General features: G+C 41.9%; 2 protein-coding genes and 1 long non-coding RNA gene across 3 annotated transcripts; 1 reads left to right on the forward strand and 2 right to left on the reverse strand.

The window, feature by feature from the left end:
• The first annotated feature begins 21,444 nt into the window (after positions 1 to 21,444).
• On the forward strand, positions 21,445 to 32,958 carry TACR2 (tachykinin receptor 2). The gene is given in 6 exon segments (XM_030568914.1): positions 21,445 to 21,641; positions 21,643 to 21,843; positions 26,251 to 26,445; positions 27,932 to 28,094; positions 29,807 to 30,000; positions 31,073 to 32,958. Coding segments are annotated over 6 exon segments (996 nt in total). The 3' UTR covers positions 31,119 to 32,958.
• Positions 22,384 to 24,525, reverse strand: LOC115655531. The gene is made up of 3 exons (XR_004001402.1): positions 24,176 to 24,525; positions 23,340 to 23,500; positions 22,384 to 22,862 (listed from the first exon to the last, which is right to left on the reverse strand). It is a non-coding gene; the product is annotated as an uncharacterized LOC115655531 (long non-coding RNA).
• Positions 32,959 to 40,355: 7,397 nt separating the features above from the next.
• LOC115654474 (hexokinase-1) lies at positions 40,356 to 108,926 on the reverse strand. The gene is made up of 18 exons (XM_030568808.1): positions 108,496 to 108,926; positions 94,335 to 94,497; positions 86,391 to 86,539; positions 79,586 to 79,705; positions 76,152 to 76,247; positions 74,858 to 74,957; positions 74,583 to 74,766; positions 70,450 to 70,605; positions 67,448 to 67,681; positions 64,977 to 65,281; positions 62,743 to 62,891; positions 62,513 to 62,632; positions 61,039 to 61,134; positions 59,831 to 59,930; positions 51,671 to 51,854; positions 48,120 to 48,275; positions 44,929 to 45,162; positions 40,356 to 42,140 (listed from the first exon to the last, which is right to left on the reverse strand). Exons 1-18 carry the CDS (start codon positions 108,556 to 108,558, stop codon positions 41,996 to 41,998), a joined length of 2,754 nt encoding a protein of 917 aa, XP_030424668.1. The 5' UTR covers positions 108,559 to 108,926; the 3' UTR covers positions 40,356 to 41,995.
• Positions 108,927 to 144,179: the final 35,253 nt, after the last annotated feature.

Here is a 144,179-nt window from a genome sequence, read left to right on the forward strand (position 1 = left end):
CCTCAGCTTTTAATGAGGCTAATGAGAAGCTTAGGGATAATGGTAGAGTGACAAATGGGAATGAGGTTATGGAGGTAAATATTACCACATCCGAGGTAGAAGCCAAACTGAGCCTAAACTGGGATCTTCATCCAAGAAAGGTAAAGGAACTGGCACATGAAATTGCAAGCCCATTAGCAAGAATTTTTAATGAATCTGTAAACTCAGGGGTTGTACCGTATGACTGGAGAATTGCTAACATAGTTCCTATTATTTTTAAGAAAGGGGAAAAAGGTGATCCCGGTAACTACAGGCATGTTAGTTTGACATCTGTAGTATGCAAGGTCTTGGGAAAACTTTTGAAGGAGAAAGTAGTTAAGGACATTGAGGTCAATGGTAATTGGGACAAAATACAATATGGTTTTACAAAAGGTAGATCGTGCTAAACCAACCTGACCGCCTTCTTTGAGAAGGTAACAGATTTTTTAGACAAAGGAAATGCAGTGGATCTAATTTACCTCGATTTCAGTAAGGCATTTGATATGATTCCACATGGCGAATTTTAGCTAGATTGGAAAAGATGGGGATCAACATGAAAATTGAAAAGTGGATAAGAACTGGTTAAAGGGGAGACTACAATGGGTCATACTGAAAGGTAAACTGTCAGGCTGGAGGGAGGTTACTAGTAGAGTTCCTCAGGGATCAGTTTTGGGACCAATCTTATTTAATCTTTTTATTACTGACCTTGGCACAAAAAGTGGGAGTGTACTAATAAAGTTTGTGGATAACACAAAGCTGGAAGGTATTGCCAATGCAAAGAAGGACCAGGATATCATACAGGAGATCTGAATGACCTTGTAAACTAGAGTAAAAGTAATAGGATGAAATGTAATAGTGCAAAGCACAAGGTCATGCATTTAGGGATTAATAACAAGAATTTTGGTTATAAGCTAGGGACACATCAGTTGGAAGTAATGGAGGAGAAGGACCTTGGAGGTTTGGTTGATCACAGGATGACTATGAGTCACCAATGTGATATGGCCATGAAAAAAGCTAATGTGGTCTTGGGATGCATCAGGCGAGGTATTTCTAGTAGAGATAAAAGCAGCAGAGTGTCCTGTGGCACCTTATGGACTAACAGACGTTTTGGAGCATGAGCTTTCATGGGTGAATACCCACTTCGTCAGATGCATGTAGTGGAAATTTCCAGGAGCAGGTATATATATGCAGGCAAGCTAGAGATAATGAGGTAGTTCAATCAGGGAGGATGAGGCCCTGTTCTAGCAGTTGAGGTGTGAAAACCAAGGGAGGAGAAACTGGTTCTGTAATTGGCAAGCCATTCACAGTCTTTGTTTAATCCTTGGCTGATGGTGTCAAATTTGCAGATGAACTGAAGCTCAGCAGTTTCACTTTGAAGTCTGGTCCTGAAGTTTTTTTGCTGCAGGATGCCCACCTTAAGGTCTGCTATAGTGTGGCCAGGGAGGTTGAAGTGTTCTCCTACAGGTTTTTGTATATTGCCATTCCTAATATCTGATTTATGTCCGTTTATCCTTTTCCGTAGCGACTGTCCAGTTTGGCCGATGTACATAGCAGAGGGGCATTGCTGGCATATGATGGCGTATATTACATTGGTGGACGTGCAGGTGAATGAACCGGTGATGGTGTGGCTGATCTGGTTAGGTCCTGTGATGGTGTCGCTGGTGTAGGTGTGTGGGCAGAGTTGGCATCGAGTTTTGTTGCATGGATTGGTTCCTGAGCTAGAGTTACTATGGTGCGGTGTGCAGTTACTGGTGAGACTATGTTTCAGGTTGGCAGGTTGCCTGTGGGCGAGGACTGGCCTGTCACCCAAGCCTGTGAAAGTGTAGGATCATTGTCCAGGATGGGTTGTAGGTCCGTGATGATGCGTTGGAGAGGTTTTAGCTGGGGACTGTATGTGATGGCCAGTGGAGTCCTGTTGGTTTCTTTCTTGGGTTTGTCTTGCAGTAGGAGGCTTCTGGGTACACGTCTGGCTCTGTTGATCTGTTTCCTTATTTCCTCATGCGGGTATTGTAGTTTTGAGAATGCTTGGTGGAGATTTTGTAGATGTTGGTCTCTGTCTGAGGGGTTAGAGCAGATGTGGTTGTACCTCAGTGCTTGGCTGTAGACAATGGATCGTGTGATGTGCCCGGGATGGAAGCTGGAGGCATGAAGGTAGGCATAGCAGTCGGTAGGTTTTTGGTATAGGGTGGTGGTAATGTGACCATCACTTATTTGCACCGTTGTGTCTAGGAAGTGGACCTCCTGTGCAGATTGGTCTAGGCTGAGGTTGATGGTGGGGTAGAAGCTGTTGAAATCGTGGTGGAATTTTTCCAGAGACTACTTCCCATGGGTCCAGATAATGAAGATGTCATCAATGTAGCGTAGGTAGAGAAGGGGTGTGAGTGGATGCGGGCTGAGGAAGCGTTGTTCCAGGTCGGCCATAAAAATATTGGCATATTGTGGGGCCATGCGGGTGCCCATAGCTGTGTCACTGATCTGGAGATATATATTGTCATCAAATTTGAAATAGTTGTGTGTGAGGATAAAGGCAAAGAGCTCAGCAGCCAGTTGTGCTGTAGCATCTTCAGGGATATTGTTCCTGACAGCTTGTATTCCATCTGTGTGGGGGATGTTCGTGTAGAGAGCCTCTACATCCATGGTGGCTAGGATGGTGTTTTCTGGAAGGTCACCAGTGCATTGCAGTTTCCTCAGGAAATCAGTGGTGTCACAGAGATAGCTGGGAGTGCTGGTGGCATAGGGTCTGAGTAGAGAGTCCACATATAAAGACAGTCCTTCAGTGAGAGTGCCAATGCCCGAGATGATGGGGTGTCCAGGATTTCCGGGTTTGTGGATCTTGGGTAGTAGATAGAATAACCCTGGTCGGGGCTGTAAGGGTATGTTGATTTGTTCCGGTGTTAGTGTAGGGAGTGTCCTGAGTAGATGTTGCAGTTTCTTAGTGTATTCCTCAGTGGGATCTGAGGGAAGTGGCCTGTAGAATTTGGTGTTGGAGAGTTGTCTGGCAGCCTCCTTTTGGTAGTCAGACCTGTTCATGATGACAACAGCACCTTCTTTATCAGCCTCTTTGATGATAATGTCTGGGTGGTTTCTGAGGCTGTGGATGGAATTGCGTTCTGCATGACTTAGGTCATGAGGCAAGCGATGTTGTTTTTCCACTATTTCTGCCTGTGCACGTCGGCGGAAGCATTCAATGTAGAGGTCCAGACTGTCATTTTGACCCTCAGGAGGAGTCCATGTGGAGTTCTTCTTCTTGTGCTGTTGGTGGGAGGATACCTGTGTATCAGTGCACTGTTCAGTGTTGTCCTGAAAGTATTCTTTGAGTCGGAGACAGTGGAAGTAGGCTTCCAGATTGCCACATAACTGTATCATGTTGGTGGGGGTGGCAGGGCAGAAAGAGAGTCCCCAAGATAGGACAGACTTATCTTCTGGGCTGAGTGTGTAGTTGGATAGATTGACGATATTGCTGGGTGGGTTGGGGGTACCACGGTTGTGGCTCCATGAAGCAGGTAAGAGTTTAGACAGCTTACAGTCCTTTTTCCTTTGTAGAGAGGTGAAGTGAGTAATGTAGATCTCCTGTCTTATTTTAGTGAAGTCCGTTTGTATGGAAGTTTGGTTATTAATGAGAGTCTCCAGGTTGGAGAGCTCTTTTCTGATGTTTTCCTGTTTGCTGTATAGGATGCTGATCAGGTGGTTCCTCAGTTTCTTTGATAGAGTATGGCATAATCTCTCACTGTGGTCTGTGTAGTATGTAGATAGCAGTGGATTTTTTACCTTTAGTCCATTTGGTATGATGTCCATCCGTTTGCATTTGGAAAGGAAGATGATATCTGTCTGTATTTGTGCAAGTTTCTTCATGAGGTTGATAAGGAGATAAGAGATAAGGAGATGTTAGTACCATTATTGGCACTGGTGAGACCTCATCTGGAATAGTGTGTTCAGTTCTGGTCTCCCATGTTTAAGAAGGATGAATTCAAACTGGAACAGGTACAGAGAAGGACTATAGGATGATCCAAGGAATGGAAAACCTGTCTTATGAAAGGAGACTCAAAGAGCTCAGCTTGTTTAGCCGAACCAAAAGAAGGCTGAGGGGAGATATGATTGCTGTCCACAGATATATCAGAGGGATAAATATCAGGGAGGAAAAGGAATTATTTAAGCTCAGTACCAATGTGGACAAAAGAATAAATGGATATAAACTGGCCATCAGGAAGTTTAGACTTAAAATTAGATGAAGGTTTCTAACCATCAGAGGAGTGAAGTTCTAGAACAGTCTGCCAAGGGGAGTAGTGGAGATAAAAGACATATCTGGCTTCAAGACTGAGCTTGATAAGTTTATGGAGGGGATGGTATGATGGGATAGCCTAATTTTGGCAATTAATTGATCTTTGACTATTAGCGCTAAATATGCCCAATGGCTTGTGATGGGATGTTAGATGGGGTGGGATCTGAGTTACTACATAGAATTCTTTCCTGGGTGTCTGGCTGGTGAGTCTTGCCCACATGCTCAGGGTTTAGCTGATCACCATGATTGGGGTCTGGAAGGAATTTTCCCTCAGGGCAGATTTTGCCTTCCTTTGTAGTGTGGGGCATGGGTCACTTGCTGAAGGATTCTCTGCACCGTGAAGTCTTTAAACCATGATTTGAAGACTTCAATGGCTCAGATATAGGTTAGGGGTTTGTTACAGGAGTGAGTGGGTGAGATTCCATGGCCTGCGTTGTGCAGGAGGTCGGACTAGATGATCATAATGTTTCCTTCTGACCTTAAAAATCTATGATTCTATGATTAATCTTTAATTAAAGATAATGTCATGTGATGAAACTTCCAGGAATTTGTCCAACCAAAGATGATAACCCTATTCATACACAAAGCTGTAGGTTGAGTTGAAGTCACAAGAAACTTGGTCCACTGTTATTGATTTCTTAATCCCCTACTGTTCCATTTAGTTATTCTTTATAAAATATTTGAACATATAAAGTCCTACTATGTGCTAAATATTATTATTCCTGAGAAATTTATTAGCTCTTCAAAACAAAACCAGAAAACAAAAGAAAACAAAACTTCTCAGCTGAGCAGCCCAACAATAACAATTATTTCCCATCATGGGTACATGAATACACATATTGCATTATTCCTCCATTTTGCCAGCTTGCTCCATTTTCCAAGGCAAGCAGGATATTAATATTTACAAGAACCCTGTTCTCAAATATAAAGCTGACTATCCAAATATTAAGCCTAAAAGACATAATAAAAACTGAGTTGGTTAGAGAAACTTCAGCAGAAACATATTCTGTCAGAATATGCAAGTCTGTCTAAATCAAAATGCTTTGTGAAATTGACCTAATTTTGCTGGAATTTCATTTCAGAAGAAACAAACAAGAATAGTTCCAACAATGTTGAAACATCCCATTTTAACATTTTTGTGCTTGAAATATTTTTAATTTTTTTAAACAACTTTTCAAATTTTTTATCTTGTATATATAATATTACGTAAAAAAGTCAAACTTGTTGAAATGAAATGAAACTTTTTAAAACTTGTTAAAACAAAACATTTTGTTTGACCTGAAACAAATTTTTTTTTCCAGAATTTTCCTTCAGGAAATCTCAAAATTATTGGTTTTCATTCCAATTCAGAACTAAGCCAGATTTCAAAATCTCAAAATCCATCGTGAAATGGAATGTGCATCATCCACAGAGCTTTAGTAACTGTACAGCAGTGTTTCATGAGTTTAGCAATATGGCCTGTGCAGTTGACAATTAGCTGTTTTAAGACACTATCAACATAAATATTTAAGGCCAAATTTTCAACTAAACCCTCTGCTTTTCCCACCAAAAATATATACATTAATGTTTGCGCCTAAAAACTACATACACAAACACAAGTACACATCCAATTTTGTGAACATAAACATTTAGAATATAAATGTATTTTTGTGATTTAAAAATTATAGGTCAGCTTGAGGTCAACTAAACTTGGCCCCACATATTTGAAATCTTGTAAGCACAAGAAATTTGCTTTAATGGGACCACTCAGTGCATAATGCTAAGCATGTACCTAAGTCTCTGTAAAATAGGAAACTTTGATTGTAAGTTCTTTGGAGGAGAGACACTTCTTTTGTTAGGAGTGTGTAAAATGCTTGCTCCAATGGATCCTCTAAGCACTATTGCAATACAAATAATAATACAATTAACCATTGATCTTTCACTATTATTGTGCATTATAATATGTAATAATGTTGCTACTCTACATAACAAATTAAAGGCACCAATCCTGTAATTTACAACATATGGGCGCAGCAGTCCACCAACACACTGTAAATTGAAGGATTGGTGCCAAAGTTACTAGTTTGGAGCCACAGCAATTGTACTGATCGTGTGCTCTAGCATTCTGGGCTAAGCAGATGCTTATCCAAAATCTTATTAATGTGAGAAACAGCAAGCATTAATAGTTATACAATAGGCATCCAGTGCTGAGACATAACATAACTACTATACATAAACTTGAGGAGAGAGATTAATACTTTATTCCAATAGCCATACAAAAAGACTATTTTGGGGAGGAGGGGAGAGCACGGCTTATTCAGAACTGACAATCATCATAGAATTTGTTCTTGTCCACTGGCCAAGAAACAGAGAAAGAATAATAAAGGATAAAGGTCTCACACTGCAAAAGCTGAAGTTTTGCAGAAACCTTCTGAAATTAAAAAGGTTCAATATTTTCATAATCTCTTGCCCTTTTCATAAAGATTTGCATGTCAGTCATTATCACTTTGTCGTATACTTATGACAATTTGGTAGTATTAAAAACCTTAGCTGTTAACGCTACAAAATCATTTGCTATGTATTACACTGTATGTTTATAGATTAATCAGTTATGTAAAATCTCAATAATTTCCCTGGAATCCTTTGATCCTAGCTACAACACTGACCATGTTTGCTTCTGGAAGAAGAACAGCCCTGCCTGCATGCCAGCCAAAGAATAGGTCATCCATTTATATAGATCTATCAATAAGATGTAATACAGCTTTTTTATAAGCATTCATCTCCTAAAATTTCAAGAACAATAATTTTCAAACTAATACACAAAAGATTTACCTGTATTTCTTCTATTATTTTAAGTGGAAATTACACTTTGAAATCTCCCATACATTTATGGAAAAATATGTGAAATGTAGCATTGGTATGTATGTTAAAGTTCTAGTATTATTTTAAATATTATGTTACACACACACACACACACACACACACACACACACACACACACACACCACAAAAAAGAAGTCTTTCAGATCACATTCTTAATCTTTTATTCAATTATTATGCCTGAAATCTGCCAGTCAGATGCTGGAGATAGGAGGGGGGCAGTGTCGCTCCCTGCCACAGTAGCAGGATGACTGGTGCAAGCCCAGGATGCAGCAAGAGCTGTCAGCCAGCACCCCCTGGCGAGACCCCTTCCTTATGGCTGAGAGCTGAGGCAGGGTGTGGGGTGGGCTTCAGCAACTGTGGCTTGCAGGGGAATGGACCAATCAGATGCAGATGCAGGGGGGGTACCAATCAGGAAGCAGACCAGTTGGGGCCAGCTTGTCTGGTCTGCAAAAACCCTGGACTTTGCCTGTTATTTTTAAAATCCATCCTATACCTCCACCTCCACCCCCTGCCCTGGACAGAGAAAGGTGACTACAAAAAGAGGCTGTGTCTGGGAAAACCCAGATGTATGATAACCCTATCTGTGACACAAGAATACCAAGAATCACAGCAATTCAGGTTACTCATAATCTTAAGGACCAGTTCTTAGCCCAGGTCAGCTATGTTTTAGCATCACACCAAAGATGACAGCAGTAGCCAATCCTATAGTAAATAACATGAAAACTTATGAAATAAGAAAAGGAAATTAAAGAGTTATTTATAAGGTTAAAGCAAGCAGACACACAAATAAGTTACAATCTTCGGGCATGTCTACACTGGCAGAGTTACAGCGCCAGCAGTTACAATGCCACTCAGAAAGCACTGAGAGGAAACTGCTGTTGTGTGTTCACACTTTCAGCTGCCTGTGCAATAGCGTGTTCACACTTGCAGAACTTGCAGTGGTATTCAGAGCGGTGCATTCTGGGGAGCTATCCCACAGAGCATTTCTTCCTTGTCTGCTGCTCATAGACTCATAGACTCATAGGTCAGAAGGGACCAATCTGATCATCTAGTCTGACCTCCTGCACAAGGCAGGCCACAGAACCCCACCCGTCCAATTTTATAACAACCCCTATCCCAGGACCGAGTTATTGAAATCCTCAAAATTGGTTTGAAGACCTCAAGCTGCAGAGAAATCACCAGCAAGCGACCCGTGCCCCACGCTGCAGGGGAAGGCGAAAAACCTCCAGGGTCCCAGCCAATCCGCCCTGGAGGAAAATTCCTTCCTGACCCCAAATATGGCGATCAGCTAAACCCTGAGCATGTGGGCAAGAGTCACCAGCCAGCACCCAAGAAGGAATTCTCTGCAGTAACTCAGTTCCCATTCCATCCAACATCTCCCCACAGACCATTGAGCAGACCTATCTGGTGGTAATCCAAGATCAATTGCCCAAATTAACGATCCTATCATAACATCCCCTCCATATACTTATCAAGCTTTGTCTTAAAGCCAGAAAAGTCTTTTGCCCCCACTACTTCCCTCGGAAGGCTGTTCCAGAACTTCACTCCTCTAATGGTTAGAAACCTTCATCTAATTTCAAGTCTAAACTTCCTAATATCCAGTTTATACCCATTCGTCCTCGTGCCTACATTAGTACTAAACTTAAATAATTCCTCTCCCTCCCTAACGTTAACCCCCCTGATATATTTATATAGAGCAAGCATATCCCCCCGCAGCCTTCTTTTGGCCAGGCTAAACAAGCCAAGCTCTTTGAGTCTCCTTTCATAAGGCAGTTTTTCCATTCCTCGGATCATCCTTGTAGCCCGTCTCTGAACCTGTTCCAGTTTGAATTCATCCTTCTTGAACATGGGACACCAGAACTGCACACAGTATTCCAGATGTGGTCTCACCAACGCCTTGTATAACGATACTAACACCTCCTTATCCTTGCAGGAAATACCCCGCCTGATGCATCCCAAAATCGCATTTGCTTTTTTAACAGCCGTATCACATTGGCGACTCATAGTCATCCTGCTATCAACCAGTACCCCAAGGTCCTTCTCCTCCTCCGTCGCTTCTAACTGATGCGCCCCCAACGTATATCCAAAATTCTTATTATTAATTCCTACGTGCATAACCTTGCACTTTTCACTATTGTATTTCATCCTATTTCTATTACTCCAGTTTACAAGGTGGTTCAGATCTTCCTGAATAGTATCCCTGTCCTTCTCCGTGTTAGCAATACCCCCCAGCTTCGTGTCATCCGCAAACTTTATTAGCACATTCCTGCTCTTTGTGCCAAGGTCAGTAATAAAAAGGTTAAATAAGATCGGTCCCAAAACCGATCCTTGAGGGACTCCACTAGTGACCTCCTTCCAGCCTGACAATTCACCTTTCAATACGACCCTCTGGAGTCTCCCCTTTAACCAGTTCCTTATCCACCTTACAACTTTCATATTCATTCCCATCTTTTCCAATTTGACTAACAGTTCCCCGTGCGGAACCGTGTCGAACGCCTTACTGAAATCTAGGTAAATTATATCCACCGCATTTCCTTTATCTAAGTAATCCGTCACCTTCTCAAAGAAGGAGATCAGATTGGTTTGACACGATCTACCTTTACTAAATCCGTGTTGCAATTCGTCCCAATTACCATTGACCTCTATGTCCTTAACTACTTTCTCCCTTAAAATTTTTTCCAAGACCTTGCATACTACAGACGTCAAGCTAACAGGCCTATAATTACCCGGATCACTTTTATTCCCTTTCTTAAAAATAGGAACTACATTAGCAATCCTCCAGTCATACGGCACAACCCCCAAGTTTATCGATTGCTTAAAAATTCTCGCTAACGGGCTCGCAATTTCACGCGCCAGTTCCTTTAATATCCTCGGATGGAGATTGTCCGGGCCCTCCGACTTCGTCCCATCGAGCTGTTCAAGAACGGCCTCTGACTCAGTTGCGGTAATATCCACATCCATATCCACATTCCCGTTTATCATCCCTCCATCATCGCAAGGTTCCTCACTAGTCTTATTAAAAACTGAAGCAAAGTACTTGTTTAGATGTTGGGCCATGCCTAGGTTATCCTTAACCTCCATTCCATCCTCAGTGTATAGCGGCCCCACTTCTTCTTTCTTTGTTTTCTTCTTATTTATGTGGCTGTAGAACCTTTTACTATTGGTTTTGATTCCCTTTGCAAGGTCCGGTTCAATGCGGCTTTTAGCCTTCCTCACTTTATCCCTACATGTTCTGACCTCACCAAGGTAGCTTTCCTTATTGATCCCGCCTTTCTTTCACTCCCTGTAAGCTTTCTGCTTTTGTCTAATTCCCTCTCTGAGTTGCTTTCTCATCCAGTTTGGCCTACAACTCCTGCCCATGGTTTTTTTCCCCTTTCTTGGGATGCAGGCTTCCGACAGTCTCCGCAGCTGCGACTTAAAGTAATTCCAGGCCTCCTCCGCATTTAAATCCACTAATTCCTCAGTCCAATCCACTTCCCTAACTAATTTCCTTAACTCTTTAAAATTAGCCCTCGAGAAGTCAAAAACCCTAATCCCAGATCTACATTTGTTTATCCTTCCATCTAGTTTGAACTGAATCAGCTCATGATCACTCGAACCAAGGTTGTCCCCTACCACCATTTCTTCTACGAGGTCCTCACTGCTCACCAACACCAAATCTAAAATGGCATCCCCTCTCGTTGGTACTTCAACTACTTGATGAAGAAATCCATCCGCTATCACATCCAGAAAAATCTGACCCCTATTATTGCAAGTACTCGTCCTCCAGTCTATATCCGGGAAGTTGAAGTCCCCCATAATCACACATTTCCCCTATGTGTTTACTTCATTAAAGACATTAAAGAGGTCTCTATCCATATCCCAATCAGATCCCGGCGGTCTGTAGCACACGCCAAGCACTATCTCAGGGGAAGCTCTAGTTGCTTTTTTACCCAGTGTGATTTTTGCCCAGACAGACTCTGTCTTATCCATTCCATCGCTTCTTATTTCGCTACAGTTAATTTCATCATTGATGTACAAGGCTACTCCACCACCTTTGCTAAGAGTTGTGGGAAGACGGATGGGAGTCGCAGGGTATCCTAGGTCCTGTCCCAATGCCCCATGATGCTTTGCTTTGCATCCCAGCAATCCCTGTGAGTCCATCCACATTTGGCGCCATCTTTCAACAGTTTGTGTACTGCACTCCCTGCCTCTTTGGGCTGCAAGAATGGATCCTGAACTGTTGACCAGTATGCTGCTCGCTCTGACCAACACTTCACAAGTGGCAGTGGAATTATTCCTTAAACTACAAAGGCAAGAGAAGTGCTACATTGATCTCTCCATGCGTAGTAGCTACGACACGAGGTTGCTTGTGGCATTCACGGAGGTGTTGACCACAGTGGAACGCTGCTTTTGGGCTCTGGAAACAAGCACTGAGTGGTGGGATCATATCATGATGCACATCTGGGATGACGAGCAGTGGCTGCAGAACGTCAGAATGCAGAATGAGGAAAGCCACATTCATGGGACTGTGTGTTGAGCTCGCCCCAGCCCTGTGGCACAAAGACACAAGAATGGGAGCTGCCCTGCCATTGGAGAAGCGCATGGCAATTGCACTGTGGAAGCTGGCTACTCCAGGCTGCTACTGATCAGTCACTAACCAGTTCAGACTGGGAAAGTGGACTTGTGTTGATGGAATAGCAGGGCTATTAATCACATCCTGTTCCAAAAGACTGTGACTCTGGGCAATGTGCATGATATTGTGGATGGCTTTGCACAAATGGGCTTCTCTAACTGCAGAGGGGCGATAGATGGCACGCACATTCCAGTTCTAGCACCAGACCACCTAGCCACCGAGTACATTAATTGGAAGGGGTATTTCTCTATGGTTCTCCAGGCACTTTTGGATCACCGTGGGTGTTTCACAGACATTAACGCAGGCTGATCTGGAAAGGTGCATGACACATGCATCTTTCGGAACACTGGCCTTTTCAGGAAGTTACAAGCAAGGACTTTCTTCCCAGACCAGAAGAGCACCCTAGGGGAAGTCAAAATGCCCATTGTGCTCCTGGGAGACTCCGCCTACTGCCATGGCTTATGAAGCCATATATGGGGCAATTTGATAGCAGCAAGGAGCAGTTCAACAACAGGCTGAGCAAGTGCAGAATGATTGTTGAGTGTGCTTTTGGCCATTTAAAGGCCCTATGGCATTGCCTCTATGGGAAGCTAGACCTGGCCAATGACAATATTCCTATGCTGATAGCCACATGCTGTACACTCCATAATATTTGTGAAGGGAAGGGTGAAAGCTTCACTCAGGCCTGGACCACAGAGGCTCAGTGCCTGGAGGCTGAGTTTGAACAGCCAGAGACCAGGGCTATTAGAGGGGCATAGTGGCAGGGCCATAAGGATCAGGGATGTCTTGAGGCAGCCTTTTGAAGCTGAAAGCCACTAATATTTGTTGCTATGCTTGGGAGTGCAGTCCTTGTAATGCTCGGAGGTGACTGTGATTGGTACAAATGATGCAATATGAAGGTTTAACAAAGTTGTCTGTTGCTTTGCAGGGCTCTGTTTGCTTTCAATTAGTAGAATAAAGCTTGCTTTCAAACCCACACAATTCTTTTATTAAAAAACAACAACCGGAGGAGAGAGTCAACCAAAAATATATATATAAAAAATCAGTAGTGAGAGGGATTGGGGAAGAGAGTGTCCCAGGAGAAGGTGGGGTCCCAGGACAGTTAAAGATTTGTGTTTGTCCAGGGATCATATCCAAACTTCTCCTTTGGAGTACAATGCAGTGGGTGCTGTACTTCAGCAGGGCCAAACTTCAGAGGGATGAGTGTTGAGTGCAGTGGGTAGTGGGAGTTCACAGTTCTGGACTGTGAGGGGGAGAAGTGGAATGTGAGGAGGAGAAGTGATAAGAGTGTGTTGGTGGGGTCGGGGGGGTTAGTCCATGGGAAAGAGTTTTGCGACAGTGGCTGCAGGGGAGGGCAGGCATGGAGCTGCTCAGTTTGCAGAGCTAGTAGTGCCTAGAGCATGTCTGCTTGGCTCTCCATAACTTTTAAGAGCCACTCCGTGGCTTCATTCTGGAATGCGGCGTTCTCCTTTCTGTCCCTCTTCTCGCTGTCCTGCCACTTCTTCAATTCCTGTTTCTTGGCAGAGGAGTGCATCATAACATCATGCAGAAAGTCCTCCTTAGTTCTTCTTGGCCACTTTCTAATTCTGCGCAGCCGTTCAGCCACCGATAAAGAGGGAGGCTGGTTCTCAAGATCATCTCTGTGAAGTTTAAACACAACCTTTTTTCAGAAGCAGTATTGTTTGCAACACAGAGAACAGTGATTCAGTGATTTAAAACACAGCCAGTACTCACACACCTGTCACTAACTGGCTGACCCCAGGCAAGCACACATGAGCCACAAAACCCCTAAAATGGTGAGCAGCTGCAGGGGCAGAGAAAATTGCTCCTGGTTGCATGCACCTCTGAGGCATCCTCTGCCTCTGGGTCCCCCTTCCCCTCCACATCCTTGTCCAAGATTTCTTCTTCCTGGATTAGTCCACTCTTGACTGGCATGTGAGCCACTGAAGTATCCACGAAGGCTTTTGCAGTGGAGGTGGGGTTGCTGCTGAGTACTGAATCACAGAATATCAGGGTTGGAAGGGACCTCAGAAGGTCATCTAGTCCAACTCCCTGCTCAAAGCAGGACCAATCCCCAATTTTTGCCCCTGATCCCTAAATGGCCTCCTCAAGGATTAAACTCACAACCCTGGGTTTAGCAGGCCAATGCTCAAATCACTGAGCTATCCCTCCCTCCTTCTTTATCCAGCTCTTTGTAGAACTGGCAGCTTGTGGGTGCAGCACCTGAGTGGTGGTTTGTCTCCCTTGCCTTGTGGTAGGCATTCCGCAGCTCCTTCACTTTGCCCCTGCACTGCAGTGTGTCCCAGTCATGGCTCCTTTCTGTCATACATCATTAAATCTGCCCGTAGATATCATAATTCCTACAGCTGGAGCACAGCTGGGACTGGACAACCTCCTCTCCACAAATGTTGATGAGGTCCAGCAGTTCAGCATTGCTCCAAGCAGGGACTTGCCTGGTGCATGGAGCAGGCATGGCCACCTGGAAAGATGCGCTGACACCACTGCATGCATTACTGAGCAAACAGGAAAGGGATTTTCAAAATTCCAAAGGAATTTACGGGGTTGGGATGACGATTGGTCACCTGAGGGCAGGGCAGTAGAGTTCTAACCAATGACCAGAGAGGCAAGAACAGGCATCGTGGGACACCACCTGGAGGCCAATTGCAACACTGTAATGGACCACGATGTCTACATTGGCACTGCAGTGCTCCAGCCCCTGCACAGAAACCTCTACGCCTCTCATTGGAGTGGTTTTTTTAAAGCATTGCAACTGCACAGTTTCTCCGCACTAAGTGGCTTGGTAGTGTGTACACCTTGGGAGTTACAGCGCAGAAATCTGCTTTACTGCACAGAAACTTGCCAGTGTAAACAGAGCCATAGGCGTCAAAAGGTAATATAACTTCTTTAATCAGATAGCTCTAGTGAAGCAGCTGGGGAACTCTTGCTTATCTCTAGAAACACCTTGCCTCCCAACCCCAAGTCCAAGCAGCATAGAGATCCTTAGTTCCTTTGGTTTCAGGTTTTTATCCCCCTCCTGCCATCCATGTGCTCTCAGCTGACTGTAGGAGTCCACTTGCATGACTCAACTTCAGAGGGAGGAGAGCAGACCAACAGTAAGAATCTTGATTCTTTTGTTGATGGTTTCTCAATCCCAGTGTAGGGAGTTTCCATCAGCCACATCCTGGTATTGATAGGTCTCCTCTTTCAGGGCAGGTGTGTGTGTAACAATTTCTGTAGAAGAGCAGCTGTTCACACTAATTAATCTCTCTCTCCTGTGTAGCAATTCATACAGTCGCAGAGGCTCACAATACAATCATTCAAATATTACATTGCAATATGGAACACAGAAGTTACAGCTAAGATCAATGCATGCAATTCACAAGCATTCAAAAGACTCTCAACAATAAATACTTTCTTGTAATTCAAATACCTATTTTATCAATATTAACTCACTGCAATTATGTCTCTGTTAGTGTCCAGCTGAGACGTGGGGACCTTTGCCTGAGCTAGCACCTGGTTTGCCAGTGTCACAATTTTGAAGTACTTTCTCCTCATTTAAATTGTCTCAATCTTACCCAGGTTAAGAATGAGCCAGCTACTTTCCAGCCAAATGCTTACTGTCTATTACAGATATTGGGGCAATTGTGTCATGATATTGTCTGCTCCTGATGAGAAAGATATATATGGATGGACACCATTCATAGCCTATTGGCATTTGAGCTCATGATCTGATAGTTTTCTCTGCTAGCGTGTCTTGAATGTGAATAGCCAAAAAGCTATGTTTAGGCTTGGAAGGATTCGATTTTTAACTGGTAAATGTCAATAAATGTCAGTTTCACTGTACACACACAAACTGATCAAAAATATTTCCATTGATGATCATTGAAATTTACAGTTAAGCAAAGTAAGAAAAATGCTTCTTGAAAACTTATTAGAGTTTGAGTTAAGGCTATTAACGTTGCATATTTTGACATATTATGGACTATTTACTTTAATGGTTATAAAGCTTTAACTTTCTGAATCTCAGTATATACTGTAATTAAATAATTATAGTCTGACCTCCTTCCATTATTTCCCACACCTGTCAAAATTTAAACTGATAAAAAATGCTTAAAACCCATAATTTTTCACAGTGAAAATTTAAATTGATAAAAATTGAAAAAATGCTTTAAAATCATCAATTGTCAAAATTATTTAAAAAAATTAAAATTGAATTCTGCCAAACCTACCTTCATTCAAGCCTTGTGGGACTCCACATGTAAGAACGTTCAAAGTGAAGAAGCAGCTGCTAGTCAAAGTCTTTGGGATTTGTCAAAAAGGAATAAACAGAATCAGTTTAACTTCATCCATCCCTGCTGTACAGCCAATCCCTGTGCTGTGTTGAAAAGTCTAGTAATATCACCATGAGATTTTGGTGGAGGGAGGCGTTGCCTTCTCTCCATGGCTCGAGGTCATTGCTAGCACATATTCTGCATGGCACAATCTGTAAGGGCATCCAGCATAAGGAAATGATCAGTGAGCTTTTCTGACCCCTTTGCCATCTGAGATAAAGCTTGCATGCCCTTACCATTTATGAAATGGCTCCTGGATATTGAGAGAGCTCCTGAAATATTATGGTCAAATTGCAGCTGGTCCTTTGCTAGTGAACATGTGTGGAAGAGGTCATCAGGGGTCCTCATGACCTTGTCCCTAGTGCTGGCGCAGTTCAAGAATAAGGGGCAGTGTTAGTATTGTCAGATGCTCCAAAAGAGGTATGGGCATGGCCCCAACTTTTTCTATAATGGCTGATAGACTCAAGGGGAGGAGTACATGGTATTCCTCAAAAGGTTGTAGGAGCAGCCTATTAGAACACTGTGGTGGAGGGCACAGTGGTGCATAAGGGTTATAGGGCTCCATTGCGTCTGCTATTTACATACTTGCTCACCAAAGAGTCTCATGTAAGGTCTTTATTGTAAGTCTGTGTTGCACTGGACATTGTAATCTTTGCAAAATGTACATGCAGATAATATGTAAGGAGATTTGATATATATAGGGATTTATGTTCTTAAATCCTTGAAGTTAAAGGCAGGTCACCCAGAGGTTCCACCAGACAGGAGGAAGGAGACACTTATATATTATGTGTATAGCATGTCTCTTAGAGTGGAAGTCTATTTGCATACTGAGTCAAATGCAAATGAAGAGATTGTGGGGACTCCATGAGAATAAATTAACAGGAAGAGGAAAGAGGTGACCAGTCAGGATGGGAAGGAGACAGTTTATAGGTGAAGAACAAAGGACTGGTCTAATATAGCGGGGGGGGTGCAGAGCAATGGCTTGGCTTCCTTCTTCTGGGGATACAAGCTGCCAGTGGGCTCGGTTTTAGGAAAGGATGGTCTCCGCCATCTTGTTGAAAACATTATGAGATGGCCTTTGTGTAAGCAGTACTTTATTAGACAAAAGGGCATCTTGTTAGATAAGTTCAGATTCTAGACTGCACGTTATGATTTTGTTTTATATGTAACCATTTGTTTCCAGTATATCTACTTGCTATCTCTAGTATCTCTGAACTTTGTTAAATAAACTTATTCTTGTTTTTGCTATAAACAAATCTAAGTGCTGTGTGTTAAGCAGAACTCTGTCCTTTGGTGTATCTGGTAAGCTATGGTGTACTGTTCCTTCGGGAACAGAGGATCTGGAAATTGAGTACCTAGTGCAACAGGGGCTGAGCACTTTAGGGAGACACTCAAAGAACTCAGGTGTTGGAGTGTGCCAATTGCGTAACTGAAGCACTGCCTGGGCAGTGTTTGTGTTCCTTGTAGCTGATATAGTCAGGGATCTGATCCCTGGCATGCAGACAAGGCTTCCTCATGCCAAGGGCAAGTGGTAGTGAAGTGCCTCTGAGCCCTGGATATCATTGGAAAGCATCACACACAAACACATATGTACACACATCCCCCTGCTAGCAAAAATACTCTGCCTGTCCTCAGGAACTACCGGTAGTGCAGTGGCTCATATACTGTCTTCCCCCCGGCACAACTCTGACTCAGACAGCCACAATCAAACTCTATTTTGCCACACCCAAGGTGGATTTCGACTAATAGGAGGTTAATGTTGCGAGGTCCTGCTTTTGTAACTGCTACATGTGCAAAGTTCTCACTGAAGTCAACAAGAGTTCAATGTGTGTAACAGCTATAGGAACAGACTCTACTTCCTGTAATATCTTGTATTATTTTTCCAGAACAGAAAACATGTAAGACACATGCTTCACGGCTCAACCACTAATCTTTTTACAAGCTGGCAGTTCTTTTTCTTGAGATAACCTCTAGAATTGTTACTTATTTAATACTGTTCAAGATTTAAACATTCTTGCAATGAAAATAAATAAATACTACTAATACTATCCAGCTGTTATGGCTCTTTTCATTAGTAGATCAAAAACTGCTTTACAAAGGAAGTAAATATCATTATCCTCATTTTACAGTAAATTTTCAGTTCTTCTGAGAGAGACCTTTTTTGTGTTATAAATAATATACTAACCAGGAGGTTTTGGCTTCTGTGAAGAATTTAGATGCATGTTTTAAATTAATTACTACCGTTTTCAGTGCACAAGCCATGAGAACATTTGGCTCAGTTAAAAAAGAAACAATCTATACAACTGGCAGGACTCTTGTGTGATAATATAGGCACTATACAAATAGAAAATGAATGAGAAGGTGGGAGTGTACTAACGAGAGTAAAGATATGAGGCGGCTAAAATAATATGCTGAAGTGTTGACACAAGGATGGGTGTGATCAGGTTAAAAAGCTTTGTAATGGAGCATTATGTGAGCGGAAGAAGTCTTTTATCATGTTTGTGGAGCTTAATGAGAGAGACTGACACCCTGGTCACTTTAGAATTTCAAGTAATCCATATGGATTTAGTTTCATCTTGAAATTGCACTCTCTTTTCTAATCTTTTATTCTATTCTGCAATCTTTAGATACAATTAAGACAGCACTTTTCTGGGGTTTTGGGGTTTTTTTTTGTTTTTTTTTTTTTAAATCGGGAGAGAATCTTGCTCAGATTATCTTTGGAATTTAATGATACTACAGTCAGGCCATGAAAACCTTGTGGAATACTATTAACAGTTGAAACTATCTTGCAGAATATATACAAGTTATGCTGTATAGTCTGCAGAGAGTTGTGAGTTTCTAAGTTGTTTGGTGAGGTTTGAGTAGAACAGGTTTTTGAAAAACCTGGGAAAGGTGTGTAAAACTGTATAATAGGACATCTAAAAATGTATTGTTGTATATGTGTTCCTATAGAAGGAAAGGGAAGGAGTGAATTAAGGTAGATTTGAATATGAAGATAGAGTGATATTTTCTTGGGAATATAACAGATACATAGAACCTCAGAGTTATGAACACCAGAGTTACAAACCGACCTGTCAACCACGCACTTCATTTTGAACTGGAAGTACACAATCAGGCAGCAGCAGAGACAAAAAAACAAACATATACAGTACTGTGTTAAATGTAAACTATTAAAAAATAAAGGGAAAGCAGCATTTATCTTCTGCATAGTAAAGTTTCAAAGCTGTATTAAGTTGTCAACTTTTGAAAGAACCACCATGACATTTTGTTCAGTGTTACAAACATTTTAGAGTTATGAATAGCCTCCATTCCCAAGGTGTTCAGAACTCTGAGGTTCTACCATAACAGCACAAGGCCTGGTATGCATAGTTTGGTAAGCATTTATTTATCATAATTACACTTTTCCTTCATACTGTCTCACAGAACACCTGCTTTAAAAATTTGCTGTGATCATGCAATGAGTTAAATGGAGGCTTTCTTCACATCTTAATGCAGTAAGAGAGAGATCATTTGATACTATATAGTTGGCTCTGCTGGTAAAAGAGATCATGAAATAATACCAACTGCTCCATTGCAGAGGAGCCTGAAAGGGGCATGTATGGAATCTCACAAACTAATATTGCTTAGATAGTATCATTATGACAATGTGGAACTCAAATGGAAAGTTTTTCTTTGCATTTCCCCACCGTAAATGATTATCCAAGGAAAGTGTATGCTGTGGAGGGACAGAAGGACAACAATTTCTACCTGTAGGCCTATTTACATCAAGGGGAGCAAAATTAGGCCAATGCTGAGCCCTCTTTAAAATCCCATCCTACACATGTTGTGCCTTAAGATTGAAGGGTTTTTTTGAGGCAGGACCTATGAAACACAATAAGCATATCGTCTCAGTATATGTCTACAGTACTAGCGCTACAGCAGCAAAACCATAGACACTACAGTGACAGAAAGTGTTTTTCCATTCTTGTAGTAAATGCACCCCTACACGAGGGGACAGCTAGGTCAACACAAGATGTCTTCCATCACTCTAACAGCATCTACAGTGGGAGTTAGGTCGATCCAGCTACATCATACAGTGCAAGACATTTTTCACAGCCCTGAGTGATGTAGCTAGGTCAATCTAGGTTTTAGGTGTAGAACAGGTCTCAATAATGTAAAATATAAACCATTTAAAAAATATAAAGTACTGAACTTTAAGATCAAGATCACTCCATATTAGGCAATAATGGATGGGTTTTATCCCAGCAGTGTCTGGGTTCATTCTGGGACTCCTATTTTACAGATGGGGAGCTGAGGCACAGAGAGGCTCAGTCGCACATGATGTCCCTAGTGGAGTAGAGAACTGAACCCAGGTCTCTCATACCCTAGGCTAGTGTCCATCAGAGAGAGATACCACCTTTCGCAAATTATTGTTCCCCTTGGCTAATTGTATTGAATTAACTTCCCATAACTGTTAACTTCCTTTTTTTTGCCACAAGACTATTCTAATGTCTTCTGTAGATTTTTACTTTAGTATTGTTCACTTCCATTTACATCTGTAGTATTCCACTGGCCCATTTCTGCACTCCTTGAACACTGAAGTGCCCATTAATGTCAATGAGAGTTTTGGAAGCAAAAGGAATGCAGGATTAGTAAAATGCTACCATCCACATCTAGGGTTATAAAACTTGACAGGAATAGACTAATCTCAGAGATTATTTGAAGAACCCACACAGAAAAGTTTAAGCACCACCTCATGAAATTTCATTTGATGTCAAATTTGTTGTTTAGCTCTTGTATGCAGTAGACTCCACCTCCTCTCAAAAATCCTTTTAGACCTTGTAGAAAATGTATAAACACAGAGAGATGACAACAAAATACCATCACTCCTACCACAGAGTCTTTGTATTTCTATCATTCTCTAATATCAAGGATTCACTTTTCAGAACCAGAAGGATTTCCATTTGGATTAGAACTTTTGATGATTTGACACTTGCTTTAGATTTTCAGAGGTAAAAAAAAAAAGTAAAGAGATTCTCAACCATAGGCCTGGAATTGTTAAAAAAAAAAATACAAAAGAATCTCAAATCATCTTGGACTTCCTTTTTTTTTTCTAATATCTTTTCAAATATGTCATAAATTAAAGGGCTGCGTAGCAGGTATTTCATATATAACATTTCCTCTTGGAACTATATTCTATTACTTATAAAACAGGGCAAAAGGATGTCGTGTATTGAATTCTGATACATTTTGTTAATTACTTCTAATTATTATCTAAATAAGGAATTCAGAACACCAATGACTATTGTAAGAAATCATGAAATGCTAAACAGGTTTTCTACGTTTAGCTGAAGAAAGAAATGAGCAGAGCTTCCTTTTTAAACTTGAACAATTCTTCGCTGGCTGACTCTCCTGAGGATGATGGCAATTGGACTGCAAGAACGTTTACCCAGCCTGGATGGCAAATAGCCCTTTGGGCTATCACTTATTCTTTCATAGTTACTACATCAGTTATTGGCAATGTGACTGTCATCTGGATTATTGTAGCACACAAAAAAGAGGAGTGTTACCAATTATTTGATTGTTAATTTGGCTCTTTCTGATCTACTTATAGCTGCTTTCAATACACTTTTCAATTTTATTTATGCCAGCCACAACGTCTAGTATTTTGGCAAGGAATTCTGCAGGTTTCAGAACTTTTTCCCTATAACTGTAATGTTTGTGAGTATTTATTCCAGGACTGCAATTGCTGCTGACAGGTAAGAGATGCAATGGAAAGGTAAATAAAAAAAAATTAAAGATAAAGGAATATTATTTTATTGCAAGACTTTGATTATGGAACAGTTTCACAACTGGCTACTTCAGTTGTTTATTAACAAAAAGGATTAATATCTGCCTATTTACTGAGCGATTGGATGGTTAGGAGATTGGTAATGGGATATAGACCCTTTCACCTCTAGGTCACTGAGCTGACTCAAACCTGGGTTAATGTAATGAATGAAAGTGACTTTTATTTCTGAGTTTTGCTTTGTTTTAAATGTTAAATATCATAGAAGGTTCCTAAATCTAAATGTAAATAGAAATAATTTTTTTCACCCCAGAAAGATCCGTCATTTGTTTGGAGGTGGAATTTATATGATCTCTTATTGAAAATGTCATAATCCACAATGCTATTTCTGAATCAAGATGCAACAACAAAGAAAAGGCAAAGAAATATGCTTCAGATACTAAACTTAGCATCCACAAATTGTTAGGATTTATTATTCAAGAACAAAATTTAGATTATATTCATTGTGATTTTGAATGTCTTCAATAAGAGGCAATTTAATATTTTCAAAATGCTCCATTAGATTTGCAAAATTTATTTCACAACAGGAGCAGCTTGAAAGATTTTGGTACATTTATGGTCCACATGCTAAATGAGAACACTTTTCTTTACTAGGAAGTAGTCTAAATTCATTGGAAGTTATTTTTCCTTGTCTGCAAGAAAGGAAAAGGAATGAAAGCAGGCTAAACTGACATCCCAAATTCTCCAGTTCCCTCTGGGCCTTCTCCAGACCTATTTGATCTTCTCCTTGATCCTTTTTCGATCAATCTTCTCCCCAATCTCCACCAGGCACTAGAAGCACCTTTATTCTTTCCCCTTCTGCCTTCTCTGAGTTGACAATCTTCCCCAAGTCATTTCAAGGCAGTGACTCAGAGTCCACAGTTCAGGAAATATCTGGGTTTCACTGATTCTTCTCAATGGAACTGCAATGTTCTGACAGAATTTTTTCTCCTATCAAACAAGGGCAACATATAAGTCTCCTGCCAAGTGTCTCTGCCAGAAACATCGTTTATCTGCAAGGGTAAGACGTGTAGGGGACCCCGGAAGATACTGTCACGGTCTAGCTAGGGCCTGCGCTTTCTCAAGGAGAGGTTATTAGCGGACATAAGTTGCTAGCAGCTGCTGCTTCTAACCGGTTAGAACTGCCCTGTGTGGGAAGCCCCGGTGTTTTGGGGAACTGCAGAAAGTCCTTGGCCCGAGGCCAGGGGAGGCGGCCATTGCTGTTGGAAAGTCCCCTATTGCATATGTAGAGGCTGCTTTGCATGATATTAGCATGATGCTATAATTGCTATGGGCTGGAGCTTGCGCGTTGGACTTCACACCTGACCGAGCTGTTCGGACGTTGGACTCCCCAAGCCAGTGGCAGCTACGCGTGGAGTCCCCGTTGCGGGTGTGTCACTTAACCTTCATTAAAGCCAATTAACTCACCTGTGTGTGTGGGCCTCATCCTTGCAGAGCATCCAGGCACGTAACAGACATGCTTCCCTCTGGAACCCTTCCAAAGGCATTATTTAATCAATCAATCACCAGGAGCTGCAGTACTGTTCAGAAGTAGAGTAACTGTTGCGACACACTCAGTCCCCGCCAACCTTGTGTCAGAAAAATCAAGTTCAGGATAAACAGATTTGCTTGCATAATATCCTGCAAAATAAGTCATTATGCCCTTGCAGTACATTGCACATTCAATGTATGCTGAAAATTACACCTGAAAATAGAAACATGTCCTGATTAACAGTTACCAAATTTTAACAGAGAATGGTGCTGTTGATAATTAGCCCATAGTTAGTACAAATAGAAGTAAATATGATTTAAGAGGGAACAGTATTTTGATTTTAGAATTCAGACATAGGTTGCTTTTCTGGCTTTAAATCAAAGATTTTTGATAACTCTTATGTACATCCTTAGAACTTGTCAAAAAACACTTAAAAAATACATTCCACCTCAGCCCATTCTCACCTGTATCTACTTTTACCCCTTAAGGATTCTTGGTAAAAATATCTATGAAGCTAAAACCTTTTTAGTCATATGGTAAGGTTCAAAAACAAAACTTGGCAGCTCTGCCTAACCATGTTTAGCTATCCTTTACTTGACCTTAAATAGATCCTGACACTGTCTCCTGGAAACTGAAAGATTCTGTTTTCATTTATTGTTATAGATGTTAATGTTTGCTCAAGCTCAGTTGTCTCACCTAGAGGAAACACACTAATTTAAAACAGTTTATCCTAAAGTAGCAAGCTAAAAGCGGCAGTCTAAAAGTCACTTACCTTACTGCTAGTCATTATTATGGGGACAGACCCCAGTCATTTTGCCTTTGTCACAATGATTAGCATTGAGCTGTTTCTTTCTTGCCATCCAAAGGCTCTACTGATATTTCCAGCTGCACTGTATATAACAATACCTGTAGAACCTGCACAGTATCGCTAATGCAGACAAGCTACATGGAGGCCTTCAGGCAGAGGCGTATCAGTAGCTGAAGATTCAAAATTCCAGATATCAAGCCCCTCCAGGCTCCCTTGGAAAAGTTCATAAGCACATAATGTTCATACTACAGTTTGTGCAATTGATCCAGTTGTTTCGTCTGCATAGGGAGGAAGTCACACAGAGTGGGGCAGAATTGAAGCCTGTAAGGAGTGGGAGAAGAGAAAGAGAAGGGGACCTCAGGGATGTAGCAAGGAGGGAGGGAGAAGAAATCTCTAGATTTGGGATGAGTGTCTAAACTTGTTGGTGTTTATCTAAAACCATCATCTCACTAATCTGCTCTGCATTGCTGTAATACCTTCCTTAGTTGCAACACTTGGTTCAATTTCAATTCTTCATTGATAGCTCAGGCAGTGCCATAATTGACAGTTATATTTCAGAATTGCTTTTCATTATGAGAAATGGAATAGAACACAGATAGATTCATAAACTTTTGTAAGCAAACACTTAGGTGATTGTTTACTGATTGACTCTTTCCTGGCCAGGGTCTAGCAAAGTATAACTTAATATACTGTAGACTAAAGCAGCAAAATATCACAGGAATTGTTCATTACTTCTCGATAAATAAGGCTCTGACAGATATGCAATATTTATGGTGCTTGCGTTCATGGATTCTTTATCATGTCTATATTATATGAAGACCTGGACAGAATTCTCTTCAATAGCCAGACTTTCTTTGCTATGAAAACAAGGAAGTAATTGGAGTTTTCCACTCCAACTAGACTTTGAAACAACCATGATAAAGAATAAGGCAGATATGAATAATTAATTATATAGTCTCTAGGATACAACTGCATTTTTACACAGAGAAGTTAAAAACAAGGCATTGCTCTTCCAAGTAATTTTAGAGTCAGCTAGATACATGACATGATTGTTCTGAACAGGTGTGGGAGAAAAGGATCAACAGTATACCACTTAAACTGCTAATACAAGTGCTAGAGTGGTCACAGAAAGAGGAGGAGGGTGACACAAGGAGCTTCCAGTGCTAATATCAACAATTCAGATCCATGACAAATGACTTGCAAGACCACAATCTGTGGCGGAGAATAAAATCGGAGGCTTTGGTGGAGACCCTGCTTTAATTTAATCTTCCTGGATAGCGGGAAATAGATTCCATGCAACAAAGCGGTATGTAACTCAAAGCTTTAATAGGAATAATATATATGCACATCTGCTACTGAAAATGTGAATGCAATTCATGCTACCAAGATTCAGACCAAAACACACCCACAGTTTCAGTACTTTTTTCTGGCTTCAGTGAGAGACAGCTGCACCAATGTAGCAAATCATTCTTGTGGACTGAGCTGGCTTTGCAATTATTCAGCTGGGCCTAACATCAGTTCCACAACAGCAGCACATTCAGCTGTCTTCCTTATTTAAGGTGGACTGTGTTCATTCATGGACAATAGTTTATTTTAGTCTTTGCAGAAAGTTTCGTTTATCTTAGTTCATTCAAGCTTTCCAAATTAGTAAATTATAACATACAGCGAGGAAGCAGTAATTAAGATTAGAAGGAAGGAGGATCCCTGCAAACTTATTATGCATGTACTCTTACACAAAAGAATAGCTCTCTATGAATATTATTGTACTAACTAAGACACTGTTGATACAAGGTATCAGAAGTTTCACACACAATAGTGCATTCCCTTGGGATAAACTAGCAGTGACTTGTTATAAAATGTTTTAATTTTTCCTTCCAGTGGAAGTTACTCAACCAAACCTAACAAAAAACCATGTATCAATTGAAATATGTAGTTTTGGTTATTTATTGACACATGATTTAGGATATTTTTGCCCTCATTATAATTTTTGACTAGTTTATTGGTACAATAACAATGATGTTACCACATTTTTCTCCTAGGTACATGGCTATAATTTATCCCTTTAAGCCCAAACTTTCTGCTGTGAGCACCAAAGTAATTATAGGAATAATATGATTGGTGGCTTTTGGACTCACCTTCCTGCAGTGCTTTTATGCTGAGATCATGATTGATAATGGAATGACTAAATGTATTGTTGCCTGGCCAGATGATGTTGGACGGAAGCATCAACTCACGTAAGAACTCCTCAATTGTATAAAATAGAAATGAGAAATCTATACAGCATCACTTGAAAGTTTGCTGGAAGTTTTTCTAATTTCAGTACCCTTGGTTACAAGAGCTATACGCAATAAGGAAGTAATATCCTTCTGACTCCATGAGGCAAAGGGGAGAACAACTATAACCTTAAGCACCCCTTGTTAGTCAGCAATAAAACAGCATTGCAACCTAGGAGAAGGCTGTTCATCTCCTTGATCAGAGAATGTGTGCTGTAAACCAGCTGATGTTGTAGAGGGAGACAATCAAGGTGATGGAAATGGGGGTTATATTGTGTGAATGTGATAAGAGAAAACTGAATATAAAGTGTGCTAAATAGACAATAAATCTTGGTTCCAGTGAATCCCCTGCACCCCGTGCTTCAGGCAGAAAGAACCCAAGTATTTTTATAATCTGATGACCATATAATTAGCTAAACATGTAATCTACTTTGATGTAGCAAATAAGTACATAATGTCATAATTCCGAGAAGACACACATACGTAGCCTTTTGTGGTTAATACCAGAAGTGTGTGCCAAAGGCTTCGTGCATAATCCTTCTTTTACAGAGTTTATGTGAAAATGATATCTGCTTTAACTGAGTAAATCAGTTGTTCCCTCCCCATAAAAGGTGGTTGCTTAAAATAATCATACCAAGCATAACATTTATATTTTCCTTACATGAGATGAAGCTTGTGGATAACATTAGATAGCGTTCTCATATACAGTCGAAGCAGATGCTATTGGTTTTGGTGGTAGCGACAGCTGGGTAGCCTGCTTTGACAGTTGGTTTAAGTATTTATTTTTGTGTTTGTAAATCAAAAAACAATATAAATAATAAACTAAGTTTGAATGTCATTCACTTATCAAAACTTTACACAGAAAGATTCCTGGTTATCTTTCTTAAAAATCCAGCCACACTTGCTTTCAATACATTGAAATTTGAAGTACTTAAACCAACAAAATTCCCATTGACTTCAACAGGAGTTGGCATGATTAAGAACCTCAGAATTCAGCCCAGTGTCCTTGTGCACTGGAAGGTACTTTATGATTTTACAGCATTTTAATTTTATATCTTTCATAATTTGTGGCTAACTTTTTTATAGACACAAATGCTGTAAATCCCTCTGTCATGACCCCAGTAAGGCAGTGAACCCTGAACAAGATGACATGAAATCTAAGTCACTGTTAAAAAGATAAATAATGTTGTCCTTAAAAAGAGCCAAGACCTCAGTTCGAGGAAAGATCACTAGAACATGAAAGAAATGCATTTTTACGGATTCTGGAAGTTCCTTCCATCTGCATTGAGGCTTTAAGGTGAAATTCTGTTCTCAGATGCAGGTGCAAGGCTCCCACTGAAATTAATAAACACCATGCAGACACATCCATGGCAAATATTTGACACTTGGACAAAAGCTCTTTGAGACACACATTAAATGTGAAGATGTATCTGTTTTTCTTTTTCAGGTATCACATCATAGTGATTGCCTTGATTTACCTGCTGCCTTAAATAGTGAAGTTTGTCACATATAGCATTATAGGAATTACTCTTTGGAGTAGTACAGTCCCCGGAGACCACACTAATAGAGTCTATAATCACCATCAAGTTACTGCCAAAAAAAGGTTAGAAGTGAAACTTAATAATTATCTTTTATCTTGCCAGCGGTTCTGATATATTAAGGATATATGAAAAAGTGGCAAAATATTTTAGAAGGAGGGTGTGACATTCCCCTCTTGTGTTATCTGGACCAGTGATCTGCTAGGTCACTCCAATCCTTGACTCTGGGAGCCAGCCTTACCCTGCTCTGCTGTGAGAACCCCCACTCCTGGGCTTTCACGCACAGCCTCTGGCATGTAAGCTGCTCCTTGGATTTGCAACTGAATGACATTAGCCAGTATCTCTAGTCCCAGACACAACCCTAGGAACCTCCATCTTGCAGTGTCCAGTTATGCCCACTAGCCGCTTATATGAGTTTGTCAATTTAACAAAGAAATTGATATGTACCAGGCTTGTTATCCCAAAGGGAGTCTCTGACATGCTTCAAACTGAAACGCACTGCTTCAGGTAGACTAAACAAACAGATTTATTAACTATAAAGATAGATTTTAAGTGATTATAAGGCAAGACATAAGTCAGATTTGGTCAAATGAAATAAAAGCAAAACGCATTCTAAGCTGATCTTAATGCTTTCAGTGTCCTTACAAACTTAGATGCTTCTCACCACGGTTTGGCTGGTTGCTCTTCAGCCAGGCTCTCCCCTTTGATCAATGCTTCAGTCCCTTGGTGCAGTGTCCGTAGATGTAGGTGGAAGAGAGAGGAAGAGCATGGCAAATGTCTCTCCCTTTTATCATGTCCTTTCTTTCCTCTTGGCTTTGCCCCTCCCACTCTTCAGAGTCAGGTGAGCATTACCTCATTGCAGTTCCAAACTGACCAAAGGAAGGGGGGTGACTGCCTCCAGAGTCTAACAGATCCTTTTGCTGCTTCCTAGGCCAACGTCCTTTGTTCCTGTGAGGCTGGGCTGGGTTTGTCCCATGAGGGTACATTCTCAGCCTCATAACTATATACATGAAATTATACCCTATACCATTACTATGACAATACTGTAACAATTACTATAACATCACTATAACAACCATGCTCAGTGCATCATGAGCCTTCCGAAGACACCCAACATGACAAACTTTGCATTGGATTCCACACATTCATTTTATAAAGATGAACATGGGGGTGTAGGGTGTCCCCTGAGATACACAGTGTCACAGAGGGGGTGAGGTGCTCTTTTCACAGACCTCCTAATGAGAGTGAAATGCAATAATGTGTCGTAAGACAGTTTCTATAAGAGAGAGCTTCCAATCAGGAGAAGGTACTGATTTGCTCAACACTACACTGAGTGGAGGAGATATTGTCCAATGGATTCATGCTTCAAGCAGATCTATGTATGCTGCAGAAAGGAAGAAATTTCTCTTCCCATTATACACTACCACCAGTTCAACTGATGGTGTCATTACCTACCTTTCCCTAATATTTCCAATTTGACTGTAAACAATTCCTATGGAGCAGGCTACCTTAATATGCTAAAATGTATTAATGCAAAGAAAAATATAAAATCTATAGTCACTATATGCCCTTACACTTTCTGTGCTCAGAACTCCTATCAGCATCAATAGTGTAGGAGTTCTTCTCATTGATCTAGGGCATAATAAGGCCCCTAATATATGATAAAAATATGCACTGATTTAATAATTCAGGAGGAAGAACAGTATTGTTTTAAATCAGTTAAACATGAAACTTCAGATAATTGCACAAGACAATGAATTAAAATATTCCTTTTATTTTTCTAGTTTGTGAGGACCATGGTCATTGCTGTGATAACTTTTGCTATCTGTTGGTTACCTTACCACCTCTACTTCATCCTGGGGAGCTTCAGGGAAGACATCTATCAACAAAAGTATATTCAGCAAGTATAGCTTGCAGTCTTTCTGCTTGCTATGAGTTCTACGATGTACAATCCAATTATTTACTGCTGCCTTAACCAAAGATTAGTAGCAAAATAAATAAATAAAATAAATCCCACCATCCTATAGACAAGTGGCTAAATTCTCTAGGTGTGAATGGGAGGAATTCTATTGAACTCAATGGAGCCGTGCCCATTTAGACCCACAGAGAATTTAGTCCAGTGTTCTCTGAACACGCTCTGCATGTTACCAGCCATTTTAAATCAGCTTTAAAATGTTTGGCCCTCGGGAAAGGTCAGAAAGTTACTATGTGATCAAGTGATCAGAACCTGAATTCACTCCCGTGGTGCAGGATCATACCATAGTAGGCATTTGCATTATCTGCCTCTTGTTTGCCTACCTGATGCAGTAACACCTGACATTAGTGTGTCTAGCTATGGGCTGCCTACAGCACAAATCACAATTAATTCTATAACAAAGCTCTCCACATTTAAAATTAATTATTAGTTTCTTCTGACTAGCAAAAAAAAGAAGGCAGGCAAGGGCACAGAAGCAGTAGTCATCCTGATTGCTTATTCAGGTATCCACATAAGCAGGCTTGCAAAATGAATACCTAATGAATTAATAACAACTCTTCTTTATTCAAAGTAGCTCCTCTAATGTACTGTTTCTAACTGGAATTTTCTCAGTACAGCTCACGGTCATTTAGCATTTATTAAGAGTGACTATATTAAAAACACAAAGGACCTACATGAACATTCCATCTGTAAATGTCAGAATGAAAAACTAGCTAACAAGTACAATCTTGCCACAGCCCAAACTTGTAAGGGTTTTTTGTGGCTTCTGTGTCGGGAGGAGCACTCTCTTTTAGGCTCTGATAGTTCATTGCATAAAATGGAAAGAGACCTGATCACTACCTCATACTGCTTTGTCCATCTGAGCAGTGAAAGGTGTCTTTTTATGCATTCAATCCCCCAACAGCCAAATTCTTCCCTCAGACAAGTGCACAGGGCTCTCATTGACTTCAATGGAAGCCTTTCATATCCCCATGCTCATTCAAGGGTGGAACATGCCCCATCTCTCTCTCTCTCTCTTTGCAGTTAGGATGATCATTGTATCATTTAATTTCCTTTGTGTGTTTGTGCAAATTTGCAGGTTTCGTTCTGGCTTCAGATTAGCTTTCCAATGGTGCCCATGAATAAAAGCAACGGAGAGAGACAAACAAACTTATTTACCCATCAACTTCACAGCTGATCCGCAACCAGCCAGCCAAACAAAGCTAATTGAAAAACAAACAGACACACACTGAAAGGAGAAACAGAAGACATCATTAACCTGCACGCATTTAACACTTGGATTTTTATTTTGATGCTCTGGAATATTGTTCAAAATATAGTCTCTAAAAGATAGTGTCGTAGATTTTAGAAGCCTGGGATCGATTCTTAATTGATTATTTTGTACCACGCTCTGCCAGGTGCCATCAACATTGAAAATAGGATGAGTAGTCGGTATTTATCGATTTCAGAGCTGGGTGGACTTTTTCAGCCAAACCTTTCTTCTGCCTTCCCATCAAAAAATGCAGGTTTGAGTCAATCAAAACATATCACAAATTTATGCAGCTTTTGTCAAATTGTTTGAGCTGAAACAAACAAAAAATGTTGGAAATGTCTAAGTAGGTTGTTTCAGCAATAATGAAACAGAAGGGATTTAGGCATCATTCACAAAATGGAGATGATGGCTGGAGCAATTGTACCCTTATATCCCGTAGTTAGGGCACCCACCTGGGATGTGGGAGATCTCCCGTTTGAATTCCAGCTCTAGAGAAGGGATTTGAACCCAGGTCTCCCCCACCAACATGTAAGTAGCTACCAGGCTCTACAATCAATCATTCTCTTGTGTTCTCTCACTCTCTCTCTCTGGCTAGTCAAGTATTTCATACAAAGTGGGCAACCAGTTGCCTGGTATTTAGCTGGGAGAAAGCAAACCTGGGTTCAAGTCCCTGTTCCAGAGTAGGGATTCAAACCTGGTTCCCTAGGTAAATGCCCTAGCCACCTCCCTCCTCTCTTCTGTGAATCTAGCCCCTTGCTTCTTTGCCTTTATCCAAATTAAATAAATGGTTAAAATGCTTGAAATCAAAACGAACATTTCATGTCAGACAAAACATCTTCTTTGCTCCAAAACAATTTTTCTGAATTTCTCCATTCACCAAAAATTCTAAAAAATTTCTGTCTTGGTTTGACCCAAACTGAATTTGTTTTTGATATTTTTAAACTCCTAGTGTTACTGAAAAATCAATTATTCACACAACTCTACTTGCACCATGATACGGTGTCTGTAAGCTGTACAGGCATGTATTTTCCAAATACCATCTTCGACTTAAGAATTTCATATCAGCCCATCCCAGGACTGAAAATCATAATAGGGAAGAATTCAATAAAAAAAATGAAATAAATTGTGTTAACCAAAGGGCTAAATGAAAAAGTCCTGATGGAAATGTCCTTTCTTTTTCTGTTCTTTAAGAAACTTTTTTATGGAAAATAACCAACCTACAGCTATAGGTCCCAGTTCCACAATCAGATCCATTCAGCTGGACTCTCACTCACACAGATCAGGAGTACATCCACACAGATGAGATTGCAGGATTGGGCCATAGGAGATATTTATAACTAAGACAAATTATAAACCATAAATTAGAGCTTGACCCAGGCTGCAAAGTTTGGCTTTGAACTTTTCCAGAGTTCTGGGGTGTTTGGGTTTTTGTTCTGATATGGCCTTATAGTTTTAGTTTATCAATAAACATTTCGGAGCTATTCCTTAAAGAATCTTTATTGCTGGAATTCTTATTTATAGGCAGTAGGACCAAAATCTCAGCATCATTTCTTATAAATTTATCACCAAAATTAAACATTTAATAGAGATTATTACACAGGCAAAACATATGTTACCAACATGGACTTTAACACCCATGTATCAGAGGGGTAGCCGTGTTAGTCTGGATCTGTAAAAGCACCAAAGAATCCTGTGGTACCTTATAGACTAACAGACGTTTTGGAGCATGAGCTTTCGTAGGTGAATACCCACTTCGTCAGATGCACCCACGAAAGCTCATGCTCCAAAACGTCTGTTAGTCTATAAAGTACCACAGGATTCTTTGCTGCTTTAACACCCAGGTTAACAGAATAAAGTACCTGAGCCTCCAAGATCCTCTATAGATCTTGATGCATTTTGCAAATGAAAATATAATTATCCCCAATTTACAGGTGAAGACATAGTGGCACAAGAAGCTTTTACCCACGGGCACACAGCTGGCTCAGTGGCAGTGCTGGATACAGAGCACAGATCTTCTAACCCCCCCAGTCCAGTGCCCTATGTATTGGCCATGCTGTCTCCCATGCAAACATCATATAGGCTTGTAACCATACTTGTGCACTGAAGGAAGCAGGTGAAACTTGAGAGACATTGGCTGTTACCTTTCAGTTTAATACTTCTCAGGAGCACAATAGTTCTGTCTGAGTCCTTCACAACTAGAGGAAGGAACCTCTCTAACAGAATCTGTACAGCTAGATCCTCTCTCTCCTTACTAGCAGTTATTTCAAATGTATTTCATCTGATTAATTGGCTGAGAATTGCTTGTATGATTAACAACATTTTAGTAGGAATGTTACGTCCCCAGCCCAAGCCTCAAGCTAACACATACATGCAAATACAACCACTGCTAGAAGCTAGGTTTAATATAAAATGAATAGTCCATGCAGAGAACTGTTTTAATCCTTCTAACCCAACATGGCACTGGGACAGACTGACCATTTCCTACAATACCCTGAATGAACTTTATTAGATAAAACTTTATTGAATTAGGATTCATACCTTTGGAGTCCATTGAATTAAAAATACAATTATGTATGTAGTATTGTGGCATTGTATGTACCTGCTCTAGTAGAAGGGGGAAAATGACCAGAGAAATTACATTTCAGCCCTTTAAAGCCAGCCCCCCCCCCCCCCGAGAGATTTAACTTGATTCTCCAGCGACCAACAGACAAAGGATTTTTGGACAAATAGCCTGGTTTTAAATAGGCTAAGGAGCTTTTTCCTGATCCACTGAATGGACAGGACCCCTATCGACAGAGATCCCCAATCCTTAGGGAAGGCTTGGCACGACTTACCCAACTGAGGCCCCGTTAGACTATGTGCTTCTTCTGACCCCAAGCTGTAATGAACTTGGAACCACAAGGACTCCCCTTGGGTGGGGAGTTGAAGGTCTGCTGCTGCCAGTGTCCGTGTTAGGGTTGAGGTGATCTCTGGTAAGCTTATTAGCATGTGTGTAGGTTCTTTTACTGTTTTTAAGCTCTCTCTAATCTTTTTACCTTAAGAATAAAGTAGGCTTGCATACTGTGCTGTGTGGGAACTTGTAACTAGGGCGACCAGATGTCCCGATTTTATAGGGACAGTCCCGATTTTTGGGTCTTTTTCTTATAGGCTCCTATTACCCCCTGTCAAAAACAGATAGCTAAGGGTTAATGTCTCTTTCACCTGAAGCACCTGACCAGAGGACCAATCAGGAAACCGGATTTTTTCAACTCTGGGTGGAGGGAAGTTTGTGTCTGAGTCTTTGTTTTCTGTCTGCCTGCTTTCTCTGAGCTTTGGAGAAGTATTTCTGCTTTCTAATCTTCTGTTTCCAAGTTGTGAGTACCAAAGAGTTTGTTTCTTTTGTATTTACATGAATATAGTGCTGGAGTGCTTTGAATTGTATTCTTTTTGAATAAGGCTGTTTATTCATATTCTGTTAAGCAATTGACCCTGTATTTGTCACCTTAATACAGAGAGACCATTTGTATGTATTTTCTTTCTTTTTATATAAAGCTTTCTTTTAAGACCTGTTGGAGTTTTTCGTTAGTGGGGAACTTCAGGGAATTGGGTCTGCAGCTCACCAGGGAATTGGTGGGAGGAAGAAGTCAGGGGGAAGTCTGATTTTGCATTCCCTCTGGGTGAAGAGGAAAGTGCTTTTGCTTCCAGGATTGGAATTACAGAGGGTGGACTCCTTCTGCTTAGATTCACGGAGGTTGCTTCTGTGTATCTCTCCAGGAGCACCTGGAGGGGGGGAAGGATTATTTCCCTTTGTTGTGAGACTCAAGGGATTTGGGTCTTGGGGTCCCCAGGGAAGGTTTTTCAGGGGGACCAGAGTGCCCCAAAACACTCTAATTTTTTGGGTGGTGGCAGCAAGTACCAGGTCCAAGCTGGTAACTAAGCTTGGAGGTTTTCATGCTAACCCCCATATTTTGGACGCTAAGGTCCAAATCTGGGACTAAAGGTATGACACCCCCCACCCTCTGTCCCGATTTTTCACACTTGCTGTCTGTTCACCCTATTTGTGACTGTAGCAATTACACTTGTTAACTGTCTCTGAAGAGACAACAAGCAAGTCTATCTAGGCACTCTGTCTTTGCTGGGAACAACACAGTGAAGGCAGGGACCTGTGGGGCCTGGAAATATCCCAGTCAGAAGAGAGAAAAATGTGTATCTCCACCCAAGAAAGCCAACAGCTGCAGTAGCAGGAAGCCTGAGAGTGGGTGCCTGTGCTGGACCACTGAGGTGAAATGCATGTGTAGTTGCCCTGAACTATCACAGCCACTTTGATCATCCAAGCGCCCGGACTGCCTAACTCATTTACTCCCACTCCTACACACATCTCAGCTCCTTTCCCATGTTAATTATTCACACCATTTCTCCGTCCCCATATTAAAAATAAAAGCAAGGGCGAATAGGGGAATGATACCGTGTTAAAAGTCTGAGAAATTAAGCACAACAAATTCAAGACATACAAACTCAGTGAGTGACTGATAAGGGTTTAGAATAGATGCACCTTCTCCATCATAAGCACAGTGTTCTCTAATATTAAAGAGCCTTACCATGACTGTAGATGGGACACCTGGTGAGACTTAGCTCCTTCTTTTCTATAACACCTTCCGTTTTGTCAGTCATTTGGAAATATTCCACCTTTGCTCTAAGAGCTTAGTACCTATGAAGTGTTGGGCTGGATGGGGATTAGAGGACTAGCACCTCCCCTTCCTTCTCTGCTCAACTGGAGCAATGGGAAGAGAGAAAGGAGGAGAAAGAAAGAAAACTTCAAGGCTTAGTGCAACTGAAAATATGAAGACGTATTTGCTGAGGCCCCTATAAGCAGTGGAGATAGGACACATACCCAGCTGGAGTCCCTGAATGTGTGGGGAGCAAAGAAAAGATTTCTGATGTACTGCCAGGTCCCCAACATTCACAGTGATAAAAGGTGACATCGGAGATGCTCACTTGCAAGCAGTGTTTGAAGAGCAGTTTGAAAACAAGGTAATTCCAGGAAGAGAGTTGAAAATCCACACCCACAAACAGAAGGCTAGTGAAATACTTAGACTTCACTATACATTTAAAATCACACACTACATTAATCTGTAGTTTCATTGCTTGTTTATAAACATCAATATATGCAACTGTCTTGAATAATGTTCAGACTGTCAGTTAACTTGTCTAATCACCATTTTAGAAATTTGGTGAAATATCAAACATTTGAACAAATGACTAAATGTTTCAATCATTTAATCAAAAGACTAGTTTGAGAGTGAATGGTATACAGATATATATTGTTTACATTTATATAGACACGTTCAGTTACATGCATGATATTTTTTAGGTGTTTGTTTCGGTTTGCTTATATCGTGTGCAATGAATGGATGGATGTTAACTTTGGAAAATAAAAAGTAAGAAAGGGGAAAAGCAATCTTATTTGCTACTTTAATTTGTGTTACCTCCAAGTTTTACCAATCCCTTCATTCTGCAAAAACAGAATTACTAAGGCTTCGTCCAAAACCCATTTGAGTCAATGGGATTTCTTTCCATTGACTTTATTCATTATGGGCCTGATTATAGCCCACTAAAGAGTAATAAAGCCATGTTTGTAAATAAAATTGAAAGAGTAGACGGGGACAATTTTCCTTCCCAGTTTTGTTTTAGGCAAGGGAATGGATGGGTACCTCTTCAATATCTGCCTAATAATCCCACTTATGCACCCTGTAGAAAATTCTGCTCAAAATTATACCAGTGTGATCCCATAGTTCTATCACTTTAACTGCAGTTTGGCATTATGTGTCTCTTTCATCTTTCAAAGGTTCCATTTTGTTTTTAAAGATTTAAAAATATTCCCAAAAGCTGTTCCTAGTCCTGACACTAGTCAACTGTCCCTTGACTGTACAGCTCGATTTTTCCAGAGACAGCATTTCTCATCCACATGTGGCAGTCAGGGCTATTTCTGGTGGCACTAATTCCCAGAAGACTGTAGCACATGATCGGTAACTGCAGTAAGGAACAGGGTGTTTAAACAGTACAGTACCATTCAGATGTTTAATCTGGACATTATTTAGCTGGTTTTGGGGGACATGCAAGGGTTTACTACCATTATTTTAAGAAAATGAATGGGAGTTGGAAAAAGAAGCCACCTATAGTGATGCTACAAAATATAGTACAACAGATGAAAAAAATGAAAGCTCATTTTCTCTCTCACGCACACCTTGATAAGCAGTCTCTGAAAGAAACTGAAATGAAGACAGCTTTGTTTAACAAGAACCACCACAATTCTTGCTGCTACAGGAAATAAAAGCAATTTAGGAGATTCTCTGCTAAAGAAATTTGTCAAGTGTTCCTAGTCACTGTAAACCTGAGTTACGCAACATTATGGGTCTATCCCTAGATGACGCAAAAAGATGCTTTTTTCAACTAAGTTAGATTAACACTACTGGAAAGCCTCATTAACACTCAATAGCCCCTTTGCAATTGTGTTCGTTGTCCATTCCTCAGCTACAATATGACCCAGCTAACTTAACTGTAATGATGTTAGAGTGTCTCTACACGGATGTTAAGGATGCCTTAACCTGAATTGATAAAAGCAACTAAACCGAGAGCCCTGGTTCACTTACTGCGCCTGCCAACCATTTCAGATTCCAAGGCCAGAAGGGACCATTGTGATCCAAAATAATTCCTAGAATGTATCTTTTAGAAAAACATCCAATCTTGATTTTAAAATGGTCCGTGATAGAGAATCCACCATGACCTGTGTCCATCCTTCCAGAAAGATAGTTCATCTTCCATCTCTTCTTGACATATAACCAGATAGTTTGCACTTTTGGTGACTTGAGTTCTCCTCCCACTAAACAGCTCTACAATACCCTAGTAAGGAACTGAAGGGTTGTTGTATTGAGGGAGTGGGATATAGATTACTCTTCTGGGCATCGAGTTGTTCTTTTTCTTGAATGGCTGGGATAGCACGTTGCAAAGCTAGCATCACTATCCTTCCTTGACCTGTATGGCTATGAAGGCTGCAGCTATTTTCTGATAGATCAGATCACTGACATCTTTTGTTAGCCTGTTTCTGGTTCATATTTGGAGAATGTCTTCTAAAACTGAAGAAATCATCACTACATTTCTATGCAGGAATCAGAATATGATCTCTGGTAAGATCTGTCATGTCACTGATGCAGTAGTTGAAAGTGGAGACTCTTTCAACTACTGACCCCTTAGTTCAGTAGGCACAGCAATAAGACGGTGGAGTGTAAGGCAGGTTGCATTATTTAGACCAATTCATGAGGTAACAAGATGGCTCTCCATAATAATAAATAAAATCCTTCATAATATATAGATATAGAAATGATTAAATAAATATTAAACTGCAGTTAAGTATCCAGTTACTGAGAGGGATAGCTCAGGGGTTTGAGCATTGGCCTACTAAACCCAGGGTTGTGAGTTCAATCCCTGAGGGGGCCCTTAAGGGAACTGGGGTAAAAATCTGGGGATGGTCCTGCTTAGAGCAGGGGGTTGGACTAGATGACCTCCTGAGGTCCCTTCTAACCCTAATAGTCTATGATTCTATGAACTACCATTTAAAGTTATTTTTGTTTTTAAATAGCAAAAAAAATGAGTCCCCTGTATTCATTAAGGAAAAATTGTCCGAAGAATCTCATCATTCCAACAAAAAGAAGGAACAAAAAGCACAAAATAGTTTCAGAAATTAGGAAAATCTTTATTTTTACCTTCTGCTAATTTAAAAAGAACAAAAATTGCTTGTTTTAAAACATTAAAATGCCGATGAGACCATTGTAAGAGAAACACTAAAGGATCCTCAATTCAGTATGAGCAGATGACAGCATAACATAGGTATGTAAATGACACTTTTTCCATGAAATAAGGTTTATATGATCATTTTTAAATAAACATCTTACAAAGCAAGGATCATAGTTTTATTCAAGCCACAAACCTTTAAATAATGCATTGTAAGACATCTCAATTACTGCTTGGTCAACATGGAATTTAAGACATTTTTTAAAACACAATCAAGACCTGCACTTCATTCTTAACACACTTCTCATGGGTAAGAAGCTGTAAGTCCTGCATACGTCTATCTCCTGCTTCGAAAAGAACTAGGGCTTCTCATCTCACGGCAACTATCCTCCATGACAGAGAAAGTTCCACTGTTATAAACACAAAGCCACCTCCATGCTTATTGTCATCCCCTTTTCATTTATTATAAATTAGGAAGATTGGCCCAACCAAACATCCACATATCCAAGCACCTCCAAATATAGTGGGAAGAGGTTTCACAATCTAAACTTTGATCCAGATTTGAATTTTGCTGCCATTCAGTCTCTCTATACTGAGCCAAATTCTCAGATTCAAAACAGACCTAAATTTACTAGTGCTCAAAAGTCAGATCCAAATTTTATGGCTCAAGCCATCTCCAAAAGATTGCTGACATCATAAATAAGATTCGTGCAATTAAAATGATAGAAAATGTAAGTTACACTAACAAGCAAACAAAAACCTTGTTCAGCATAGCAAGCTTCTCACTTTATTTTGTCTATCATTTTGGATTACAGATGCATATCTGGGCTTTGGCAGGCTGACAGCTGTGCAGAGATTATGAGTAGTAGTTTCAGCTAGAGGCACAATTGGCACACCTCCGAGAGCACAACATTTGTGCACAGAAACTGACATTTCAACATACAAATCAGGTAACTGCATATGCAAACTAGTGGATGTGTGTAGTTACCTGACATACGTGGGTGTACAAATGTCAGATGATGCGCACAAAAAAACAAAAACAAACAAACAAGGAGGGTGTGGACTCCATAAGAGTATGTGCAGTTTTGCAGAGGTGCATCTATCGTACCCTGGACTGAACAGCTGACCAAATGTATTTCTAAGCAGGTTTGCTTTAGTACAATAGGTCAAGTCTTTGTCATGCCTGTGGACTCCTTCTTAGTAATAGAGTACATAGGAATAAAAAAAACCCTGACACTGCTGTGATTAGGTTTTATAGCTTTATAAAACAGCAGAGCTTTACAAAGTACCAACCCATTATCCAACAGAGCCTCTTCCAGAAAGAATCACGGGACACCAGTTAACACACATCAAAAAAAGTTTAATATTTTCACAAATATCACTTAACACTAGTATAACTATTACTAGTGTGCAAAGTAAAAAGACTTTCTACCTTTGCAAAACCAGTTAGGCATGCAATTTTTCAGGTAGACACACACACAGTTAAAGCTGAAAGTATTGTTTGTGACTCACATGTTACCTTACAACATTCAATCACAGTGCATCATAATGCATACTGAAATGTTATCAATAACTAGGGCAATCCAAATCCTGGGGGTGACACAAGAAGAGGGAACAGCAAGCTGCATATCCAGATTTTCTGCAGGAAAAAAAACCATGCAGAGACCTCAATTCATTTCTGGTAGAAAAGGAGGAAATAACTACAAAGGACACTCCTTTTTTTGCAGGAGAAAAGTGTGACATGCAAAAGTTATTTAATGTAGACTGGCTTAACTTGCTTCTCGGTTTAAAAAAAAATAGATGTGCTAAATACTTACAATGACAGAATCGATTCAGCATAGGAAGGGATACTCAGTATGTATATAATCTGTCGTAGTTGTTTAAGTCCATGGAATAACTGGGCCTGGCATTGTTTTTGTGGTTTATTTGTTTTACGCACTTGGGTCCTTAACATCCAAACCAAAGCGAGACCCTGGTATTATTTTGTGTTTTGAGAAAGTGTTTAAATGTTAAAACTTGCTTTGAAACAAAAAAAAACAAACTCTTTAAAATAAGAGGGGGAATTTTACACTTCTGTATGATGCTGTTCCAGTCTGTTTAGCTACAGACTCAGCAAAACAGCAGCAGTGTGCTGATTTATTTAGTTAAAAAAAAGGATAGAAAACTTTTACAAGAAATCTTAGACTCTGAAGAATAAAGCAAAATCTGCTGAAGATGGCAGATTTCCCATGTCCAGAGATTTGGATTACCCCAATCAATCACTTGGTTTTACTAGTAAAGATTTTCCTCTTTAAACAATACATATTGTACTTGGTAACACAACACTATTCACAAAAGCAATGAGAAATGCCAATGCTACCAGATTTTTGGGACAGAGCCATTTACTTTTACTGTAATAAAACATGAACTGAGGAGGCAAATAGGTAGTATTCTAAATCCCACTATAGAGTTACATGAGCACCCAGTGGTGACACACTAATATTTCCAGAGTCATTTTAAGTGAAACAACATTAGGCAGAAACGCAGGAGGGAATTACTACTTCTGCTTCTATAAGCATAAACACCTTGATTTTACGTTCAGCATATCAGTGGTGCATTTAACATGGACGTAGTATCTGCTGGAGAGAATACATTTCATACAAAGTAACAGTAACTCTCATTAATGTATATCGTTTGGCTGTAATTTTATCTCAAACAATAACTTATTTTGACAGCTGAATAAATAATAAACTGATTTTCATGACCTAGAGATGGGGAATGTATGTACCAACCAGGTGGAAAAGAAACATGCAGATTGGGGGTCCGGAGATGGATGATATTATCAATAGCACACACTCTATTTTGAATCCTATTTTTTATGTCATTAGTTGTACTTTTCAATAAAGCAGTGAATTCTGGTCTTCTACCAGTTCAGACTACAGAGTCGCAGCTTTATAAGAAAGTGCTCGAAAGGCAGAATTAAAGCCAGTGTTCTGGAGTTTAGTTTTGCTCAGCATCACGCAGTCTACATCCCACAGCAGTGATGAGAGCTGCCCCTTTTCCACTGCCATCTTCTGAAAGGAGGAATGTCACATTGCATTTCGGTGCGAGATCCTTTACTGTTTGGTGCATGACCCTTGAAAAGCTACAAAACAAACAGATAGGGATGTAAGTGTAATCCAGCAGCATCGCTACAGGATTCTGCCATGAGGAATACAGTCCAACAAAATTCTGAACGCTGACTAGGCACATAAAGAGAGATGAAGAACACTGCTGGAGAGTGCCAATGATGGGGAGACAATATAACAATGGTAGTTATGAAAGGAAAAAGCAGTTTAAATGATAACTATTTAGTTCTACCCCTTAGCTGTAGGGAGCATGGTTGCCTGAACCTATATGACCTCTGCCCTTCCCTCCTACCATCATTAATGCAAGACAGACTCAGGAGTTTATGCTACCTCTCCAACCACTCACTGGCTCTGGGAGGTCTATGGGGAAGCTCCCTTAAGCCCCACAGCTGATGAAGAGTTGTCTTTACCATCTGGGCTGCTTGCTTCTGCCTCCCACCACTGCTATAGGTAACTGTACCAAATGCACCCCTGTAGTCACACCCTACACAACACTACTGTAATAATCTTTGTACAAAATACGCCTTTGAAAACTTATAACTCACCGGTCATTAATATCATGATGAAATGTGTGGAGTAATATAATGTGTAAAGTTATAAACAGAAGCTGAAATTAACTCTGAAATGTGTTTACCAGACAAGTCTCTCAAAGAGAAAGAACAAGCTGACGCCTCTAGCCAGGTGTCAAAGTTGATGAGCAATCACCTCTCAAGTGGCCATTTTTTGGCAAGGAAAGGAGTTCAGGAACAAATGGATCTGCATGAAACCTCTTACCACAATACTCCATGACTCCAACCGCACAGTGGGAATTAACTTTATCTAGGGGTAACCCTTGGAAAAATGCATTTCAAAGGAGGACTGAACTATAAAAGGTGAGGGGGAGAAATACCCCAAGGTATCTCTCCCTATCCATCTCTCTCTCTTTCACCTAAGACGACAAAAGAAACAGCCACTGGACTTTGGGAGCAGGTCCTGGCCTAAGAGTTTTGTCAGCAACGTTAGGGGAAACATGTGGTATTAGACTTAAACTAGACTTGGTTTCAAGGTGAAGTTTTAGTCCGAGGAAGAGTGTTCTCTATTTTTCTTGTAAGCATTTCTGAATTTAATGCCTTACACTTGTACTACCTTAAAATCTCTCTCTTTGTAGTTAAATAAACTTATTTTATTCTTTAATCAAAATGAATCCACTGTTGTGAACTGTGTGGGTAACTCCATTTAGGGAGATAAACTGTTGTATATGGATCCCCTTAGAGAGGCAAAGCTCAGTGGTTTGAGCATTGGCCTGCTAAACCCAGGATTGTTAAGTTTAATCCTTGAAGGGGCCATTTAGGGATCTGGGGCAAAAATCTGTCTGGGGCTTGGTCCTGCTTTGAGCAGGGGGTTGGACTAGATGACCGCCTGAGGTCCCTTCTAACCCTGATATTCTATCTATGTGTCTGGACTGCCAAGGAGAGGGGTGGACAGTGCAGAACACACATTTTGGAGGAAAACCCAGACTGGGAGTATGTTCAGGTCACCCTGCAAGTGGTAACCAAGGCTGGTGGAAGCCAGAGTGTAGCTGTGTATAGCTGCAGCCTGCGAGCCACACATCAGACACTCAGGGTATTACCTGCATGCTGGAAGTCTGTTTGTGGGCAGCTTAGGTGGGAGCTACAAAGCATAATGAGGCACCCAAGTTTGCAGGGCAGGGGTGACAACCCCTCATTGGTCTGGACTACACCCTGGAATGTCACAGTAACCCAAGGAGCTCTCCTCTCTGATGTCACAGCAGGGAGTGGGGTGATGTAAGCAGGGGATTTGGGAACCCATATATGTATATATATTTTCAAAAGCATACAAGATATGGGAAATATATGACCCAGACCCTAAACTACGTTTCCACAAAACATGGGTTGAGAATCACTAGTATTTTACTAATTTATTAGTATCAGATACTTCATATGATAATCTGTCAGGCCCACATTTGACTGTCGAGATGTACTGAATCTACCGGTTCCTCACAGCCCTGCAAAAATCATGACATTTTCCAACACAATTTATCTTTCACAAATCCACAGTGACTTACATACTGAATTATCTCTAAACCTTTTCCTAATATATACATTAGACTTGCAGTGTGCAATGTTTAGCTTCTTTTAAATACTGGAACTATATTTACCATTTTCCAGTCACCTAGAATATTCTCAATATCAAATGATTACTTAAAAGGCACTTTGGAGCAGGGACTGTCTCTTTATTCCATGTGTGTGGACAATGCCTAGCACAATGGTGTTCCAAACCCTGACTGGGGCATCTAGACACAACTGCAACACCATTATTAACTTAGCAGCAGTTAATAGTTGAGCTATTAGATAGCTTATGCCACATCTTTCATGGAAGTAATCTGATCTGTATTCCTTTATTTTTTCCTACCACTGTTTCATTAATGTCAGTCTCTATAGATGCAAAGAAACCATTCTTCTGTCATTTCTTTTTCAGGAAGAGATAATTCTTTGCTTTTCTCCCCTATTTAATGGTCTTATTGCTCTCACCTGTACTTCTGACCTCCACCTTATTTAATGAGAGTTTCATTACTTTTTATTTGTCATACTATTGCTAACTGTGCTTTATCATTCCTTCTACAGTCTCTTATTCCCCTTATAAAGCTCCAACCATAATTGTTTTTCAAGCTCTGGTTTGCTTGCTATTAATTTAAATGACTATTCTTCCTCTAACCGAGACCAGAATCTGACACTTCAGAGAAAGGCCAAACCTACATCAATGCAGCACTCATTACAAACAAACACAGGAAAAAACAATACTTACTGTGGATGTAGTTTATACAGAGTCCCATCTACACCAACTGTTACTTCCAGGCGGTCTAATCCTCTGTTCTCTCTTATTTTATCTACAACCGCAGCCATTCCAGCTCCACACACCTGAGCTGCTCTTCTCGATACTGCTCCACAAACCGTCTTTACAATTATACTGTCATCACAGGTACCGTTCAAGCCCAGCTGCTGGAGGATTGTTCGTACCTGAAGCAATGCTAACCTGTCACTGAAAAAAAAGGAGAACAAGATGTTTGACCAGGTCACTGAATGAAGCCTTTAACAATAACAATATTTAGTATTTATACCACAATTAACACCTAATAAATTCTCACAACCCCTCTGTGAGGCACAGTGAGCTTAGGAGTCCATGAATGCCAACGGGCAGAGGGCACACCATACCATGACTTACATTAGGCCTGACACACTCACTGCCCCAACACACTATTGTCATAATCTATATCTAAAAGATGTTGTGGAAAATCATATACAAACTGGTGACACATTGGTCCCAAAACCATTGTGTGATGTATGTATGGGGTGAGTACAATGAGTTATAAATATAGGAGGAAACTAGGTCCTTAAAAGGTGTTTGACAGGCAGCCCATATATCCCAGCCTGCCCTAGACAAAGGAACATGGATTTACTTGTCTATCCGCTTGATCACAGAGGACAATGAAAAGAACATTTACACGCAAGGTAAACAAAGCCACCAAACTAAAGTTGGGGAGATGACAATAGGAGATAGAGTCTGTACACCCAGGAAGCCTTCCTGGCTCTTGAAACGGAGACAAGGAACTTTGGGGTAATATTGACGGGGAGTGGGGTAGGAAAGAAACATCTGAATAATCTATCACCTGAGAGAACAAAGAAGCCAGTGCTTTGTATCTATAAAAGCTAGATCCTCCTGTTAAATCAGGTCTAAGAATGCTGGCAGTTTGGAGTGAGCACGAAACTACATAAGGCAGCGCTATTTCTTGCTAGAATTAAGTGTTATTTTTGTTTTGTTTATAACCCTTTGCTATCTTTTGCTCTTAAATCCATGTTCTTTGTTAATAAACTTATTCTCACTTTGACTACAAGCTCTCTCAGTGTGTGTATAAACCCAGTTCTGCTAACAAGTTGCTTTATGTACTGGCTCTTTGGAGGCCACAAACTGTGTGTTACTTCTGTAAACATCAGTAAGAGGGACAGGACACAGCAGGGTAGACAGTTTTGGGGAGGCTCAGGACCAGAAGAATTGTTGGTGTCACTCTGCAAAGAGTAACTGGGCTGGTGGAAGTCAGGATGAGACCACTGTGCTATGGGCATGCTGCTGGTGTCAAAGCTCTGAATCATAGCTACATTAAAACAGAGGTACCCAAGGTTACAGAGCAGGCAATGACAGAACCTCTTATTGGTCTGGGTGAACCCACAAATCATCATAGGCACATCTGGCAAATATTTGCTGTTGAAGCCAGGTTAGGACTCACTAGAGTGTCTCACAATCTTGAGCTCATTTCTCCACCCTATGCTGCTGCATTCAAGCATCAATTATATAAGGAGTCAAGGCAAACACTGAAACACGTTCTATTTAGAAGTAATACTGGTTCTACAGACTGGATTTTTTGTATGTCTCTTCCCTCCTCATTTGTTCTAAAGGATATTTCCATGAGAAAAGTCTCTATTATACTAGGCTTTTCCTTGAAACATCAAGTGGCCTTTAAATTACTTTACAATATACTATCTTGGTACTAATAGTACAATACAAATAAATCAATGAGTAGCTATTGCTAGTATAGCTTAATAATTATATCTCTACTACTACATACTACCATATGTAATCAATAAGAACAAGGAAATTGTTTTTGTTTTTGTTTTTAAACATACAAACAATAAAATGAAACAGCAAAAACATCTTTGATTACTATCACTATGACTCAGGCTACGTCTACACTAGAGAGCTTACAGCTGCATCGATGCAGCTGTACCATGCTAAGATCTCTCGTCTAGACATTCTATGCTGACTAGAGAGCACGCCTGTCAATAACTACAGCATCTCCTACGAGCAGCAATAGCTATATCAGCAAGGAAAGTTCTCCTGGGCTGACATAGCACTGTGCACACTACCATTTATCCTGGCATAATTTACATTGCTCAGGACGGTGTTTTTTTTCACACCCCTGAGCAACATACATTTTGCCGACATAAAAGGTAGTGTTGACATGGCCTTAGCTGGAAATACTCCTATGAACTGACAAAACATTCTAAAGAATTCTTCTTGCAGCCTTTATAGGCATCCAGTACAGATAAAAACAAAATATTTTTCCTCGTATTTACAGAAGTATTTGAGCACAAAATCATTTTTCTGTTTCCTGATCCCATTATTTCCCTCCTTAAAAGTCATATAGTTCTAAGGTGAACTTCCCATTTCATTACTGCGCTCTATAAATAGTTTTGCTCATCTGGCATGAATCTTTTTTTCCCTTCTAGGTTATCATGTGCACACTCAGTTGGACAGGTAAAACTACTGTCTGACACTTAAAAAGGAAAATGTTGCATTATATAAATGTTAGAATTCCTAGAGGATCTTATTTTCAGAAAAGGTAGAAGACGCCAAAACACATTATTAAAGTTTTAAACATATGTTATAAGGGCAAGTTAAACAGTTTAAAATTCCATGAGCTGAGGTAATTAGCCTGAATCTCACTACTGTATGAAAAGGAAAATAGTAACATCTAGCTTACATAAATATACACAAAAGATAGAGGTCAAATCTGTAAGGCTATCCATGACCACTGACATTTGTGCCATTAAACAGTTACCAATGTGTATAAGTTTTGACATCAAAGAATCTGAGAGCTACACAATTTAGGCCTTGATCCTGCAAACACTTGCTTAGGGGTCAACTTTACTCATGCAAGATGGGACACTGAATTCAGTAAGGCTACTCAATGAATGTTTGCAGAAGCAGGGCCTTACAGTTTACAAGCCAATGTGTGCTTTAATAAGAACTGAATGCCAAGCAGTTGCTCAGATTTAGTTAGTAAGGACACATGTTGTATAATCTATCACATTTTAATTCTAGAAAAATTCGATGACAAGCAGAATTGAACTGCACTCCTATGTTTCCTCCCCTCAAACACCAGTACTAAATTAGACATGCGCTATTTCAACTGGAGCAATTCTACCAGGCATCAATCTTACCTCTCAATCTGTGAAAGGAACTTGGTTTCAAAGATACCTCTGGTCTTCAGTGACTCTGAAATTTGACCTCTAAACAGGAATCCCCTTTTAGTGAAGTCAATCAAAATATTGCGAACGATTTCTCCCAGGTACATTCCACTAATCATTTTCTCATACCTGGAATTAAAGACAATGGTACAATTCAGAAGGAATGTTATTTATAAATAATTCAGTTAGTTTACATGAATATGCCGAACAGTAGTGAAGAGAGTTTGATAACCGTCTCATAACTGGAGTTTTAGATATTAAATGGAGCTGCCTCGGTGTTAGTAGGTTACACAGACAATGTGCGTTCAGAGCGGAGTTTCAGTCCCTGGAGCATTACCTCTTTTCATAGAGGAGTTCTACAAAGAGCAGAAACTACTGGGTAACACACTGAAAAAACTATTAGAGGGGTAGCCGTGTTAGTCTGGATCTGTAAAAAGCAACAAGAGTCCTGTGGCACCTTATAGACTAACAGATGTATTGGAGCGTAAGCTTTCACGGGTGAATACCCACTTCGTCAAAGCTTATGCTCCAATATGTCTGTTAGTCTATAAGGTGCCACAAGACTCTTTGTTGCTTTTTACACTGAAAAAAGCAAGTGCATGAACAACGGCAAAAGTAATAGTACATGTTCATGAGTATTTCCAGGAGTATAGCTTAATTACCATTATTTATTGGTTTAATTATGGATGAATTCATCAGTACAGAGAGTAGGGCTATTTATACCGTATCACTGAAGGTTTTATTTCAATGTCTGGTTGCACTTAATCTGTTGCACGTGTCCAGATGTGGAGGCAACAGTAAATGTGCCAAAATGCATAACAAATCCTTGCATTGAAAAAAAAAAAAAAAGAAAAGAAAAGAAAAGAAAACCAACACATCTTGATCCAAACATTGCATGCTGGGACTTGCAATTTCTCAAGGACATGCATCTATACCAAAGATTATGGAAAATGCAACGTGTTCCATTTTATCCAGATTATCTTTGCCTCCTTAGAATTCTGGCCAAGTTGCTAAGATCATGCTCAACTGGGCAGAATTTGAGCATTTCTGTCCTAAACTAGCTATTTAATAATATTATAGCTGTTTACAATAAATAGTTGTGACAGACCTTGAAAAGGAATAATTGAATTCTCTGAGGAAACTCTTTTGTATTAAATTTGATCCCCCTTTCTTTGGATATACATGCAGCCAGAGCAGTATTTTACTTATCCTCATCCTTCACACGGGTGTTATGAAGTGTAATTAGGTGTACTCAAATCATGCTAGGTTCTTGAGATGAACGGTGTTACACAAACTCAAATACTGTACACTATTGGAATCCATGCTTACCAACCCTCTTTGCCCAGTTCCTGTAACTAGCTGTCAGTTTTGCCCCCAAACGTGAGTACGACAGTTCCTGTTAGCTCTCCTAGCTATTACTGAATTGCTAACATGATTCTCAAATGTTTAATGTATTTGACAATTACTAATGTTAGAATTTTGCTAATTCACACTTTGTTCATACACAAACACAGAAGCCAGTGGTCAATTCCCATTTCTCAGCAGTGATACAGTAACAGAGACAATGGAGTACTGAGGTCCCATATTAAACTTTTCTTTGAAAATGCAGGGAATTTGATATGACACTTTTATTACTATCAGGTGCTCAGCTGATAAACATTTCTAAATGAACATTTACTGGTTTAGGATGAAATATTATTTTAATAATTAAAACTAAAACATAGGAACACAGGACATAGCACTGGATGGGACCTCCTGGAGGGCCACTCCCATGCTATCTCATCATATAATCCCATTCATAAATTTATCAAGCTCTGCCTCAAAATTAGTTATGTTATTTGCCCCCACTAGTGCTATTGGGAGGCTGTTCCAGAACCTCATTCTTCTCATAGTAAGAAACCATGTTCAAATTTCCAGTCTACATTTGTTCATGGCCAGTTTATACCCATTTGCTTTTGTGCCAACATTGGCCTTTAGCTTAAACAGCTCTTCTCCCTTCTTGGTGTTTACCATCTACCCCTTGTGTATTTATAGAGAGCAATCATATCCTCTCTCTCAGCCTTTGTTGTTCTTGGTTAAACAAGCCAAGCTCTTACAGCGTAAGTCTACACAGCAAACAAAGGTGTGATGGGGCGTGAGTATACTCATGCTACCTTTACTCCAGCAAATTATCAATAACAACAGTAGTGAAGCCATGGCAGCACAGGCCTCAGCATAGGTTAGCTACCACATCATCAGTGCACTGGGGATCCTGGGTATGTACTAGGGTAGCTAGGCCATGCAGAAGCCTGTGCCATCAAGTCTTCACTATGGTTGTTACCTGTGCTAGCTAGATTAGCACTGGTATATTTACTTGTGCTACAATCACACTTTCATTTGCTTTAAAACATACTGCTCGGTTTTCTCTTGTAGAATACTCTCACCATTCCCATGATCATCCTAGCCACTCTTCTCTGCAGCTGTTCTAGTCTGAATTTATCTTTCTTTAACATGGGTGACTAGAATTATACACAGTACTCCAGTCTCCACATCTGTTAATTCACTGCAAGGTACATTTTGCTTTTCTTTGTTTAATCAATAATTCACTACGTTACGGTGTCTTTCTCAGTCTTTTGTGCAAATCTGAGATTTTACTGGCTCCTCTATTCAACCTAGGTACAAAGTAACATTTCACATTGGAAGGGGGCCGTATAGTCCAATTATGTCCATGAACAGTCTTGTATCCTATAAATGGCCTCTCTCTTAAATGCCTAACTCTCTTTGAATTATATACTCCTTTGGCAGTTCATTCCATGCTCTCTTTGCTGTCATTGCAAAAAAGCGTCTCCCAGCTTCCTCAGTGCCTGATCCTTTATGGACTTCAAATTGTACCCTCACATTTTGGAGCTTTCCAAGCAGTCTGCCACCTTCTCTGTATTCCTCATGTGTTTTTACACTTCAAATCATATTTTTATAGGATTACTGTATGTTTATATGATGGCCTGTATACACAGCAAGTTAGTATGCAGCAAGCTACAGCGTGAATCTGCAGCACACTAGCTTGCCACATGTTAACTCATTTTGCAGACCCTGCTACCTAAAAGGACAGTACAGCATTCTGAGCTGATGTTCTGGGCATGTAACAGCTCATCGCACTTAATAAGCAGACAGCTGCATTTTCAGGCAGCTGAAATTTCCAGATGACTGTGAGAAGGTAGTCCCTAGCAAAGTGCGGTGCAGTTTAACAACCTGGAGGTGACAAAGAAAAGGATGACCAACACAGAGTTGACATTAGAGAAAAGATTGCAACCACTTGACCTGTCAGAAATGGAGAAAGTCATCCATCTGGGAAATCAGGAACAAGGGAGCTCCTACAGGGGACAGTGACGGTGCAAACTATTATGTCCTCTTAATCCCTCTATTTTCCATAAATGGGTTAATTACACCACTTTTAAAATCAGCTGAAGGCAACATCACTTATTCCTAGCACATCAGATTCCATAAATTTTACATCATATTTCTTGCTAGATTTCAGTATTAAATACCTTTGTTTTCCAGAATTTAACGAATAATCATCGACAGCTTTGTCATAAATTGTTCTGATGTCATCCAGGCATCCATTGTCTCCAAACGCACCCCATTCCATGTTCACACACATTCGTCCTTGATCTCCCTCTACCATCTCTACATTTCTCATTTCCTCCATGTAACATGCATTGCTGCCAGTGCCTAAAACAAGTGAATGAACAGATTATTTTTTTAAAATACCAGAACAAGCATTAGAACCCCTTATGGGCTTTATCCATATATTTATAAAATAATTTCATATTGTAATAATGATAAATCTTCAGTATTTATAAAGAGATGGAACTAAATAATCCCCTCGCTGGTACAGTGAGGTGCAGGGATATTACCCATGCAGTGCCTCCTCTGCAAGAGGTCTCCGGCTGGCCAGGGCTGAATTGCACATGGGAAGGTGGAGAGGAGCACACTTTGTGCAGTACAGGGTACAGTTAGCAGCCGATGAACCTAGGCTCTTCAATTCCAGTTGGGCTAGTGCTTCCTAAGAATTTTTAATACACCTCTACCCCGATATAACGCGATCCGATATAACGCAGATTCAGATATAACATGGTAAAGCAGCGCTTTCGGGGCAGTGGGGCTGCGTGCTCGGGTGGATCAAAGCAAGTTTGATATAATGCGGTTTCACCTATAACACGGTAAGATTTTTTGGCTCCCGAGGACAGCATTATATTGGGGTAGAGGTGTACAAGAGGGAAGCAGCACAATATCTGACAGAAGATTAACATGCAACTCTAATCAACGTGCAACTGAAACCAAAATTGCAATCCTGAAGTTATTAGTTAGCTTTGACTCACTAAGCCAAAATTCCCACTGGGTTCAATAAGAATCTTGCCTGAATAAGGACCTCAGTATTTAGCTAATTATTAGCATATTTCCCCAAAATTCTGACATCCATCTAAATTTAAAAACAAAAGAAAATTACAGGGATTGTACACCTGCCAATATTAATAGCTAACTGTTGAATTACTCTGTGGCTGCAACCCCTCCATATTGCTGCCCAATTCTAATTTGAGAAAGAAGAGAAAAAGGCATATTTTCAGAAAGCCCACTGCTCAGTGAAACAAAAAAGAAACCCATTTCATGTGCGGTAGTGTTTTACTGATGCTCATAGAATACAACTGCCATAAATCCCATACAAGAGAACGCCATGTGTTGTTTCCATTTTCTCTCTAGTTAGCCTGCCAAAATCACAATATTAAACTTGACCTGCATAACTCTAAATATATTAATGATTTGTCTTTGATTCATCTAAGCAATCTTTCTATGGTCCTGCATGACCCACTGAGATTATATAGTTATCCTAGCCTCATTGCACTCTTTAATTGTGTGAATCATCTTTTTTTCTCTATCATATTACTGACCATTTCTTGATTTTTTTTATTTATTATTATTTTGTAAAGAAAACAATGGTAGTTCCAAAAGCAACTGAGAGGCTACTGTCCCACAAAGCTCCACTCTCCAAAAGGCTCCACCTGCAAAGAGTATCTTGTGATTGTAACCCATATTAATTTCCATTTTAAACAATCAAATTGGCAATACCAGATATATATGGAAGCTCAAAAAGGTCATATCAATGTTGAAAGAAACCTGTCCTACAGGTCTGTCCATTTCTAGCTCTGGAAACCACACATTTTGCTATACATTCAACCACATATTTTACTATACATTACATTATGACTTGACAGAGGAAGTAATCTGATTGGCAGATGGGACTGTATTAACAGAGATGGAACAAATTAGTTACATTATGCTGCACCAGAGTCCAACCAACACTGAAGAAATCCATCCTGGATACTAATTCTAATCAGTTCTTGATGTCCAGTATCAAACCTTCCCTTCCTGAGCAAGCCCATAGAGATGCTAGGCAAAGGCTGACTGCAAGCCCATCTAACTTAATCTGATATTTTAGACCAGGCACAATCTGGATTCACACAAGGCTACAGGATTGAAACCATTTAGTGGCACACTGATGATCTCCTGTTGTCAATGGATAGAGGACAGATATCTTCCTGAGTTTCTGCAGCATTTGACACTCCTGCCCATTTGACACTCCACTGCTTGCTGCCCTGCCTGAGAGTGGTGACAGGAGTCAAGAGGAATGTGCTAATATCATTTGAGTCCTTCCTGGAGGGATGCACCCAACGAGCAGTAATGGAAACTGCCTCTCCACCACTTAACCTCTTCATTTGTGGATTTACAGGGATCAATTATTTTACCTATCCTATTCAACACCTACAACAGTCAATAGGTGACTTGCCTAGCAAGACCTGCTGAACTCCTTCTGAGCAGACCTGTTCTTCAGGGTTCAACCTGCTATCAGAATAACTCTTGCATTGTCCTGTTTGATTGTAGGAGGACCATGTGAACCAAGGGGATCGTGAAAAAGGCATGAAAAAGGCATGAAGTAGGCGGTCTGTCCATGAAAGCAGAAAGGCATCAGAAAGGGAGCTCAAGCTGTGTCCACAGAGCAAACAAAACTAATGGCACTTGCTCTTCTGCCTGGTGGCAAACAGGTCCATGTGGGGAGGTCCCCACCTTTGGAAGATGAATCTGGAGACTTCCAGACGAAAGGGCCAGGATCTGCAGAGGTGATCCACCTGTATATTCCAGGCTCCCAGGAGATGTGAGGCCATGAGATGAATGGAGTGCTTTTGCGCTGTCCCACAGACAGATGGCTTCCTGACACAAGCACAAAGATCAAGCCCCTCTCTGCTTGTTGATGTAAAACTTGGCAGCAATGCATCTGAGACTAAGGTTACCAACGGTTGAGGGGTAAAAAGGGTACCCCCATCATCACCTGTCTCAGGTTTATCCACCAACCCAGGGAGGGGAGGGACTGTGAACATGGAGTCCAAGTGGTGTCTGCTCAGGACATCTGGAGGGGCCTGAGGTGCAACCTTGCGTGCTGAACCACATACGTACAAGCTGCCATGTGACCCAGCAGCTTGAGGCACCCCTGAGCTCATGATTGAGTAGCCAGGACCTTGGATCTCAAGTCTGATGTGGTCTGGAATCAGGCCTCAGACAGGAAGATCCTGGCTTGGGTCAATTTGAGCACTGCCCCAATAAATTCTATTCTCTGAACCAGCACAAGAGCTGACTTCTGCTTGTTTATCAGCAGGCCTCACACTCTGAAGGTGGCTCGGACCGCGCTGATGCTGTTCTGTACTTGGCTGTTCAACACACGTTCAAGATGGGCCAGAAGCCCCCTTTGGCCTTTGGGATTAGGAAATATTAGGAATAAAACCCCTTCCCTCTCAGGTGCTGAGGATCTTCCTTCATGGCCCCCATACATAAGGATTGCACCTCCTGGACAAGGAGTTGCTTGTGAGAAGGATCCCTGAAGATGGAGAGGGATGGGAGGCAGGGATAGAAACTGAAGGGTATATCCAACAGTCACTGTGCTCAGGATCCACTGGGTCTAATGTCTGAATGACCATGCTGGGCTGAAGGGCAACAGACGGTCCAAAAATAAAAGAAGTGTGTCTTAAATAGTGACAGGTACAGTGCTCTCAGGTACACCTTTTAAAGGTCTACTTGGGACCGCCAGAGTCTCTCTGAAACCCCAACTGAGAGGTTGAGGTGGACAGGATGGTGAGCGCCATTTTCTCAGTTCCTGTCTTGGAGCTGCTGAGAACTGAGGAGGCTGGAAGCTGATGGAACATAAAGGCCTAAGGATCATAGAGTGGCCCTCGAGTCCTTCAGCCCATGAAGTCTCATGTCCATCTGCTGCAAGAAAAGAAAGTGGCCTTCAAAGAGGAGTTCTCTCTCATGAGTCCAACAGTCCATCCAAGGCCAGAGGACCGGAGCCAAGAACAGTGCCTTATGGTTGCCGCAGAGGCCATTGCCTTGGCTGCTAAGTTGGCAGCGTCCAGAGACACCTGGAAAGAGGTCCAGGCTATGTCTTCTTTCAGTGACCAAAGTGGAGCAGCACCCGCTTCCACCTCCATATGGTGCCAGGGTTCCAGGGACAAGTGACGCACCAGAGATTAGGACGCTTGGATCAGGGAAGGTTTGCCCCTAGAAGGTGCCAGAAAGGCGCCCAATGTTCCTTGTTCCCTCCTGCTTCCGGATACCATTCTTATCCTCTTGCAAGAGGACCGCAAACTCCTTCCTTGATTTTGGGGGCAGGAAGTCTTTGAATTTAGTCAGGGAGTCCCACTGATTAAAATTGTCTCTCTCCAGCAAAGCTTGCTGGTTGGAAATGTGCAGCTGAAGGCTAACCACTGAATAACCCTTTCTTCCAAAAAGGTCTAGTCTCTTAGCTTCTTTTTGTTTTGGAGTGGCGCTTGACTGCCCGTCTTTTCCCTTTTGTTCACTGCAAATACTATCATGGACCCTGGGAAGTGTGGGGAGAGGTGAGAGTACAGGTATTCAAACCCACTTGCCAGCACATAATACTTCTTTTCTGCCCTCTTTGAGGTGGGGGCAGAGAAGAAGTTTGCTATAGAGTCTTGACTGGTCCCATCATGGCCGCATTGACGGGCAGGGCCACCTTGGATGGAGCTGCTGCAGCCAGGATATCAACAAGGCTGTGTGATGTCTCTGAGCTCCTGAATTTCCAGGCTCAGGTTCACAGTGACCCACTTCAGAAGATGTTGATGGGACCTGAAATCACCCTGCAGAAGCAGGCTCCTAGGACCCATGATGGCCTCATCTAGAGAGGATGAGGAGGAAGCTTGCACCATAGGAGGGGCTCCTTCCTCTTCTGCCTCAACTACATCTACCGAAGCCACCTCCTGGACGTCGGGACCAGGGTCGGGATCCGGTGCTGAGTGGGAAGGTGCGGTAGCCTGTCTCTTGGAGATCATCGAATAGGAGTATTGGGAGGGAGGACCTGGTGCCAGGGGAAACCTCAGAGATCCCAGTAAGGCCACCTGGATTGGCCAGTGACCCGCTGGCCAGGTGTGGGCTGAGGAACCGGTACAGCAAACTGGTGGTGCATACACTGGGTACCGGTGATAGGCTTTCAGGCCTTCAACTACACATTTCCAACCAGCTTTCCTCTGAAGAGGAGTCTTCTTTCAGTGACCAAAGTGGAGCAGCACCCACTTCCACCTCCATATGGTGCCAGGGTTCCAGGGACAAGTGACGCACCAGAGATTAGGACGCTTGGATCAGGGAAGGTTTGCCCCTAGAAGGTGCCAGAAAGGTGCCCAATGTTCCTTGTTCCCTCCTGCTTCCAGATACCAGAGCTGACAGGTGTCCCATTGCGGTTGGTGGGACCAGTAGAGAAAAAAAGTCCCTAGCTGCCTGGAAAGCCTCTATGGTCAATGGCACTGTCAGACCACTGGCACTGTGGTAGCTTGCTGGTGTCAGTGAAGGGTCCCACACCAGACTCAACACCGCAGGCAGAAAAGACAACTGTACAATAGATAATTCTTATTGTTAAATGTATTCTAATTTTAATCCAGATATATTTGTTTAGGAAGGTGGAATTTTTACATTTGGAGCTGGAGGCTATGGACAATTGGGTCATAACTCTACTAGCCATGAGATAAACCCAAGGAAAGTTTTTGAACTTATGGGAAGCATTGTCACACAGATTGCTTGTGGGAGGTAAGATCCATTCTGTACTAGAGCTATGAATGGCAAAAATATTTTGTACACTGAGCATCCAGTTGTATAGCAAAGTATCTGAACTCTGACCCTTACAGATAAGGGGTAAGAACAAAATTGCCAGACTTTAAGTACTTAAATGTGTTATCTTAAATAGTATTGAATAAAAAATTTAAGAAAATTGTACCACCAAGATAGTGCCAATACGGTCCAGGATCAAAAGAGTGGCCGAGCACAGGTCTCACTATTCTGCCTTTTCCCCGCTTGTCTCTCTTCTGCACCAGTGAACGCCCTCTATCGGCATGCTGCTCCTTGTGCTTCTTCCTTGACATCGGAGACAGTGAACGGTGATAGGAAGAGCTCCATGCTGGGGGAGCATTTTGCACCGATGCCGAAGTACTCGGTGCTGAATCAGAGCCACTCGGTTCTGAGACTGGTCTGAGGATGGCTTCTGGGAGGATAGCCTTCAGCCCAATGTCCCCGTCCTTTTTAGTACAGGGTCTGAAAGTCCCAACAGATCTGCCAATTGTACCTCACATGGGTTTCCCCAAAGCACTTTAAGAAGCTGGAGTGCAGGTAATTTATGGTTTGCCACGGTAAGCACAAGGCTTGAAGCCTGGGGACTAACTATATACATTAATACTAATTTTAAAAATTTTATCCACTAAAGTGTGATAACTATAGTGAAGAAGGAATCCAAAAACCACTGGGAAGAAGTCTTGCCGCAGCAAGAAATGTTGTTCCAGCAACCATCATAGGCGGTAAGTGTGCGGTTCCAGAAGGCACTAGAGTTGTCCCAACAGATACCACTGAGGGAAAACTTTCCACGGCGCATGCACATCTTACATGGGATGGACATAAGCAAGTACTCAAAGAACACATATTTCAAGGGACCATTCAAGGTGAAGTGGCTCATTAACACTCCACCAGTCATAGGGGAAAAGGGGGCGGGGGTGGACGGGGAAGACAGCTGATGGGGGGGGGGGGGCGTTAGCAGTGGTGAGCTCCAGCCAGTTGTTCCAGGACAACCAGTTCTAAAAAAGTTTTTGAATTTAACAAAGGCTCAGGCAGCTGTCCACTTGGTCCCAGCCCCAGCTCACCTCCCCCTCTCCTCCGCTTCCCCTGAACTCTACACCCTCCTTCTCCTCCCCTCCCCTGCTTCCCGCGAATCAAATGTTCACAGGAAGCCTGAAACAAGCAGCAGTCCGGCTCCACCTGAGCGGCTCCCCCTGGCCCCGGCCGAGCAGCTCCGGCCCGGCCCGACAAGTTGGGCCCCGCGGCGCCGGTCCCGGTGCTGGCCGAGCAGCTCCAGCCCAGCCCAGCGAGCCCACGGAACGGACCAGGTCCCGGCCCCCGGCCCCAGGCAGTGTGGTAAGGGGGCAGGGAGCGGGTGTTCAGTGAGTTGTGGGGGTTGTGGATAGGGGTCAGGGCGGTCAGAGGGCAGGAAAGAGGGACATTGAATGGGGGCAAGGGTCCCGGGGGGCAGTCAGGAAGGAGCAGGGGTTGGATGAGGTGGGGGGGGCAGTCAGGGACAGAGAGAAGGGGGGTTGGATGAGGCTGGGGTCCCGGGGGGCCATCAAGAATAAGAGGAGGGGTTGGACAGGGCGGCAGGGGGCAGTCAGGGGACAGGGAAGGGAGGGGGAAGGGTCAGGGGTCCCCGGGGCGGGGGGTGTCAAGGAACATGTGGGGTTGGATAGGGCACGAGGAGGGGGTGAGGTGAGGAGGAGAGAACCTGTTAATATTTTGGCAGCTCATCACTGGGTGTTAGTGGGTTATAGATTGTTGTTATAAACCATAATTCCAGTGTCTTTATTCAGTACATGATTTTTAGTGTCTAGCAAAGTTGTGAATTTAAGCTCCCAGGCTCATCTTTTGTAGGTGTTCTGCAGTTTTCATTTGGTGTGCTTTGCTTTACAAGTCTGTCTTGGGCAGACCCCATGTTCAAGAAAAAGTTGTGGGTCATCATACTAGTGAATTAGGGATACATATTACAGAATAAACTAATGGGTAATCATGTACTGGCAACTTTGAGCTCACTTTTGCATTCATTCTGTGAAACAGATTGATTTTCAAGTTAAAATATTCAGTATTGGTTTATATTTATTAGACAATATTTCTGATGATCAAACAAAAAAGAACTAATATTTGTTGATTTTTTTCACCTAACTGACTTAAATAGATGGTTCTGGGGAATGTCTATTAGTCAAACGCTATATTTCACTTCTGTATTCTCTGTATTAAAATGAAACTGTCAAAAATAGTAATGGGGGAAATGGCACATCTCTCCTGTTAATAATATATATTCAAGTCTAAGTTTTAAAAATATTGCATGGATTCAGATTACACTTTTCAAGGAAACTATTATCCTATTCATCATAAGAAGAAACATTACGTCAGGTTTGAAGAAACTCCACATACATCCCAGATACGGATTTAGTTAACAATAGGAATTAGAGGAAACACATCCGATCATGTGTCTTAATAGTCTTAATTGAACAAAATTATTTGTTTATAAGGATATACTACAGTTGAAATAAAAATAAAAAGTAATTAATACCTACCCACAATGAGTCCTATTTCACAATTTGGATCTTCATATGCACAAGTCATCATAGTGCCTACTGTATCATTCACCACTGCCACAACATCTAAGTCAAATTCCTTTGAACAAAAAAATATATTTCTATAGAAAAAAAGTATTGCTTTGTTTGCAATATATCAAACCAACCCTTGCAATGTTTGTTAGGCTGCAAGAATTAACCAACTGTCTAAAATGTGCTGAGTACAAATGAATAAAAATATACACTTAATATTCAAGAATCAAAAGATGTTTTTCTTTTAAAACAATAAGTAATATAATTTGCATGCAGGTATCATCACTTACTGTTATACTGTGCTGGAGTTGTACAGTATACTACTTTATTGCAGTGCAAATACCAATTTAGGTTAGGACATTTTTAATATTAACTGCTTATATAGTCACATATGCACGCACACACACGCGCGCACGTACTCTATAGGCAGTCATATAGTGAATGTTGCTCAAAGCTTTTCACTATAAGATCCTATTTTCAGTTGTTTGTAACTGCGTCAGGCTTAAACCATGCAGGCTGAAACTTTCCATGCCTGCTGGTTTTCTCAGGCTGAATTGTTCTGGAAAATTTTGCCTAGAAAAGTTCTGCCATTTCCAATAATACAATAGGGGAAAAAAGTATGTTGTTTTGCCTAGTAAATTTAAAAAAAAAAAAAAAACCCACTCTTACAAGCATTTTGTTGAGAAACTCTAGTATCTCCATTCTTTGAAGCAGGGACCTGAAATTTGACAGGGGTATTGTGTTGGTGTCAGGGATGTGCCTTTTGTCATCCCAATGAAAACTCACATAAATTTGTCTGAATTACATGCCTCTGAAAAATGTTAGTTCATCCATGCTCAGTAGAGATGTGTTAAAGTTTGGCAAATAAACTCCCTGAAGATTTCATCTGCACTGAGCATGCTCCATCCCCTCACAGCTCCTATACACCAACTGGACTCGACATACGCTGTCCCCACAAAGCAACCAACATGGAGAAACAAGCGGTTTTGTCTGGCAAGAATCTTTCTTTTCTGTATTTCCTAGCTCCTTTGTAAGATGTGTACCATTTGTGTAAATACAAAAGCAAAGTGCATCCAAATTCATCAATGACAGAATGCCAGAGGCGTAAGAATTCTATCACACACAATCAAGTTAACAAATACATTCAAGAAAATAATAAGATATTGAAATGTCACCTCTCTCCTTCTAATTCCTTCCCTAAGCAAATACACTACATCCTCTCCTTCACAATCAGTAGCTTTAAAGCCTTTGGTCCAGTTGAGGAGGATACCCTAAAAAGAAGAAATTTTCATTACTAAGTTTCTGAGTATGTCTTTCATTAGAACGTAAGAGTTTTTAAAAAAATATTCTGAAACACGTACACGGGTTTAAAAGACTGAATACATACACGTACATAAAAGCACATACATATCAAACATATCTGTTGCAAACTGCAGTTAAACCCATGGGACAAAACAACAGTGTTCCACTGCAAGAAGTTATACATTCTAACCCTGATGCCACATTATATGCAGATGGCAGTGGTGATCTCACAGACATGACTATGACTCAGAGATTGGAACCCAGTTGTTGGATTGTACACCTGTGAACCACAGATATGGAGTGTTGAAACAAGGAAAAGCATCTACAGCATTCTCTGGGAAAATACAACACAAGTATAGGAATGTACCACAACCCTCTACTGAACAGCATATACTGTGTATTTCAGTCATGCTCAGGTTCTCTCTCCCAGCTGGAACAGCTCTTTTAACTCATTTGGTTAAAGGATCATTTTTCAAGCTGAAGATGATTAATTCTATTCCCTAATACTGTAGGTGGTTCACCCTCAACCATAGTTTTTGGACAGAGCTCACCATGTTATGGCTTTGTTTTTAACTTAAAAAATGCTTACCTGACATAGACAAATACTCACTTTACATACTGTAAAGTATGCATTTTAGAGTGAAAAAACGTCTCTTAAAGATTCAAAAGGACTTTTATTGGTGCCCTCCTTTACATATGAATATTACTCTTATTTTCAATATGAATTTTCCACTTACTCCAAATTTCAAATATTTTACTGTGAAGCTACATTTAGAGAGAAGGTCTCTTTGCCTCTTTAAAATTTTCATCCACTTTTTAATTTGGACTAAAGCAACGAATTCTAATTGAATGACAGAATCTCCAGAATTACACAGCAATCTGCTAATTAAATCATTCCATATTCAGCTCAACACTGAAAATGCAAGTGAAAAAAAAAGTGAAATGTGGGTGCTATTGTCCCAGATAAAGGACCATTTGCACTTTGAAGATGCTACAACCTTAGCCAAAGAAAAATCACATTACAGGGAAAGAATGCTACTACTCAGAATGTTACCACATGCAGTAGATGTTGAATTTGATATGAAAATGTGGTAGAGAAAGCCATCTTTCTAACACAGTGTTGAATAGAATAATGTTACTCTACTATAGAAGCCAATATTACATTCGAGGCACATAAGTTGGCAACTCTTTCCACAGACTTACTCACACAAGCATTCCCATTGCAACCTTTAATAGAACTACCCATGTGAGTAAGTATTATGCAGCCTGTGTGAGAGTGGAGAATCAGGCCCAGAAGAAGCTCTAACGGACAGATTCAAAAGATACAAGATATTATAAAAAACTTACAGCATCTAAACTGGTCTGCTTGCAAGGGAAGGAAAACGTAAAGCCAAGGGGAAGTCGTGCGCCTTTTATTCCCATGTAATCCAGGAAGTCTGAGATACAGCTAACAATGTGATCAAACAGCTTAAAAAAGAAATATATAAACATTATTACAATTAGTCATTTATTTAAATATATATTTATACATTCTTTGCAAATAAGTGATAATGCTAAAAAGAAATTGAAATGCTCACTTCTTCTCCAGTACCCTGCATGACCTCTATAGGAATAGCATATATTTTATTGTGCATTTCAACTGTTCTCCTTTTACCACTACGGATCTTCACAAGCAAAACTCTGAAGTTTGTTCCTCCCAAATCGAGAGCCAGAAAGTCTCCATTCTCTGTAACAAAATATGTATACATTTTAGGAACACAAAAACAAAGCGTAAGCAGGTGTCCATTTTTCATTTTCCAAGCAGGTATTTTGGCATAAGGCTCTGAAAATTCTCTCAACCGTCTGAAGGTTTTAAAGATTTTTCATGTTCATTCTAAGCCTTCTCCCTGCTTATTGACAAGAACAGAAGAAATACATTGCCATATAGCTGCTGCTCCTTCAAAAGACAACAATGACTGGGTGGTCTTTGCCACTGCACATGCTCAACTCAACTACACATTCTTTAAAAAGTGAAGAATTCTCCAGGAAGTCAGCAGATGGTGCTATGTTCCTGTTTCAGCAATTGCAGAGTGTGGTCTTGAGCTGTATATGTGCTTGAGACAGGCATGGGGAGATAAGGAAAGAAAAAACGGAGTGGCCATTCTGTCTCTGCTGTGTATGGAAGACAAGAGAAAGCATGAGGCTGCCTCTGCTGGTTGAGGTATCTATTCCTATATATACACACACGGTGACCAGATGTCCTGTTCTTAAAGGGACAGTCTCATTTTGTGGGACTTTTTTGTATATAGATGCCTATTACCCCCATCCCATTTTTTCCACAGTTGCTATCTGGTAACCCTACCTATATAGGAACGATGAGAATGGAACCAGCCACTTTTCATGGACTGGAGTCAAAGCTGTCTGAAACACTCCCACTGACTTACAGATTTTGCACCAAGTACTAGATGAGGCAAAAGTACCTGTAAACTCTCAACTAGTCGAAAGCTGTGGGGCACGGAGCTGCATTTATATTTATGTATAGGCTCACAACTGCCACTCTAATTTACAGAAGATGTGTTAAAAGAGGACTTATAGCCTTGACTCAAAATTTCTTCTTTTTGATGGTTTAAGAGTTTTGTAGTGAACACAGACTCTACTCCAGACACAAATCCATTAGCTGGATCCAATTCATTAAATTACAAACTAGCATTTCAGCTCCAAGTTTATGGTTTTTGTTTTTTTGCACCACAGCATCCTGCTTGGCTGGAAGTACAGTCTGCTATGTAGGCCTTTACTAGGGCTGTCAAGCAATTAAAAAAATTAACCATTAATCACGTGATAAAAAAATAATTGCATGATTAATTGCACTGTTAATAATAGAATACCATTTTTTAAGTAGTTTTGGATATTTTCTACAGTTTCAAATATATTGATTTCAATTACAAAACAGAATACAAAGTGTACAGTGCTCGTTTTATATTTATTATAAATATTTGCACTGTAAAAACCAAAAGAAACAGCATTTTTCAATCCACCTAATACAAATTTCTTTACTGTGAAAGTTGTATTTACAAGTGCAGAATTATGTACAAAAAACCCTTCATTCAAAAATAAAAACGTAAATCTTTAGAGCCTACAAGTTCATTCTGTCCTACTTCTTGTTCAGCCAATCACTAAGACAAACAAGTTTGTTTACATGTGCAGGTGATAATGCTGCCCGCTTGCTTGCAATATCATCTGAAAGTGAGACCAGGTATTCGCATGGCACTGTTGTAGCCGGTGTTGCAAGATATTTATATGCCAGATGCACTAAAGATGCATATGTCTCTGTCTCTTTGTGCTTCAATCACCATTCCAGAGGACTCTAAAGTTTTACACTGTAGACTCTAAAGTTTTACATTATTTTGTTTTTGAGTGCAGTTATGTAACAAAAAAAAAAACACTATATTTGTGAGTTGCACTTTCACGATAAAGAGATTGCACTACAGTACTTGTATGAGGTGAACTGAAAAATACTACTTCTTTTGTTTGCCATTTTTACAGTGCAAACATTTGTAATAAAAATAATATAAAGTGAGCACTGTCAACTTTGTATATTGTGTTGTAACTGAAATCAATATACAGGTATTTTAGAATGTAGAAAAACATCAAAAACATGTAATACATTTCAATTGGCATTATGCTGTTTAACAGTGCGATTAAAACTGCGATTAATCACAATTTTTTTTAATCGCAACTAATTTTTTTTTTTAGTTAATTGCGTGAGTTAACTGATTAATCAACAGCCCTAGTATTTACCATGCTGTTCTTGCATCAATTGTAATGAAACTACCTGTTCCATCTGGTGTGCTGCGAACAAAGGTAGGCAGCATTTTTACTTTTGCATTTTCATGAGTTTTCTTCCTCAGCCCAGCTTCTATTTCTGTTCGCATCCTTTTTTTAATCTGCAACAGCTGCTCGTGAGTAAGCTTGAATTCAGCCAGAGTCTCATCTATCAGCCTGTGCTGCTCAGATAACCTGTATGCTACTGCTGTGACCATTGCAGCACCCTTTCCACTGCCACTCTCAGACAGAAGGAATCGCACGTCAGAGTCAGGAACTAATCGCCTCGTTGTTTTCTGCAAGCGTCTGGCATATCTGTAAGAGAAGATCATAAAACCGTAACCTCTCTCTGGTCAGCTCAAAAATCTGCACTGGTCACCACTGGCTATAAAACTTGAAAGGAGCATGGGAAATAGTTTTTCTATCTTTGAAATTTACCAGTCCCTGTTTTCTGCTGAACAATGGATTTTTCCTTGGAAGTGTCCCAACCAAGCACACACAAGCCCCAAACCTCCTTGGGCAGTGCTTTCCTCATATCACATAAGCTGACATATGTCTTCCCACGTAAAAGGAATCATCATGACAAAAGGGTAGAGTGGAAAAGTATTTATCCCATAGACAGATTTTTTCCTGAATTCAGATAAAATCCTAGCAAAAGCCAGGGAAAAAAAAAAAACTCTCAGAATATCATCCTCCTAAGAGGACATATCAGGGTCAAACTGGATCACCCTATGGTGTGAGCTACTATGGCATCTCTTATGTTATTGCAGATTCCCTTTAGCTGGAATCACAATAATTTGATTTTTCTTTTTAATACTTAAGGGGAAACATAAAATTAATTTAAAAACTCAAAATATTAGCTTATAAATTAAAAACAACAGAATAAACAAACAGCATGCACTAGATACCTGATATCTAGAAGAAGTGATAAAAATAATAGTCTTTTTCCCATAACAAAATACTTTCAGGGAATATTTTCATTTTGAACAAACAAAATTTAAAAAAATATTCACCAAAATACCAGAAAATTTCCACAAAAAAGATTTAAGAAACAAACATTTTTGTTTCTTCCAAAAATACTCCACACAAAATATTTATCCTTCTCCAACAGATCTATACTATATGCTCCACCCCCAAAGCAGTATCACAATATTTTAAGTAACTAACTTTTCCAACTAGATACTGTTTGTTAGAAGTAGTACACGCTTCCAGCTTTTGTGTACACCAAAATTCTGATGTGTGACGACAATGGTATTGAAGACCAGAGTAAAATCATTTGTTAGGACTAATTTTTAACTAATTTATTAAACAGATTATCACTTCATTATGAAAAACATTCTAGCCTCTGCACATGAAGGATACTAAAGAAATCAAGCCTGCACCCTTGTTATTTCTGTCAGTTTTGTGGTTTTGGTGCTGAACCTGCAAACACTTATGCACATGCTTAACTCTAACCCATGACGTCACAGGTAAGTGTCTGCAAGACCAAAGCCTTGGACATTGGTTTAATTGTTAGAACTAAAATATCTTCAAGTGACTAAACAAGGAAATGGTAACTCTGATACGCATTTAAAAAATAAGACTGCCTCCTCTATGAAGTTTTCATAAATCTGAACTAGTACATTATAAAAATGCAGCTTAGAAACGGAGGAAAAAAATAAGCTGCTTTTATAAGGACAAGGAAAGGCAGACACTATTTTTGCCTTCTAACTTACAAGTATAAGCCCACGTCCAGACTACCCCGCCATATCGGCGGGTTAAAATCGATTGCTCGGGGATCGATATATCGCGTCTAATCTAGACGCGATATATCGATCCCCGAGCGCGCTTATATCGATTCCGGAACTCCATCAACCCCAATGGAGTTCCGGAATCGACACGGAGAGCCGCGGACATCGATCCCGCGCCGTCTGGACGGGTGAGTAATTCGATCTTAGATATTCGACTTCAGCGTTGCGTATCGAAGATCGATTTTCCTCCCCTAGTCTGGACGAGCCCTAAGCAAGGGAACACTGGAGAAATAGGGTTATCAAAGTCATTTTCATGACAATTCAGTTTAAATGTGTAATAAGGAATAACATTCTATTACTGGGGTTTCCTCCTCGGAGCCCAGCTCACAGGCACAAAAGTACAGTCGTTGGATATTTAACTATATTGTTGATCAAATAAATTATCCTTTACAGCTGGGACTTTCAAAAGCACATAAGTGTGTCAGGCATCCAAACCTCACTGTCAATGAGAGTTGGTTACCTGCTTCCCTTAGACTCCTTTGAATTACTAACGTAACCCTACAGTTAAAGGCAACATTTCTCCATAGAGATTTTTACTTCTCAATATACATATGTGCACTCATAACTTCTGTTTCCTTATCTCATTCGTGACTGCACGTCAAGATGCTGGCCTCATGTTACATGTCTGACCTTTGCAAAAGATGAACCCTAACAGATGCCAAATGTTAATTATAGAAAGAGCAGGACTTACTGTGGATGCATCTTGTAAAGGGAACCATCCACACCCACCGTGGTGCGCAGCCTGGTTACTCCTTTATTATCACGCAATTGATTCAGAATCGCGCCCAGAGTACTAGCCACCAGATTAGCAGAACGGAATGAAACAATTGTACAGACGTGATGGACAGCAATGCAGTCTTCATGGGATGGTTCTACCCCAAGACGTGTCAAAATTTCTTTGGCTTTATTCAGACCTTCTTTGCTTCTACAGACAGGAATTTAAACAGTGAACTCTTTAATATTAAATTATGAAATGCAGAATTAAGTAACATGATCTGATGTCTGGTACTTTGCCACATGACAATGGTCTGAGAAGGGTCTTAGAAAAAGCAGTTAAGGGCAATATCAGCCCATGTCAATCTCTCTATTAACTGAACTACAAAATCACAAAGTACAAAACAAGGGAGAGCAAAGCCAAAATAATGTTTGCTAAGAATATACAGCTTTTCAGTGAAGTCCAATGGAAATATACAGTCTATGAAATCATTTCTATCAGTGGTACAATGTAGTTTCAACAATTCTGTTAGCACCAGTTCTGTCAGTACTATTCTGCTCACATGTATAGATATGTAAAATGCTGGATTAATCACGTATCTATATTTAAAATGCTGTTCATCCCCTCAAAATTTGTTTGCCATTGGGCATCAAGTACATTTTTTGACAGAAAATGTATCACTTCTTAATTAAGATGCGTTTATAAGATTCATCTCCAACAGGGAGCAATTTTGTTCACTGTGCCAGATTGTCTGAGCAAGTCTACTTTCTAGTGACTTTGCCATAATTCAACCACGTGTGAAGCCAAACCAAAACTGCTGATAATCATATTTATATTGCTATTGCCAAGTGTCATCTGATAACATGGCATGTACACGTAAAAGCAGGATGGTAAAAAGACATGGTGAAGCCTTTGGAAGCCAGTCATTTGTCACCGCCAAAGCAAAAAGAGAGCAGCAAAGCCATTAAAGTTCCTTTGGTAAGTTGCCCCAGGGAACTAGTAAGCATCTCAGCTGTACACCTCTACACGCCTGGAGAAAATGAATTTCTTTATGCCTTGTTGATTTTTTTAAATTATAAACTAGTTCATAATTTTGAATGATAAGTGGAGGCCACCATTCAGCAAGCTACTTAAGCATGTGCCTAACTTTGAACACACGAGTAATTCCATACTCACATGATTTAAATGTCTCCTGAATTAGGGCCAGGGTGAACAGAGATATCTATAGCTAAGGGTGTCTAAGCATTTTTCATTCTAAAGCATGTTTTTCAGACTTTTATAACTTTGTCAAACTTTTACCTTTTGTGTGAAATTTTTTACAGTGGTTCTCACTGATAGTTTTTAAACACCACAACACCTTAATTCTCTTCACTCACCTTTCTATTGACTATATATGCATGTGAATGTAAGTTGGATCCCTTTTCACTTTTAATGTGGAGTTGCTTACAGAATATGATGTAGGGAGGTGTGTAGGGAAAGAGGGCTGGCTCCACAGAAGTTGCAGAAATTACTGATTATTCCCACAATATCGCACCAAAAATTGTAGACCCAAAAATCAAACAGATTTTTAAAAATTTGGTTTAAGGAGAGTATTATGGAGCAATACAAATTTTAAAAAAAATCGGTAGTGAAAGCCATAATTATGGACTGAAAAGGTGCTGACATTGTCACATTCAACACCTCATGTTTTACAGGTCAGTGTAATAATTATTGTTGTTTACTGGACAGGATGCTCTATATACTTTTCACATTTATTTACTTTCTACATGACAGTAATATGCAGATGGGAGAGGGTGTCACAGAAACATTTATTGGTATGCACTAAGCAACGCTTTTAGCAGGTTTAATTACATGGTAGGAGAATATGTTTCTGGTACATCATGGTGGAACACATGGTAGTTGCATCATTCTAGATAGTAGAGACAGGTTTCAGTAGAAACACCAATCGCCTGCCAGGACTCGATAGCACTTCAAAAATATTCACACCTCCACAGGCATGCCGACAGACCATGCGTCACTATCATTTCTACCCCAGAAAGCACAGTGGTTTAAAATGGCAAAATGCATCAGCACATCAGTACTTCTAGTTTCTATTTTTGACCTCTCATTCCTGAAAGAATGACAGTCAGCAAACTGCCAGCTGTGCTGTCAAAAATGCATCATGCCAACACAAACAAGAGGAGGCATTGGTAGCAAACCACTCACTCAGGTAGTCAGGTCTGGGAAAAGGCTCTGCTTGGAAATAGTGGAGTGCACCAGGTGGCAATAGCTATCAATGGCAGTGGTGCTTGAACTCTCAATGAGATTAATAAATGCCCTTTGAGTTAAAAAGGTACGTTAGTAAACTGGAGCTCCCATATCAAGTTGGTGAACAGATCTGAAGTCTGATTCTCATATACACTAAGGTCTCCTTTACACCATTCTGGCAACGTAAATGGACTTTAAAGTGGATGCGAATGTAATTACCTTTAAACCAACTTTAAGGTCCCTTCACATTGCTCAGAGTGGTATAAAGTGAGCCCTCATGTAAAGAAGAATAAGAGCCTAGATCTAATTTTATACTTAAGTTACAGGTTCATTTGAGATCAATTTCCCAGCTTCACTTTACACATTTGGCAACTGCGACCCAGAACTCTGTAAGTGTAGGAACATTAACCAATAAGTTGGGAGGTACAAGACTAAGTACATTTATAGTCCACTGCTATTGGACACACTACTTGTTCACACTGCAGTGAGAAAGCAGCTGTTTGCAGCAGCCCATCTAACAGCCCGCCCTGAAGCTCCTTGTTCACATAGCAGCCATCAAGATTCTTATATCCCACTTTCCTAGCCACTGCCAAATAAGAAAGAGGCAGCAAAGAATTAAGAAAGGAAGAGAACGGCCACAAAACTGCACATGTGCTGATGCTTTTACAAATCACAGACAGAAAAAAAAAAAAAAAAAAAAAAAAAAAGAAGGCAAGAAATGAGTTGCTCACTTTTCTATGGCAGACACATGTTTTGTTTCAAATTTTCCTTTGGTTAAAAGCTCTGGAGTGATTCGCCCCTCAAACAGTAGCCCCTCTTTGGCCATTTTTACAAGGATGAGCCTGACCAGCTCACCCATGTACAGTCCGCTGACCATCTTCTCGAACCTGTAACAACAACAACAAAAAACACACAAGTTATAAGTTTTCACAGTGAACTCTCAGATTTAGACTTATTATCTGAAGTTCAGAAGTAAGTCACCTTGGATGCTTTTTGACCTTCCAGCTTTTCTACTAAGAGGGGAAACCATTTTCTGCTATTTGCTACAACTCTGGCAATATCATTTATTGAATTAAGACCGTTCAAATATGCAACAGACACAGGATCAGGGTTCTGAGTGGAAAGTGCCCTCATTATACAGAGAAACCTGAGAGGCCAAAAACGCATCTGCAAATAATGGTGGGGGAAATTCTATCACTTAGATGGTTAAGTACAGTATTTGCATTTATAAGTCACCTGCTTGATCTATAATGCTTAGTGGTATGGTCTGCACCTGCAAATATATGCAAGAGTAGAACTGGTCTTGCTAGAAGAGAAGCTGGGCTAAGGTCCGGCTGAAAATCTGGACCGTTATATATATAAATGCCCCCACCATATGACAATGAGAATTTTTGAGTCATCAAGTAATATAGTTCTAAAAATAGCACTAATAATGTCACTGGAGAACATTCAAAAGCAAAGTCAAAAATTGCTTATACACAAATATTAGTTTCAGGCTTTTATCTACTTGTCTGCTCTGCAATAGACCAAGTAGGAAAAGCCAAAAGACCGACAGTGCTGCCTAACATACTAGTTTCTTTCCTTTTCAAATAAGGATGCCACTTTGCAAGAAAAGTGACAAGTGCCACTGCTACACAGAGGTTGCAGCAGCTGTCAGGGCAAAGTAATAACCAAATACCCCATTTTACATATAAACTTAATCTCCCCTTCTTACTGAAATGCACAAAACCAGTTCAGAACGTAAATCTGAAGATGCTTCGGTAACATGACACGTTGACTGTGAACTTTCCACTGGGCTCTGGTATTTATGCTAGTCTGTGGAAGGGACACGTTCCCCACCACAACTTAGGAAAATCTTACTGACGCCCCACTCAGTGCACTCGTGCATACTCGTCACCTGATCCCAACTAACTTTTGGATGCAGTTGCATATATGGTCCAGTGTGTGTACACTGTAAAAGGCAAAAAATGTCGAGCACCACTGAGAGCAGAAGTTCCAAAGGCAACATCTGAACACATCAGCAGAACAGCCAAGGAGGATCAGGATTCAGGATAGGCAGTGCTGGCTAACTTTGGACTCTAAATGCAGGAAATACTACTAAATTAGAGCTGACAAGAAACAGTCAGCACAACATAGTAACATCCGATGATACTGAGAATAAGCACTGTCAGCAAAGGTGAGACAAAAGCAAGGTGTAGGATTCAGACAAGATTCAGGGTAAAGTAGCAGCAGGGGGTGCTAACAGAACCTCACAAAATCGTCATGAAAAGGTACCTGTTCAGGCAGTGTCTACTCATCCACCCTTACCAGCATGATAATTCAGATAATGAACAAGCTAATATGATTTTATTTTAAATTAGCTGCCTCAGACAAGACAGGGCAAACAGAATTTCACAAGGTTGTGGTAATACAGGCTGACTGCAGGAAATTAGACTGAACTGAAACTGACAAATAAAGTCAACATCAGCAACAATGATATCCATAACTCATGCTATGTCTCCACTTCAAAGGCTGCAGCTGCACTGCTGCAGCTGCGCCACTGAAGTGCTTCAGTGTAGATGCTTACTATAGTGACTGGAGGGGTTCTCCTGCTGCTGCAGGTAATCCATCTCTTCAAGAGGCGGTAGAATTCTTCCACTGACCTAGCACCATTTATACTGGGGGTTAGGTTGACTTAACTACATCTCTCAGAGGTGTGGATTTTTCACATCCATGAGAGATGTATCTGTGCCGTTGTAACTTTGCAGAGCAGACCACCCCTCAGACAAAATCCTGCACCTCTAACTCACTGGGAAGTTACCCTTTTCAATGGCCTACAGGATAGTTTTGAAGTAAAGACAAAAACTAACTGGGTTTTATTTGATCCAGTTCAAATACTGATCTGAGTAGCTTTAAACAAAATCACAGAGGCAGAATTTACTCAACTCTCACTGTACTCTTCTAGCAAAGAGACAAGAGTTTCTTCATTCCCCTTTTTAACTATTGTTTTAATCCTTCCAAGTGCATGGCAGTATGCAAAATGTTTCTCTAACCTCTTAAGCCTAGACTAAGTACCAAGTACCAACTATCAAACAGAAATTTATAAATATTCTTCCCTATTAAACCAAATAACTTAGGAGTTGTTCTAATTAACTTTAGCACAGTAGCCAGCATTCTATACCAGGTACTGTACTGTAACAGGGCTGTTTAATACTGTAAATGGACTCCTTCAGTGATCACTGAGACAAGACTGGAAAATGAACATACCAAGACAAAAATAAAAGTACAATACCCATTACTATTTATCAAGGACCAACCCTGACAATATTGCTATTACCAAGGTGGTAGTAAAATGAATGAATAGTCTATTCCAGTAACAAACTCTCAAACAATCAGGCTGGACAGGATGCTGTAGCCACACCCAGCCTGTCTAGTAAAGCTACTTGGGTGGGTGCACGCACACATGTTTACAAGGAAAAATCTCAGACAATAGGATTCTGTCTGTACCAAACCATGATCAGTTCTGAGAACCAAAACACCATACAGCAATGAAAGGGAGGAAAGGCATGGCTTTGTGGTAGGGGGTTTCCCAGCTACAGTACAGGGGAATCACAGATATTCCTGACTAAAAATGATGCTGAATACAACATCAGTCTCAGGCAGTGATTTCACAGGTGCTAACAAAAGTTCAGTGGATGGAGTGTCCCCTCCTCCTTTTCTATGGTTCACAAACATGCAGTGCTAAACCTCCCTTAGCCCCCCTGCTCAATGGGCATATCAGCTGGCTCCAGTGCCCCTGCTCAATGGGCATATATAGCTAGCTCCAGTGCCTCCACCTACTGCAGTCCCCATCTTAAATTAAATTACCAGATAGTAAAACAGAGCTATCTTGCTTTCCTCTGCCCAGTTCAGACAGCCCACATTTGTTTTACGAACCATGACCCAAATCCTCTGCTGCACCCAGTCTCTCCTGCGAGTCATAACCAGCCGGGCAAGTTTAGAGCAGCCAGCAATAAGTTCCAGCAGGAAAGCTGTAAATCCAGCCCGAAGATCAGAGAGACATCAAAAGCTAAAAGACCTTAGAGCTAGACAAAGTACAACTTGATTTATTCTCCTTCACCAACCTTAGACTCACCAAAATTCTCTCATCCTGCTGCAGAGAGGTGATTTACATGGGACAAAGGTCCAAGAGCCTGCTGAAGGTGCAGGAAGTTTGAAAGGGAAAACAGTTATATGGGATAAGCCATATACCTGTGAGAAGAGAGGTGGTGTCGGGGATGGAGAAGAAAAAACAAAAATCATAACTGAGAACTCTCAGTACAAGATATTTAAATTCATTGGAGTCAAAGCACAGCAGCAAGTGCTTGAGTTTTTGGGCCTGTAAACCAAACTTTAACAGGTTAATGGCGTGGTGAGGTGGGAATTTGGGCCTATTGAAGTATTAAGGGAAGAAAGGAGTTGAGACCTGTTGGAAGTTCACAGCAAGGGAAGAGGAAAAAAGGGGAATTTGCTTGGAAACTTCTGGATTGGAAAAGAATGAGGCCCAATCTTATCGAAAACCTATGATGTGGGGACAGCCACTGTAAGAGCAGGACTTTAGAATAAAAAGGCTTTAGATCAATTCACTTGAGCCATGGGCAAGAGTCCGGGGGGGAGGGGGTTATATTTCCATTTTGTCCATCCCTCAGAAAGATCTCAAAGCTTCCCCTGGCCTATGGTTTGTAGACTACAAGGTGGAATAGTTTTAAACGTGACAGACTTCACAGGGCTGCTTCCTATAATTGCCTCACTAAATTGCCTAACCCTGAGATTGCTCTGCTATGAGTTTATAGATTAGTCTCAGTCATTTTGTGCCACTAAATAAGCAAATGAAAGTCTCACTTACAGTTGTTTTCCAGGATTGAGGGATCCACGGTCAATCTCCCTGTCAAACTCAGTTCTGATGTCTTCTAGTGACCCATCATCTCCAAAGGCTCCCCACTCAGTGTTAATGCACATCCTCCCCTCATCACCTTCTACCAAATCAATGTGCCTCATTTCTTCCATGTAGCAGGCATTTGTGCCAGTACCTTTAGGAGAAGATACTAGCAGATATTAACAAAACAAGCCAACAAAAACCAAAATGCAATATGTCCACTGTAGCAGAGGAATGAATGTCACCTATAATCAAGCCAACTTCACAACGCTGGTCATCAAATCCACAGGTCATCATTGTTCCTACTGTGTCATTTACAACAGCCATGATGTCTGCATCATAGTCCTGAAGGGCAAAACAGAATTTTACTTATACCACACACTTTCCTTAAAAAAAAAAAAAATTAATATCAGTATGTCAATGTAAAATGTCACTGACCATAGAACTTTGAAAAACATTATATTTAAAGACAACTCTGCTTATATCAATCAATTTCTCTATTACTACAGATACAAAATTCCTGTTTACAAGCAAATATTGTTAGTAAGAAATCACCCCTACTCTTCCTATTGTCCATCTGAAGTCACAATCTTGCACTGGTAATAAAGTTTATTTGGAGAAGATTGCAAGAGCACTAGAAGCAGATTAATGTTCCAGGTGAAGAATAAGTAATAGTAACAGAGTAATTCCTAAGGAATCAAGATTCATCTTAATATAAAGTCTCTAGTAACTAAAAAGCAGAGATCAAATTGTCTTATAATAGAAGGTTTTGCTAAGCTTTTCTTGAGGAATCCGTGAGTCTCCAAGCGTCCTTCTGAATGTCTGATGTAAAGATTTCTTTAATTAATATTAATTGAAAACTTTGGGTAAAGATTTTAATGTATGCATGTAATCGGTAAATAACATAAAAAGAATTTACCAAAATTACATAAGAATCAAATCATTTCCATTAATCAGTTAATTTGGTGTGTTATTTATCTTTCCCAAAGTCTGAAAAAGTAACTGATTACATAGTGGCATGTCTTGGTGAAGATAAAATCAACTCAAAGGTTTTCCTGCTGCTGAAATAGAACAAAAAGTGTCCAGTTTCAACAGAGAGTTCCATTTTCAGACCAAGTCACACTTTATGACATCAACAGGCTCACCTGATTGTAATAGTCATATGATCTGTAAGTAGTTGCTCAGGAAGAGAATTTACAGAGCTACAGGGTGACCTTGCTAGAGAACTAGCACGGTGATACATGTAATTTCACATTTAACGAGAGTGATAAAATTACTTGCGCTTTCAGGTTAACTATCGTGAGACAAAGTAACTTAATTTGCTTCATGGGACAAATGGTGTTATGATGAGAAGTGTAACTTTATTAAAGTTGTTGTAAATTTCACATAGTAACTATAAAATTATTCTGTTTCCCCACTGCATATCACATTATGGACTCTAGAAAATCTGTTTGTGTGTGTAAAAAACACACAGATATTTTCTAGAGCCCATAATGTGATATACATATGCATGTATGTAAAAAGACTAAACAAATTTACCCCACGTTTCTTGATTGCCTTGTTGAGCAGCTTTACTACATCTGCTCCCTCAACTCCACTTGCTTTGAAGCGTTTTGTCCAGGTTATCAGAATACCCTAATGAAAAAGGAGAGTAACATTAAGTACAATATTAAACCAAACACAAAAAGATTATCTTTTTCTCTAAAACAAAACATTAGCACTCCAAATGAATCTATAAATCCCTGGGTTTGGATGGTCAATCTTTTTCCCCCACAATGCCATCTTAATCTGATGAGACTGGCAGCCTTTGTTTCTTACTATAACAGGTTGAAAAATGGGGAAAGTTTTTCATCAAAGATCTTGTTTGAGAAAAAGAGTGAGACAGCATGGCTGAAGTTTCAAATTTTCTACCAGCTCCATTGATTATTATTGTTCCTGAATGGTTTGCTTCTCTAAAACCCATTCGGTTTCCCATTTCTCCCGTTACGGAACTGCGACCCTGCAGTTCCTAGAGAGGCTTCACCATGCAGGTATGACTGAAAAAGAAATGACAGCAAATTCATGTGGAGGGAAAGAAAGATTTGATCAGTGGAGATGGTGCCAGGAATCAGACTGGTCTGCATCCATCATCACTGATTTGCATCAAGAGGGAGAAAGGAGGATGAGCATCTCGCAATTGTAAAGAAAATGTTCTTCAACTGAAATATTAGAAATGTGGCAAGGGTTAAAAACAATTTTTAAAAAGGTAATGGGCTAAAATATTTTCAGAAAGCTAAATATGCAAGGATCAATTATAATTTTTAAAAAAAATCACAAATGACTATGCTAAAAAATCATTTAGAAAACACAATATGCAAGGGTTACTTAGAAAGAAAAGCCTTAAAACAATAGGGTTAAAATAATTTACACATTGAAAAGGAATGGACTAGAGGAATAAAAAAATAAGAAAAAAGGCAAAGGTTAAAAATAAAATACTAAACTGAATTAAGCACGAATAAGGTATAAAATACATAGATACATTTGAATAAATATTAGAGTTAAATAATTTAACAGTGGACAATTGTCTAGGCTCACTAAATAATCAAGGCGGTGATGGCTAAGTATGGGATAAAGTAACAAAAGTGAGAATGAAGCAAGAATCAAACAACAACAACAACCACCCCTCCCTTGTATTGCATTCCCTAATCCATCACCTTGTCTGCAATTGCATTAATTAGACTGTAAGCTCTCCTGGGTAAGAACCATGTCTAATTTTTTGTATCTGGATGGTGCCTAGCTCACTTTGGGGCATTCAATGAATAAATAATAAATAAATAATGAAATGAAGGAAGGAGACAAGAGCTGCTGATCAACAGAAGGGAAAAGAAGATACAAATTAGCACCATTTAATTTCCCCTCTCTCTCACATGCCCAAGCTATCCAGGCTTTTATAACAGCACCCACCACAGCAGAATCTGAGTGCCTTCCAAAGAGTTAAAATACAGTCTACAAATGGCCTGTGATCTAATACTCCTGCACGTCTCCAAGGTTCTCCTCTTAAAAGCTGGCTACCACTTCTTCCTATAAATTCTTTCAGAAGGTTAGTTTTTCTCCCCTCAAAATTGGACAGTATTTATTTCAGCGGATACAGGAGAAAGGTTTCTCATTGTGGCTCTGCTTACATCAGTCCTCTTTTCACAGCAAGATGTATAGTCTGTCTCTAACTCCAAAATAATTGCTCTTGCCCACAAGTCATTAAGGAATCTGTGTGACCTAGGGACCCATTGGTGCCAATAGGCAGAGGGCACAGGGATGCATAAGGGTTACAGGGATCAGTCGTGAGGTGTCTCAGAATCCTAAGAAGCATCACAACCTGCGACAAAATCCTCCAGAACCAAAGTCAATGGGCCTCCACGTGAGTGCAGGGGTCCAGCCTTGCATATTCCAATGCAAGACCACAGCCTGTAAGTATATGCTCTTCAGTTCTTGTTCAGATACTCTGTTCTCAGACTATTCCATTTTGCCTGCTATACAGCATCATGTACAACACTACATAAATAATCCCACCACCCTCTGCCCTTGTGTTGTGTCTTGTGGGTTATACATTCCTACTATCCATTTTATTCAGTGCATTGCCGGGGGAAGCACTGAATATACAGTTGACATTTCTCAAGCTCAGATACTATCCATGGGACTCTACAGTCACATGCCTGCTTCTAATTCTCATTTGATGATTAACACAGGATGCAGTTTGATGCAGTTACTTCTTTTATTGACAGGCTTCCAGCTGCTGTTTGAACTCTATAAACTCCCTGAAGCCTGCTCTCATTACAAGGACATTATCTGGAAAAGTATATTCCTTCTGGACCTTCGAATTATACCTAAACTCAGAGACTAAATGATCCTCTGCCTGCCAGCACAGGCCCCATTCTGCGATGTGAAATGCACTATGAATATTAGAAGTAGATGCCTTACACTGCTAGGGCAATTTTCATCCAAAGCTCTCTTAAAAACATTAGTGAATAACCTTCACAACAGCCCTGAGAGATAAATATTATCCCCATTTTACAGATGGGGACATACACAGGAAGGGTAAATTACTTGCCCAAGGTCACACATTGAGACCATGTCTACACTACAAACTTCTGCTGGAACCTCTACGTCCATGAGGGATATGACAAGGTGTGTGATCTGTTGTATTCTCCATAACATTTAGCCCCTTAGAACTAGTACTGATGTCATGTTTAGAATATTGAAAGCCTATCAATATGTGCACTCTCACTGCTTCTTAGTACATCAGCATTAGTACACGGTTTCTATAGCAATACTGTATTAGCAAGTCACTGAGTCATTCTACGTATCTGAAGTAAAAGATGGGAAATAATGCAGAAATACAATACTGCAGAGCACTCTGTGGTTCAGGGAATCACATAACCACCATTATGCATTCAGAGTAACACCACAGCCAGTCAGCCAGATTTCATTTTGTAGCCATGTTCGTTTTCAAACTATCTCAAATAGGTTTTTTCTTTCCCCAATCTAGTGGTCTGATTCTAGGTGGTGCTGAGCACCTCACGCTCCAGTTTTTGCTCAAGGAGAGCTAAGAGTGCTCACTACCTCTCAAGATTAGGTCCTAAATTAGGACCCATTTCTGCAATTTTTACTCACAATGAGTAAGTACTAGTCAGTATGAGCAAGCCTTGGTGAATTGGGACCTCAGAATTATAACTTGTATACTATACTATACTTTAAATTAAAACATCATCATTGAATCAAAATGGTAACACAAAATAGTAAAACCTGTTCATTTGTTAAAAAGCATTTTTAAACAATGTTGAGATGAAGTACTACAGTGAAATATGCAATAATTGATTCTTACACTGAAAGTCAGGCCAGCTAAAATACTGCTTGTCTGCTGACATGGAGCAGAGGAGGGAAGGGTTAATAGCACAGAGTCTCTGCAGTACATTAATAAAACTTTGAAATATTCTTACCTCATCTAGCTTGGACTGTCGACATGGGAAAGAAAATGTAAACCCAACTGGCAATTTCTTGTCCTTGATTTGTTGCTTCTCCATGAAATCTCCCAGGCATTCAGCAACATGATCAAAGAGCTGTAAGAAAAAGAGGAACATAAAATGACAATAGTCAGAAAGACAGTTTTAAGAAAAAAATATGCCTTGACCCTCACAAGAAACACTGGAAAGAATTAAAGTGACTATTATAAACAACCAATTCCAAATTTAAAGAGACATTTTCCGTGTCATTTAGAACGGATAACACGTTAAAATTAAGGCAACATAAATACTTCAATATTTAATAAGGAAAAGAAATTGTTCTTTTAGCAAATTCTACTTAAGTGTTTTTTCACCAGTCTTTAAAAAATGCAAAACCGAAAATGATGGTAAGTGCCTCTTTAGTATATTATAACATCTGTTAATAACTTGATGAAACAAAAAATCAGTTTCTTTTAAGAGATTATTAATAATGTATTATGCAAATGCAGCTACCTGAAAGGGCTTATATTTGGCGTTTGATCATACAAGAAGCTGACCCAGCAAATCAAAATCAACACAAGCTTAGCTCTAAGCAGGTAAAACAATCGTATTAGTCAATTAAAATATTCATATTCCTTGAAGTGTTGCCAGATTGAGACCATAAAGAGAAGAACCTTGCAGGACTGAACCCTTGAGTAACATCATCTAATTAAAAAAAAAAGTATGAAAAAACCACAGATTTTTAAACTACCGCACAAGCTTCAAGGGACAAACATTGATGGAAACACAATTTTTAAAATGCGAAGCTACGCAGGCAGGGTACATTCTGAGAACTGACTACATCTCCAGTACTGTAGCGTCTTAGATGTGACAAGCACTACAGCATTACTGCAGACCAACGAGAAAAGCCAGGACAGCACAGCAAGACAAGATGGCCAGGGCAGGCAACACTAGAAAACCACTCTTGCCCCCCCACCCCCGTTAGTAGGGTTCTTACTCTGATAGTTCAACTCTCCAATCTCAAACCAGGTAACCCCCAAAGCACTTCATAGGCTTTTCAAAATAAAAAAGACACTGGCGCTCCAGTCTGGCTTGAGCATACCCATGCACCCGCTCCCTGTGCTGGAAAACAGGCCAGTGACTGATGCTCCATCTTTTAACAGATCTCTCCTTTTCAGATGACACCTAACAAGAGAGCCCAGAACACTAATCAGTGGCCAAACTCCATCTGCATGCTGAAATGATTGGCTGACCGTATCAGTGGTCAGTCAGTTACAAAGAGGATATTATGAACTTTATTGGTTCGAGTGTCATTTTCTGCAGCCGCAATGACATCAGCAAACAAATCTTCATCTAATACAGTGGCTTAGCTGATAAAATGACAGTCATTTGGGACTGCTAGCCAGGATGCAGGACACCATAAATGAACATTCAGGTTTGTTTGTTCCAGAAAAAGCCAGAAAAATAGGAGTGGATAGGCTGAAAGAGCTGCAGCATTAATGAAAGTGGCTCTGGAAGCTTTAACTTACACTGGGCTTTTTTGAGGGGATAGCAGGTAATACTTGCCGTTGCCATCTCCATCCCCACCCTTGGCTTTACTCACTCGTTCTTGTGGCTATTTACTTCTAGGTTTACTGACATCAGAAATTGTACACATGGGGGGTGGGTGGGTGTTTATGTGTGCGCGAGAGAGAGAGAGAGAGAGAGAGAGATCACTCTTGAATTACTATGAAACCTCCAGTTATATCATCAAACACACAGTTTACTAAGGACCATTGCGCCAGCCAGAGTGACTAATTATATAGCAATACACAAAGCATACCATAGGGCTGACTTAAGCCCCTTGGATTGAACTGTAAAAAATACATTCATATTTACTAGTACAAAAGGCTGACTGTGCCTCAAGTTGACCTATAACAAATCTCTCTCCTTGTACCAGCCGATTATATTTCTTTCACGTTGTGACTCAAAAATTGTGACACAAACCTAGAAAAATACCAGCATTCTAGGGCTACTGACTGAGACTACAAAATAGCCTTATCATCACTCATAGGTTGCCATGCACTTACCTAGCTCTAATCAAAATAATTTACAAGATCCCACAATGACAGAGGAAATACTACAGACAGCAGCAAAGACAAAACTTAAAAGGGTTTTTTTGTTGTTGTTTTGTTGTTTTTTGTTTAATTTTTTTTTTTACAAGACTAAAAAGTGGTTTACATGAAATTTCTACTTACTAGACTAGTGGTTCTCAAACCTGTTCCGCCGCTTGTGCAGGGAAAGCCCCTGGCAGGCCAGGACGGTTTGTTTACCTGCTGCATCCGCAAGTTTGGCCAATTGCGGCTCCCAGTGGCCACGGTTCGCTGCTTCAAGCCAATCGAAGCTCCTGGAAGCAGCGCAGGCTGAGAGACATACTGGCCCCCACTTCCAGCAGCTCCCATTGGCCTGGAGCAGTAAACCGCAGCCACTGGGAGCCACAAATCGACCGAACCTGTGGACGCGGCGGCTACACAAAGCGTCCCGGCCCGCCAGGGGTTTTCCCTGCGCAAGCGGTGGAACAAGTTTGGGAAACACTGGATTAAACTATATTAAACCCATAACTATAATACGAGCTAATCTGATTAAGTATTACTATGGTAATTTCAGAGAGGAAACTGCGATTTATAGTCTTTTGCAATTGAGAACACCAGTACCCTCATACACAACCAGAAAGTGAAGGAAATCAAAGAGGCTTCACTTTTGTAACATCATGCTCAGTTGTCCAAATGAGAGATAAAAAGAGTTATGAAAAGAGGAATTATAATTAAACAAAAAAGTATGACAGTTCATATAAAATGAGCTGCTACAGTAATAATACATTATACATCTATACAGTGTCTTCCAAGTGGAAGTGCTTTGCAAACTACACATGCTACCACTAAAATGTTGCCCCACTAGGGTTAAAAGTGACAGCCAGACGAACAACAAACAGAAAGCCCATTAAATTACTGTCCAGGAAGAGGAAATTTTAGCCAAGGACACTGGTGCAAACTTAGGGTGAACAGGTGTCTGGTTTTCAACCAGAACACCCCATTGAAAAGGGATCCTGGCAGCACCACTGACCAGGCCATTGAGTGTCCGGCCATCGACACTGCACAGTCGGCATGTCCCCCATCCAGGAAGCAGCTAGCATGTCTCCCCTCTGGCTCCTACCCGTAGGGGCAGCCAGTGGGATCTGCACGCTGCCCCCACCCAAACACCACCCCCACAGCTCACATTGGCTAAGAACCGCAGCCAATGGGAGCTGTGGGGCAGCACCTTTGGACAGGGCAGTGCACAGAGCTGCTTGGCCGTGCCTCTGCGTAGGAGCTGGAGGGGGGACATGCTGCTGCTTCCGGGAGCTGCTTGAGGTAAGCAATGCCTGGACCCTGCACTCCTGAGCTCCCCTCCTCCATGCTCCAGCCCCCTGTCCCAGCCCTGATCCCCCTCCTGCCTTCTGAACCCCTTGATCCCAGCCCAGAGTCCCCTCCTACATCCCAAACCACTCATACCCAGCCCCACCCCAGATCCCACACCCCCAGCAGAAGCCCTCCCATACACCCAGACCTCAATCTCCTGCCCAGAGCCCCCTCCCACACTCTGAACCCCTTAGCCCCAGCCAGTGAAAATGAGTGAGTTAGGGTGGGGAGAACGAGTGGCAGAGGGAGGGGGGAATGGAGTGAGAAGGGGCGGGGCCTCGGAGGAGGGGCAGGGAAGGAAAAGGGTATTCGGTTTTGTGCAAGTAGAAAGGTGGCAACCCTATGCCAACTCCTGCTCTTAGGCAAACAGCCAGGGCCACCAGGAGGAGACAGGCCCTGCTTTTTAAATTCTAATTTAAAAAGATCCCCTACTGTACATGGTGAGTTTTGTGGAAATCCGTGCATTGTCTTGGAGAAGATAAGGACAACCTAACAGGATTTAAACCTGTGGTTCCAAGAAGTATAGATATATCGTATATGATGGTTAGACTGCTAAAACTATCCACCCTCACTCAATGCCTGAGTGAGCTGAAACCACAAAACATGCACGAATGACTCAGAGCACATCTTTACAGCATAAGAGGTATTTTAATACATAAAAACTAGACAGACAAATCAAGTGAATTAACTAGCTATTAGCTATGCTTTTATGAGTATGAAAGCACAGAAGTGTCTAATTTATATTGTATAGGCTTACTGTACCAGATTAAAAAAAACTAAACTAATCAACTATAGGAGAGAGAAATTGATTGTTAGGCAGAGTAACAAAGTGAGAGATACATGCTTACAATTTTTGCTACCATCTTTATTTACTACTGAGTTTATGATTTTTTTCCTAAGTGTCCCTGTGACTCATACACAAGTCCTCCTAAGGATTTATCTGGCTGGAAGTTTGCAAATTGATATTTTTAAGGGTTAATGTCTAATTGGAAGGAATTTACAAATCAGAGTAAATTCAGAGGAAGGAACCCAGCAGAAAAACAGTTAAATGTGCACTGCTCAGACTCAAACTATTTTGACAGAACGTAGAGTACAAAGATTAATACAGAAATCAGGTTTTAAATTAGCTCTAGCTCTTTAGAATGACTTGGAAGAGTTTCTAGAAACTTTGGGCCTGATAATGCACAACTGAAGTAAATGGGAGTTTTGCCCTTGACTTTAACGGGAAATGAAAAGGACTTATATAAAAGTGAAATATGTTTGTATCTGACAGATGGGAGAGGATAAAAGTCTCAACACACTAACATAGAAAAATCTCAAAATAAGCTCTGCCAGCTAGACACAAAGTCATAATTCACAATTCCTCCACTGATCTGAATGGGATTTAAGAGGATAAATCTTTGAGGTTAACAACCGTTAGTAACCAATCCTGTTCAGAAGGTCAATGGAACAGCTATTCAGGTAATTGTGACAACTGGTTCACAAATTTAAAGGAACTATTAGCATAAGAATCAGTCAAAAGCATTTAATCATTAATCACCTGAGTGCCTATCAGTTTCCTCAGGTATCCTTGTAGAAGAACAGCACGAATTCTGCCACTAACATACTATCACTGAAAATTTTAGTCATGTTTACATTGTCATACAAGAACTAAGGAAATGGATCTAATTCTGATGCTCTTTCCAGCTTCTCTCTCTCTTTACCAGGAGCTAGATACTAGAAGGTATCTAGTCATTACAGAGTACAATTGTAGCTACCATTCTTACCTCTCCTCCCAGTTTTAAAGTCCTCTTGACAATTCCTTTTAGTTTTGAGCCCAGGCAGCTGGTCTCTTAATATATGTAGGGACTTTGAATATTTACCTTATCTTATGATTTTTTAAAAAAAAAAATCATATTTAACTAGCCTTAATCATCTAACTGTGCACACCACTAGCCCAAGTAATAAGAATACACATTTAGTATTTATTGACTATACACTAAATGTTTCTCCATAGGCAAATTTGTATTTAAGGAACACAGGAGACTGAAAAAATTACACCTACCTGGTTTCAAACAGCATTCACCACCAAGTCAGATTTATGTGGTGGTAAAACACTTTGCCACCTACAGTATAATTTAAAAACAAACAAAACAAAAAACAAAAAACACACTACAGTCCTCATACTCTTTCATGCAAAGGTCCTCTTGCAGGGGAATGAATACTTGGTCTTGTCACCAATCTTCATCAGTTTCTAGGCACAGCCCTACATTTCAATTGCAAGCTAGACTGAATTAATCACTTACAAAGACTGGGAAGTTTTTCAACCCTTCATTCCCATACATGGAAAGTGATTTTTAGAACATAAGACACAGAAATTGGTTTAGAACTGTAAACTTCAAACTCAGCAGGAAGTGACTTGTGCAGTGAAGGCTGCATTCTAGTTCCCTTGGCTAATTACCAAGATTGCTTATTTATTCTTAATATCAATAAGAATTATAGATTTCAGAGTGGTAGCCGAAGGAGGAATCCTTGTGGCATCTTAGAAACTAACAAATCTTTTGGGCATAAGCTTTTGTGGGCTAGAACCCACTTCATCAGATGCAAGGAGTAGAAAATACAGGAGCAGGTATAAATACATGAAAAGATGGGCGTTGCTTACCAAGTGTGTCAGTCTATCAAGACAATTCCATTAACTAACTTCCCCCTACTGTTACTCACACCTTCTTGTCAACTGTTTGAAATTGGCCACTCTCATTACCACTACAAAAGTTATTTTTCCTCCCTTGGTATCCTACCGTTAATCGAATTGTCTCGTTAAACTGACCTCACACTTGGTAAGGCAACTCCCATCTTTTCACGTATTTAGACCTGCTCCTGTATTTTCCACTCCATCAGTGCTGGCTCCAGCTTTTTTGCCACACCAAGCGGCAGGAAAAAAAAAGAACCACCCTCCCGATTGAGCTGCCACCAAAGTGCTGCCAAAGAGGAAGACAGCGAGTGAAGGACCCACCGCCGAATTGCCGCCAATCCAGAGCGGGCCGATTGAGCTGCCACCGAAGTGCCGGTGCCACTGATCCAGACGTGCCGCCCTGACGACGGACGCACTGCCGCCCCTTTCTACTGGCCACCCCAGGCACCTGCTTCCTTCGCTGGTGCCTGGAGCTGGCCCTGCACTCCATGCATCTGATGAAGTGGGTTCTAGCCCACAAAAGCTTATGCACAAATAAATTTGTTAGTCTCTAAGGTGCCACAAATAATTATAGAGTTCAGTAGATAGTTTTGAATATTAAAGCATTAATAATAATTTTCTTTCTACACTTCTTTAAAATGGTAATGTAAAACATCTGATATTTAGAGAAGTATCTCTGAGAAAAGAAACCTACCCGGGTTCCACTGCCATGCATGATATCTTCTGGTGTGTCATAAATCTCAGTTTCCATTTGTACTGTCTGCTTTTTCTCATGAGAGACCTTTACTCGCAGAATTCGAAAATAAGATCCGCCAAGATCCAATGCAATGAAATCTCCTTTCTCTATTTGGGAGACAAGATTCAAGTGATCAAAACTGTTAAATGGCTCTGACCTATAAAACATCGACCTATGTATAAAGCATAAATACATGTACTGTGCTTAGAGCAAATAAGTTCTATCTACAGCATTCCTATACACAGTATGTCAAGCTAGTTCACTGTAATTCAACCTAAGATTAGTGCTATAGCAACACTGAACATCAGTGATGTAAAGTAAATAATAGTGTGGCTTCTCCAGAGAGAGGGCAGTGGAGTAGTGGTCAACAATCAGGGTTCAGGCATCATGACTAAGCTGGCTCACCAGATTCAGTGAGGAAGATCTGAGGAGCAAGCTGCAAACATTCTAAATTTGAACGGAATGGAATCATGGTGTGTGGGAAATTAAAGAATGTTTCTCTGGGGGAGGGCACGGACTGAGAGGAAGAGTCTTTCCAGGGAGACCTACAGTATTTCTGGGAGAAAACTGAAGTTTTGATGGATCTGGATATAATTCAGCCTTAAATCACCCCAATTTACACGGGAACATAGTTAACTATAAACCAAGAGTTTTATTCATGAGAGCTAAATTTCAGTGAAAACTACAATAATGCAACAGATGTCAGACAGAGAGAAGTCATACTACAAACTATCTCGACAAACGGATAGCTGTCGCAACAGATGAGTTCAAAATTTGTGACTTCTGCTGAATCTGAAACAGATATAGCTGCCTAAAACAAATTCCTCCTGCGAACCAGAGAAAATATTAGAACATTTCTGTCTCTATCTCAAGGGAGAGGAGATGGGTTTCAAAACTTTTAAGCCAATTCAATTGATCATGTACCTCAAGAGCAGTTCAAAAAGCCTTAAGGATGTGACCCAGCCATGCTACAGGGACTGGCATATATCTGAAAAGTCACACTTTTGATGCTTGTTTTACTGCTGTGTAAATATACTTGACTGATCCAGGTGATGACACTTGTGCTGTCTTGTCTTATCAGACAACAGAACAAATAAAGACAGTGATCATTAACGGTTTGAAGAAGAGATAACAATGGAAACACTTAAACCATCTTTATAACAATAAACTACAGGGCTTAGTGTGCGCAATACATGAACACTGAAGCCCTTGAGCCCCTCTCCTCCTCCATACCCACACCCACACGCCAATTGATTTTAGAGGGCTGATTGCAGCTTAGCAGCACAGTTAATGTAACACTGCACTTTCTAGTGCTCTCCCAAATTCCATCTCTTCACTGATTTGTCACTTTGGTTAAATTTCAGAAACTACATAGACACTGGGTGAAATCCTGGCTCTGTTGAAGTCAATGGGAGTTTTGCCACTGACTTCTGATGGACCAGGATTCTTTGCCACATATTCTACCATTCATTGAGGTTAGCACAGAACCATGTGTACCACTTGTCCTCATTACTATGATGCCCCACAGGATTCAATCCTTGATCCATATAAATATCTATCTCACTTTCCTTTTGAATTCAACCTCTTGTATAATTCCTATGAAGGAAATTCCCAACTCTCTTGACATTGCTTGTTTCAGCCATGTGTCTGTCTAAAATCAATACTGATGCACTTTTAACTGCTAAGTATCATCCCCAAAACTTCATTATCTCCAGCTTCTCTTCCATTCAAATCTCACATCCATCTGTATAGTCAAGAATCTAGTTTGATTGACCCCAAATCTTCATCCCACAACTCATGGGTCTGTAATTTGCCTACTGCTACCTTCAAACCAGAACTTGCATCTGACATTATTTCAAACCACTACTCTGCAAAAACTAATATAGTCTTATTTATACTTCCACCTCTCCTCATCTGTCCCTCTTGGATGTTATGTGCACAGAGTCTTCCAGAATATTGTCCTGCCTAGTAAGCTTCCATAGGCAGTGTAACTTTCAAGATGGAATGATCCCACTGTGATAAAGTGGGATATGACTGCATCAAAGGGCACATCTACACTGGCAACATTAAAGTGCTGCCATGGCAGTGCTTTATCGTGGCTTGTGTAGTCGCGGCAGAGCGCTAGGAAAGAGTTCTCTCAGCGTGCTAAAAAACCCCACCTCCACGAGAGGCATGGCTCCCAGTGCTGGTGCGCTGTCTACACTGGCACGTTACAGCATTGAAACTTGCAGCGCTCAGGGGTGTGTTTTTTCACACCCCGAGCGAGAAAGTTGCAGCCCTGTAATGTGCCAGTGTAAACAAGCCCAAACTGTGAAATCTGTTTTGTACTTGTTTTGATATATTGGCACGGTAGCTGCATTAGTTCAGACTTGTCCAGGGGCAGCCTACTCTGCTGCATTCCAGGCAGCTGCCCTGCCTAGGAAAAGCATTTGACACCTTGCTGAAGGACCATCACTGAAAGTCATTGAGGCTACAACCTGGGGCTGTTGACTTGGATTCCCCACTACTGGCCCACCCTCATGGAACAATGGTCTTTCCACAGAGGCTGCAGTGGGTGAGCAAGCAAGACTGGTGAATACAGAACCTCTCAGTTTGAGCGTACCGCACGGAAACAAAGCCCTATGTAAGATTAGGGGTTGACCATCTGCTCTGTGGGGGTTGACCATCACCACACATAAGGAGGACTTGCAGGAAAGAGAGGGCAGGAGGGACTCTGCCCCGTCTGAAACACTGAGCCCTGGTCTACATTACAAATTTATGTCAGTATAACTATGACATGCATCTGAGGAAGTGGGTATTCACCCACGAAAGCTCATGCTCCAAAACGTCTGTTAGTCTATAAGGTGCCACAGGATTCTTTGCTGCTTTTACAGTATAACTATGTCGCTCAGGGGTACAGAAAATGCACATCTCTGTATAACCGTGTTGCTCCAACCGAACTCCTGGTGTAGACAGCACTACATCAACAGGTGTGCTTCTCCTGGGGAGGTGGAGCTCTTCCGTCAGCATAGGCAGCATCTTCACTGAAGCACTACAGCCGCACAGCAGTGTAGACTAGCCCTGATGAACCACAGACTCATGTGAAAGGATGAGCTCAAACTAGGAGAGCGGGCATGTCAGGACTTGTTATTTTCAAAGATCTTAATGGCTTGTCTACACTGAGCGCTAGTACATGGCAACATGGGTAGAAAGCTAGAGCACACTAGCATGCTGTGCGCTAACTGGCTATGTGGACCCTGCTACCACACACATTGTTCTTCTAGACAAGGCCTCAAATGACAGTTATTAGGCAACTCCTCTGCTATGCCTGGGTTCCTTGCTTTTCTGCAACACCGTTTCTCAAAGGGTTAAGTGAGTGAACCCAGAGTGCCTGCAGACTAGAGGGAATTCTGGTGGGGAGCATGTGTAAGTGACTCAGGGACGTCAGGAGGTCTCACACACTGGTTTCAGCATCTAGGGTGGTTGGATAGCAGTGTTCCATATCTCAAGGAAGGATGTCACACAAGAGGGCTGACCCTAGGAGCATGCTCTCTAGAGTCCCAGAGCTAGAAATAGTGACTAGATTCTACCCAGATCCGCTGACTTGGAAATGACTGGGTCCCAATGACTGGATCCACTTGCAACAGACTGGTGACTGTACATAAGTTACTGGGCCAGTCTAAGACACCTACCAGCTGCCATTTTCCCTCCTGGAAATTAGGAACTACTACTAAAGGGGGAAGTAAGTTCCCTACAGAAGTTGTTACAGGTCTCCCAAATTGCAGCATATAGCAGCAAGCAAACCACCATATGGGAGACACCAAAAACAACTCATGCATAAAAAATAAACTGTAACTGGTAAAGTTGAATATTAAAGACAAAATTTATAATCCAAGTCTCTTCTAATATTTTTACCACATAACTTTAAGCTCTCTTTTTCTGCTGCCTCAAACATTGGGCTGATCCTGTTTCATTTACTGGAGGAAAGCTCCCTTACTATTTTCATATGTATTTTAAAACTACACAGGTTTAGAATTTTTTAAGTTGTACAAATGAACGTAATTTAAAATCTGAACATATCCTCAAAATTCTGCATGTAGCTTCTTTTATCATATTTAACACAGTAAACTGGGTTTTCATAGTTCTCTTCATTGTCACAGAATCAGAAGTTAAAATGTTCATACCGGTCATCTCATTAAATGAAATACCTGAATAAGCCATAACATATGAGAACATCATTTGTCTGGTACAAGCCATTACCTTCAATAAATAATGATAAACAAACACTAGAACAGATGGTCCTTTTTCAAGCTTAAATGCACCCTGGAATATACTTCAAACAAATACGGCACTTCAGAAACGTCTATTCTGGCAATAGGTAGCAAATTAACATTTGTTTGCAAATATATTTGGCTCTCCTTATAAACCAAAAGTTTAATGAGAAATTCATGCTTTTCCGCGAAAAATAAAAAAACAAAACAAAACCTAAAACATTCCATGAGTATATTAATATATCAGATTTAGATTATTTCATGATTTAAACAAATCTAAGTAACAGCGTTTAATCTAAGTTTTGTAACATAAAGATGCAATTAAGCATAGCAGAAGTTAATTCAGAAAGATCTTTTTGTAAATCATTTTAAATAGCTTCAGATGCTTTCCTGACCATTATGTCCAAGAAAATTTCTACATTCTCTAATGACTTCACAATTGTAAAAAGTAATAATAATTCTAAGAACATCTCCACAGTCTTTAGAAGATATTACTCAAAAGGTTTACTGTTAGCAGTGCAGAAATGTAGCAGTACAGAAATGTAGATTACTAACTAAAAAACAGTATTTCTTCAGAATATTCAGCTTTCATTCATCCTTCAAGATTTGGGATTTACAGCTAATTCATGCACTGAAATTATTGTCACAAAATTATTTTCACAGTTGTTACAAGATAGCAAGACTGTTCTCATAGGACTGCATTCTGATCTTAGGGCTTGTCTTCACTACTGGGGAGATCGACACTACTGCAATCAATGCAGCAGAGCAGGGCTGTCCTTACCCATACTCAAAGTATGCAGCTGCGTGGGGCAGAAGAAATTTGGGGCACCAAATTTCCTGGTGTCCTGCGCAGTTGCATGCTGTTACAGCCCCTGCTGCAGCTCTTCCTCAGGACCCCCACCTCTTCCCCGCCCCGCCTCTTTCCTGCCCCCACTCCCGAGGACTCCAGAAGCGGTCAGGCCGGCACTCACCAGTAAGTAAGGCGACCCAGCCCCAGCCTGCTCCGCTCCCCTGGCTCCCGGCCACGCCACTGGTGAGTGCTGGGGGGCAGTTCCTTCCTCCCCCCCAAGCCTGGGAGCCAGTAGAGCAGAGCAGGCTGGGGCCAGGTCCCTCCACTTCCCCGCAGGAAGTGGCCAGCCCCCCTCCACTCCCCTCGGCCCCCACTGAAGCCTGGGGCCAGCCCCCTCGCAAGCCTGGGGGAGGGGCTGTGTAGGGCACTAAAATAGCTCTCTCTCTCTAGTCCGAGTCCATTAGCTTCTAGGCCCCAGAAATCCATGAACTGCTCAATATTGTCCCATTTGCAGTTTCACCTGGTATCACTTTTTATTGGCTCATCCAATGGGTGAGTTCTTATGTCCAGCATCTTTTACTAGAGTCTAAACAGAGTTATAACAGTCACTTTTCCATGACTGTGGTAAAGGATTTTGTACAGAAGAGCCAGGGCAAAAATCTTCATATAGCATTGTATCGTTTAAAATGAAAGGGGCACTCTAGTCTCATTAGTTCAATACTGGATTTTTCATTTGTGGGGAACGTAAGACACGTGATGAACAATGTATTTGCAATTTCAGGAACCCAGATGCCAACAGTTACGTACAGAAAATATTGTATTTCATATTTTAAGTCAGGCATGCATTTATACAAATATTGCACAGCATAATCATTTAGTTTTTCGATTATTATCCAAAGATAGATACTAAAAACCTGCAGAGTCTACTTCTGTGTCTGAACTGGATATAGCCTACAAGCTCCTTGGGGAAGGCTGGTGTCATCTTCTATTTTTGTACAGCAACACACATACGATCACCACTTTCTTTGTGCACCAATGAAGTCAATGGGAGTTTTATTATCACCAATTTAAATCGGAACAGAATTGAGCCATAAAAGCACTCCATGAATATTTGTTCTTTTTGTAAGTTGTGTAATATTTATGATGAAACCGATATTTTAATTCATTTGTACTCCTGATGGAGAGAGAGACTAAATTTGACACTTTTTCCTGTCTCGGCTCTGCCTAAGGATTGGATTTTGATGTCATTATTTTATTGCATTTTATTTTTTATTGTGAGTTAAGCTATTGTTTATGAAAGTGAGACGCTAACAGCACTGCCTGGAACCAGGCTTATTGCACCAGGTCCAACCCCGATGGTTTTCAGGTCTTGACACCCAACACCTCCCACCTATTCCAGGCCTAAGCCATCCTGCAGCATGCTGCATTGTGCCTAAAGGTCTTCTGGTTCTGTATTTACGTCTTTTAATAATTCATAATGTTATTTGTTTTACTTACTCAGTGTGATAGCGACTGAGTGCTGGTGGGATAGGGGATATATTTGTGCTTGACTGGTAGAAGTGAAGATGCAGGAAAATCTGAAGTTCAGGGTCACCAAAAATGTTAGAACTGCCATTGGGCACCAGGAGCATACATTCTCTGCACCAACAAACAGAAGCACAGAATGCACGGCCAGTCAAAGCCATGTCATTGCTTCCTTCTTAGGCCAACCTACAACCCAATATGTACACATACAGTGAAATTCACTCCCTCTGTAGATTGTCTAAGTACTTGACTTCAGTGTGGTAGCTTGCAGGGGGAGCAGAAAAATGAAATCCATTCCAACCCATTCATAGCCAGAGTGCGGAACTACTGAATCACCCCTCTATGGCAGCGATGTACTCTCCATATCCGATGCATGAGGCATTGGAGCTACTGAATCTACATGAACATGGACCCCCAACCCAGGATCACGCCCACTACCCTGGCAAAACCCATTCCCATAGCAACCATACATGGTCACTTCACCAAGGGTCTGCTACAGCAGTTTCTATGCATGGCTTAAACAGAAAAATGGCTTTGGGCTGGCAATTCGCACACTAGTAAATTTCATCATAGTAGCCAACAGCACACAAGTGGGGGACTTGAAAAATATGCTTCACACAGTTCTCTAATTCCAAGCATAAAGAATTAGTATTAAGCTACAAGAAGCAAGAGCAGAGCAGAACCATAAAAGATTCCCAATCACAATACAGCCTAGCGTTTCACTGCCTAGTATTAACTTGGTTTTAACCCAACCGGTTCTCCCAACATGACTTCACAACTACGCTGCAGAGACTTAAAACAACTGCAGAAATGCAGTGTAATTACTAACTCAAGCATATTAAATAAAATGAATCACTGTGAGAATCAAAATGAGAACAAAATTTGCTATCAAATACTAACACACCATCTCCTTGGGTTGTGAGGAATATGTGGTATTTTTTATAAGACACTCACTCATATGTCCACTTTTAAAACCCCTAGGCCACTATAGACTACTGCTAATCATTTTTTTAAAAACTGTAATTTTACCAACAACAATTCTGTAATGAAAACAAGGTTTTCAATCCAATTAATAGTGTAGGAGTGTTGATGGATAGAATACCTAGAAAGAAGTGGACCAAAAAAAAAACAAAAAACATCTCTTTTCCAGCTTTAATGTGACCCATTTTGCATAGGTCTGTAAAGAAATTACACAAATTAGTTCCATGCATTGGAATGAATACATGCATATGCGGCTCTCCAGGGAATAAAATGCTTTGCTTGGTTTCAGTAGTATTTAAAAAGACATTTTCATGCAGTGCATTACATTAACACATCACACAATATTCTAATCCTTACCTGAGCCATCAGGAATTGACCTTACAAATGTAGGAAGCATTTTTATTGTGGCTGTTGGATTGAAGTCTCTAGAAAGACCATTTTGCATCTCTCTCCTGAAGCGAGCCATGATATCCACCAGCGTTTCATCAGAGAGCCGCATGGAATAAAGATATTTATCAATCTGAAAAAAAGAAAAGAAAAGTTAAAATTCTGCATTTGCTTGTGTGAATGCAGATACTCTTTTTTCTTTAACTGGATTTTTCCAGCAGATTAAATGTTTATATATTGAACATGTGACTCTTCTAGTTTGATTCTGGGATTCTCCAGTCAAATGAGAAATACAACCAATACCAACAAGTTTTCTATTCTTTTAGCTCAAAAAGAAAAAACAGAACACGGTAACTGACATATCAAATTAGAGCAGAGGCACATCTAGTCCTGCATCCTTCCTCAGGTTTAAACCCAGGTGAAACTCCCTTCCTCTCCCCCAGCAAAATAAGTTAATACACTTGGTTGTAGTGAAGGTAATCAGCTTATGCCCTGAAGCATGGGACTTGTTTATCATCATCATTAGCCTAGCTTAAGGGCAAGCCATAGTTTACAGCAAAGAGGCTCTAATTTCATTATGAAAAGGTTTCACTGCAATTTAGACCCCATAAATACTGGGCTGGGTAAACAATGGGGACCAAAGGAGAAAGATCTGTGAAAAAGAGAATTAAATGTGTAGACAATACTTTGAGATCCTTGGATAGGAGGCTGTGACCCTGAGGTTATGTCTACGCTACGCACTGTTTAGCGACACAGCCATGCTGCTACAGCCATGCCACTAAAAGGTGTGCAGTGCAGAGAGCTCTCCCACCGACAAAACTCTCCCCCTCCATGAGCGGCGGTAGCTTTGTTAGCGAAGTGCTGTTCTCACCGGCGCTTTTCGTCAGTAAAACTTCTGTCATTCAAGTGGGAGGTGTTTTTTTTCCACACCCCTGAATGACAAAAGTTCAGGTTCCAGTGTAAATAAAGCCTAAGAGCACCTTTTATGCCCACTGGCAACATAGTTGATTTAGTGAAACAGTGCCTTGTAAGGTATCATATAATAACTGGTGACATGCTAGTCATGAATTTCACTGCCTGATATATGTATGTGTACTGGAAATAAGTTCTTAAAATATGTTTTAGAGGCAGTAGATAAACGAGCCTGCCTTAGACATGGGAATGCGAATTTATTTGTCTGCATGGCTTGACTACAAGCTAAGGACTACACATAAGGTAAACAAAGCAATCAAGCTAACAAGCAGCAGAGCAAACAGCTGGAGGGGGTGGGCAGGGCGAAGACACCAAATTCTGACTTTTCAGGAGGTTCTCCTGGCTCTTGAGACAAAGACAATGGATTTTGAGAAATATAAGGGGAGCAAAAAGACAGATATTCTAGTTATCCAGCACCTAGCGGGAGGGGGGGAAGGAGGCAGTACCCTCTGATTCTATGAACACTAGATCCTCTTGCCTGGAGGGCTAGAGATGCCGGTAGTTTGATGCAAGTGAGAAATCATTTAAGGCAAAGACATAGCTTGCTAAAATTAAGTTGTAGGCACCAGAAAGTGTGTTATTTTTGTATTGTTTGTAATCCTTTCCTATCTTCTTAATTCTTCCCTGGTATCACTTAAATCTGTTTCTTTATTAATAAGCTTATTCTTGTTTTATTACAAAGCTAGCCCAGTGCAGGGATTTCAGCCAAACTAACAGACTGGTGTGTGCTCTGGCTCTTTGGAGGTAGAAAATTTAATTTCTGTGAGCGCTCAGTGAGAGGGAGCGGACACAGCATAGAGACATCCCTGGAGAACTCAGGAATTGAGGCTCACTTATGCAAGGCACAGTAAGGACTGGAAGACTTTCAAGGTATTTGCTGGTGAGGCAGACAGACTGGTCTGTCTCCAGCAAAGCACTCTTATTAAGGTAAAAAGAACAGAAGTATTTGTGGCACCTTAGAGACTTGTGGCACTGTAGCCCACGAAAGCTTATGCTGAAATAAATTTATTAGTCTCTAAGGTGACACAAGTACTCCTGTTCTTTTTGCGGAGACAGACTAACACGGCTGCTACCCTGAAACTTATTAAGGTAGTAAGGTAACAGTAGCTTGCAGATCTGGGTTCCCAGAATAGAGTGTCATAAAGGCATTTAAATATGTTATGTAGTAGCAGCAGTTCCAAAAACCTTTGGAATCTGAATTTTTCATAATCTTGTGGAGCATAGTTCAGAATGAATCAAAGGTACACAGGGCCAGCTCTAGGTTGTTTGCTGCCCCAAGCAAAAAAAATTTTGGCTGCCCCCCACCCCAGCCCTGGGTTCTCAAACACACTCCCACCAGTACCCTCCCCCCCCCGCATCCCCTACCTCCCCAGCAGTGGGCTCTCCCCCCCGACCCCACCCACACCCCCTGCCGTCCCAGCCCTGGGCTCCTCCCAACCACGGCTGACTCTGCCCGCTCCCCCCTCGCCTCCAGCCAGTCCAGCGCTGGCAGGGTCGGGGTAAGCAGTGGGGCTCCTGGGCCGCGCCTCAGCCCAGGGTCTCTCCAGTCAGGGCTCCCATCTCCAGGACTGGCTGGGACCTAGGAGGGAAGAGGGGGGGACTGCTCCAGCAGAGGGCTGAGGAGCCGGGGCAGGATAGCCCCAGAGGGAGTGGAGCCCTGGAAAGCAGGACGTGGGCCCTGCATGGCAGCGCTCCACCATCTATGACTCTACTGCTGCAGCTGCTTCTGGCCGCCCTGCCACACCTGCAGGCGGCTCCATGTGCCCCATAGGGCAACCCCCAGCCCAGGTGTCCCCCGCTCGCAGCCTGCCCAGCCCAACCACAATGTGCGGGCGCTGCTCCCTGCGGCACAAACCACAGCGGCCCCAGGGTGCCCCCCGCACAGCTGCTGCCAGGGCCGACTCTAGGCTTTTGCCGCCCGAAGCAAAAAAGCGATAGCCGGAATGCCACCCCTGAAAATGTGCCGCCCCAAGCAGGTGCTTGGTTTGCTGGTGCCTAGAGCCAGCCCCGAGGGTACGGTATAAATTACTCTCCAGTTCACCAGAGTATCTACCCCAGAAGCCACAGGACCGTAGACTCTATTATACACATTTTGCAGAAGGCTGACCTGACATAGCAGGGTTGTCTACAGCAGGCGCTTAACAAGGTTAGAGGGCTCAAATGGATCATTACTGATTTGATTAACATTTACAAAAATAACAACATGGAGAAAAATCTTGCAAGATCACTTATCACATCCAAACTATAACCATAGTATATGTCCAGTCTGGTTTTGAATCCAGAATGGAACCAGAACCACTGGGACACATTTAGAACTATGGAAACAAAGCCAATACCAAAGAGGTACAGAGATTTGAATTCAAGATTCCAGATTTGGATCATTTCTAGATTCAGGTATGTGCTTCTCTGAATACAAATATCAGTGTTTTAAAATTATTCTGTACAGAAATGTTAATGAATAACTCTCTCTGCTTTGCTGCTTCTTATTAAAATATTCTCTCTGGTCCACAAAAGCACCTGCCTCAAAGACATGACACAAATCCCCAACAGGCTTCAAATTAATTCTTGTACAATTCAGCGATTACAATATTAAGATGAGCAAGAAAATAATCAAAAGAACTATTCAATAGCTTATTTGATCAGAAAATAGCCAGTGAACAGAGTCCGCATTTCTCTGATTCTCTCCCAAGAAAAAATGAAGTAGTGCAGTAAACTACAGTAGCATTCAAGGCAGTGATAACTTTGACAGAGACAAAGTCACAATTTTTGCATATCCACACAATAAGGAATACTAGCATTTCAACCTAATAGACCCAATTTTGCCCTCAGTCTACGACATCTACACACAACTGCTGGAAGGATAGAATCCACTGTCCAGCATGCAATGCTATATGGGCTTCTGCTCTCATCTGATATGCCAAAGATATTATTTGTACAAACATTCCCCAGAGCAAGAGATGTCAGGAGCAAAAGACAGCTAGACAAACTGTCAGTATTTGCTATGTGATCCCAAGATAAAATGTGTGTAGCATCAAAAAGCAACACATTCAAACTTCTATGGGAACCACAAAGGAGCCAGTCTGGCTAAGCTTCATCCACCATGCAAGACTCAGGGTTACAAAATTTCCTGGCCACATCTGCACACAGCTATGAGCTGGCATTGCCAAACAGCAACAGAAACAGCTGTAATTATTAATGAAACCATCTGAATTAATCTGAAGAGGCAAGGAAAGCTCATTCCCGAGTTATTTAACTCTTTGGACTGTTGATGAACTGAAAGTTTAGGATAAAAATCGCCCTTTTTAACATCTATTCTCATCTTAGTGGTTGGGCGGATTTATTTCCTGTATATATTATCCTCTCATATTTAGTGCCTTTCATCACAAAGGATCCAAAAATGTTTTTATACACATTTATTGTATATTATACAAAAGCATAAGAACACATCTAATATGTAGAGGCAATATGATCAATTAATTTCATGGATCTGCAGGTTATCACGCACCCTCTGACTGACTCATCTGCTCTTGCTCACTAATCCATGTCTCCAGAATTTATTTGAGTATTCTAATCCTTGAGCAACTTCAAAGAGCCACATCCCCACACAGCCCTCTAAAATTACCCCAGCCCAAGGCCGAGGGTAACTCAGCACGGGGTCATTGCTAGCTTTTCAGTACACAAAAAAGTCAGTTTTACAGTTCATTGTTTCACAACCCTAGATAGTTAGAAATAGGAAATTATACCACTGGAAAGAGGTGAGAGTTCCAGCTTCCCCTGACACCCAGCACTGTGTTGTTCACAATATTACACAAATCCTCTTCATCGTTAAAGAGGATAACAGCAGCAGTGATGCTTCAGAGAAACAATTCAACCTTCAGAGATCTGGTTAAAAGATATCTGTGTCCCATTCCTGTTTACCATCAGCTTCTAGTCTAGCGCAGTTTACTGTCTGGCTTGTACATATTGGCCTAGAAATTCATCAGCCTGAAGCAACACTTTCCACATCACATGGCCGCTTTTACCCCCTGTACTAAGCACAGCTTACTATATGGTCCAGAGCATTAAAATGCAACCCATGTACCTGACAATCAATGTGCCTGCAGTGGCAAACATGTCAGACACATGAGGTTCCTTTGTCAAGACCCCCTCCTTTAATCTTGTATATAATTAGGTAATATTAATATCTATCGTTCAAAAACACGACTGATTACCACACCAGCACCATAATGTACTCTCACACATCATATATACATATGAACATGAACTGTTTAGTGTGTAGCTGTAAGTCAGAAAGTGATGCAGAATACTCTACTATTCTCTAGCTTATGGAGAATATAGCTAGTCAGAATGTAATTAGGGCCCAAAATGCAATTTGGCCAGGAAACCAGTCCCAATGCAATTACTCCTGCAAAAAGTATTTCAATAACAAGTGATCAAAATCTCAGTTTGACATCTCAACCGCAGATGGCACATGTGACAGAACAAGGCACCCTAACATAATGACCAAGCATTCATGTAACAGTGCTCTGAACTACTCACCAAAAACACTTGCTGAAGCACCTTAGATTTCTCTTGCATTGACCAGGTCTAACCATAATTTACCTTGTCAGATCTCACTTGGTCTCATCTTAAACTGATAGGGCTGCATCCTAATCCCTCTGCATTAAAGTTAGGTTGAACCTTTTTTATTATCAATCCTTGAATGTTGTAAAGCATTTAATATGAAGCTTATCAGAAGTGGAAAGTTATCCAAAGATAAATTGGAAAAAAAATTAGACACAGCAATTACAAGAAATAATACCATATAGTAGCTCATAAGTGGCAGATTATATTTATATATCCAGGGTTCTACCTAAACACTAGCCATCTAATCTTGAAATCATCTGTCTGAATCCAGCCCATATCAGTAGTGGGTGGATGCTGTTACAATCTCACGTTCAGAACACTGGAATGAGTTGGTGCTCAGTCCCGCTCCTAGTGGAGGAGTATCCTCATCACAGAAACCACCACAGATGGCGCTCTCGTGGGCAGTTTCAATAAACAGACCAAGAAATCATTGATTCTGGAGATTGCTCAAGGCTATCTCTCCAGAACAGCTGAGGCATAATGGTGAAAGGGTGAGGAGCCCTGCCCTGCTGCTACCCATGCCACAGGTTTTCTGGGAATAAACAGAAGGCATCGGTCTCCAGCACTCAGCCATATGCAAGAGGGCTGATGTACTGTCTTTTTAAAGTGAAGGGGGGGGGACACTATTTAAGGCTGTATCGTCATCAGACTACACTGTCATTCTGAGTCTTGATTGTCCATAATCTCCTTGCTCATGTAATGATCTAACTGGCTGTTAGATGCTTTATAATATCTTGTCATGCATCTAAAATAAACTCTGTAGACGCTCCACCTTCTGCCTCCCATTTAAAATAACGTGTTGAAGGCTAAAGAAGTGATCCACCAATACTGTTTACATGAACTTTAGCGAGGGTGTTCGAAGAAAGGAAATCAAGACCGAACTAGCCTGAGCTGACAACCTCTGGGACAATGTACCATTGCTACATAAAGCTAAACAAACACCATGTATAGTAAAAGGTGGATATTTTTCTCATTCTGAAAAATCAATGGCAACTTTTCCTGCAGTTACACAATTAGGGTAGGGATCTTGGAAGTACACAGAGATGCACACTGTGATCCATGGAAAAACTCACTTCAAAACAGATCACTCCAATGCATTCCACTTCTAACAAACCAGCCAGCAGTCTCTGCTGAATGAAAATGATTACAGTCATTCTACCAAGTATAAGGGTGTGGCAGGAGAGGAAGAAGACGGCACTGCTTTCTTGAATTCATTCCCCTTACGGGGCTACTAATTAAGCAGGAACTACAAGAAAAATCCACTACAAACAATACAAACTCTCCGTTTTCTGGTTAAGTATCAAGTACTAAGTAGCTCATGCACAATATCCAGTTAAGGGACACTTTGGAAAATGTTTTCTGAGAGGCCACAATTAGGAAAGTTGCTGAATAGGAGGTTTAATAAGGTGTTCCCAACCAGAGCCCATCTGGAAACTATTTAAACCTTCTCTAGACTGGCGATGAATCAAGCTGGGTGGAATTAGGAGGCAGGAGAACAGGCAGGGCCAGCTGCAGGGACAAACATTAAGGGTGGCACCAAATGTACACCTGGAGAGGTGCTGGTCTGATTTTGGTTTGTTTGGGCTGGGAGTTTTTTGTTGGCTTTTTGGGTTTTGTAGCTCAGCTGTTGGGGAAACACCAAAAACGTTTTCCACCCTGAATTGCAAAACACTGAGGATCAGCCTTGAGCTCAGGTTGCAGAAAAGTTTGGAGAAGGCATCGGCAAGCCAGTCTATACGCACATGGCTTGACGGCTAACTGAAGCTGCAGCATCTCTGTAAATAGCTCTCTCATTAAAGAGCCTGTTTAGTTTTACAAGTGCGGCATCCTCTCATTATTGCCCAACATACAATACTTGAAACAGGATCTGCCCAGATTACACATCCATTGGTGCAGCTGCCTGGCACAATCCCTAGTGCAGACAGGCAAAGCCTATACTTGCACCAGTGGAGCTTATCTTGATTTCAAGCAGGGAAGACCTTCTGTGAAGATCTGGCTGCTGCTGCTGCCTAGGCACACTGGGAGATAGTTCTGAGGAACTTATAGGGAAGGGAAGGGAAGTAGCCTTCCAATGGGTTAGCAGTTAGTTTTGAAGTGAATGGCTGCACTGATGCAAAACAGCAGAATTTGTCCCTTTATCAACAGCTGGCACGTCCTGAAGCCTGGAGCCCTACAAAAGACTTAATAGTTTCAGTTTGATTTTAAAAGTATATTAACTATTTTTTGAAATGGAGGGTGCTATAAACAAAATAGTATACATGTAATTTTTCTTGACTAAAACATGTAATGCTGATTCATTTTCATACATTAGAAAAGACTTCTTGAATTCCAAGAACTGAAGGAATCATGCAGTGGATTTGTAGATAAATATAACTAATTGTATGTGCTCACATTTCTATGTAAACACCTACTCAGCTATTAAGGACCAATAACTGCCCTTAGATGCATGTCTAGTTTGCATTGACACTAATGGGAGTCTCATGCATATCCACGGCCAGAGAGAGGCCTCCTTCTTATAAAGATTTCCAAAAATCATTAGCACCTACTTTAGTCACTTAGTCCTTATAGGGAAGTCATTAACTTATGCATACACTCCTACCATAAAGTTGTTCATGCAGCATGCTCATTTAAATGTGAGGAATATTCATCAGGAGTAAAAAATGCATTAATAAAAACAGTTCAAACGTTGCAAGACTTTCCCCTTTTCAATTACATATTGCTTCAGTCAGCTATACAGCAGTGATTCTGGGTAGTTAATTCTATCAATTTTATTATATCTAAACTATTGCCATTTACATCACACTGCCTGCATTTTTAAGAGTTTTTTCTTTTTTATTTCATTATCTATTTTGAGATTTTGTCAGGCACTCAATGAGTAAAAATTAATAGCTCCTTGACTAGATAGAAAATTGGCAAAATCTTAAACTTCACACATAGATTTACAAATGCAGTGGTAAGCTAATAGAAAACAAAAGTACTCAGCCTTTTGAAGGACCAGGCCCTGATCCCGCAAAGACTTATATACCTGCTCAACTTTATGTACTGTGACCTGTTACACTAAAGTCAATGAGAATGATAAAGTTGTTTGCAGTGTTGTTGTGGCCCCAGGATATTACAGAGACAAGATGGATGAGGTAATATCTTTTATTGGACTCGGGGTTGCCAACTTTCTAACTGCACAAAACCAAACAGTCCTGCCCCGCCCATTCCCCAAGGCTCCGCCCCTACCCTGCTCCATCTCTGAGGCCCCGCCCCCACTCACTCCAGCCCCTCTCCCTCGATCACTTGTTTTCCCTCACCCTCTTCACTGGGTTGGGGTAGGGGGTGAGGGCTCCAGCTGGACAGCGCTTACTTCAGGCAGCTCCTGGTCGGCAGCACAGCAGGGTTAAGGCAGGCTCCCTGCCTGCCCTGGCTCCGTGCTGCTCCCATAAGTGGCTGGCATGTCCGGCCCCTAGGCGGAGACGCAGACAGGTGGCTCTGCACAGTAGGCTCTGCCCACACCCACTGGCACTGCCCCCGCAGCTCCCACGGGCCACAGTTCCTGACCAATGGGAGCTTCAGAGCCGGCGCTCGGGGCAGGTCCACCACACAGAGCCTCCCTGGGCTCTGTGCCTGGGGGCTTCAGGGATATGTCGCTGCTTCCAGGAGCTGTGCGCAGCCAGGGAGCCTGCATTAGCCTAGCTGTGCTGCTGACTGGACTTCACTGCTGACTGGAGCCGCCAGGGTCCCTCTTTGACCGGGCATTCCAGTCGAAAACTGGATGCCTGGCAACCCTAATTGGACTGCCTTCTGTTAGTGAAAGAGAGATGCTTTTGAGCGACTCTCTCCACACTTTCATCAACAGAATGTGGTCCAATAAAATATATTACTTCACCCTCCTGGTCTCTCACAGTACATAAGCTCATAAGAACATAAGAACAGCCATACTGGGTCATACCAAGGGTCCATTAAGCCCAGTATCCTGTCCTCTGACAGTGGCCAATAACCAGTGCCCCAAAAGGAATGAACAGACAGGTTATCATCAAGTGATCCATGCCTTGTCACCCAATCCCAGCTTCTGGCAAACAGAGGCTAGGGGCACCATTCCTGCCCAACAGTCATTGATGGACCTATCATCCATGAATCTATCTAGCTCACTTTTGAACCCTTTATAGTACTGGCCTTCACAATACCCTCTGGAAAGGAGTTCCAGAGGTTGACAGTGCATTGCATGAAAAAATACTTTCTTGTGTTTGTTTTAAACCTGCTACCCATTAATTTCATTTGGGGGCCCCTTGTTCTTGTATTATGAGCAGGAGTAAACAACACTTCCTTATTTACCTTCTCTATACTACTCATGATTTTATAGACCTCTATCATATCCTCCCTTAGTCACCTCTTTTCCAAGCTGAAAAGTCCCAGTCTTATTAACCTCTCCTCACACAGAAACTGTTCTATACCCCTAATCATTTTTGTTGCCCTTTTCTGAACCTTTAATGCTTAATTCATTGCAGGATCAGGCTTAATCAGCATATGTGCACAGAGACAAACTTGCCATGCGTATCCTAAAATTTTGCTCTAGAACTGCCACCAGAGCTGCTATCAGCAAAAGGCTCGTCAATACCAATTATAATGAAAAAGTGAGTTTTCAAATTCATTTCAGTTTATCCCACATGGAACAAAACTATATGCATCTTATATACTTATTAATGTTACTGTATACTTTTAGCTTGGTTTATATATTGGACTTGCATGAGATCATATATTGACACATGATTTTATATGGAAGTGGCTCCTTTTTCATATACTACAGCCCCACAAATTTTGTTCACATATAACATACTATTTCTGCCCATGAAACACACACTATGTTCTTTCCACACCATGGTGATTCCTGCCTTTAAAATCTTCCAGACACTGTACTAAGCAAAATTAGTGGAGCTCTCCTTCAAGGGCCCATCTTAAAGAAAGAAAAACAAATTTTATACCTATATTCAAGTTAAGCTGGAGGCGGTATTCTTAATTCATTATACCTAGGTACTCCACATGTCTCAGAACCATATCATCTCCATACTATATCTAGTCACAATGAACAGCACTACGCGAAGGTAACTGCTATAGTATAGATCCTTAAAGTTATAGACTCTGAGGAAACTGGTTAACTACCAGGGGAATGACACTAGAGTACTGCCTGTATTACGTGACCACAAAGATTCTGTGGAGGGGGAGAAATTTCTATGCTCTGTATCTCAGTGACATGTGGAACTTAGGCTGAAAAAGTTCCAGCTTACCTTGTCCCTTCTTTGCTGATAATCCTTCCTTATCCCCCATGCCCTATGGTGGCATTCTCAGTGTGACTCACCACCTGCACTACCTGCTGTCACCTAAACCTCAGGCCAAGAACTAGTGCAGGGGAGACTCAGATTAACAGTTCGGGCCTGCATTCAGGGTTGGAACAGTATGGATGTGCAGCAGTAAAAAGTCATAGGGGACGCAGGTAATAGAGGGGTGGTGAGTGAGTGGTGGAAACAAATCTGTCTGTAGCAGAATAAAAGAGACCTCCCCTTTTGGAGAGGAGAAAGCACAGCTAGGAGGGAGCTGAAAATGAGAAATGAATGCAAGTATTCTTCTGTGCAATATACTAAGGATAAGTACAATTGTACCGCTATCACGGGTCAACATAGTGCATAGTTCACCTTCCAGTATTTTGAGGCTCAGAACAGGACTAGAATTCTGATCCATCCAACACCCTCATAAACCTTCCAAAACATGTTTATTTATTTATTTATTTTTAAAAGGAGGCCAGGAGGGAGGGGGGGTTGTTCTTAGTTTCAGTATCAATAGATTCTGAGTAGGGTGCACATACAGAAATATTTTACTTATATGCTTAGATTTGTGTGCAGTCTAAATGGGATTTTAATTTATAAAATAGCTATCTATATTTCTAAAATACCCCATCACAATGGTTTCTAGTACAGTCAAATAAAATTATGTTTCTCACTGTAACAAAATTTACAAACACACTGTCTATATTTTTATAACAATATCTGTGAGACATCACCATAAAACTTCCCCTATATCAGCATGCAACATAACAAGCATTTCAAATGCAGTAAATTTAAAGCTTGTGACATCTTGTGTATGAACCACCTCCACTGTGGTCGTGATTTTTTGTTTATTTTGGATTGTTAAATATAACAACAATAAAACAGACTATGCTTTACTCAGGCATGTTAATCTGGAGCAGTAAGTGGTGTGTAAAAGTGTTTTCTTGAAACAAATATATCCATTGCATAGATTCAGGTAATAGAAAAATTCTGTGAGAAGGCAGATCCAGGATCTTCCTCCAGACTAAACAAACAGTTATTTCTAATCCTCTACCTCCTACAGGGATTTCTGATGGGGAAAAGCCAATGGAATAAACAAGAGACCTAAAACTGCAAGAAGCAATTTTAAAAATAAAGCACATTCTTAGGCCCTGTCTAACTAGGTTTTCTGTCCAAGTTTGCAGTTTTTGTTGGGGGCTTTTTATTCTCTTTTATTGTGGGAAGAGGGGGAATAGCTTTTTGATGGTTTTGTTTTTTGCTCACTGGTGTAGTTACCTGTAACCACACAGGAGAAAACCCCAGCATGGATGTGATACACCAGTGTAAGATGTGGATGCACCAGTGTGACTCATTTTGGCTAGTTACTGGGGTAAATTACACAAATGCAGTGCATCTTTGCTAATCATTTACACCAATGTAGCAACATCAATCTAGTCACACAGGTGCAAATTTCCCTGGTCTAAGCAGACAAGCTCAGATATTACTACAAAAATGCACACTTGTAACATTAACAGGGAAGGACACAGCCATATTATTCAGAGGTTTACAAAAAAATCTTACATGCACCTTTAATAACATTCCTCTCTCTGTCTCCCCATTTCTCCCCTCAAATCCACATAATATGGACAAATGTGGCACAGAAAGGGTCAGTGGAATCTTCCAGAGTAGGCACCTGTTTATGAAAGGCCACTGAGCTTCTTCAGAAAGTCAAGTTTTTTTTTTTTGGTCCTAGTACCAAAATCTCCAGCATTGCTAACTATTCCGCTAAACTACTGTGCTTTTCCTTTTCATGTTAAACCACCACGCCCAGGCAACTAGTAGCACTCAGAAATAAGGTAATACTATTTTACAATCTATTTACCCAGAACTCCACACCCACATTGTACTATGCTGTTAAACAGTAAAACCATGCAACTAATTGGCACACAATAATATTCCCCTTAACTGCTTAAAAATCATGCTTTTTAACACAGCCTCTGTCAATTCACTATAAAAATACACTGCTGCCCCATACATTCATAAGTCACAACATAAAATCCAAAATTGTTTGTGACTTTGAATTCATTTTGAACTCACATTCTTGTAAGACACGTCTGTGCAAGGACTAATAAAAAAGGAGTGATCGCCTCTATATATGCTGTTGTTTACAAAGAAATAAAAAAACATATTGAAATGATGCACGTGGAAGTGACTTCCTCATGTAGAAATGACTTCCTGATAATTAGAGCTCTTTTTGTTTTTAAATGTGGCTGCAATAACACACTGACAACAAAACTACATCAAATGTAGTTAAAATACCTTACAGTCATTACAAATTCTGCAGCATATGGAAACTTTTATATTTTTTCTTTAATATTTCTGCAAAGTCTGTGTATATAGCCTACTCCCACAGTGGTGCTACAACCTAGTGTAATGAAATGTTGGGCCTCCTCCTGTAAGAGGCCTAAGAACATTATTCTGATGATACTAAAAACCAAAAATTTCACCTCTATATAGAGGCCCATCTCAATAAGGGACCACCTATGAGACATGAGGACACAGCATAACTGTGTAAAATAACCTTAGGGGAAACTAGTGTGACCCCTATTTATCACTTTAATAAGAATATAAATAAATTGTTTCAAATTTGTGAATAAATCATCAGTCTACATTTTAAATGTTACATTCAGCTCAGTTTTTTCACTCAATTGCTAGCTAAAAAGATTACTTTAACAACAAGAAATAAGCAGGTTTTTTTAGTTAGGACTCTACTTTAAAAAATAAATAAATTACAGTTAAGAGAACTTAATTTTTAAATAATAATTGGCCCGGGGCCTTGAACTCCCAGTGTAATAACACATTTGCCATTCATTCAGTTACATATTATGAGACTGACTGTATTTGTCTATTTTAGACTATTCTACAAAGGCCCTGGAGCGACTGCTCAGTGGAGAAATGACATCTACATCCTTCTTTCAAGGACACTGCAGCATATTACTCAGCTTTTTAGGCGTTATACCTCTCAAATTTTACAAACTCAAGGCTCCACTGCTTTTCTAAAACACCCCACGTGCACTAGACAAGATGATTCATTTTATTAGAGCAAATATTTCTGATTTTGCTACATTCAGCTTTTCTAACAAATATTTTCATCAGCTGGAAGCACACCACAGCCACTGACAACACAAAGACATCTTTATGGAAAATAAATTGGCCACTGGGGTGCAAATATTCGGTTTCTGACTTACCTTTTTGATCTGATCATCCTTCAATTCTGTGAAGAAATAGGCCAGAAGCTGGGCAGCTATCATCCTGTCTGATTAAGTAAAATAATTAAACGGTTTTTGCTGAACACCAAAGCAGTCGGGACACAAACACAGCTCTCACATGAACGATTTAAAGGCTGGGTTTTTGTTTTGTTTTGTTCCCCTTCCCTTGCACGAAAAGCGTCTAAACTGCAGGAAGGCTGCTTGTTCCTCCTCTCCCACAACCAAGCAAAAAAAGATGCAGAGGCTTTTTCCATACAGGGGATAGTGACAGAGAAAAACCTGCCCACTTCCTGCGCTGGGATTGGCTGTTACAGGAGGGCTCTGCAGTATTAGGGAAGAAACAGTCTCCTAGGCACCGTGATGGACAGTCTGTGGCAGACAAAGAAGGTGGGCTTTCCAGCGCCCCCAAAATGCTACATCACTGCACGTTCCCCACGTACGTTACTTATTTCAAGTGCCTTGGAAACCCGTTTGTTTGGTAGTAAGAGAAGATCCAGCCAGAACTAGGGAGCTTGCTGCCATCGCTGCCTGCAAAGGGCATGGCATTTCAAGCGAGAGCAAGAGCCAGAGACATTCCTGCACTTAAAGAGCGAGTGGTTCCCGGTACTCCTGCTCCCGGCACATAAATAACCGGGGCTGCCGGGAAGGAGCCATGAAAACACACACAACACATGGGATTAGCGTTCGGGTTACAGGGATGCTTAAACCCCAGAAAGAGCCTCTTGTTCGGCATCCCCGCGGAGTGTTTAAACTATGACTACTGTAACATGCCTGCTTCACCCAAGGCGCGTTGCAGACGCAGGCACGTGGGGCTCAACGAGGGGCCCGGCTTTTGCAGGGAGCGGAAAAGAAAACTGCAGCCGCTGCCCCACCCACGCCGCCTCCTTCGCGGCTTGCATAGGCTGCGCCACTTACTGTCACGTGACCCGCTGACGCTGCGGCATCCCCTCCCCCTCTCTCTGGGCCTGGACATAGGGAATCATTTCCATCACTAGTAGGCCATATGCTACTTTGTATGGGTCGCGGTGATAACGTGCCCTGCCTACAGGATTAGGGCTGCTGGGCGTGTTGGAAGATATTAAATGGGATTACTATGATACAAGTGTAATCAAATAGCAGTTAAGTCCCTAACACAGATATTGACCTTCCTGTGGGGTCCCTAGGCTTCACACATACAAGATTTCTCAATTTCAGGGCTGTCTTCCTGCAGCCATGTAAATAATTACAGAAAAGAAAGAAGTACATAAAATAAACTATTAAGAATAAAACTACTGAAAATATTTCACACTACAAAACCATGATCACAAAAGTAAAGTATTTTAGAATCTGCATGAAAATTACTCCAAAAGAAGTATTGTTAGCCAGTGAATGAATCTTGGCAGGTTTGCAACCATAGCAGTCACACTTGATAGCTCCTGCAAGTCATTTGGGTAATTCTGAATAGTTGCTAAACCACATTCCTTTGCTCCCTCATTTATCAAGGCCTTGTATTCAATTCAGAGGGCAGCTACCTTCTTATGCTGTACACATTTTACAATCAAGGAGAAGAATTACAGTTTTGTCCTAACTAGCAGTGTTAAAAATCTAGCCAATACTGTGAAACATGTAACTAAAACCTCACACTGTCTGCTCCTAATGAGTGAAGCCTTCTAGCCACTAGTCAGAAATCATTTGTCAAAGATTATTTTGGGTATTTGTTCAGATAGTATTTATAAATAGCACACACTAGGCTAGCTAATGTAACCAACAAAAATCAGATATAAAGATGGCTTATGTTCTCAGGTTATTCCCAATAAAATGGAGAACACCGCAATGCAATTTCTAGAAGAATTTAAAAGATGATGTTTGCATGTCTCCAATAACTTTATTTTCAAAACACAGCCAACTCTAACGTAGAGAGAAGCAAGCAACCAGCATAAGAGTTTGATGTAAGAGGGAGTTTTGGCCAAGGACAGCAGGACAAACCCCTACCATTATGGAACGTGCTGTAGGATCTGTATGGACCACAGAAAGCAGACAAAACTTGGATTTGTAATGCCTCAAATGACCACCACACAGTAAAATAGCACTCTAGTGGCCAGATTATTCACCACTATGCTCCAGTTTTGCACCACTCCAGTGACACAAACCAACCCTAAACTCAGTTTAACCAGACAGATAGACTGGATTTATGGCTGCTTAGGCCAATTCTTTCCTGTTAACTTCTACTAGCACAGCTGTGTCGGTCAGAGATGTGATGAGGTGTGACATGACCAACAGAACTGTGCCAGCAAAAATGCACTTTTCAGAATAGTTTATTTCACTCGGAAGGCTGAAAAAAGCTGCACCACCCAATGACAATTTGGAGCAATTTGCCGATATAGTGTTCTGATACAGCTCTCCCAGCAAATCTTTCCATACGTACACCTGGCCAGCTGTAGAGCCACTAGAATAGTGCACAGCAACCAGAGTGCACAAGCAAGTCTAGCCCAATGTACCAAAGCTCCAAGGATGTAGGGCTGGGATATGAAGCTGAAACTCTTGAGAGTCTAGGTATTTCAAACTTGTTGTTCAGACCTGTATCCCAGCCCTTCAGATGTTATCAATATGTTTACAACACCACAGAAGAGGATAATTATTGTAGGCTTTGGGGGGGGCGGGTTATAAAATTTGCCTCCATATCAGAAAAGGAAAAGTACGTGTTAAAAATGAACAGTCACAGCTATTTTTAGAAGACCTTCTTCACTTCAAAATCTCTGAAGGAGGTAGCAGGGTTTCAGTCAGTTTGAGATTGTGCTAGAGGAAAAATAGCTACTAGAGTTAATTTTATACTCCACTGTGTTTTGACAGTTTGCTTTTCACCTGCACACAAGGCAATGCAGTAGATGCTGCTACCATGAAGGAGTTAATGCCAAAGAGTGAAAGTTGCCAAGCTGGTGGCCTAATGCCAGTACTCTGCTCCTCATGGTGAATGATTCCTAGGGCCAATTTATTCCGTGGATTAAAGTGGCACTATTCTAAAAGTCCCTGGAAGTTGTGCCCACTTACTTAAGAGCCCTTCATTACTGTCCCTTGTTTTGGCAGGGACTAGGAAAGCTGCAGAATTGGAAGCTCAACTTTGTTGGGAGCAGGCTGCCTTGTATTCTTCATCAATGACCAATAAATCAATTTAAGAACAGCATAGACAGACTGAAGGGAATCCTGTAGACTAGAGTCATCAGTCAGAGACACACTGGCTGCAACACAAAGATCTGAAGATAAGGAAGCTTAAAATGAGCTGAGGGAGACTTGAGGAATATGTATCCAGGATTTCACCAAGGAAATGAACAACTGCCCTCCCATCCTGCAAGAAAGAGTGATCCTTACCCAAAAATATAATCTAAAAGGGTGATTAGCTAAATATCTAATCCTCCTCCTACTCCCCTACATTGAAAGTCAATAAGAGTTAGGCATCTAACTGTCATGTATGCCTTTTAAATATCTCCCCATAAGCTATTAGAATGGTTGCAGCAACAGTTAGCAAGCATCAAAAGAAAGGTCACTAAGCGTCCATTATACATCATGCTCACAAACTAGCATTTAAATGTGTGACAACTGATACCTGATTTTGTGCTCAGAGATCTTACTACATATGGAAATGAGAAGTTCTCTTAAATTTATCTTACAGCAACATCATAATATCTAGCCTTGTGGCTTGCTAGCAATATGTTGCTCAGCATGAGACAAAGATTTGGGAGCAACACTGTGACTTCTGCTATGGCTGGGGGAATTGCTGGTGCACTACAGAGGCAATATATTCTAGTCCAAGCCCTCGTCCAGACTAACCCGCGGCATCGGCGGGTTAAAATCGATTGCTCGGGGATCGATATATCGCGTCTAGTCTGGACACGGTGTATCGATCCCCGAGCGCGCTTACATCGATTCCGGAACTCCATCAATCCGAACGGAGTTCCGGAATCGACACGGAGAGCCGCGGATATCGATGCGGCGCCGTCCAGACTGGTGAGTACCTCGATTTTAGAAATTCGACTTCAGCTACGTTATTCTCGTAGCTGAAGTTGCGTATCTAAAATCGATTTTAATTCCTAGTCTGGACGTGGCCCAAGAAAAAGAGTTGAAACAGTATCCCGCTTCATCACTGTCTGCAGACTGATTTTCCAAAGCAGTATTGCTAGTCGGGCCCTGCTCTGCTAGGCAAAGCAGGGCTGTCTTTGGTGGCCTAGATGCCACCATTGACCAGACAAGAAAGGAAATGAGAAGAAAACAAACTTATTTCTCATTGTTCACTATCTAGTGGAGGTCATTATGTAAATAACCCAAAATCTGGCCATTGATAGAACAGCAATATGAAATGAAAGGGCTATAGGAGGGGACACCATCCCAAGCTCATTTCAAATTTTGTGAGGCTTAAAATGTAAGCAATCAACATTTACAAAGTCTTTTGAGATCTAAAGACACTACATAAGCTAAATTAATTACTAGCTTGCTAGGTTCTTATAAGCTGCTATCACCACAGTATCTGAATAATTCATACATTATCCATACTGAGGAGGAAAAGGTTTCAAACGCACCAAAAGTCACCAATTTACCTATGAATAGATGCTTCAGTCATAATTACTTAGACTGTGAGCTCTTTGGGGCAGAGACTATATTTTGGTCTGTGTTTGTACAGCACCTAACACAATGAGGTCCTGGTCCATGACTGGGACACCTAGGTGCTACGGTAATACACATAATTAATAATAATTGTGATTTGAAAAACATTTTTAGAAAGAGTACATTGAAGAGTCTGAGCCTTTTTATATGCTGAAGGGCAAATGCACTCTCCAATGTGCATGCACAGCTCCCACTGACTTTAAACTAGAACAGCCTCCAGTCACTGAAGCCAGAGTGGGTGTACTGAATTGACTGCTACAAGAGGCAGAAGGAGGTTCCCTGCAATTAACAATATGGGGATATCCACTGAATACATTAGCTATTATTGAGAAAGCCTGTAATTCCCTAAAGACAGCCTTGACATTGAAACACTGCCTTGACAATGTTTGCATTGAAGTCAGTTACTGCAGCCAAGTAATTAAATATTTGGCCTGCAGGTGCTGGCTTCCTTTTCAGAGCTATTCTGGTGCAATCAGTTGTTTGCATTAACCAAAATTCTCAGGCTCCTTTGCAAGGTCTATCTTCCTTTATCTTGGGCAAATCAACCTCAATGAGTGGGATTCCATTCCCTAGATTTCTGTATTTATTTAAACTCAGTTCTTGACATTTCCATCAAGAGTTTCACTGATCTGCATAAGTTATTCCTTTCTCTTTTGTTTGGAGGGGGTGGGGCAAGCATCCTTGATTTCCCCTAAGCATGCCTAGTCCCTGCCCAATCTGCAGCTGTACAGTATTACTGAGCAGCCAGCAGCAATCTTGTGTTTAAGGAGCAGAGGATTCTTTTTTCATTTACCAGAGCTTTCTTGTTCCTACTTGCTTTCATGGACTTGTAGAGTCTCCCCAACTCTAGAGCAGTTCCTCTCCCAAAGACTCTGCTCTAACTCAGAATTTAGTGCCAAATAATCAGATTTCTAAATTTGCAAAAGGAAATGATCTTTCCCCTTCTGCCCACCCATTTTGTTGCTGCATTTATAAGTTCCAATAGAGGGAATATAATGAGCTGCTTTACATGTGACAAAATGTTTAAGAGTGGCTACCTGAATTAATCCTTCTTTGTTCAGATAACAAGACTGGCATATTCACTATCAGTCCATTTCCCTCCTTCTTTTTTGAGTTTGATGAGTAAAGAATTATTTTTTGAGTTTGATAAGTAAGGACTCCAGACAACCTCAATAACGATAATAACAGTAAGACAAGAGCTCTGTGTGGCTCAAAAGTTTGTTCTCTCACAAACAGAAGTTGGTCCAATAAAAGATAGCATCGGGGATAGCTGTGTTAGTCTGTATCCACAAAAACAACAAGGAGTCTGGTGGCACCTTAAAGACGAATAGATTTATTTGGGCATAAGCTTTCATGGGTGAAAAAACCCACTTCTTCAGATGCATAAATAAAATAAATAAAAGATACCACCACATCCACCTTGTGTCTCTAATATTCTGGGACCAACACAGCTACACTGCATGCAATAATAATAATAGCACTTAACAGGTTATTTTCCTCTTTAAATTACACTCAACACCAGGTGAGATAGGTGCTGGAACAAGAGGACTGGTTTCTGGATCACCTACACTGCATTCAGCACTGTTTCTGGAACTGGGAAATCAGACTGGACTGGTGGGAGAGGATTGGTCTAGCAAAGCTGGGAAGACCAGGTGAAGCAAGAGAACTTCAGAATAGGGAAGGCTACTTTTTTTGAGATCTGTGAAGAACTGACCCTGAAGCTTCAGTGACAGACTACCAATATGTACCCATGGAAAAACAGATTGCCATTGTTATGTGGAAGCTGGCTGCCTCAGAATGTTACTAGTCTGTAGCCAACCAATTCTGAGCAGGGAAATCAACTGCTGGGGTCATTCTTATGCAGGTCTGCTATAGCATTGATAAGGTGCTGTCTAACCAAGGTAATGGTAATGAGGCTGGGTAATGCTCAGGAGATTATGTCTTTACACACATGGCTTCCCAAACTCTTGTGGGGCAATTGATGGAACCCATGTGCTTATCATTCCCCAGCCCACAATGCTAGGATCCTTCAGAATTCAGTACTATTTAAATTAGAATCATAGACTATCAGTGTTAGAAGGGACCTCAGAAGGTCATCTAGTCTAACCACCTGCTTCAAAGCAGGACCAATCCCCAGCCAGATTTTTGCCCCAGATCCCTAAATGGCCCCCTCATGGATTGAACTCACGACCCTGGGTTTAGTAGGCTAATGTTCAAACCACTGAGCTATCCCTCCCCTCTTAGCAGAGAAAGGACTGTTTGCCCTGAGGAGCAATGTGGACATTAATGGTTTGAAGGTTGGTCCAGTTATTCTGGAAGGCCCAATTTATTCCACTGATGCCCTGGCTAATTTGAAGCCACATACAGGCTGCTTGGACAGAAGAAAGGAACATTTTAACTATTGCCTGAATAGTTGCAGCACAGTAGTCGAGTGTGCACTTGGCCATTTGAAAAGCAGATGGCACTGATAATGGAATAGGTTGGAAGTGGCGGGGGGGGGAAGAGTGGAAATGTTCCGCTGCATGTTGTGTTTTACACAATAATTGGGAGAGTAAGGAGGAAAGCTTTGCCCATGGCTGAGGTGCAAAGACTTGCTCAGAGGTTTGAGAAGCCAGCAATGCTTCCCACAGAGAACAAACACCAGGGGGAACTCTGTCAGGGATGCCTGCTGTTCATATTTTGAGACTCCTGCATAAACCTGTCAGCCAACGGTGGGTGTGTTTGGATGCAGACATTGGGTGCACTGTGATATTGTGTTTAAACTTCCCTATGCACATTTGTAAAGCCCTCTGAATTATTTCAGCTTTATTTAAAGGATTTTCTGTGTTAAGTGCAAAGACAACTCATAGTGGATGTATTGTAAATAGTTTTATTATGAAAGAACAATAAAAAAGATAACATTTTAATGACACCAATGGAATAATATATCTTTGTATTTGGAAATGTATTTAATCAATTATCTTCAGTCACCAACTATATGCAAACCTTTTATTTCTGCAACAGTGTAAACAAAACTCAGAGTACAACAGCAAGAACATTTCAAATACAACAGTCGGCAAGATAGGGTATCTCTAAAGTTAAGAGTAGTACACACCTTGCCTCTGGCACTTCTCGTCTGCATGCGTTCTGGGGTTGAGTGCTGTGGCTCAAAAGAGTTAGACACCCAGGTGCTAGTGTTGTTGATGCCCAGAGGTTGGATCTGAGAGGTGAATGGGAGCCTCTGAGAGTACTGTTGTAGGGGTACAGTGGTTACAAGTGCTGCTGGTCCCAGTAGCTAGCATTGTCTGGGGGCTGAAGAGCATAACAGGGTCCCAAATTATGGGACTGCAGAGCCACTGGCCTAGCAGCAGCATGTTTGGCAGGAGAGTGTTTTGCAGGAGGCTATTTTGGCTTATGAGTTGCCTCTGGATCGCTCTGCCTTTTTCCATGTTCTCTTTCGCCATAGTGATGCTGTCCTTAGCCACAGCCATGCTTTCCCTAGTCACTGAAACTCCATATGTGGCCACTGCCATGAACTCCTGGGGGAGGTGCATTTCTTTCTCCTTCTGGGTGCTCATGTACAGCCTCCAAACTCTGAACCAGGCTGGTTTGCCTCTGACTTTGCCATGAGTTCTGCCAACACCTCATCCCAAGTCTTCCTTTTTCTCCCCTTCAGGTTGACCAGTCTGTCAGCAATAGATAGATGTTCTGTCCTTGGCAGCTTGGCTGTTGCAGGTGCTGTGGCTGTGGCAGTAGGGAGGGAAATAGTTTATGGTTCATATCCCAAACAAGTAATGACAGCCTTTTTTGGTATGTATATGTGACTATACCTCTGAGACTCTTCCCATTCTTTGGAACCCAGAGATAAGTGGTCTATGTGTACAGAGGGTGCTGGGTGCATTGGGATTTCAGTCTATTGTGCCTGTTTTCATGCTGTTAGGCGTGGGATGGGGTGATTGGACCTATGTTCCAAGTTTGGTTTTGCAGCTTTGTTTATGCACTGGAGGTGCTACTATGGCCTCAGAGGCATAAAGGAGGAAGATTATGGGGAGCAAGATGGAGAGTAAACCCCTCTACATCCCCTTTAAGCTGTTCTGACGCTCAGTGATGTTACACTGAGGCATGTAACTAGGAGACAGAAGATGGTCTTATTTAAAAGGCAAAGGGCAGACCACCAAGATACGCTGTGAAGTTATTCACCAGGATTGTTCCCCAGAAGTGCTGCAGGAGTGGGAAAGGCTTCCAAGCTATACTGGGGACATGGTGGGGAGGGGCTATTCCCTATAATGTGCAAAACAAAACCAAGCTGTTTCTCAGTGTTGTAAGTTTTGCTACATCTCCTCTGCAGATACAGAGAAAGTGCAGAGGAAAATAGATAGGGACCTGCAATGACTATCAACTATGGTTGTGTGTTACAGGGCATTCATACCCAAGGCCGGCCATTGACCAGCCGTGCAGTGTGCACTGAGGCCTCATGTAAACTATGAAAATTAATCACATTTCTTTCCCTGTAAGCTCTGCCTCCATAAACTGTTGAATTTTGCACAAATAAATGCTTTGTTATTCAAATCTGCCACAGGGCGGGGCAGGAGGAGGAGGGGCCACAGATTGTGCCTGTGCCATGCTGAGGGAAGCCATTTTGAAGCAGCAAAAAGGGGGAAGGGAGGTGGGACTCCTAATTCACATCTGCCAATAATAATAATAGGTACTTACATGCCCAAGTTCACTCCATGGGATCTGATTCTTCACTCCCAGACAGGGTTTCTGGCCTGGATTCAGGATCAGTTGATGCAGGACAGGAATCAGGGTCTGTTGTAGCAGGGCAGGACTGGGGGTACCTCTCCACTTGGCCATCAACAGGTTCCTGAGTCCCAAAAAGACCCTGGCTCTCAGAGGGCAGCTCCTTTCCCACATCCTCCAATGAGTCCAGTTAGTCATTGGTGGTGTGGGGAGACTGTGGGCAGCAGGGTCTGATGAAGACCTGGGTGGGTCATACTATAATTGTGCAGAATCCTGAATGCTTGGGGTTGGCTATCTTGCACTGAACTTGGGCAAGCCAATGACCCTGACTGGCCTTACTAAAATGGTTCCAGTACTTACTTCACAGGGTGAAGAATCTTAATGTTTGTTTGTATCTTACTTTAATCTCCTTGGATGAATGGAGTTTATTGTAGTGTCAGGATTGAGGAGAGAGAGAGAGTAATCCTGTCCTTGAGCACCGAATTAGCTCACAGGTAGAAGTACCACCCTGTGACCATCCTGAACTCTGGCTAGGAATTAACCTCCAAAGTCCCAAATCATTGTGGTCAGCAGCCCTCCTCTTAGGTGCACCACAAGACCAGGGTGGCAGGACTGCAGTCTGCTCCACTGGCACTAAGCACTAAATCCATAAAGAGACTTAGGCACCTATGTCCAATGTTTATGTGCCACTGAGATCCTCAAACCCCCCACTCAGCTGCCATCTAACCCTGGGAGTGCCTAAATTCCTGCCAGTAAAGTCCCCTAGATGCACAACATTTGAGTTGGTGGGTACATGCAAAACTGCCCAAGTCCTGACAATGCCAAGCAGCTCAGTGTCATCCTAGCTCATGCATAGGCCCCTGCATAGTTCTCAGACTAGGTGTTCCCCTGCCTGCCTGCCTGCCTCACCTGTGGGGTCAAATCCAACAGGTGTTCTCAGAGCATGCTTACTGGATTGGACCTCACACATAAGGCAGCCAGAGGTGACCAGTTCAGGAATTTTGGGGGCTGACTGACTGGCACGATCACATGTGCATGTGTATCCACCAGAATAGCCAATAGCCCACTGAATAGGCACTCACCTGGGATGTGTAGGCTTGTTTGCAAATCCCCAGTCTGCTTCGTTCAGAGCAGGGACCCAGGTCTCCTACATCCCAGGTGAGCACCCAAACCACCAGGCTATTGGGTATTCTGGCACAGGTCTCTCAGTCTCTCCTGTTGAAGCTGGTTCACTTTGTATAAGTCATTAACTAGTCACTGGGCCAAAACAAGACTAACTGTATATGCCAGTGGTTAGAGCACTCCCTGGGAAATAGGAGATGCAAGTTCAAATCCCTGCTCCAGTGAATATTTAACATATACAAAGTGGAAAAGCTTCAACAGGAAAATCTAAGAGAAACTCGTCCCAGTATAGCCAATAACCCAGTTGTTAGGGCTCTCCTCCAGATAGGTTATTGGCAATAACTTGGGGTGGGAGGTGTATGGGGATGGGAGGGGGGTGTCTTTCTGTCTTCCTGAGGAAGGGCTGACCTGGTTTAGGTGCCTAACTCCTAGAGAGGGTTCACAGCTGTGATTACCCAAGACAATATGGGTGCCCAAGTACCTTGGTGGGGCAGGACTTAAGCCATACCCTTCTCTCCTCAGCATCTCCTACTGGTTACCTTTGTCAGCTCCCCACTCAGCTTGCTGGCTGGCTTCTGAGAGTCCCTTACATCTTGTTTTCCTTGTAGATTCCAAAGCTAGAAGGAACTATTGTGATCATCTAGTCTGACCTCCAGTATAACTCAGGCCATAGAACTTCCTCAAAATAAAAAAGTAGATCTTTGAGAAAAACATCCAACCTTGATTTAAAAATTGTCAGTGATGGAGAATCCACCACAATCTATAGTAAATTGTTCCAATGGTTAATGATCCTCACTGTTCAAAATTTACACTTTATTTCTTGTCTGAATTTATGTAGCTTCAACTTCCAACCACTGGATTGTGTTACATCTTTATCTGCTAGACTGAAGAGCCCATTATTCAATATTTGTTCCCCATGTAGATACGTATAGACTGTCATCAAATCACCCCACTTGGATGTTCTCTTTGTTAAATTAACTAGATTCAGTTCTTTGAGTCCATCACTATGAGGGATCTTTTCTAATCCTTTTGTTATTCTCATGGCTCTTCTCTGAACCCTCTCCAATTTATCAACATCCTTCTTGAACTGTGGGCACCAGAACTGGACGCAGTATTCCAACAGCAACCACACCAGTGCAAAATACCTAGGTAAAATAACTTTTCTTCTCCTATTCAAGATTCCTTGTTTATATATCCCAGGATCACATTAGCTCTTTTGGCCACATCATCAAAATGGGGTCTCATATTCAGCTGATTATCCACCACAACCCCCAAGTCTTTTTCAGAGTCACTGCTTCCAAGGATAGAGGTTAGGCACCCTCTGTATTGCACATGAAGCCTGAAAGTTACATGTTGCAACACTGAGCATTGTACATCTAAATCCTGGTGTGGATCTAGGCCTAAAAGACCTGCAACACCTATCTCACTTCTCCAAGCCCTCGCATTCTGTTTAGAAAGGGGGGGAAACAGAATTCCCTGAAATAAAATTGTGTGCAACAATTACAGCTTCCATACTGTATAGCAAAGTTATGCTATATGGGTTCACAGAGGAGGGTTCTAATCATTCTGAAGGGCCTTACGGTAACCTCAGGCCAATACCTCAAATGTCTAACCGTTTTTTGTACTGGCTGTTTTTACAAAATGTCTACCATCTTTAGATTAAGTCAAGAAAGTCAATTCATTTAAGACACTGCTCAATGTCACAGATCTGATAATACATTATACATTTTCCAGACACGAACAATTTCACTGTTTGTGCACAAGCCTCCCCTGCTGGTCAAACATAAAACAGCGACAGAGAATCATTTGCCAATGTTCTACAGAAAGAAAAAAGCTATTGCAGAGCAGCTAAATGTAGAAGAGGTAAGGGAGGAATTAAATTAACCATGTTTTTCAGTGGAGATAGCCTTAAGGAAAATATCCAACTCATGAGCAGTCCTTTCTAGAAGAATTGTGTCTACTGCAAAATATGCAGGTTGTGCACAAACAGAGAGTTCACAGACTATTTTAAATCAATTGTACATTTAAAAAGAATTAGATGGGCTATGTAAGGTGATTCCTGGGTCAGCATTACTGATATAGTGACATTGGAGTAAGGTATACAGCAAAACTGATAATTAAGTTAAAATTAAATCACAACAATCCTCACATAATTAAAATTTTCTGTTAAGCCAAAAGTGAGGGCAATTGTTTGGTTACTCCCTAGTCCACATAAATAAGACATAATTTTCTAACACCTCTAATCAAACTCCTTTCTCCAGAACTTATTCACTAGGTATATGTATATTTAAAAGGAACATTGAACCTGAAAGATTGGTCAGTAATGGCCTGTTTCAGACAGCAACAACAAAAATCACATACCAGATTCCCTGATGCATCAAGCTTACATGGGTCACTCTCGGGAATCTAGTTATAGTTCCCTGACTCTCTGCTTGGTCTCATGTGCATGTTAGAGCAGCTCCCATGCCCTGAAGTGACCATCTGCCAGCTAGGGATAATCAGAGTATACCACACTCTGGCCATGCACATCTGTCATAAACAGATAGTTAAAGGTTAAAGTCTCTTTTACCTGTAAAGGGTTACAAGCAGTGAACCTGGACCACCTGACCAGAGGACCAATCAGAAGACAAGATACTTTCAAATTTCAGTGGAGGGAAGTCTTTGTTTTGTGTTGTTTGTTTGTCTGTTGTTCTCTCTGGGTTCTGAGAGTAACCAGACGTAACTACAGGCTCTCTAATTTTCTGTTCAAATAGTAAGTATAAGTAGAAGGCGGTTTAGTCTTTTTGATTGTTTTCTTTATTTGCAAATGTGTATTTTGCTGGAAGGATTTTAATTTGTATTTGTGCTGGGGGGAAGGCTTCTCTCTAGTGTCTATAAACTGAAAGACCCTGTAATCTTTACCATCTTAATTACAGAGACAACTTTTACTTTTTTCTTTCTTTTATTAAAAGTTTTTCTTTTTAAGACCTGATTGATTTTTTCCCCTTGTTGAGGCTCAAGGGAATTGAGTCTGTACTCACCAGGGATGGTGGGAGACAGGGAGAGAGAAGGGAGGGGGCAAGGTGGAATCCCTCTGTTTTAGATTCACAAAGCTTGAATCTGTATTACCTCTTGGGGAGGGGTAAAGAGGAGGGGGCAAGGTGCACTCCTCTCTGTTTTTAGATTCAAGGAGTTTAAATCACAGTGATCTTCCAGGGTAACCCAGGGAGGGAAAGCCTGGGAGAGGCAACGGTGGGGGAAAGGGTTTACTTTCCTTGTGTAAGATCCAGGGGATCTGGGTCTTGGGGTCCTCTGGGAAGGTTTTGGGGGGATCAGAGTGTACCAGGCACTGCAAGTCCTGGTTGGTGGCAGCACTACAAGATCTAAGCTGGTAATTGAGCTTAGAGGAATTCATGCTGGTACCCCATCTTTTGGACGCTAAGGTTCAGAGTGGGGAATTATACCATGACAACATCCCCTACGCTGTAGGCTGCAATGAGGATGGTTTAAGAACCATCTGTGTCAGCTGGGGATGACAACCTCTTCCCTTGCCCTCCCAAGCCCCCGTACAAAGGGACCAAAGCGGGAGTTAGAATCTGACTCTCATATCTCACATGTTAGTCAAAGATCATACCATTCCATTGACCAGCACTGCATCCATTCATGTTCACCTCTCGCAAAGAGGTCAGTTTGCAAAAGTGAACAGCAACAACAGCTTTTATTAAAGCAGCATGTATGTCAATACAATGAAAGTTTTGTCAGTCTAAATAGCATGTTGCACTCAAAAAGATGCCCTTTATTGCACGGATACATGCGTATACCACAGGCCCCTTTCATAATTTGGATAAACAAGTTCCATTCAGTTTATTCTGTCTATCATGACCTTCAAAAAATTGAAAGAAGTCTCAACCCACAGCCCAGAAATCTGGCAGTTCAAAAGATGATACCAAAGGAAACAACATATGTATGTCTGAGTTTTTTAATGCTTAAATGGGAATTGAGGGATCAGGAAATAATTGTAGGAGATGACCTAGTCTTGCAACTGCTTTAGGCTCATGATCTAGAGCGGTTTTTCTTGGTCAACACAATGGTGAAGCAGAGCTCTCTCCTCTATCTAGAGCAGGCAGTTTAGAAATTATGTTTAAAAGCTGGCTATGACAGAATACAACCCTACCCCATCCCTATTCATACCCTATAAACTATTGTAATATTTTTTGTATAAGGCATGTCTTGTAAGGTATCATTTGAAAACTCATAATTTGCTGGTCAGTTTTGTCCTGATAAAATGGAGGAAAGGATAGTTCAGTGGTTTGAGCATTGGCCTGCTAAACCAAGGGTTGTGAGTTCAATCCATGAGGGGGCCACTTACAGATCTGGGGCAAAAATTGGCCCTGCTAGCGAAGTTAGGGGGATGGACTCGATGACCTTTCAAGGTCCTTTCCAGTTCTAGAAGACTAGTATATCTCCTATTATTAAAAAAAACAAAACAGTGTATGTAAAGTTTTAAGAGTTCCCTGTATGATGTTATTAACCCATACACCATACTCCACAAACTGAGGTTGGCAAACAGGTCTGTCCTAAGCAAATGAATGAGTGCTCTGCTTAATTTGCATTTAAGCAGTAAACAAAGTCATCAAGCAGGAAGGGAAACAAAAAAAATCACAAGCAGGTGAGAAAAAGCCAGCAGGAAACATGCTTCCACATAGATTCTTTGTCTGCTAGTGCCCAGCCTGAAACGTTTTTCAGGAGACGAACTGAAACTATAAAAGGAAGGGCAAACAGCCCAAGGCATCCTCCCACCTCTCCATGCCTATCACATTCAATACACCTGACATGACAAAGGAAGCATTTGTTGGTCTCTGGGGGGGTGGGATCCTGACCTACAAGGTTTGGTCAATATGTTTTCTTAAAGCATGTGGTGAGAAACTTTGCTTGAATCTTGACATAGTTTGTTAATTTAGGTATTAATAAACATCTTAACTTCATTTTCTTGTAACATGTATGACTTTTCTGCCTCATTACTTGTACTCACTTGAACCCTATCTCTCTGTAGTTAATAAACTTGTTTTACTGTTTTATCTAATCTAGTGTGTTTAAATTGAAGTGTCTGAATAACTATTTTAGATAATAAAATGGCACATTTTTCCCTTTAAGGAATAATAGATGTAAAATATTTTGCTCTGTCCAGGAGAGGGCTGGGCAGTACAAGACATACATTTCGGGGGGGGAGGAGGGGAAATCTCAGAGTGTTGGGGCCACCCTGCACTATAACCAAGAGCCAGAGTGTAACCCAAGTGTGGCAGGCTGGGGATGTGGCTTGCATGCTGGAGGCTCGTTGTGAGCAGCCCAGGTGGGAGCTACTTCAGCAAGGCTTTGTAAGGCACCCACAGTTGCAGGACAGGGGTGACACAGCGGCTCATTAAGTATGTAACTCTGGGATAGGACAAATTCTACTTAATTTTGACAATTTCAAATATCCATTTGTGCCAGAAGAGATCTGATGTTACTACTAGAAAGAGTTGGCATTTGATTTTCTTTATTAGTAAGGCTTAAAATTCTAAAATGCATTTTTTTTTCTGTTTTGTGGTTTAAGATAAAATTCTATAGAGATGAAAATATTCCAAGTCCATGAAGTTTTTCCTCTTCTATGTTACTATAATCATCATCTTGCTTCCTGTTTACTCAGTGAAACTGAAACCTCCAACCTGTACAATGTACTTTATCTTGTATCTTTTTAGATTATTAGTCACTTACTTTGCATTCTGAGGAACAGCAATAATAAGACTCATATAAGGCATTAAGTTCTTCTTCTGTGGCCATAGCTGGAGCACCTCTTGTGATGTCACATTATAATCCCAAGTGGCTGTGAAAAAGAAAGTAGGTAGCAGTATAGGTTTTCAACACTTCCTCTTACTCCAAAATGCACATATATTCCTTTCCTATTAAATACACACACATTAGAAACAGTAATACAATTAAAAACACAAATAGAGGCTTTATGATCCAAACAGACATTAAATGGTCAATGATGCATTCAAAGATCTAAATAACAAGTCAAACCAATCAATGTATGTCTTTTGCCTTCTTCTGAGAAAGTTTACCCAAAACAGTTATTCCATAATTAATTCACTAAATTACCCATAGGGCTTGTCTACACTTGGTAAGAGATGCTTCACTGGATAGGACGCTTATGGAACTAATTTCTCTTATATTATTGTTATGGGTTAAACCAGGGATCAGCAACCTTTCAGAAGTGGTGTGCCGAATCTTCATTTATTCACTCTAATTTAAGGTTTCAGATGCCAGTAATACATTTTAGCATTTTTAGAAGGTCTCTAAGTCTATAATATATAATTAAACTATTGTATGTAAAGTAAATTAGGTTTTTATTATGTTTAAGAAGCTTCACTTAAAATTAAATTAAAATGCAGAGCCCCCAGGACCGGTGGCCAGGACCCAGGCAGTGTGAGTGCCACTGAAAATCAGCTCGCATGTCGCCTTTGGCACATGTGCCATAGGTTGCCTACCCCTGGGTTAAACCTTACTGAAACCAATAGGTGTAACAGCCACCCTTTACTTGGGATAAATATAGGACACAGGTAAGATCCTTTATAGAACCAGATAGATGAAACAGTAGCAGACTCCACCCAGAACACAGGCAAATAAAGACACATGTAGGAGGCAGAATTTCATTGTGGTTGTTTAGTAAAGGTTTGTGTATCTGTAGAGAGGCAGAAAGACCAGAAAAGCAGAGAGAGAAAGCAGAAAGAAAGCTTGGAATTTGGCCTGGGTAGGGAGACATTTTCCATATGTCCCCTTTGGTTTAACTGATTGGGGGGTGATCTGGAAGGAAGAGATGGCTCCTGACAGCCACTTATTAACTAACACCCAAGAATCATTAGGGGACGATGCCAGAACTGTTAGCTTTTATGATTTTGCCTCTGCCTCCAGTCAGCTTACAAAACTGGTTTGGCTAGAAATGAGAGTGCAAAAAACTCTGGCAGTAGTGGAATCAATGCAAGTTCTGCCATTAACTTTGATGGGGCCAAGATTTCACCCATGAAGTTTTCTATAGTCTCAGCATCGTGAGGTTTCAATATTTCTCATGTCAGTTTACACAGTGGGTTAACTCCACATTTAGTTAGGACAAAGATTTGGGATTCAATAAGTGACATATGTCAGTCTAAGGCACAGCTGAGAGGTACAATGAGGAGAACAAGTGCCAACAGGTAACAAGAATTTTATTTTTCACTTAAATTTTAAAAATTGAAATATGCCTATAGGAGCCAGTGATTAGTAGTCAGAAAGGCTGAAGAATAAGAAAATAAACAGAGGGAGAACGGAGAACTGTGAAGCAAGGGAAAAATGCATGAGTCAAGGTGATATTAGGAAAACAGAATGTGAAAGTGATAAAATAAACAATGTACAACAACGGGGACGGAAAAGAATTTCTGTGGACATTTGGCTGGCCAAATTACTGTTGAAATGACTATTTTAATGCTGCTGAGATTTTATTGTGTTATTAATGATGTGTTAGGGCACTTGAGCCTTGAATAGGCATCTTGTGTACATCATTATAAATAAGTTTTTGTCATGGATATTTTTAGTAAAAGTCATAAACACGTCATAAGCAATAAACAAAAATTCATGGAAGCCTGTGACCTGTTCCTGCCTTTCACTAAAAATATCCCTGACAAAAGGGGTAGGCGAGTTCAGCACCCACTGCTGCTGGGGCTCCCAGATCCCCCACTGCTGTGGTGTGTGGGAGGTCCAGGGTCCCCCTGCCAGCGGGGCTGGGCTGCTGCAGGGTCCTCTCAGCTGGGGCAGCTGGGAGGTGTGGGGGTTGCCCCACCAGCCGCCACAAGTGGACAGCAATGGGGGGTCCCCCTGCTGGCCGCCCATCCCACCTGGGCAGCCCCCTTGCCATGGCTGGGCAGCTGTGGGGTCCATCAGCCCCACGCTGAGGCTGGGCAGCTGCGGACTCTACCAGTCCTCTGCCCCAGCTGGGCAGCTGCAGGGTCTCCCCGAGGCAGGGGCTGGGAGCTGCAGGGATGGGGCTGGCTGAAAATTCCAGCCCCGGGACAGAAAATGACATGGAGGTCAATGGAAGTCATGGATTCTGTGACTTCCATGACATAATTATAGCCTTATTTATAACAAAGGACTGACACAGGGCATGCACAGTAAGTACTTCATCTTCTCTGCTCTTCCTTTCTCAGGCTGCAAGGTCAATACTGGCTTGTATCTTTAGTTATGAAGGCAACTAGCAGCAGGAACTGATTGTACATTAGGTATTTAGCTGGCAGAAGAAATATAATCTACTATGGAGAGGCTGGATTCCAAGTTCTAACAGAAATATATAGAGAGTGTCGCAGACAAGCAACAGACACCACAGTACAAATAAGTGACGGTCACGTTAACACCACCCTATACCAAAAACCCACCAACCACTATGCATATCTTCATGCCTTCAGCTTCCATCCTGGACATACCACACAATCCATCCTCTACAGCCAAGCGCTGAGATATAACCGCATTTGCTCCAACCCCTCAGAAAGAGACCAACACCTACAAGATCTTCACCAAGCATTCTCAAAACTACGATACCCACACGAGGAAATAAGGAAACAGATCAACAAAGCCAGATGTGTACCCAGAAGCCCCCCTGCTTCAAGACAAACCCAAGAAAGAAACCAACAGAACTCCATTGGCCATCACATACAGTCCTCAGCTTAAACCTCTCCAACGCATCATCACTGATCTACAACTCATCCTGGACAACGATCCCCTGCTTTCACAGGCCTTGGGAGGCAGGCCAGTCCTTGCCCACAGACAACTGACCAACCTGAAGCATATTCTCACCAGCAACCACACACCTCACCATAGTAACTCTAACTCAGGAACCAATTCATGCAACAACCTCAATGCCAACTCTGCCCACATATTTACACTAGCGACACCATTACAGGACCTAATGAGACCAGCCACAACATCACCAGTTCATTCATTTGCACGTCCACCAATGTAATATATGCCATCACATGCCAGCAATGCCCCTCTGCTATGTACATCAGCCAAACTGGACAACCCCTATGTAAAAGGATAAATGGACACAATTCGGATATTAGGAATGGCAATATACAAAAACCTGTAGGAGCACACGTCAACCTCCCTGGACACACAATAGCAGATTTAAAGGTAGCCATCCTGAAGCAAAAAAACTGTAGGACCAGACTCCGAAGAGAAACAGCTGAACTTCCGTTCATTTGAAAATTTGACACCATTAGCTCAGGACTAAACAAAGACTGTGAATGGCTAGCCAACCACAAAAGCAGTTTCACCTCCCTCGGTGTTCACACCTCAAATGCTAGAAGATGGCCTCATTCTCCCTGATTGAACTAACTTCATTATCTCTAGACTGATTCTTGCCTGCACATTTATACTTGCCTCTGGAAATTTCCACCACATGCATCTGACAAAGTGGGTATTCACCCATGAAAGCTTATGCTCCAATACTCCTGTTAGTCTATAAGGTGCTACAGGACTCTGTCGCTTTAGACAAGCAATAGCTGTCATTGCCCATAACTGGCTTTCTTGTCAGGCTCTTTTCTTTTACCTCAGCCCTCCCCACCTTCCCCTGAGCCCCTTCACAGAATCCAAGGCACCATGTCCTGGCACAACATTGCTTAATAACAATGCAGCATACAGAACCCCCTGGCCTGCTGTTGCAGAACTGTGGTTGCATCCATGCCTCAGTTTTCCCTAATGGGCTTCAATGAGGCTTTTATGTAAGAAACAGGGCCCCTTCAGAGATCTAATTTATTTGACCAAAGGCCAAAATATGGTACACAAGCAAACCTTTCCCCAGTTCCCTAGCTGGGGGGGCTGAATGAATCTTAATCCATCTCCCCCCCTGAGTCCATCCATCTCGGCTCCTTATTACAAGTGCCCTCATGACCTACCCCCATTCTCTTTAATCAGATCTCTTGCCACCACCTGCAGAAACATTCCCTCTTTGAGGGCACTGAATCCAAACCACTTCAGCTCTTCTCCAGAGCAACATGTGGTTCCTCTGTGATCTGGCCCACCTGCTACTGTCTGGTAACATCCTTTCACTCGGACCAGCTCTCCCTTGGAGCTTGGTATTCATAGCTCTTCCCTTACAGAACCTCTTTCCTCTAAGAGTCTCTCTCCTAAATTGCCTTTCCTGGTAAATTCCTGTGATAAATGAAGCGGGAGGGAAAGGGTAAGCTCTCTTTTATCAACCCAGCCAGCCAGTTAGCTATAAAATCCCTCTTTACTGTTCTTTACTTGGTTTAATTGTAAAGGTTAAAAGAAGTGAGTGGACACCTGGCCAGGCAAGCCAATGGGGAAGGCTAGAACTTTTTAAAATTGAAACAAAACTCCCCTTTGTCTGTCTGTGGTTGTTCTCTCATAGCAAGGGGACAGGGCAGAACTATGCTGTAAGAAGCTTGGGGTTATGTATGAAAAAATCATCAGGATTATACCTAGAAGCTACTCATTTAAAACCCCAAATATGTAAGTAGATCAGGAAATGTCTAGGAAGACGTGGTTAGGTTTATCCCTTTTATTTCTTTATGGCTTGTGGATGCCTCTGTGGTAACCCCAAAACCATTTGTTTTGCTTGTAACATTTAAACTGTACCTCAAGAACGTTAGTCTTGGTGCTTAATCCCTGTAAGTGTTTTTTTTCCCTTAAAGCAAGCAATAGCCTGAGTTTCCAGATGTATTTTCTTTCTTTTTGTTCGTTTTTAATAAAATTTACCTTTTTTTAAGGACAGGATTGGATTTTTGTGTCCTAAGAGGTTTGTGCACATGTTGTTTAATTACCTGGTGGCAACAGTTGGTTTCCTTTGTTTGTCTTTCTCAGCTCTTCCCTAGAAGGGGCAGGGGGTGAAAGGGCTTGAAGGTACCCCACAGGAAGTAATTCCCAAGTGTGCCTTTCTGGATTCTCAGAGGGGTTTTGCACTTGGGTGGTGGCAGCATTTACCAATCCAAGGTCAGAGAAAAGCTGGAACCTTGAGAGTTTAATACAAGACTGGAGTGGCAAGTATTAATTTTTAGAGTCCTTGCAGTTCTGCACTCAAAGTGCTCTAGTGGGGAATCAGCCCAAACAGTTCCCTACCCAACTCCTCTGAGAAGTCCCTCTCCTCAGGAGTTTTCTATGTGTTTCGGGAGCTTCTAACTGAGCCCTCAACCCTTTATTAGGCTCAGATGTTTCTTAGCAAATTAACTGCCACCTAGATAGCTAGGTATTCACAGGTGGATGTGGGATGGCTCATTCTCCTCAGCAGAGCTTGTCACATATAGGCTGAGTCTCTGAGCCTTTCAGAGGGCCAGCTGCTGTGTAACAAGTCAGAATTTAAAGAGCTGGTAGAAAATCAGTTACTTTTTTATGGAGTTGCTATTAAAGCTTCACTAAAACGGGCACTCTCAGTAGCTGCTATAATAAGTTGCAGAGCACTTCCTTTTATTTCCTATTTCATATGCTTATAACTCTCCCCAAAAAAATCACTTTTGGGGATTATATTTTCCATCTTTGCTTGCTTGCTTCCTAGAGAAGATTTTTTTTTTGTAAGTGTCACTGGGTGAGGGCTCAAAAATCCTTTCCTAGTATAGAAAACTCACATGTTTATGTTTCACAAGCAGGAATGAGACCTAAGATTGAACAACCAATCTTACCTCTCTATCTTTGCATGTATAAATAATGTTTTAGGCTTGCTTCTCCGTGTCCAAGTTCTGCTTTGTTCAGAAGGAAATTAAGGCCATCAGGAATCCAGTTATGGTTCCCTGAATCAGCACCAGCCCAACCTTGGCATTAGAGCAGCCAAGGAACTGCTCTAACTTACACTACTGGTGTGAGGTCCCTACAGGTTTCCTAAGGGACCTACACCAGTGCAGAATCAGCATAACAGAACTCCATGCCACCACACCCCTTCTTCTCCCAACCACATCCCTGCCAGCAGGTGAAAGCAGCAAGAGCTAGTGAACACCAAAAGTTGTGGGGATATAATGGAGTTTTTAAATCTTTGCCTTTGTCAATTCAAGACTTCTTCACAACATTTGAACCTGCAGAGTCATACAGAAACTTTGCCCAATCCAGTGTTCCTTTCTGGGTATTTAACTTTTAAAAATTACCATCTCAGACTCAAATGAGTTTTATTTTGTGTCATTCTCAAAAATATTTAAAAAAACTTTTCAGGGAAAAGTCCCAGAGTGATGTTGTAGCTAATTCTCGTCATATGAAAGGCCCATTACTCAGAGTTCTCAGACCAACTGGCTATTTCCCATGCTATATGTTTTTTTAATAAATAGGCACACTAGTTTTCTTATTGAATGTGGAGCTTGCCAAGCCAATTTGGGGCAGCCTCATCAATGAAATGCAGAGCCCTCAGACCACCATCAAATCTGGTCAGAGGACAGTCATCAGTGATGTATGACATTGTCTGTCTTTGGCCACACCTGCATATGGGATCCTCTAGCTGGCCCCAGGTGTGAAGGCTGGCTGACCCTGGCCCATTCAAAAATCTGTTCACAAGGGCCCGTGAGCAGCATGGCAAATGAAAGCTGGGTATGCACGGGTCAGTTATAACAGATAGTTTCTGATGTCAGCTGCAGACCATTCTTGATGCCACATCAACATTGCAAAGAAATCTGGACAGGGCAAGTGGGCCCACAATGGGTGCCTCAACAACAAACGCATTCTTGGGTGGTCTGTGTACAGTGGCAGGCTTGGATTTCCCCATATCTTCTCAAGCATTCTACTTGTAGCATCCTCACGACAATGTGTGGAGGGGAGTTGTTGCTTAACCCAGGGAGCCACAGTGCTGGTGCGGGTCAAATCATCCCAGTTACAATGCACGTGATTGAGTGCAGTTGTGTGTCAACCAACTTGACATGAGACGAATGGAGCCAGACTGGAGCACAATATTCCACTGCAGATTAACACAGGGCTAAACCAGGTGATTGGAGAGTTAGCACAGTAGGGAGAGTTAAAGAGTGAAGAAAATGGAGGTTTATGCCTCAATTCAACATGCTGTGTGTGTGTGTCTTATTAACATTTATACCTAGATATGCATAATTTACATAATGCAACATCAAACAACAAATCAAGAGATCTAACATTATATCTGGATTTACAGTCACTCTATCAAGGTTTTTACACTGCATTCATTACCATGTTATTTATTTTCCACACAGTAGTTGGTCATTGAAAAAGTATATGCAGAGTTTCCAGTAGCAAAGCACTAGTTTTGTCACTCACTATATTTACTGGCAGGACATTCAAGTGCATTTAAAGTGACTTGGTCCTACTGATAACAGATGAAGGTCAAAAGACTTTTTTCTGTTTGTTTGTTTTTCTGTTTGTTTGTTTTAAACAGCTTCAATAAAGTCCTCAAAAGTTTGGGTGCTTATTGGAACCCAGTGGGTCTGCCAATTTCAGATGTAAATCACACAACAATAGGCTTCTTTTCGCTCTCTCTTCTCTCCCTCCTACGAGGCTTCTGGTATTTCCAGCCCAAACAGAAGCAGGAAGAGCCTTGTGCTTAGTGTTTTCACACTTTCAATCCCAGCCAGATCCCTGACATACAAAAATGAAGTAGAATGGGAGAGAAAAAAATTTCTTGAATCCTAGAACCTGGGTAGGTGAAAGGGTTGTTATCTAATCTAAACTGCTATGTTTGTTCCTGCCACCAGTCCTGCATCTTGGGAACAGGGGGCCACAATGCAGCTACAACAGGGGAAGGGAGTCTGGGAAATAAAAAGAAGGAACAACCAGGATAAAACAATCTGCTAAGCAGTCTGACTTTGGAGAAAGAATGAAAAGCCTATGCCAGAAAAGTGGAAGGTGAGATACATACGACAATATTCTTTTCAGAAGTGATTTGTTTTTTGTTGTTGGGTGGGAGGGTGAGTTTTTTAATGCTAACCTATTTAATAATAATGTCACTATCTACACTCTGGAATTAAACACCTCAGTAAAGTTCATGACTGAGGTGCTCCTATTAATTGGAGACAATCCTGCTCTGCAAAAAGAACAACATATGCAACAATAACATAGTTAAGGCTGAAATGAGTGAAAAACTCTCCTGTTGGGCCTGACTGTCATAACACCCACAGAGTTGGGTACCGACTTAAACATCTAGGAGCTAGGGTTAGGGTTCCTGTGGGTGGGGCTTCCCACCCTAGAGTTGGGGTTCCTAAGGGTAGGGCACTTGAAGCTAGGATTAGGGTTCCTATGGGTAAGGCACTTAGAGCTAGGGTCAGGGTTGTATGGGTAGGGCTTCCCGCGCTAGGGTTAGAGTTCCTATGGGTAGGGCACCTGGAGCTAGGGTGAGGGTTCCTATGGGTAGGGAACACCACCCTAGGGTTAGGGTTCCTAAGGGTAGGGCACTTGGAGCTAGGGTTAGAGTTCCTAAGACTAGGGAACTTGGACCTAGGTTTAGGGTTCCTACGGGTAGAGCACTTGGAGCTAGGGTTAGGATTCCTGTGGGTAGGGTTTCCCGCCCTAGGGTTAGGGTTCCTAAGGGAAGGGCACTTGGAGCTAAGGTTAGAGTTCCTAAGAGTAGGGAACTTGGAGCTAGGTGTAGGGTTCCTATGGGTAGGGCACTTGGAGCTAGGGTTAGAATTCCTGTGAGTAGGGTTTCCTGCCCTAGGGTTAGGGTTCCTAAGGGTAGGGCACTTGGAGCTAGAGTTAGGTAGGGTTAGGGTTCCTATTGGTACGGCTTCACGCCTTAGGGTTCGGTTTCCGAAGGGTAGGGAACTTCGAAATAGGGTTAGGTTTCCTATGCATAGGGGACCTGGCCGTACGGTTAGGGTTCCTATGGGCAGGGCACTTGGACCTAGGGTTATGATTCCTATAGGTAAGGCTTCCTGCCCAATGGTTAGGTTTCCTAAGGGTAGTACATTTGGAACTAGGGTTAGGGTTCCTACGCATAGGGGGTGCAGCCCTAGGGTTAGGGTTCCTAAGGCTAGGGCACTTGGAGCTAGGATTAGGGTTCCTATGGGTATAATTTCCCTCCCTTGGGTTAGGGTTCCTAAGGGTAGGGAACTTGGAACTAGGGTTAAGGTTCCTGTGGGTAGGGCTTCCCGTCCTAGGGTTAGGATTCCTAAGGGTAGGGCACTTGGGACTAGGGTTAGGGTTCCTAAGGGTCGGGTAGTTGAAGCTAAGGTTAGAGTTGCTATGGGTAGGGCAACCCACCCTAGGGTTAGGGTTCCTAAGGATAGAGCACTTGAAAACAGAGTTAGGGTTCATAAGGATAGGACTTCCCGCCCTAAGGTTAGGGTTCCTAAGGTTAGGTCACTTAGAGCTGGGTTAGGGTTACTATGGGTAGGGAATTTGAAGCTAGGGTTAGCATTCCTATGGGTAGGGCTTCCCTCATTATGGATAGGGTTCCTCTGGGTAGGGCGTCCTGCCCTAGGGTTAGGGTTCCTATGGGTAGCGAGCCCTGCCCAAGGGTTAGGGTTCCTAAGGGTAGGAAACTTGGAGCTAGGGTTAGGATTCCGATGGATAGGGCTTCCTGCCCTAGCGTTAGGGTTCCTAAGGGTAGGCCACTTGAAGCTAGGGTTAGGGTTCCTATGATAGGGCTTCCCGCACTAGGGTTAGACGACCTATGGGTAGGAGACTTGGAGCTAGGGTTAGGGTTCCTATGGGAAGGGTATTTGGAGCTAGGGTTAGGCTTCCTATAGGTAGGGCTTAACGCCTAGGGTTAGGGTTCCTATGGTACGGCTTCTCGCCCTAGGATTCTGGTTCCTAAGGGTAGGGAACTTGGAGGTAGGGTTAGGGTTCCTATGGATAGGGCTTCCCACCCAAGGGTTAGGGTTCCTATAGGTCGGGCACTTGGAGCGAGGGTTAGTGTTCCTCAGGGTAGGGCTTCCCATCCTAAGGTTAAGGTTCCTATGGGTAGGGCACTTGGAAATAGAGTTGGAGTTCCTACGGGTAGGGCTTTCCGCCCTAGGGTTTGAGTTCCTAAGGGTAAGGCACCTGTAGTTAGGGTGAGGCTTCCAATGAGTAGGGCACTTGGAGCTAGGGTTAAGATTACTGTGGGTAGGGTTTCCCGCACTAGTTTTAGGGTTCAAAGTGTAAGGTACTTTGATCTAGGTTTAGGTAGGGTTCGAGTTCCTTTGGGTACGGCTTCTCGCGTTAAGGGTAGGTTTCAGAAGGGTAAGGCACTTGGAACTAGGGTTAGGGTTCCTATGCCTAGGGGGCCCCTCCCTAGGGTTCGGGTTCCTATGAGTAGGTGACTTGGAGCTAGGGTTAGGGTTCGTACGGGTAAGGCTTTCTGCCCAAGGGTTAGGTTGCCTAAGGGTAGGGCCCTTGGAACTAGCGGTAGGGTTCCTATGCATAGGGGGCCCAGCCCCAGGGTTAGGTTTCTTATAGGTAGAATCCTACCCATAGGAACCCTAACCCTAGCTCCAAGTGCCCTACCCTTAGGAACACGAACCCAGGCGTGCAAAGCCCTACCCATCGGAACCCTAAGCCTAGTTCCAAGTGCCCTACCTATAGGAACCCTAAGCCTAGAATGGGCTGCCCTACTCATAGGAACCCTAACCCTTGCTCCAAGTAACCTACCCTTAAGAATCCTGACCCTCAGACGGGAATCCCTACCCCTAGCTCCAAGTGCCCTACCCATAGGAACCCTAACCCTAGGGTGAGATGCCCTACCCATGGGAACCCTAACCCTAGCTCCAAGTGCCCTATCCATAAGAAACCTAACCCTAGCTCTAAGTGCCCTGCCCTTAGGAACCCTAATCCTAGGGTGGGAAACCCTACCGATAGGAACCCTAACCCTAGCTTAAAGTGGTCTACCCTTAGGAACACTAACCCTAGGGCGGGAAGTCCTACCCATAGGAACTCTTACCCTAGCTCCAAGTGCTCTACCCCTAGGAATCATAACCGTAAAGTGGGGCACCCTACCCTATGGAACCCTAACCGTAGCTCCAAGTGTCCAACCCATAGAAAACCTAACTCTAGCTCCAAGTGCCCTACACATAGGAACCCTAATCCTGGGGCGGGAAGCCTTACCCATAGGAACCCTAACCCTAGATCCAAGAGCCCAACCCATAGGAAACCTAACCCTAGGACTGGGCCCGCTACGCATAGGATCCCTAACCCTAGTTTCAAGTGCTCTACCCTTAGAAAACCTAATCTTTGGGCGGGAAGCCTTATCCATAGGAACCCTAACCCTAGCTCCAAGTGTCCAACCCATAGGAACCCGAACCCTACCTAACCCTAGCTCCAACTGCCCTACCCTTAGGAACCCTAACACTAGGGCAGAAAACTCTACCCACAGGAATCCTAACCCAGCTCCAAGTGCCCTACCCATAGGAACCCTAACCCTAGCTCCAAGTGCCCTACCCTTAGAAACCCTAATTCTATGGCGGGAAGTCTGACCCATAGGAACCCTAACCCTAGCTCGAAGTACCCTACCCTTAGGAATCCTCACCCTAGCTCCAGGTGCCCTACCCTTAGGAACTCTTACCCTAGCACGGGAAGCCCTACCCTTAAGAACTCTAACCCTAGCTCCCAGTGCCCTATCCTTAGGAACCCTAACCCTAACCCTAGGATGAGAATCCCTACCCATATGAACTCTAACCCTAGCTTCAAGTGCTCTGTGCCTAAGAACCCTAACCTTAGGGCGAGAAGCCTTACCTTCAGGAACTCTAATCCTAGCTCCAAGTGCCCTACTGTTAGGAACCCTAACTCTAGGGCTGGAATCCCTACCTAAAGGAACGCTAATCCTATCTTGAAGAGCCTTACCTATAGGAACCCTAACCCTAGGGTGGGGCGCCCTACCCATAGGAACCCTAACCCTAGCTTAAAGTGCCATACCCTTAAGAACCCTAATCTTAGGGCTGGAAGCCCTACCCGTAGGAACTCTAACCCTATTTCCAAGTGCCCTACCCATAGGAACCTTAAACTTAGGGTGGGAAGCCCTACCCTGAGGAACGCTAACCCTCACTCCAAGTGCCCGACCTAGAGGAAGCCTAACCCTTGGGCGGGAAGCCCTATCCATAGGAACCCTAACCCTACCTCCAAGTTCCCTACCTTAGGAACCAGAACCCTACGGCGGGAAGCCGTACCATAGGAACCCTAATCCTAGGTGGTAAGCCCTACCTACAGGAAGCCTAACCCTAGCTCCAAATACCCTACCCATAGGAACTCTAACCCTAGCTCCAAGTCTCCTACCCAAAGGTCGTCTAACCCTAGCGCAGGAAGCCCTACTCATAGGAATCCTAACCCTAACTCCATGTGTCCTACCATAGGAACCCTATCCCTAGCTGCAAGTGCCCTATCCATAGGAAACCTGACAATAGGAAGGCAAGTTCTATACATACGAACTCTAACCCTAGCTCCAAGTTCCTTACCCTTATGAAACTTAAACCTAGGGTGGGAACCCCTACCCTTAGGAACAATAACCCTAGCTCCAAGTGCCCTACCCTTACGAACACTAACCCTAGGGCGGGAAGCGCTACCCATAGGAACCCGAACCGTAGCTCCAAATGCCCTACCCATGGGAAACCTACCTCTAGCTTCAAGTACCCTACACTTAGGAACCCTAGCCTGGGGCAGGAAGCCCTACCCATAGGAAATTTAACCCTAGCTCCAAGTGACCTACCAATAGGAAACCTAACCCTAGCTCCAAGTGCCCTACCCATAACAAACCCTAACCCTAGGGCGGGAAACCTTACCCATAGGAACCCTAACCCTAGCTCCAAATACCCTACCCATAAGAACCCTGCCCCTAGGGCAGGAAGCCCTACCCTTAGGAAGCCTACACCTAGGGCAGGAAGCCCTACCCTTAGGAATCCTAACCCTAGCTCCAAATGCCTACCCTTAGGAACCCTAACCCTCGTGCGGGAAGCCCTACTCATAGGAACCCTAACCCTACCTCCATGTGTTCTAACCATAGGAACCATAACCCTATGGCAGGGAGTCCTGCCCACAGGAACCCTAACTGTGGTTTGAAGAGCCATATCCACAGGAAGCTAAACCCTAGCTCCAAGTGCTCTACCTGTAGGACCTCTAACTCTAGGGTGGGAAGCCCTACCCTTTGGAACCCAAATCCTAGCTCCAAGTGCCCTACCCATAGCAACCCTAACCCTAGATTGAAGTGCCCTACCCATAGGAACCCTAACCCTAGCTCCAAGTACCCTACCCACAGGAACCCTAACCCTATGGCGGGAAGCCCTACACTTAGGAACCCTAACCCTAACATCAACTGCCCAACCCATAGGAGCCCTAACCCTAGCTCCAAGTGCCCTACCTATAGGAACCCCAACCCAAGCTCCAAATACCCTAGCCATAAGAACCATAACCCTAGGGCACGAAGCCCTACCCATAGGAACCCTAAACCTTGGGCTGGGAAGACCTACCCTTGGGAACCCTAATCCTAGCTCCAAGTGCCCTACTCATATGAACCCTACCGCTAGTGTGGGACGCCCTACCCTTAGGAACACCAACCCTACCTCTAAGTGTCCTACCAATAGGAACGTTATCCCTAGCTCCAAATGCCCTACCCATAGGACCCCTAACCCTGCCTCCAAGTGCACTAGCCATTTCAACCCTAACCCTAGGATGAGAATCTCTACATTGAGTAACCCTAACCCTAGCCCCACGTGCCCTCCCCATAAGTACCCTACCCCTAGGGCAGGAAGCCCTACTTTTAGGAACCCTATCCCTATCTCCAAATGCCCTACCCATAGGAACCCTACCCCTAGCACGGGAAGCTTTACCCTTAGGAACTCTAATCCTAGCTCCAAGTGCCCTACTACCCAAAGGAACACTAACCCTAGCTCAAAATGCCCTACCTATAGGAACCCTAACCCTATGGCTGGAAGCCGTACCCTAAGGAACCCTGACCCTAGCTGCAAGTGCCATACTCATAAGAACCCTAACCCTAGGGCGGAAAGCCCTACCCATAGGAACCCTAACCATAGCTTCCACTGCCCTACCAATAGGAACGATAAATCTACCCTTCTGAACCCTAACTCTACCTCCAAGTACTCTATCCTTAGGACCCCTTACCTGAGGGTGGGAAGCCATACCCATAGGAACCATAACCCTAGTTCCAATTACTCTACCCATAGGAACCATAACCCTAGCTCCAAGTGACCTATTGATAGGAAACCTAACCCTAGCTCCAAGTACCCTATCCATAGGAACCCTAACCCAAGCTCTAAATGACCTATCCATAGGAACCTTAACGCTAGGGAGTGAAGCCCTACCCATAGGAACCCTAACCCTAGCTCCATGTGCCCTACTCATACTAACCCCAACCCTAGCTCCAAGTGCCCTACCCATAGCAACCCTAACCTGAGGGCAGGAATCCTACCCATAGGAAACCTAACCATAGCTCCAAGTACCCTAATGATGGGAACCCTAACCCTACCTCCAAGTGCCCTACCATAGAAAACCTAACCCTAGCTCAAAGTGCCCTACCCATAGGAACCCTAACGCGAGGACGGGAAGCCCTACCCATAGGAACCATAACGCGAGGACGGGAAGCCCTACCCATAGGAACCCTAACCATAGCTCCAAGTACCCTAATGATGGGAACCCTAACCCTACCTCCAAGTGCCCTACTATAGAAAACCTAACCCTAGCTCAAAGTGCCCTATCCATAGGAACCCTAACGCGAGGACGGGAAGCCCTACCTCTAGGAACCCTAATGCAAGGACGGGAAGCCCTACCCATAGGAACCCTAACCATAGCTCCAAGTGCTCTAATGATGGGAACCCTAACTCTAGCTGCAGGTGCCCTACCCATAGGAACCCTAACACAAGGGAGTGAAGCCCTACCCATAGGAACACTAACCCTAGCTTCAAGTGCCCTACCTATAGGAACCCTAACCCTAGCTCCAAGTGCCCTACCCATAGGAACCCTAACACTAGGGTGGAAATCCCTACCTATAGGAACCCTAGCTCCAAATGTCGTACCATAGGAATCCTATCCCTGGGGCGGGACGCCCTATCCAGAGGAACCCTAACCCTAGCTCCATATGCCCTACCCATAGGAACCCTAACCTTAGCTCCAAGTGCCCTAACCATAGGAACTCTAACCTTAGGGCAGAGTACTCTACCAGTAGGAACCCTATCCCAATGTCCAAGTGCTCTACGCATATGAACCCTTACCCTAGCTCCAAGTGTCTCACCCATAGGAACCCTAACTCCAGCTCCTAGTGCCCTACCCTTAGCAACCCTATCCCTAGGGCAGGAAGCTCTACCCTAGGGACCGTTTCCCTAGTTCCAAGTGCCCTACCCTTAGGAACCCCAACCTTCCGGCGGGAAGCCCTACCCTTAGGAACCCCAACCCTAGCTCCAAGTGCCCTACATATAGGAACCCTAACCCTAGTGTGGGAAGCTCTACCCATAGGAACTGTAACCCTAGCTCGAAGTTTCCTACCCTTAGGAACCCTAACCCTAGCTGCAAGCGCCCTTCCCATAGGAACTCTAACCCTAGCATGCGAAGCCCTACTCATAGGAACCTTAACCCTAGAGCAAGGCACCCTACCCATAGGAAGTCTAAACCCTAACCCAGTTCCCTACTCTTAGGAACCCTAACCTTAGAGTGGGAAGCCCTACCCTTAGGAACTGTGTCTGTAGCTCCAGTACCCTACCCTTATGAACCCTACCCTAGGGCTTGAAGCCCTATCCATAGGAACGCTAATCCTACCTCCAAGTGCCTTACCCATAGGAAACCTAACCCTAGCTCCAAATGCCCTATCCATAGGAACCCTACCCTATGGTGGGAAGCCCTACCCATAGGAACCTTAACCCTTGCTCCGAGTGCCCTACCCATAGAACCCCTTACCCTACTGTGAAGCATCCTACCCATGGGAATCCTACTCCTAGCCTCCAAGTGCCCTTCCCATAGGAAACCCTACTCCTAGCTCCAAGTGCCCTACCCTTAGAAACCCTAACCCTAGGGTGGGGTGCCCTATGCTTATGAACCCTAACCCTAGTGCCAAGTTCCCTACCTATAGGACCCCTAACTCTGGGGCGGGGCGCTCTACCCATAGGAACCCTAACCGTAGCTCCAAGTCCCTTACCCATAGGAACCTTCACCCTAGATCCAAGTACACTACTTTTAGGAACCCAAACCCTAGGGCGGGAATCCCTACCCATAGGAATCCTAACCCTAGCTCCACGTGCCCTATCCATAGGAACCCTTACTCTATGGCAGGGCTTCCTACCCATAGGAACCCTAACCCTATTTCCATGTGCCCTACCCATTGGTTCCGTACTCCTACTCCATGTGCCCTATCCTTAGAAACCCTAATCTTAGGCTTGGAAGCCCTACCCATAGGAACCCTAGCCCTAGGGCCATTATTGATATAAACTGGGACCATGCTGAACAAGGTTTGCAACCAAGGTCCTGTAGTGGCACCAAATCCTATGTAAAGGGGGTCATATAAGGTGTCTAAGACCAGGTTATGGGTTACTGGTTATGATTATGCTGTCTGTATCATTTTGTAGTTGAAGTTATAAGTATTGGCTCTATACTGTCTGTATTTCAATTTGGTGCTGCAGTTCTGGGACAGATCCCAGACAAGTTGGTGTTCGCTCTGCTTAGCCTGCTTAATGGCCCATTAAGGACCATCAGCTACACAACTGACCCATTGAGAGGAGGCAGATATGCCTTGTAGCTCAGCAAAGTATGGCAGGGACTTGCCCATGTGATTCCAGACTCCATTTTGCTGTAACTTTCCACAGTAAGAACAAAGATGTGTTCTTACACCTGGAAGTGCCTATATAAGGATGATGCCTCATCTCCATCTGGTCTTCAATCCTGCTTCCTACCTCTGGAGGGACTTTTCTACAAACTGAAGCTCTACACAAGGGACTGATGACCCATCACAGCAGGGGATGTTCTCCAGAGACTTGATTTGAACCTGCAGTTTACTCCATCACTGCTACAAGCCTGAACTAAGAACTTTGCCATTACTGTATGTAAATTCAGCAAAGAATCCTGTGGCACCTTATAGACTAACAGACGTTTTGGAGCATGAGCTTTCGTGGGTGAATACCCACTTCCTCAGATGCATGTGACATGCATCTGAGGAAGTGGGTATTCACCCACGAAAGCTCATGCTCCAAAACGTCTGTTAGTCTATAAGGTGCCACAGGATTCTTTGCTGAATTTACAGATCCAGACTAACACGGCTACCCTCTGATGTATGTAAATTGATTCCATTTAACCAATTCTAGCTGTCACCTCTATCTTTTTCCCTTTATGAATAAACCTTTAGATTTTAGATTCTAAAGGATTGGCAATAGCGTGGATTTGTGGGTAAGATTGATGTGTATATTGACACTGGGTCTGGGGCTTGGTCTTTGGGATCGAGAGAACCTTTTTTCTTTTACTGGGATGTTGGTTTGTCATAACCATTCATCCCCAGGACGGGTGGCACTGGTGGTGACACTGGGAGACCTGGAGTGTCTAAGGAAATTGCTTGTGTGACTTGTGGTTAGCAGTGGGTTTGAAACCGAAGTCATTTTTGTCTGGCTGGTTTGGTTTCCCCTTAGAGGTGGAAAAAAACCAGCTTGGGCTGTGACTGCCTGTTTGAGCAATTGGTCCTGAATTGGCACTCTCAGTTGAGTCCTGCCAGAACGGCATCGTCACAGTGGCGTAGTCGGCAGGATCCACAGAACCAAGTCAATTAAGCTTTGGGTCAGAACCCCACGCTATCCAAATTTTAAATTTTGGAATTGAGAGTTTGGTTGGTTAAAGATCAGTGACCATGAGCCAGAAAGCATCAGCAAAAGCAAAGAAATTGCAAGCCCTGATGGACAGCCTGCAGTTTGAATATGAGCAAAAACTGGCAGAAATTCGAATGAAAGAGAAGCAAGCCTTGGCCCAGCTGGAGAAAGAGGCTGCTGAAAGAAAAAAGGAGGCTGAGGAGAGAGAAGAAAAAGCTCGTAAGGGCATCTGGAACTGCTGGCTGCTGAGGAGAAAGCTCGACAAAGGCAACAGGAACTGGAACAGGAGACTCACAAGAGGCAACAAGAAACTGCCAGACTTCAGCTCCAAGTCAAAAAAGCAAGGGAAGAACAGCAGAAACTATATCCTCTTGAAAGGCCAGTTTATAACAATGTTGGTATGTTGTATAACTCTGAACAGTTGTCTGGGTGTAATCAAATGTACCCCAACACTGCCACCTTTTATGTCAATGCTGTTACTGTGGGTTCAGTAGAAGGTGGCTCCATAAATTGTGCCAGTGCTATGTATGGGAGTGGTAATGGAAAATTCATAGAGATGTAAAGTCAATGGTAAAAGCTGTTTAGGGCAAATGATGGCATCTAACATCACTCTTGTTAAGCAGATCTGGTCAAAGAGGAAGATTATTTACCAAATCAGAGTGTGAATGTTGTGATCCTCTATGAGTTTACTGTCCGTGTGCCTTTAGCCAGAATCCACCTCGAATGGAATGGGGCTAAGCATGAAGTTATAGCTGGGGTAAGGAAGTTATTGCCTAAAGATCTTTAATTGGGGAAAATATTAAAGCTTTGTTCAGTTCAGGTAGCCAGTCACAGGACAGGAATGATCTTACACCTGTGTCTATTGTGGGCAATGGTTTGCCTGAGGAGGGTTGCTCCAAAGGTTTGTCTGTGCAAGAAAGCAGTCTGTCTGTGAACGGAGTTTCTGAATGTCTGTCTAATGTCTCAGAAGTGAATCTGGAGTTAGATCAAGAGCAAAAAGATCTCATTGGGGAGGAAAATGTTTCTCAGGAGCAGATTAAAATAGATCGTCAGGTGGAAGCCCTAACTGAGGAAGGAAAGGGTAGATTTGTAATGGGTAATGGATTGATGGCTAGTACAGCTTGTAAAAGTAAAGCAGAAATGGGTAACTGTGGTTTGCTGGAAGTAGCTCAGTGTAGTGAAAAAAGCAGCAGCTTATCTGTCGGAAGTGGCAATGTGCCTGGTAGGAAGAGTTTGGAGGAGCCTTGGCAGCCTTGTAAGCCGATGGCTTTGTCTAGTGAGCAGTATGGGAAGACAAGGATAGTGAAAAATGAGTGTCCCTATCCCTTACCTGTTTCCTGGGTGGAGAAATGTGACAGAGAAGGAAATGTGCCTGTGTCTGTCAGGGGTATTGACTTGCCTATGGAGGAAGCTACCTCAGTCTCCAACCAGTTGTCTGTAAACAGTCTGGTGTGCTGGGACAAGGGAAAGGAAATCCCAAGCTGT

This window comes from Gopherus evgoodei, chromosome 7 (genome assembly GCF_007399415.2).
Source record: "Gopherus evgoodei ecotype Sinaloan lineage chromosome 7, rGopEvg1_v1.p, whole genome shotgun sequence".
NCBI classification, from domain to species: Eukaryota; Metazoa; Chordata; order Testudines; family Testudinidae; genus Gopherus; species Gopherus evgoodei.

Bases quoted from the DNA above. Each gene is read 5' to 3' on its own strand.
- LOC115654474 (XM_030568808.1), bottom strand. From the start codon at position 108,558: ATGATAGCTGCCCAGCTTCTGGCCTATTTCTTCACAGAATTGAAGGAT. The intron at 74,767-74,857 runs GTGACATTCATT...CTTCTCCTAAAG, and splicing joins TGAAGTTGGCTTGATTATAG to GTACTGGCACAAATGCCTGC. The intron at 70,606-74,582 runs GTAAGTGAGACT...TTGTTGTTACAG, and splicing joins CTCAATCCTGGAAAACAACT to GTTCGAGAAGATGGTCAGCG.